General features: G+C 40.7%; 14 protein-coding genes across 21 annotated transcripts; 8 read left to right on the top strand and 6 right to left on the bottom strand.

Moving 5' to 3' along the window:
• The first annotated feature begins 3,417 nt into the window (after positions 1 to 3,417).
• On the top strand, positions 3,418 to 7,430 carry LOC104437515 (ATPase family AAA domain-containing protein 1-B). The gene is made up of 5 exons (XM_010050483.3): positions 3,418 to 3,842; positions 4,907 to 5,207; positions 5,901 to 6,059; positions 6,240 to 6,535; positions 6,932 to 7,430. Exons 1-5 carry the CDS (start codon positions 3,648 to 3,650, stop codon positions 7,151 to 7,153), a joined length of 1,173 nt encoding a protein of 390 aa, XP_010048785.1. The 5' UTR covers positions 3,418 to 3,647; the 3' UTR covers positions 7,154 to 7,430.
• Positions 7,431 to 8,577: 1,147 nt separating this feature from the next.
• LOC104437522 (molybdate-anion transporter) lies at positions 8,578 to 12,958 on the top strand. Its single transcript, XM_010050495.3, has 8 exons — positions 8,578 to 8,825; positions 9,614 to 9,758; positions 9,848 to 10,016; positions 10,902 to 11,172; positions 11,400 to 11,665; positions 11,808 to 12,023; positions 12,166 to 12,268; positions 12,416 to 12,958. Exons 1-8 carry the CDS (start codon positions 8,675 to 8,677, stop codon positions 12,475 to 12,477), a joined length of 1,383 nt encoding a protein of 460 aa, XP_010048797.1. The 5' UTR covers positions 8,578 to 8,674; the 3' UTR covers positions 12,478 to 12,958.
• Positions 12,959 to 13,665: 707 nt separating this feature from the next.
• LOC104437529 lies at positions 13,666 to 15,742 on the bottom strand. The gene is made up of 3 exons (XM_010050505.3): positions 15,507 to 15,742; positions 14,320 to 14,479; positions 13,666 to 14,102 (listed from the first exon to the last, which is right to left on the bottom strand). Exons 1-3 carry the CDS (start codon positions 15,583 to 15,585, stop codon positions 13,862 to 13,864), a joined length of 480 nt encoding a protein of 159 aa, XP_010048807.2. The 5' UTR covers positions 15,586 to 15,742; the 3' UTR covers positions 13,666 to 13,861.
• Positions 15,743 to 39,564: 23,822 nt separating this feature from the next.
• Positions 39,565 to 45,000, bottom strand: LOC104437538 (oligopeptide transporter 6). 2 transcript variants are annotated; one of them, XM_018874154.2, is made up of 7 exons: positions 44,883 to 45,000; positions 43,879 to 44,801; positions 43,526 to 43,623; positions 42,881 to 43,450; positions 42,116 to 42,374; positions 41,776 to 41,958; positions 39,807 to 40,421 (listed from the first exon to the last, which is right to left on the bottom strand). In XM_018874154.2, the coding sequence occupies exons 2-7, from the start codon at positions 44,350 to 44,352 to the stop codon at positions 39,807 to 39,809; spliced, it is 2,199 nt and encodes a 732-aa protein (XP_018729699.1). In that variant the 5' UTR covers positions 44,353 to 44,801; positions 44,883 to 45,000. The 2 variants fall into 2 exon arrangements, with proteins under 2 accessions (XP_018729706.1, XP_018729699.1); XM_018874161.2 differs by having other exon boundaries at positions 39,565 to 40,421; positions 43,879 to 44,998.
• Positions 45,001 to 46,881: 1,881 nt separating this feature from the next.
• On the bottom strand, positions 46,882 to 51,610 carry LOC104437550 (nuclear speckle RNA-binding protein A). Its single transcript, XM_010050520.3, has 7 exons — positions 51,382 to 51,610; positions 48,900 to 49,027; positions 48,580 to 48,817; positions 48,444 to 48,505; positions 48,287 to 48,368; positions 47,307 to 47,427; positions 46,882 to 47,181 (listed from the first exon to the last, which is right to left on the bottom strand). The coding sequence occupies exons 1-6, from the start codon at positions 51,482 to 51,484 to the stop codon at positions 47,324 to 47,326; spliced, it is 717 nt and encodes a 238-aa protein (XP_010048822.2). The 5' UTR covers positions 51,485 to 51,610; the 3' UTR covers positions 46,882 to 47,181; positions 47,307 to 47,323.
• Positions 51,611 to 55,783: 4,173 nt separating this feature from the next.
• LOC104437558 (protein yippee-like At4g27745) lies at positions 55,784 to 56,546 on the top strand. Its single transcript, XM_010050532.3, has 2 exons — positions 55,784 to 55,959; positions 56,067 to 56,546. Exons 1-2 carry the CDS (start codon positions 55,867 to 55,869, stop codon positions 56,289 to 56,291), a joined length of 318 nt encoding a protein of 105 aa, XP_010048834.2. The 5' UTR covers positions 55,784 to 55,866; the 3' UTR covers positions 56,292 to 56,546.
• A 3,592-nt stretch (positions 56,547 to 60,138) lies between these two features.
• Positions 60,139 to 60,882, top strand: LOC104437567 (protein yippee-like At4g27745). Its single transcript, XM_010050544.3, has 2 exons — positions 60,139 to 60,329; positions 60,431 to 60,882. The coding sequence occupies exons 1-2, from the start codon at positions 60,237 to 60,239 to the stop codon at positions 60,653 to 60,655; spliced, it is 318 nt and encodes a 105-aa protein (XP_010048846.2). The 5' UTR covers positions 60,139 to 60,236; the 3' UTR covers positions 60,656 to 60,882.
• A 1,322-nt stretch (positions 60,883 to 62,204) lies between these two features.
• On the top strand, positions 62,205 to 64,002 carry LOC104437575 (protein yippee-like At4g27745). 7 transcript variants are annotated; one of them, XM_039301310.1, is made up of 4 exons: positions 62,205 to 62,362; positions 62,428 to 62,635; positions 62,774 to 62,891; positions 63,372 to 64,002. In XM_039301310.1, exons 3-4 carry the CDS (start codon positions 62,799 to 62,801, stop codon positions 63,597 to 63,599), a joined length of 321 nt encoding a protein of 106 aa, XP_039157244.1. In that variant the 5' UTR covers positions 62,205 to 62,362; positions 62,428 to 62,635; positions 62,774 to 62,798; the 3' UTR covers positions 63,600 to 64,002. The 7 variants fall into 7 exon arrangements, 3 of the variants coding, with proteins under 3 accessions (XP_039157244.1, XP_010048881.1, XP_010048874.1); XM_010050579.3 differs by having other exon boundaries at positions 62,222 to 62,635; positions 62,769 to 62,891; XM_010050572.3 differs by having other exon boundaries at positions 62,222 to 62,635; positions 62,755 to 62,891.
• Positions 64,003 to 68,027: 4,025 nt separating this feature from the next.
• LOC104437605 (dof zinc finger protein DOF1.8) lies at positions 68,028 to 70,026 on the bottom strand. The gene is made up of 2 exons (XM_010050591.3): positions 69,743 to 70,026; positions 68,028 to 69,112 (listed from the first exon to the last, which is right to left on the bottom strand). The coding sequence occupies exons 1-2, from the start codon at positions 69,764 to 69,766 to the stop codon at positions 68,366 to 68,368; spliced, it is 771 nt and encodes a 256-aa protein (XP_010048893.1). The 5' UTR covers positions 69,767 to 70,026; the 3' UTR covers positions 68,028 to 68,365.
• A 2,268-nt stretch (positions 70,027 to 72,294) lies between these two features.
• On the bottom strand, positions 72,295 to 76,198 carry LOC104437610 (exonuclease mut-7 homolog). The gene is made up of 8 exons (XM_010050598.3): positions 75,784 to 76,198; positions 75,002 to 75,133; positions 74,502 to 74,625; positions 73,669 to 74,108; positions 73,356 to 73,432; positions 73,098 to 73,233; positions 72,735 to 72,938; positions 72,295 to 72,503 (listed from the first exon to the last, which is right to left on the bottom strand). The coding sequence occupies exons 1-8, from the start codon at positions 76,162 to 76,164 to the stop codon at positions 72,444 to 72,446; spliced, it is 1,554 nt and encodes a 517-aa protein (XP_010048900.1). The 5' UTR covers positions 76,165 to 76,198; the 3' UTR covers positions 72,295 to 72,443.
• Positions 76,199 to 77,174: 976 nt separating this feature from the next.
• Positions 77,175 to 79,830, top strand: LOC104437619 (histone-lysine N-methyltransferase ATXR6). The gene is made up of 6 exons (XM_010050606.3): positions 77,175 to 77,579; positions 78,222 to 78,302; positions 78,407 to 78,636; positions 79,008 to 79,108; positions 79,223 to 79,435; positions 79,507 to 79,830. The coding sequence occupies exons 1-6, from the start codon at positions 77,279 to 77,281 to the stop codon at positions 79,664 to 79,666; spliced, it is 1,086 nt and encodes a 361-aa protein (XP_010048908.2). The 5' UTR covers positions 77,175 to 77,278; the 3' UTR covers positions 79,667 to 79,830.
• An 11,414-nt stretch (positions 79,831 to 91,244) lies between these two features.
• LOC104437630 (WD repeat-containing protein 44) lies at positions 91,245 to 96,249 on the top strand. Its single transcript, XM_010050618.3, has 8 exons — positions 91,245 to 91,423; positions 91,874 to 93,158; positions 93,241 to 93,331; positions 93,453 to 93,610; positions 93,707 to 93,758; positions 94,157 to 94,236; positions 94,328 to 94,421; positions 94,720 to 96,249. Exons 2-8 carry the CDS (start codon positions 91,986 to 91,988, stop codon positions 95,250 to 95,252), a joined length of 2,181 nt encoding a protein of 726 aa, XP_010048920.2. The 5' UTR covers positions 91,245 to 91,423; positions 91,874 to 91,985; the 3' UTR covers positions 95,253 to 96,249.
• A 1,380-nt stretch (positions 96,250 to 97,629) lies between these two features.
• LOC104437638 (glucan endo-1,3-beta-glucosidase) lies at positions 97,630 to 99,795 on the top strand. The gene is made up of 4 exons (XM_010050629.3): positions 97,630 to 97,823; positions 97,917 to 98,893; positions 98,992 to 99,319; positions 99,416 to 99,795. Exons 1-4 carry the CDS (start codon positions 97,727 to 97,729, stop codon positions 99,442 to 99,444), a joined length of 1,431 nt encoding a protein of 476 aa, XP_010048931.2. The 5' UTR covers positions 97,630 to 97,726; the 3' UTR covers positions 99,445 to 99,795.
• A 7,530-nt stretch (positions 99,796 to 107,325) lies between these two features.
• On the bottom strand, positions 107,326 to 111,137 carry LOC104437648 (protein phosphatase 2C 57). Its single transcript, XM_010050639.3, is given in 12 exon segments — positions 107,326 to 107,608; positions 107,824 to 107,870; positions 107,960 to 107,992; positions 108,135 to 108,189; positions 108,318 to 108,434; positions 108,927 to 108,980; positions 109,089 to 109,168; positions 109,503 to 109,613; positions 109,893 to 109,995; positions 110,149 to 110,277; positions 110,736 to 110,865; positions 110,868 to 111,137. Coding segments are annotated over 12 exon segments (1,161 nt in total). The 5' UTR covers positions 111,049 to 111,137; the 3' UTR covers positions 107,326 to 107,487.
• Positions 111,138 to 112,556: the final 1,419 nt, after the last annotated feature.

Here is a 112,556-nt window from a genome sequence, read left to right as displayed (position 1 = left end):
TAATGCATGGAACCCGAGACATATGTCGAGAAAACAAATAGTACATGACAACTGTTGGAATGGACATCGACCTCCACCATCTTCACGCCTTCTCCATCTTCAAGATCCTAATCTAAACCTAATCTAAGAAACATATGAATAGGTGCATACAAGTGAAAGAAATAAATTTCTAAATCAAATGGTATGTAAATGATGCAAAATTAACATCATCTGAAAGATTAAGATGAATCTTAAGACTTCCTAATAGGGTTCAAGTCCAATCAAGATCTAATTGATGGTCAAAAATTGATATTTGTGAAATCGCGCATGTCACCACAAACAAAACAAAATACAATGCATGTTTAATGGTTCGTAAGACCACCTAGACAATGTATAAAAATGTGAAACTTGCATATGACATAAGGTTGAATGCGAAAAAAAGTTTGGGTAAACATTTAACCCTAAATCAAATGCAAAGAAATCACACAAGTCATTAACATTGCAAAGTGACTTAGAACTAATAATGTCATGGATGACAAATTTCAATTGCAATTAGCCAAATGAATGCATGACATTCACATCAAACGAGATTCAAATATGATATGCCATGCGACTTTCCGAAGTCTGAAATGCCCTTTATGAATATCTACAACACATCGAAGGCAATTGGACACATCTACTAGCTTATTCAAGGCAAATAGCAATCAGGTCACATACAAGACAGTCCACACTAAGGACGATTTAATGAGCATTTTCCTAATCAAATCAACTCCAAAAAATTCTGAAAAAATTATATGTTGTAGCCAAGGACATTTCAAGGAACTTTTCATGAGACACCAATCTATGAATTCAAGTACAAAATTCAATAGAAAATCGGGAAAACAGTCAAGGTCGAACAATGCATAACAGTAAACTACAATATATCAGTTTTCCAGAATCATCTCCTAATTTTCGAAGAAGATTTCAGATAGCTAATGATATCGGATCAAGACGTGCTATAGCTCGTTAGAAAGCTAACCAAACCATCTTTGACTTTCATGAAGACATCGAGCACCAAAAAGCACATATACTAACTCAATTCTGGGCATACGCACAAAGAGGTCCGTCAAGAATCCGAGGTTGCAGAACAATTGTCATCCAAGTTCAAAAAATCATAGAACCAAAAGATCTAACTGTAATCAACTCTAAATCAATCAAGTATTGATTCTAATCAGATTTGCAATGCATCTTGGCCCCGAACCTTAGTTGTCGAGAATGCATTTCGACACGAGAAGCTCTCGCCTCATCGGATGCTATTAAAAGGAGTTTCAAGCACTTACCTTGATTGAATCGTCGAAGAACATGCCTTCGAATCTCTTCATTTAGCAATGACGAAACTGCTATTTAACATAAAAAAAAATATTGAAATTAGCGGAGAGTCGAATTTTATTTTGTTCTGTAATCAAAACAGAAAAAGGAAATGGAACGCTTAGCTTTGATTTTGCTTCGAGGACTACGGAACGTGAAGAACACCGAGTCGATTCTCGGTATAAGAGCTATTCAGCACCGATCTTCAAGCTCGATTTATGACTTTCGCAGATCATGATCACTCTTCTCTAATCCTTTTTCTAGATCAACACTCAAAGATGAACACATCGGTGCATCATAGTCACTGGACTTTGCTGAAAATACCGATCGCCCGATGAAGAAACGATTGACTTTGCTCGGGACTTCATTCGATGTCGATCTCCGATTTTTGACTTACGAGACTCATCAACGGACGCTAATCAACGAAATTGAAGAGATCGACGTCAACAAAATCTGATGTAATCAGAGTCCAAGCACACCAAGTATACGAGTAGAGATTGAGAAGACTTAGCCGGATCCAAAATCTCAGCTTGTTCTAATTTCAGTTGTGGATAATCTCCTTGGATTGTGCAACGAAACTCGTGAAGATCTCGATTATTCCCTTCGATAAAAAACGAAATCCGTTGCCTCTATCGAACGATTGAGTGGACTAAATCCACGAAGAGTCCATGAATGGAGAATTTTGCAGATTTGCAGAAGTTCACCGTAACATCCTGGGAGAGAGAGAAATCATGGAGAATTTTCTTCTTTGCTTTTTGTTGATGGGGTCAAAGAATGATCGAACAGAAAAAATCCGTGAAGCTATTGCCTTCCCCTCCGAGAGAAAATAACTCGAGCCAGTTCCAGAGAGATTTTTAAAGAGAGAGTTATAGTCAGAGAAAGTTGATCTGAAGAATGGCTTCCCCCCGAGAGAGAGTCCCGAGAATAGAGAGAGAGTTCTTTCCCCGCCGTTCCCATTCTCGTTTTCTATTTTTTTTTTTTTTTTTTTTTCTCTCTTTTTTTTTTATTTTTTTCGTTTTCCTTATTTCTAATATTTTTTCTTTTAATTTCATTTCATTTTTTTCTTTTGCTTTTTATTTTCGCAAAAGGATGTTTAAACATGTCAATAAAATTTCGGGTGTCAATACCGACGACGGCCGACGAGGGCCGGCGGCCTCGCCTTGGCCGGCAAGCTCGGAGCTTGCCCAGATCCGACGAGGCCGAGCTCGCCCCATCTTTGGCGAGGCTCGGCCGACGCGGGCGAGGCTCGGCGAGCTCGGGCTCGCCTGCATTCGGCGAGGCTTGAGCCTCGCGAGGGGCTGGCGACCTTCCGGCGAGGTCGCCAGCCCTCGACGGTCGATCGCCAACCATGGCCGAGGCCGACGACCGGCCAAAGAAAAAAGAAGAAAAAAGAGAAGAAAAGAGATGAGAGAGAAAATATGTTATTCAAAAGTGTTTCTAGAACAAAAAAAAAACTTTTTTGTTTCTTATTTCTCGTTCTAATTTTGTTCCTGAACAAAAAAATAGGTTTTGACAAAAACGTAAACAAACACGTTTACTTCTTTTTTTTTGTTTTTAAATAAAAAACAAAAAATCTGTTTATGAACAAAAAAAAAAAGAAATACAAACATGCAGGCCCTACATGTATGGGGAGAATATATAAATCAGTGAACCGTATTGTCAAATAATGTGAGATATTTCAATGCACATAATATGCATTTCAATAAACTCTTTATATTTCCAAGGCTGTCACAAGCTAACATAAAATTGGATATCTCCAATCATTAGATTTTGAATTTGGTAAAGCTGTGACCGCAAACGATGAATTGAATTATCCTCATCCACTCCAGATGAATTTCACACCTCGTTTGTCCAGAAAGAACGACGGCGGGCTTCTGGCGGTTGGGTACCCGACTGCTCCTCCGTCCCATCCCTTCTCGACCGCGACACATGGAAAGGAGCGGGCCCAATGCTAGGACCCGCCCCGCCCCGACCCGACCAAAAGATGACTCAGGCTTGAGAGAGCCCAAAGGTAAACGGATCAACCGGTATTTACCAAAACTGCCACTATGGGCCCTCCTGCGATTCCCCGCGACTTCTCCTCTCCTCCTGGAAACCCTCTCCAGTCTCTTCTTCTTTCCTTCATCCCTCCTCCCTATCCTCGAGCGTCGACTCGTCTGGTCGCCTTCCTCTCCGGATTCCGAACCCTCCCGCCACCGCCACCGATTTGATTCGCGCGAGTTCCGGGGATCGCGGACGCCGCACGCGGAGGAGAAGCAGGGCCTCTTCGGGCTCCCCTCAACGTCGGCCAGCGTCGCCCGCCGAGCGAGGACGCCCCGGACATGGAAGGCTCGGAGGCGAGGTTCCTGGAGAAGCTGGTGCTGTACGCGGCCAGCGCGGCCCTCAGCTGCCTCGTCATGTTCGCGGGGCTCCGCCACCTCGACCCCAACCGCGAGGCCTCCAAGAAGGCCCTCGAGCACAAGAAGGAAATCGCCAAGCGGCTCGGTCGCCCCCTCATCCAGACCAATCCGTACGAGGTTAGGCTCCTCGAATTTCCGTTTCGTCGGGATCGTATCGCCCTGCACGCGGGTTATGGGGATTTGAGGGTTGGGTGGCATCCTCTGAGCTTAGATGTTTGTGATTTGGATGGTGGATTATGCAGTGTTTGATGTGCTTATGTGGGAGAATTTGTGAGCTTTTTGCTCAAGTTGTTATGAGTTTGTGACTGAGATGAGATGAATCGAATTGCTTGCCCCCAGCAAAATGCTTGTTCCATATTTTGTTCGGGGTTTGATAGGATTCCGTAATTTCATCATCTATATTGCTCCGCCCGAGCCCTAACGGTACTTCTACTGTGATTCTTTGTACGGTCGACGTATAGAATTCTTTACCCAAAGGGGCAGAGATTCCGGCATGCTCTAGTGTGATACTGGGTTGAACACACATGTTTTCTAAGATACTCGTTTTGCTTGATGTAAGTGAGATTTGTATATCTTGACATTAATAGCTCCTGTCTATAATAGCGTTGAATTGGTTAAGTGGACTAAGGAGCCTCATATGGAAGGTGGGACAGGAGTTGAGGGATAAGCGCCGTCCTCCTGGTTGTCGTTCTCATTTTTTATGCTAAGGTTCTACCTGCACGATGGTACCCTCCATCATTGTCTCATCTTTGTAAGGTGCTGTCACCATTGATGGTCTCGTGACGTCTTGGATGTAGAGACCTTTCTTGAATGCCTGAATTTGTTATCAAAGCTATGAGGAATGCCTTATAAAGTGGTTGAAATTTCATTAGTGGTGAAGGAGGATTTTGAACATGTACTAAGATTAGGGTGAATGCCAATCAGATTCCTATCAAAATTATTTTAGATTGGTTTTGACTAGTTTGTTAACTGATAATATGTTATGTATATAGAGTGGGGCTAGGCATGTTTTCTGTTATCTTGTTGTTTGGTCAGTGATCATTCATCTCCCAGCTTACTTGGCAAGCTGCAGTCAATAGCTTGTTCTGTGAAAAGTGTTCTTCTCTTAGGAAGGTTTCCGGACCTTCAAATGTCAATTTTGTATTTGTTCATTTTCTAATTTTTCTTCTCTAAAATTTCAGGATGTGATAGCATGTGACGTCATAAATCCTGACAATATTGATGTGGAATTTGACTCTATTGGAGGATTGGAAGCCATTAAAGAAGCTCTCTTTGAATTGGTTATTCTTCCGCTTCGAAGACCTGATCTCTTCTCACATGGAAAACTTCTTGGTCCCCAAAAAGGTGTTTTGCTCTATGGACCACCTGGTACTGGAAAGACCATGCTTGCCAAGGCTATAGCAAAAGAGTCTGGAGCTGTTTTTATCAATGTGAGGATATCAAACTTGATGAGCAAATGGTTTGGAGATGCGCAAAAACTGGGTGAGTGCAGAGTGAATATATCTTAGATGATTTGAAATCGTTTTATTGGAATTTAAATAGAGTTTTTTGGCTAGAGGAGTCACAAACGGTTAAGCAGTGAATATCTTACCTTTACCAAAAAAAAAAAAAAAAAAAAAAAAAACGGTTAAGCAGTGAATTGGTAACAGAAATCAGGCGTGGCATAATTTAGGTAAATACTATTCATTCATTGTGGCTGGTCAGTGGCCACTTGTTTGAATGTGTTGGCCCTAATAGAAAGAAAAAACTTCTACCGCAGACTGAACTGCATCAGACGCCAAAGCTTTGGCAGTGGTATTGGTTTTTTAGTGGCTTTTAATACATTGGGGCATTTGGTTTAATTAATTCTGCAAATCTTCTTGGATATAACATAATTTCATTATCATTTCTCAATGGCATGTGGCACACGGGGTTTTTCATGGGGGCATGGGGGTATCGGTGGTAACTTCTAGGACAGATTCTTCTTCCTTGTTCTTTAGAGATGAAGCTAGCTGTTAAAACTGCTTTAGTTATCATTCATGGAGTTATATAGTAGGTGAGAATTGTCATGAGTTCAATATTCTATGTTTTTAATGTTGCTAATCAGAGGGAATCTTTAAATTTTACTTTCATCTTATATTCAGAGTGCAGAATCTGGTGCTTTGATTTTAAAAATACGATGTTGATACTTTGCAGTGGCTGCCGTGTTTAGCTTGGCTTACAAACTGCAGCCTGCTATCATATTCATCGATGAAGTTGATAGTTTCTTGGGCCAGCGTAAAACTACTGATCATGAGGCATTAACAAACATGAAGACTGAATTCATGGCCTTATGGGATGGTTTCACGACAGATCGTGAGTTTTCTCTCCCCTCCGTCTCTCTCCCTCACATGCCCACATGTGCTCGTGCAGACATAAAACATTAGCAGCGGATGCTAGTATACTAGACATGGCTGCTGCTATGTCATGAACTCATTCCCTTGGTCAATTTGAGCAGTAAGTTTTGGTTCTGATGATTTTGCACTCTCTTTACAGAAAATGCTCGGGTTATGGTTCTTGCTGCAACTAATCGTCCATCTGAACTTGATGAAGCAATACTTCGCCGTCTTCCTCAAGCTTTTGAGATTGGTATGCCTGATTGCAGGGAGAGGGCTGAGATACTGAAGGTGATCTTGAAGGGTGAGAAAGTTGAACAGAACATTGATTTTGACTACCTTGCCAGCTTGTGTGAAGGGTATACGGGCTCAGATCTGCTTGAGCTCTGCAAGAAGGCAGCTTATTTTCCAATTAGGGATCTGTTAGACGAAGAGAAGAAGGGAAAGCGTTCTCAAGTGAGTACTCTTTTCAATAGTGAAGTTGCATTTTGGACTCTCTTAGACTCATTATTTTGAAGGTTTAAGTTTCTGAAGGAAACAATAGTGTGTCTCTTCAATTGGAAAACTCCTTGGTACTGGGCGGATTCTTGGTGTTGCCTGTGGAGCTGTGTAGTTTTATGATAAATATGCCAGAACATTTGTAGCTGCCCTGACGATGACATGAAATGTGCTTCAGGATCACGAAGATTAATTTCCTATAGTGACTGCATTAAATGCAGAATTCTGTGATGAGCAGTTGGAATATTTGTCCTGACTTGTTTGGTGCTAGTTTTACAGTTTTATGTATGTCTCTGATGATGTTCCTATCTCGATATGGACTGAAGCGGTTTATATCGATGTGTATTTTTTCAGACACCAAGGCCCTTATCACAGGCTGATTTGGAGAAAGTTCTCAGGACATCGAAGAAGACCAAGCTTGCAGCCAGCGAATACACCAGGTTGAGTGCAGAGTCACCCAGTTGGCCAAGGAATGGCGAGTCCGACGATTATCAGGTTCAAGCTGCCATGAACGAGCTATCGAGGCTGGTCCTCTCGCAGATCATGAACCTCCGACCAGATTCGCAGGATTCTTGAAGGGGTCCATGTCCATCTTAGCCTCCTCTTGTTTGTAGAATGTGTCCTCTAATATCTTTTCGTCTGCTTTACTACTCAGCACCGGATGCGTGAAATCATAATTCCTTCTGGCAAACATTACATTGTCTCATTCGGCATCATCTTTCTCTTGTTCTCTCTATTTTAATCAGTTTGAAGATGAGTGGTAGGGGACCAGTTCTTGATGATCCACATTTCACGTCCTACACAACAGGCTTCGGATTTCAATAGGAGGGCAATTAACTCAATTTTCTTGTAATCCTATGTATGAATGCGTGTCGGTACTAGCCAAATTTGGACCATTTGATGCCAGTTTTCCTTTTGGGGCCAGCGATGTCTCCTTCTTGAAGTCCTTTTCGATTCTTGTTGGGCGGTCTACGTGCCGTCAACTCGTGAAGGAGATTGCTCATTGAAAGCGGAAAGGATAGATTCGCCGGATGAAGCCAGGCATTCGAAGCGCTGTGACAAAAATGGACGAGATGATCCCACCAAATTAAGACAACCTTGTGCTACCAAAATGCGATATTTTTCCCGATCGAATAATTGCATCAACAAAATAAATGCGACGCATAAGACTATTATAGTATTTCATACATTCGGTATTTGCCCACTAAAATAAGTTACACCACTGGTGGCATTCGAGTAGCTTCCTAGACCGGAGCGGTCGTGGCAGCAAGTAGTTCCATCATCCAAATCGAATGATAGGGCCTTGGGAAATTCCCTTTGTTGGGCCGATGGTATCGGAGGGTTCGACCTGCCGCCGACATATCCATCCGTTCTCATCCTCCGTGGTCACCGGCAGCTTTGACCTCGTACGGCGATGCACATGAATGCGATGACTTCTTCACTGAGACCCGAGCAAAAAAAATTCGAATCGGATCGGAATGGTCCAGTAGAAACTTGCTCAGATGTAACCCTCTTCTTCTCACCCTTGCCAGGCGTGTGCGCTAAGCGAACGAGGGTTGCGGCTCGAAGGCAATTGGCACGTTCGGCAGCTTTAGCGGGGGGTGATAAAAAGTCGCGAGCGAGTGGAAAGCGAGAGCGTTTTGTGATGCGACCCCAAAAGCACCACCGACACACCGGGTCGACGCGGATCCCGGGCTCAGATCTCGCCACGTGTCGCCCTCCCCATTGGCCCGACCGGCAGAGGGGATGGCTTTCCATTACCGGCAAACCGAGAGAAACCGCGTCTCCACCGGGGCTCGACTTACCGGATCCTGATTCCCCCCCGATTTCTGTGCCCTCCGAAACCGGGAAATGACCTTTCCGCCCCTCCCGCCAACCCCGGTGGTCAACCTCGCGAGCGGGGCCGAGGTTAGGCCGCGAAGCACCGGATCCCCGCCCCCCACACCACCTCCCCCTGCGTCGTCTTCCTTCCCCTCTATATATCATCCACTCTCCTTTCCGGACGTTAGCTTCTAATAAATCTCACTTACAAAGCTTCCCTCACTCTCTCTCTCTCTCCATCTCTCGAGAATCTGAATCGCGATCTCGGAGGAGGCGATGGAGGTGTTCTACTTCATGGTGTTCGGCGCCCTCGCCGCCGTCGTGGCCGCCGTCGAGCTCAGCAAGAGCAACAAGGACCGGATCAACACCACCTCCGCCTTCAATTCCTTCAAGAACAACTACCTCCTCGTCTACTCCCTCATGATGGGTAAATCCTCCCCCCCCCGCTTCGCCTTTCGTTTTCCTTTCGTTTCTCGCTCGGATCTCCGCGCGGTTCCTTTCGTGAGGTCGCGATGCGGCGGGGGTGCTGCGTCGAGTGAGGAGGGAGGGTTTGGCGGGGCCGCGGATCTGATGCGTCGCCGGGGGATCTCCCTGTCGAGATCCGGCGTCCGGCGAGAATGCCGGTGCCGGCGATCCGCATTCGAGGCGTCGCGTCGGTGTCCGCGGCGCGCGATCTGATGTTGTCCCGTGTGTCCCGGGTGCTGTGTGCGGAGTGGATCTGGAGGCTGCGTTGATGTTTAGGTGCTTGTGCGTGGACTGTGGAGGTTTGGCTTCTGTTGTAAATGTTTGTGTGGAAATGCAGATCCATTTGCAGGTCGGAGCTCTTAGATTCGAAGGAATTTCAGGATCTGCTGTCGTCTGTGATGCTTGATTGCGTTACGATCAAAATTCAATTTTTTTGTCCGTTTTGTTCGTATGCTGCGTACTATTCTGACAGGAAATATAGTTTCTATTTAATTGTCGTTGTTTGATGTCAATGCGTTCTCCCTGACCATGTTTCTGCTCTCGGGGCATCTAAATTATTAGACATTTTGTACCTTTGTTTGGTAATCCGTAAAAAGAAAGCATTATTTCACGAGACCATTGAGATGGATCTCTAGTTTAACTTCGAGATCAGCTGTTTATTTGGCAAACTCTGCAGAGAAAATGTAATTTGTGGAAGTTGAGATGCTTTGCAACTCTTCATCTGACGGTCTTTTCTCTTCATGGTGAAAGCCGGTGATTGGCTACAGGGCCCTTATGTCTACTACCTTTACAGTACGTATGGCTATGGAAAAGGAGATATAGGACAACTCTTTATTGCTGGCTTTGGCTCCTCCATGTTGTTTGGGACAATCGTCGGATCCCTGGCAGACAAACAGTGAGGCTTCTGCTATCTGCTGTTTTTGCATACCTTTCCACTATTCGGGAAATTCTTTGTGGTTGACTGATCCTTTTGCCCTTAATCAGGGGTCGGAAGAGGGCTTCCGTGACTTATTGCATCACTTACATACTGAGCTGCATTACCAAGCACTCTCCTCACTACAAAGTTCTGATGTTGGGCCGTATATTAGGAGGTATTGCCACTTCTTTATTGTTCTCAGCATTTGAGTCCTGGCTTGTTGCTGAACACAATAAGGTAAGAGATGGCTGCTATTCCCATACTTTTCTTTCATTTGGTTTTCCTCTGATGATTGAATTAAATGTAAAGCTGAAAAATTATTCCAAAGCTGGACAAATTTCTTCTTAGTTGGATAATAAAGATGCATGAAAATTGATCGTTGGGAGACTTCTGTCTCTGAATTCCAGTTCTCCTCATTGACGGTTACTATGCATTTTGAAAATTTTAACCCCGTAACTCCTAATCTTTAAGGAGTAAATGCCATAGCGAGCTATTATCTTCACGCCTTCCTAGATGGCTTACTGGGAAGTTTATTTTCATTTGATGAGAAGAGAACGCAGTTTCTCCATTTTCCTGTACTAATAGTGAAGTTTTGGGGAAACATTAGGTCAAACGAACTGGACTTGGTTGCCCTTTGGATCATTTGGGCCAAGTAGAACAAAGCACATTATTCGGTTTTATCTAAGCTTGAACTTCTTTGTTTTCGTAGTTTCTCTTTAGATTTAACACAATCTCTGTCAAACATGCTATAGATACGCTGCATTTACTGTCTTGTCTGGGTCAAGGTTTGTGTGAAGAGGTAAGAAGTTCCAAAAGTTAAGAATACGTATGTTAACTCGAAACCTTTCCATGTATTTGCATCTGTTTGGTAAACATATGCCTTTGGTGGGAGGATGAGATCGTGAGTTCACAATTTTCTCCAGCAGTCTCCATTTATAGCCCGATCCATTCCACCCTTGAGAGTTTGCTCCTGAGGTTTCGGACGTCCAAACATTCAGATTTGATTCCCCTGAATATAATATTGATGAGATGATGCAGTTTTTTTCCTGTAGTTATTCTTATTACTGGATTAGAGGAATTAAAGATTTCTCATACTTATGTCCTCTTACACAATCTTCGCAGAGGGGCTTTGAACAACAATGGCTGTCTATAACATTCTCGAAGGCAATTTTTCTTGGCAATGGCCTTGTCGCTATCATATCTGGGTTATTTGGAAATTTACTTGTTGATACACTTTCTCTTGGGCCTGTGGCACCCTTCGATGCTGCTTCATGCTTTTTAGCTATTGGTATGGCAATTATTATATCTTCTTGGACTGAGAATTATGGAGATCCTTCAGAGAATAAGGACTTGCTCACTCAATTCAAGGGGGCAGCTACAGCCATTGCTTCTGGTAGATTCCTGATCTTACTTTTTCAATGAATCTCAGATATCTTTCTGTGGTTCTCTCTCTCTCTCAAAAACCAATTATTAGTATATAGATTGCCATATTGACACATGCAATGCTCATAGTTATCATCTCTGTATACATTTTTGTTTCTAATATTCTTCACTTGCTTATATTGCACTCCACTGATCTGTTTTTCCTTTTTTAACCTTGAAATTCTGTTTTATGGTCAGATGAAAAAATCGCTTTGCTGGGTGCAATCCAATCCCTTTTTGAAGGTTCAATGTATACATTTGTATTTCTGTGGACTCCTGCGTTGAGCCCAAATGGTGAGGAGATTCCCCATGGTTTCATTTTTGCTACCTTCATGTTGGCTTCCATGCTGGGTAGCTCTCTTGCCTCCAGATTGATGGCCCGCGCATCACCCAGAGTTGAAAGTTACATGCAGATTGTTTTTGTTATATCTGCTGCTGCTCTCCTGCTCCCCATCCTAACCACTGTAATTCTCTCTCTCTCTCTCTCTCAGCATGCACAAGCATGTGCCTGTTCTTGTGCAATTCTTGTGACTGCTTTTTGTGTGTTCATGTCTGCGTTTGTACGTGGAGACATACTCCCATTTTGACTTTGTTGATTTGGAGCAGATGTTCGTGACGCCTTCTAAGGTCAAAGGCGGAGGTATTTCATTTTCAGGTTGTCTCCAGCTTCTTGGATTTTGCACCTTTGAGGCTTGTGTTGGCATTTTCTGGCCATCCATCATGAAGATGAGGTCCCAGTATATCCCAGAGGAGGCCAGAAGCACCATCATGAACTTCTTTAGGATTCCTCTTAATATCTTTGTCTGCGTGGTGCTGTACAATGTAAGTTGCTGGCTTTATTTAATCAAGATCAGTGAACTACCGAAATCTGAGGCCAATGCATGTTGAGCTATCTGGTAGTGTTGCCCCTCCCAGAAACATTTCTCCCTGCCTAACTGAAAGTTCTCATGAATTGTGTTTGAAGGTCGATGCGTTCCCCATCACTGTGATGTTCGGCATGTGCTCTATTTTCCTCTTCGTGGCTTCCCTCTTGCAGAGGCGGCTTTTGGTTATTGCAGAGAAGCCAAGTGAGTAAAATCTTTGCCTCCGGTCTAGAATCACATGTGCATACATCTGAACTTGGATCCCTAAAAATGTAGTATTTCAGTCTGTTTCTCGTTCATGTCCCATCTTTTTTCTGCTTTCAATGACTTGGAAGTACTTGTTGTCAACAGAGACAGAAGACAGGGACCTGGTGAAGGAAAGGGACCCAGAAAATGAGCCATTAAATATATGATTATTGTTTGTGCTGACGATTACGGGAAATTCTCTGAAAGTTGCAAAACAGCAAGTTATTCAACTGCGCACAACGTCGCAGTTTGTGCTGGATAGCGGTTGTATTGAGCTATTGAGCTTTTCTTTTTGTATGAAGATTAGCAGATATGGAGATAAAGCAGAACAAAAAAAAAGGAGACGAGAAGATGGGGAACACTCGAAATCTTTATATGGCTATTGACCTTCCAGTGGGCAATGGATTGCAAGACTAGATTACAATCAAATCTACTTAGCTTTTCATTTTTCTTTTGGTTTTTCCCTCTCTAAAAGGAGACTCCAGTTATGTAGTTCCATTTGTCATTCTTTTGTTTCTCAGCCTATAAGTTTTATCTGTTGTTGCTACGCGCATCTAGATGTATCTTTTACTTGTTCTTTCTTTCGGACATGAAATCACATTGGCTCGTCAAGAGTTTTATAATCACTACATTCATACGGAGATCTTATGCTCGGGCCATCGCATATTCACTAGGAAAATCTGTCAAGTTTCACGCGTTTTTGTTGTATAAATTGAACTTTTCTTTTCTTTTGGTTCACTTTATGCAGCTGTAATGTTGTCAACTAGCAAAGACAAGCTTTAAGTGCTGAACTGAGTTGAATCGAAAATATTCTTCCTGATCCGTGGGCAGATCAAACTAGGCAGGACCAGGTGTGTGTAGAGTGAACCGAATCGATTCTTCTTCTTGAGTTTCAGCTGGAGTAGTCTAGTCTAGAATAATCTGACCGAAATTGGTAATTTACTTCAGGAAATACTGATTCCAGGGTCCCTAATTATACTGATACATATCGTTCGTATGAGCTAAAATCCTTGGCCCGATCAGTCCTACTATATTATGGGGATTCAAGCCAATATCATTTCAGCATCCTGATTGAAACAAGGAAATCTGTTCTTTGAATTCTAAAACATTGACTAGTGACACCCTTCATACGATACATTAGATACGTTATCAAGTCTGAGTTGTACATATTTTTGCTACCGAGTTTATTTTCACCATAGTCCTTAAATCACAATGTCATTCATTCTTAATTACCTCTTATCACTTTTCTGCGGATGACTGCTCAAGTAGCTTATAAATCATGAGGGTCAATTGATGGAACCAGGATTGGAAAAAGGTTGAAGTTCCTCAAAGAACCATTTTTCTAAAATACAGAATGAGCTAGAATCAATAAAATCCGTCAGTTTGAAATGAAATGCAAGGTAAACACATATCTACGTAGGCCTTTCTACATCAGGCAATGAATGCACAACACAAGACACCCTCCTCGCTTATAAATCAAAGTGAGTGGATTCTACATCAAGGCTTAGATACAATAAACAGGATAATGTCATAAACAAATGAACATAAATGCTATTCTAGCACCCGACGGCGTTTTGCATCCGTGGAAGCCACTTCCAAGTCCCCAATGAAGAACAGGATATTGTCAAGAATACTTCGGCATCGACTAGATGCCTCCTCATGCATCAATTCTTCCCCATTTTGATGTCTTTTAGAACCTCGCGGGCAAGGGGTCCTTGAACCTAGATGACGTTGAATTTCACCTTGATGAACGATAAAGTAATCACCGCCTTCCCTGATTATCTTCAGTCCCCTGAAATCATGAATGGAGTTGGTATTCATTGCCACCATATGAAGCAGATCTTTTGAAGAACTTTTTTCTGTTAGCAACTCTACATGGTGGAAACGAAGTAACTCCAATGACTAATATGGGTAATTTTCATCACAGAAATGATTTTTGGAGGTGCATGGATAGAAAAAAAAAAATGAAGTGAAAAGATCGCCATACAAATCAGAAAGATCAAACTTACAGTCCGACACGGTCACAACGGTCCTGCACCTCATACACCTCTTTCCAGGACTTCGAGTCGGTGGGATCATAGAAGGCAGCGCGATCTTCACCCCATCTCTCCCTGAACAAGTTACTCCAAAGGGCATCGGCTGAGGCCATGACTTTCCATTTTCTGCAAACTGTTAATCACCAATATCATCATCTTAACTGAACTTTTAAAAGCAAAACTATATATTCTTGTGTAGAATCTCATTTGCCCCTCAATTATCAAAAGCTAGTCCATTTGCATTCATCCCACCATAAATTAGAATATATACACCGATGTCATTAGATAGCCACTTCTTCCAGCGAGTGCAAATTGTTCGTCTAAATCCATCTTCCTACGTTACTGTTATGATAGATCATGTCCAGCAACAGATACGCAATGCATCTTAATGTTTCTGGATTCGAGCTAGAGAATTCATCACAAAAATTTGATTATTTTGACATCTACTTTGCCGCAATAAATGCTGCCTCTATGGATGCATCTACAATCATCTATCATCAGCAAAATCAAGCACACTCCAAGCAAACTTTATCAAGCATAAGACAGTCGCACTCGTTCTCCTCATGGAAGAAAGAACAATTTTGAATTGGACTCTGGACCAACATCAAAACATTTCAGATGTAAAGGGAAACATCAAAAGCTTTATTTGGTATAAATTATAGAGTCAATAAAAACGAATCAACCACGCTGAAATGGACCGTTTTCCTCTCAGGCAGATCAAATTCACAACCAAACTACTTTGCAACCACGAGTTATATCTTCCCGTCATTAAATTCGCGACAACAATCGAATCTCATTGAAGTTAGACCAACCGTCTCAGGTTGTTAAACATAAAATCGCCGTCCTTCTTTAATCACCTCAACCGAATTGACGAGAAGCGATCTCCTCACCAACCAATCAAGCCTTCGAAAGGCGCTCAGCTCGAACAACGAACATATACCACCCCCCACCCTATTGGAATCTTAATCGAAATTCAGCAAATTGATGATAAAAGACAAAGCTCGATTCATTCCGCTAGAATTCCAGTGGCAGGTCAACATAGCGAAGAACCCAGATTCACGAAGAACCAGCAAGAACCCAACTCAGATCAGATACTCCCAAACGCCCATCGAATTCAAAATTTCGAACTTGGACGCGACAGAATGGGGAATCCGACCGACCTTGGAGAGCAGCGGCGAGGTTCTGGTGATCCAGCAGGCAGAATATCTTGGAACAGAGCTCCTCCGGCAATCTCTCCATTGACCCAGAGCCCGCGATCCCACGAGCCCCTCTCTCTCGAATGGCCTTCTGGCAAAAAGTCAAGATCGAGAGTGCGCGTACGTGTGCAAGAGAGAGAGAGAGAGAGAGAGAGATGATGATGACGACGACGATGATGATGATGAGGTTGGTGATGCTTTCTTAGGTGGGCAGGCTTCGCTCCAGTGTCTCCTCCCACTCCAACTGTCCGAAAACGTCGTACGTGTCGCCGGATTCGACCCCGCGCCGCGCGAGTAGATCGCGAACTGGCACTCGCTCTGCCTGCGAAGCTGCTGCGCCTTTCGGTATTTTTGTCCTCACGAGGTGAAATGAAGCGGCTGGCTTTTGGCCGTGGATCGCGAGTAGGCAGTAAAAATTGTACTCTCAGGCGCGTGGCGTCGGTCAGTGCCGTGAGCTTGCCATCTTCTTACCGCGAAACTTGAAATGCTTCGAAAACAGGGAAGCACCCGCCAAAACGGGCGTTAAAAAGCCGAAAAGAAGAACACATTTACGTGAATAGTGAATACTCCGATTATTTCACGAAGATTTAAAAAATATTTTCTTAAAAATCGATATTTAAATTGCTCATAAAATAGACTATGGAATTTTTTTATTATTATTCATGAAAATGTATAGATATAAATTATTATTGATAATAAACATATTTTTTTTATCAAACAATTATTTTTAAGCATTGCAAATAATTATTTTTAAGAAAATATTTTTTAATAATTCATTTTTCATGAAATAAATGGCACCGAAATACTAATTCGAACGAATATTGCATACATAGCCGATGTGAAGCTTTTTCCATAGGCAGTCATACTTATATTTGATATAAAGGTTAAAATTATAAAAAATATCTCAATATCCATCAAATCAATAGTAGCTTAGGCAGATTTCTTTTACATCAAAGAGTGTATAATAATAATCTCTTTATTGTTGTCAATGTGCAATGCGAGTTTGAATTGATTTTTACTTTTTACTTTGTTAAAAATATTGATGTTTGCCAACTTTTGATTATTGAAGAAATGATTAACTTTTTTTTTTCCAATTAAATAATGTTTTTACCAATGGCGAGAAAATATAAAAAAGGCATCTTCTGCATTTGATTTAGAGCAGGTAAACAGACCCTAAAATTAACTCATTTATTTTTCTTTCTATGAAAACTTACAGCCGCATGAACATATAAATAATTTCTTATAATTGAAAGAAGTAAATTTTCATGTAAAAGACTTATGACTATCTAAGGGAAAGTAACTCAATCAGTTTGAACCTATTGTACATACATCGTTCGTATAGACCGGAGTTCTAATGAAAGTGCAGAACTCTTACGGAATTGCAATCGGGTGTCGGCCCTTCTAAGTTTAAGTCATCAAGAAGAACATTAGGATAGCAAGTCTCGTTTGTTTGCTGTTTAGATCGATACTTACACCAATTATCACCGGAAGAGTGGAAGGAACGAGGAGAGCTGGCAGCCTTTCTGGACGGACCTATCTGCAAAGGGTGAAGCAAAGGAACCTATTTTAGCTTTCCAAAAGAGATTAAATGTAAGGCTTTTTTGCTTTCTTAATGGATTGCTTGATAGCTAGCCCATCACTTCCTTTCGAAAGCTGACTTGCGCCTAAAATAAACTTACTTGAAGAAAAGGGCCAAGTAAAGCACATATAGTTTTATACGATAGGGTTCAGCCTATCCAGGAAAGCAAAGAAAAGGGCAACGTTCCATCTATCAAGGAGACCTATTTGATCGGCTCTTGGTGCCATTGAATCCCTAATCTTCTTACTCAAAGGGAGTGAGACCACCTAGAAACAGCTTTATCAAAAGATCACGTCTTGATAGATGGAACGATGCCTTTTTCTTTGCTTTCCTAGATAGGCTTACCCTATCGGATAAAACTATATGTGCTTAACATGGACGAATCCACTATCCAACTAGAGAGACTCAGTTTCTTGCTTGAATTGACTTGGCCATACTCGATTTGCTTGTCGGATCGAGGAGATTGTTTGGCTAGGGAAACTTGGGATGGAAGGACTAGATATATTTCCCACTAGCTGGCCGGGGCTTACGAAAGAACTTCCATAGCATTCCTCTTAACGCTGCTAGATGAATCCTTTGCTTAGAAGGAAGGCTAGAAATTGTTGAATCAATTGCTCCTCTAGAATGGCTGGTAAGGCTTTGCATGGTAACATTTCTCTTTTTTTTTTGCTCCCTAGAATATAATAAGAATAAAAATCCATTTGGTAACGTTAGTTAATTTTTCTATTCCTCATAATAGAAAAGCAGCCGAAGAATAGATTTAAAACATAAATAGAAAATAGAAAAAGTAGCTTCTTGTTTTCGAATTTTTTTTTTAGAAATGAGTCATTTTCTTTTTTTTTTCCTTCTTCCTCGTCGCCCATTGCCTGCCACTGTTTGCCGCCCCCTGCCACCACTACCTAGAAGAAAAGAAAAAAGAAAAGAAAAAAGAAAAAAATCTCAAAAAATATAAAAAAAATTAAAAGAAACTCTGTCACAAAAAAAAACTTGTGGATTGTATCAAACGCATTCTTGTTATTTTTCTATTACAAGAATAAAAATTGTGTGCAGTTACCAAACATATTATTTTACTCAAAAATTGTTTTAAGGAGTAGAAATAAAAAGAATTATTTCTAAAAAATTGTTCTTAGAAATAGAAATTTTAATAAACACACCCTAAGATTAAGACTACTTAAGGGCGGATAAACCGTTCACCTAGCGTCATTACCCACTTTTACTAAGGCTAGGCTTAATAGGCAACAAAGAGAATGAAATGTTATTTAGTTGTGGAAATCCTATGTCAAGTGCAGTTATCAAAATCGAAACAGATAAAATACCAGATCGATATCTCATCACTAGCATAATCATAAAAAATATCATTAAAAAAAGCATGAGTCATTATTAAAACATTATAAAGTTGCTGATCTCCCCCAAGAAAATTTGATCACCAGGTTGTGCTAATTCCATACGAAGCAATGCTGAGAAGCGTGTGCCCTTACTCTAGCAATGACACCAAAGATGAAATATAAAGTCCCTATATCCTTATGATTAGTAGAGAACAGCCAACAGATCAGATTTGTCATAAAATTTACGTTCTTTTCTTTACTTCCCTCGTGGGGCTTTAAGAATCTATAGAGTTTTCCCTCGTCTGAATGAGTCTTTTGAGAAAATAGGATTTAATCTACTCTTTTCGTTATTCACAAGTGAATCAAAGGCCTAGCCAATGTGGGGCTCATGACATCACTAGATTGGATTCCTTGCTTGCATTCCTTATTGAAATAGGAGTAGAGGCTTCATTCAATTCTCTGGGTCAAGACTAGTTTTGCTTTCCTTTTAGAGGAAGAATTGGAGGAATTAATCCAGTTCCGGTCCAGAAAGGAATCAAGGAATCTAACCTTCATTAAGCCTCTTACCCTTTACTGATACAATTACTAATTCATAAGATTGACCAGAACGAAAAAAGAAAAACAAAAATAAAGTCCGGCTGAAAGAAGGACAATAGGGAAAGTTCTCTAACTTGGGAAAAAACCTTTGGACCAATCTCTTTTGGACAGAAAGGGTGAGTAGAGTGGACGTGAAACTAAACCTTCCCTCTTCGGCCTAAACTTAGATAGTATAATACGAATGACTACTGGTGTTGAACCGAAACTCGAACAAACCAATCAAGACCAGATAAACAAAGGTTATACATTTTGAAAACAATGAAATATCTACAAGCAATCAACTCATCTTCTATTAGTCAAGTGTAACTGGTCTTCTAGAAGTAAAGGATAAGTGGTACATAGCTAAAGCAAACCCATACCCATAAGAATTAGGTGAAGTTAGGTTCGTTTGTTTTATAATCAATAGTAGACGAAGCATATGCTAATTGAGAATAAATCGACACCTATCACACAGGAAGTTTTCATTTTGTTTTAAAGTACGACATGGTAGAGAGAAACACTATGCTTACAAACAAGGCGATATAAGGGCGTAACCAACGTAGCACCAAAGCGGGCAAGAAAAAGAAAGCACGGCGCGAAGGGACTAACACCAAGAGAAGATTCCACTCCAAGGACAGAGGTTGGGATAGGATGATTACAATCTACAAAAGCAAGAAATCTGAGAATATAAGGGGAAGACCGACCTTAGCATGTTGAGGTGATATCTCAGCCGAAGGAACTTGCCCACCCCACCTTCGAACTTGCCTACCCTCAAACTTAACCAAAGGGAAAGGAATGCTATTCGGCCAGCAGTAGATCAAGGTATACAACTAAGGTACGACCAGTCAAGTTTGCAGACCCCCGTTTTATGTGTAAATCGGACGGAACCATGTATAGAGAACGCACACGGAGTTGAAGAATGAGCAAAACGATGAGCAATAACCAATAAATTATTAACGGGGCCTTAGGAATCGACACTTGGCTCTCACATGCGGATCGATCTCTCTTCAAGCTTAAATTATCTTTCGGTTAGATGAATCTGCGTATTATATTGTTGGGCGCCGTGAATTGTGTTTTGTACGCCCTTTTTAGAATGACCAAGAACATGTTGTTGGCAACTCCGAGGATATGTTAATGACGGGAGTTGTAGAGACTCAAGGCACATGAGAAAGGAATACCCACAAACATCAGCACTAAGTAATGAGATGGGAGGAATCAAACTTTAGACAATCTTTCTCTAAACATAAACATCACGTCTCACGTCATAAATGGGGTTCATGACTTATTTAGGCTTAACCTTATATTATGACTTTCTCTTCACTCTCTCTCGACTTCACTTGATCTTATGCTCGCTTACTTTATGTTTTATATTTTCTAGATTTGATTAAATATGAAAGTATTTTAGCAATATGAATTGCGTTGAATCGGGTTAAATATGAATAATTATATTTATATTGTATGAAAATAGGTTGATTTTAGTTGGACTATTTTCGATCAAACCCATTATTTGACAGACCTATAATATTGACAAATTATTAAAATATTTATAAATAAATTAATATAATTAAAATATGTAAGACTAAATTAATCATCGTATTTTCTCATAACATACGAGCTTCATCTCTGCTGCTAATCTTTAAAATACTGGTAAAGAGACAACTGGCACGTGTTTAAAAACAAGCATGAGACTGCTTCATATCTACTCAGAATAGAGGGACCATTGGTTCGGAATTCGACACGTATTGATAAAGATGTCCATGTCTCCTGTTTTGGCCTACTTTGGAATCTCTGCCATGACCGTACTTTGGAATTGACTCGCATTCTTATTTCACGAGCCATTCAAAAGAACGGAAAAAAGAAAAAAAAGAAAAAAGGAGAGGATCCATCGGGGGTTCCCTATGCTTGGAAAAAGGCTAGATTCTTTTGCCCTTTAGATTTGGGGTCCGAGATTTTCTCCAGCGTTTGTGATAACCACGAGAAACTTTAGAGCTAGTGACATCGTTTATCATTTTAAAATAAAGGGAAATTTTTAAATAAGGGCCTACAGTCTTTATCATTTTCAAAAGAAGACGCGAAGTGAACTTTGTACCAAATAAGGGCCAAAAAATACCTTCATTTTTTCAAAAGAGGATTTAGAGTGGAGTTTGTGTTAAATAAGGACCCAAAGTGATCATTTAGTCTAAAAAAAGAACCTCATCTGTCGGTCGGTGAATAAATGCATCTCCGATGCATATTTCGATACCCTAATTACGGATATTTTTGTCTATTTTTTTTTTTTTAATTTTCAGTTGTCTTGTTCTTTACTATTATTATTTTTTTGGGTCAATAGTGGCACTGTTCATCATCTTCTTCATCCCTTGTTCGTCTTCTTCTCAAGAACATCGGACTTGGGAAGGGCCAGTGAGCGCTGGTCGTTGGTGAGGGTTGGATGCCCATCATCGGCAGTAGGTGAGGGCCACCAAGCCCTTACCGGCCGTGGGCGAGGCTTGTAGGCTAATCCTCACCGATCTAGCGAGGGTGGCCTCGATTGCGGCGGTGCGGTGAGGGCTTGCAAGCCCTCGTTGGCCCTTATTAGTGGCCGGTGAGATGGGCCGACCCTCACCCAAGGCGGCGAGGGGTGATCTCGGCGATGGCCGTGAGGGGCGACCTCCCCCACCTTCGCTCGGCTACTCCACCAACAACCTTGTCTTCTGCTAGGACTACGATTGGGATGCCCACGTTGCTTTCTTCATCCCTTCCTCCCACCACCGCTCCTAGATCGACGACTTTTTTGACTACCCCTTTTGCCCTCAAGGACCTTCTTGTAGGGCCTCGATTTGGATGGCCTCCCTCCCCCATGGCCAGTGAGGGCTCGATGGCCCTTGCCCGCTGTTAGCAATAGGCATGGAGCCTTCACTTGCTGCCAGCAATGGGCGTCGAGCCCTCGCCAGCCCTTACCAACGGCTGGTGCTCGCTAGCCTTTCCCCAAGTTCGGTATTCTTGATCTAGGCAAGAAGAAATGAACAGGGGACGAAGAAGACGATGAATAGGGCAACCAAAAATGAGAAAAAAAAAGGATGAAAATACCGTAATCAAGCCACCGGAATATACATTAAAGATACATCTATTCACCGGCCGGCGAGTGAGGTCCTTCTTTGAAATTAAATGACTACTTTTGGTCATTCTTTGATACAAACTTCACTTCAGGTCATCTTTTGAGAAAATGATAACACTTTGGGTCCTTATTTGAGACAAACTTCACTTCAGGTCCTCTTTTGAGAAAATGATGGCACTCCGGGTCCTTATTTGAAATTTTCCCTAAAATAAATTAATTAACCCATGCTTTCGAGATACTTATTAAGCAATCTTTCCAAGTATTTGGAAAATATAAAAAGACAAGCTTTAAACGCATGCATATCCCATGACACATCAAATGTTTTTGTGATTTGATCTTTTTTGACATCTTGAAATAGATTAACTCTAATTAGCCGGATTCAATTAACATCTCATGGGGACCTGTAAACAACTCTAGCGTTTTTGATAACCATGGGAGACTTTAAGACTGGCGACACCATTTAGTATTTTAAAATGAATTGATTGACAAGCAATGTTTTGAAGTACTTTGGAAATATAAAAAGACAAGCTTTACATGCGTCCATATTATTTACTCTTTTTTTGACATCTTAAAATAAATTAACTCTAACCGGTCCAATTCAATTAACATCCCACAGGCACTTGTAAACAATAATTTCAAAAAATAAAAATAAACGAAATCACTAATGGGGCAAGAGGAGAAAGCAATTACTAACGATCGCTGGTTTTATCTTAATTATTCCATACTTTGCACAAATCTATGTTTAACTTATCCTATCTTCGGCTTTATGTCTTGTCTCCTACTCCTTTCGAGACATGTTGCCACTCATAATTAGGGGCTTAAATCAGGGGGACCGTGAGCTTTTGTTCTCCCCCACTAATCTGCCTTTTTCCTTACAAATGAAGCACGTTTTCATGGAGGCAACATATCAGTAATTAGTAGGACGAAATTCGCTTTCCAAGCCATTTTCATTTCAGGCTATGACAGGATGTAGAAGCAAAAGGTAGATTTAAAAGAAATAGTGTTAGCTTGCCTGAATGTAAATAATGATTTGGGAAATTTCAATTAATGTCCATGTCGTTGGAAGATGCATACTTGTAGACAATCTCTGTTCATATTAGATGGATCCTTATCAAAAAACCAAAAGCAAATTCATAGTTTAACAAAATCACGGACAAGATTATTTGATTAAGTTTTGGAAGCACTTACATTATTTTTTAAGAAATACTTTTTTCATCCGACCAATTTAGACCAAGTAATTATTAAATTATTGACTCTTGAAAACTGTAACGACCTAACATTTATCACAAAAAAAATAAATTTTCAAACAATAGGATGGAAGATTGACTTTGAAGTGGGTATCTTATGTAGGCCATAACTGTGACATTGGCATTTTATAATAACCGCCCTAACATTAATGGATGAAGTAGGTATCGATGTACTATATACAACCTGTGACTATATTATAACTTAATGACCATCGTGCCAATGGCAATGAAATTTCCAATAATCCTGCCCTAGGGTTTAAAGTAAAGAGGTGGTAAACTGGATGGCATTGCTCGTTGGATTCGTTAACAAGCGGACCGGAATTTATTTACGTCTTCCATCAGCCTGGTCAAATCAAGAGAAATCTTGGGAACATAAAATAGGGTTTAAGATGGCTTGATAAACCCCGTATGGCTATTTAGATAAGTGAGTTGTATTTTAATGCTGAACAAAAGTTCATCACATTATTTTGTAAAGGGAACTTTACGAATCAATACTTTCGAAAAGTAATGCTAAATAAATTATATATATTGATCCAATCAATACATCAAAGTGATGGGCGACATTTGATACTACACGAAAAATCATCTACGTATTTAAATATCAATTTGCTAGATCAATTTTCGCATTACAAACCTCTACTTTGTCCGTATTCCTTCGTGAGGGACCGTCAAAACCCTTGATGATATTCCATTTCCACGCTATAAAAGGGGAAGAAGCTGCAGCAGAAAAACCCAGGCCCTAAATAGCTTCTCTTCTCTCTCTAATGAAGTAGAAGAAGAAGAGGAGGAGGAGCAAGTGAAGGTTGTTGGGAGAAGTAGACATGGCGTGATATTGGTCCGGCTCATCTTTCTGTGTTTCGTGCTTACTATTAGCTATGTAATATCTTCAAGACGAGCCGAATCAATATCACTCTTGTATGCTTCTTGTCCTAGTTTTTCTTTCCTTTTTTTCTTTCTGAGATGAAGAGATCTCTAGTCTTGTCCTGTTCTTTTGAATCACAACGTTGCAATTGTCGGTATTTGCCCGGTCCATTTTCTTGTTTTCCCTCCTAAAGCGCCAGATCTTGATGGTTCTGTTCTTTTTTAAAAGATCTTTTGTGCTCCTATGAGGAAGGAATATTTAGGTCATAAATGCGTGATCTTCTCCTAAAATACATCAGACAGCTTCCGCAAGGAGAAACTCCATTTGTTTTGGAAGCTTCTCTCAGATCTGTGGATAAATATATGTATCAAGTTTCATGTTTTTGCACATGGAAGCCCTCTTCTTTTCCTTTCAAATTTCGATGATATCTTGCAATGTGTTCTTTTCCCAAGGACGGTTGTCTGAGTTAACTTTTGAGATCTGCTGGCTACTCTACTGTGCATATATTGCATCAGTCAATACTCTTTTGCTTTTCCGACTGTCCTTTATGAATCACTGCATCTGCATACTCGCTGATAAACTTATTTATACAATGCTATAAAAGCTGTATAGATATCATTGATGGAACGAGTTTAGCCAATATATCCTCGCTCTTACTTATCACTGTTTTATGAGAGCTATTTACCAGATAATCAACCCTTGATTTGACATATTGCAGGATGAAGAAGTGTGAGAAAATGAAGGAGGTCAAGCTAATCTGCATACTCTTTGCTATACTCATACCAAAGAACTACACAATTTCTTACATGCATTCTTATATCAACAGCAGAACTGACCATACATATGTTGCTTAATTTCAACCGCCGGTACTTGCAACTTCAAAAGGCGCATGTTGGGCTACAAGCATGCACTCTTCTGGGAATCCTTGGGTGGAACAAAGATGACCTAAAGAACAGCAAGATGAACATCATGGGGGACTCTCAAGAAATAGTGTGTATCGATTAATTCAAAAGCTATTATCCTGAGGAGCAGTGGATCTAATGTAGATCTCGTTGGAGTTGAAACTGTCTACACACGTCATTTGACGAGAGGAGTATCTCTTTTTCCAGTTGGCATGGGCCAGTCTTCTCAGCCACCGCCCAAACAATCATATACACAAGCATCCAAGAAAGTGGACATGTCGGGTAATTCCGTACATGATGAGACAAATAGAATCAATCATTTATAAACAATACGTAACACTTATTCTTTTTTGAAGCAATCCTCAGAATGGAACCGATGTTTTATGGGGACACTACTAATATGAAATATAGGGTCTTTATGTGATTATAATCTTTATCATGATTACAAAAAATCACTCTTATAAATACATATCATGCAATCCTAATTAGGGTCAAACCACCATAAGTACTCTACCTTTATTCTCTCTTTGACTCTATTCACATGTTATTGTAGAAAGAAAAATGCATCAAATTCCTCAGCATCTCTAATCCAACTCAAAACTTCCTTTATTCCTTTTTCTATCTCATAAATGTCTAATACATCTCCAATTTTTTCTTCTTTTCTACCACCTCGTTACTCTTTTTCCCTTCCCTGCTACTTCAACTATTGTTTTTCATATTACGGTTGTGCACTCAACTTCACTGTCTGTCTCTTATTGTTTCCAACATCACAAACACGGTGTCCATCAAGCTTCATGCACACAATTTTCTTCTGTGGAAATCTCAGTTTGAGCCTCTATTATATGCAATGATTCGCTGGGTTGATGGATTATTTCCGTGTCTGCGTGAAGCTTGTTACTAATTGTTGTGCAGCCAAGTAAATTAGACTAAAGCTTGATTATTAGAACGTTGTCAAGAAACTTGACCAATCCATTTTTCACTATCTTCGGCATCTGAAGTCAATTACAAACTCCCTTATCACAATCGATTACTCCATCTCTATCAATAATTTGGTGATTCAAGCTCTCAACGGGCTTCCATCTAAGTGTGATACCTTTATCACCATGGTCACCAATGACCCTACAATTCTCTTATTTGATGAAATATAGTCTTGACTCCTCATCTAGGAAGAATAATTTTCTCTAAATCAAATGCCTCATCATCATGCTTTGATAGGTCATGCCACTTCACCCACTCCCCTGTTCTAAGGGTCTCGAGGTGGACATAATTTTAGGGGCCAAAAATTTGTTCAAGGACATGGTAAACAGATTTTAAGTAATCAACCAAGCTTGCAATTCTCCTATAGTTGGCTCCACGGTGATTCAAGGCCCTATGTTCCTCCATATACCCAAGGAGGTATTCTCAGATCTAGGCCCCACCTCATTTGTCATATCTATTTGGGGTCAAACACACCGCTCTATGATATAAACAACAGATTGATGATACCAATACAACTCTCAAAGAGATTCTACTTTTTTGTATTATAGAGATTATAAAGTAAAGTATGCTTAAATGTAACTAGAGTAATATTTAGACCAAAAAGATAATACAAAGATAGCATATCCTTTGTTGATTTAGGAAATTGATTGAAATGAAAAGTATTGTAAAATATAGGTAATAGTGTAATTTTGAAAATTTGTATATAGTATCGAAATACTAACTTGACTTTGCTATGGAGAGTTGAGACTAAATTGAATAAAATGAATGTTCAAGGACTAGAATGCACATTTTGCACTAGTTTAGGAATTTGTGGTAACTTTCTCCCTTGTTTAATTCAACAAATGCACTACATTACTACATTGAACATTTAGAATAGTTCCGAGACCAAATTGAATTAATTAAACCTCTAAGGATGATATTGCATACTGGATCAAAGTTTAGGAACTATTAATGTCATTTTCCCTAGAATCTTTGATAAGAATTCAACCGGTCAAAGCAAATTTCACATGATTGAAGGGTGTTTCTTTCTTCTTTTTCTTCTTCCTCTTTTTTTCCAGCTTTTACGTTTAAGGTTGTTTTTGTCCAAATAACGTTAAAATTTAGAATTATTAAGGTGATACATCCTCACTCCAAAAGCAAATTAAAAGACATCCATCTCACTAATCACTATAGAATATATTGCTTAGCAATAAAACTTAGTCAGAACTACAACTTAGAAAAGCATAGCGGCATCAAGCACCGCAATCACATCAAGCATAGAAACTGTTGTCTTCATCTGAGCGTATTCCAAAGGTTGTGGGAAAGTTATGTCATCAAAATTACCAAGTGAGTTTCGGAGACGAAGTTAGGGTCCATTTATTTGAAGGAAACTATTTTTGGAAAATTGCTGCCTTACTTTCCAGCGTTTGGATAACAGAAAACTAATCAATTTTGGGAAAACCTTTTTCATGGACTCAAAATAACAAGCTTAAATCGGAAGAAAACAACTTTTTCTTCTGAATAGAAAAAAATTACTTTCCCAAAACCGCCAAATAAATGAAAACTAACCATTTTCTTTGGAAATAATTTTCATGGAAAGTATTTTCTTTAATCATGAAAGTATTATTAAAACAAACATACCATTATGTTTGTCAAAAAGAAATGGAACCACCTTTAAGGTTTCGTAAAAAACATGATATTTATGAAAAATGTTTCCTTAAAAGTCATTTTCCATGAAAATAACCATATTTTTCAATGTTGACTAAAACCTAAATAGACAAGCACTATGAGATGCTAGTGACTTGGGCAAGGGTAGCCGAAAAACCGAGTATGTGCACTGGGTCTTGACCATGACCTCTGCAGGCCTGGATCTACAGGTTGAGCCTTGGCCCAAGTCTATCGAGGCCGAGTGCCAAAGTCCGTGCTTGTGCCTCCTTACGCCCTAGCCCAAGTCCATCAAGCCAAAGCACGGAACACTATCGAGTTCTTGAGCCCGGTAACATTATAGAACTTTTCCAGAAAAAAATCATTCACAAAGTATTAAAGTTAAGGGAAAAAGCCACCAAAAACCCCAAACTTTGCCCAAAGCGATAAATTTACCCTGAATTTTTTTTTGTGACATGAGAAACTCTAAACTTTGTTAACCGTGACACAATTACCCCACTAAGGATATTTTCGTCTTATTTTTTCTATTTTTCCTCTTTTTTTTCCTTTTTTCTTCTTCTCTCTTCCCTCCGCCGGCCATGGCGGAGGGAAGAGAGAAGAAGAAAAAAAAAAAATCTTTTAAAAAGTAAAAGACAAAAATGCCCTATAGTTTATAGTAAATGTGTCACACATATATAAATTCAGGATTTTTTGTGTCAATAAAAAAGTTTGGGGTAAATATGTTACAGTTGGCAAAATTTGGGGTTTTTCATGTCAAAAAAAAAAAGTTCAGGCTAAATTTGTCACTTTAGACAAAATTTGAGGTTTTTTGTGGTCTTTTCCCTTAAGTTAAATTTGTCACTTTGGACAAAATTTGGGGTTTTTCATGTCACCAAAAAAAAAAAAAAAAAAGAATTCGGGCTAAATTTGTCACTTTGGACAAAATTTGAAGTTTTTGGTGGTCTTTTCCCTTAAGTTAACACTCTTAAAATCAATTGTTGATCTAGAGTGTAGCCAACATTGTGAATCGAATGTCAAGAAGGCAATATAACCGTTGTTAGTCTTGGTAATATTTGATATTGATTTCATTAATTTCACATACGCTCATCGTGAATGAGAATAGTTATCTTCTTTGAAATAGACAATCAAAGACGAGACGTTATGATCCCTGCAATACAGGGTTTCTCAATTTCTTGAAATTATCATCAACTGTACCTAACCATGTTGTACCCTTAAAATCTTGTGTTTGAGGGCAGATGGAAAAACAAGAAAGTTTATGTTCCTAAAGAATAAGAACCCGCTTCTCTTTATATGCTAGTACAGATAGATGGATGGTTGAATGACTGACTCGTTGATATCTTAAACCCTAGTAGTTCATGTAAATTAGATGTATTGTTGAAAAGATGATCCATCAGATATGCTAAGCAGGGCAACATCTTAGGTTGTTAGATTGAAAAGTGGCTCATTTGAAAATCGCTAGGCCTTTGACTCAGTAAAAATAGAAGATGGTAATTGAAAAATTGGATAGAAGGAGACATCTACAACATCGGGTGGACAAGACATTGTGCACTTTGCATGCACACGCTACGCCCACGGAAGAAGAAAAATAAAAAACGGATATGATGTATGGTAACCAGCGATTGTGGCTCATTTTAGAACTTATGTTTCACTACTTCAAGATAGTTGGAAGACTGCTATTGTAGTTTTCTCGAAAATTCTGGTATATGGTGCATGATCTCTCCTAAGAACATGTTTGTTCTGTCAACTTGCTTCTTTCGACTATTCGACGATAGAAGTTGCTCAAAGAGAGAAAAGAAAAGAAGAGAACTTGCGTAGTTCCAATTAATAAAACAAGCGATCACTTTCTGTCAACTTACGGCTGATCGAAAACAAGATGCTCAACATAATTTTCAGCTAGCAGAGCCCTCGCACAATTTGGTACTTTCGACTCTTGTTTTTTTTTTTTTCTTTTTTCTTTTCTTTTTCTTTTTTCTTTTTTCCGATCAAATGATACTCCCGCGTCAAAATGCAAATGATTGTATCAGCAGCTATACGAGGAAGAGGTAATCTGTCCTTTCGGGAACTGAACTGAAGGAACATCGCAGATCAGAGTAAATGGCTGAATAAACCCCAGACATGTTGATGTTAATGTCCTCTGCAGTCTTCACTACTTTGTAACCTAACCCATGTGTAATCTTCTCTCGGTATGGTTGCTTCATGCAAAGTTCTAGGGGCATCCGGTTCCTGTTTTGTTTCAATTGGATGACGGACAGGCAAATGGAGGAAAAGAAAGAACAAGGTTCCATGTGATACCGCCTCAGCAAGGAAAACGAGAAGAAATTTTAAAATGACTATGGAGACAAGCGAACCTTTTTCTAACAATGTAAACCTAACCTAAATTGTTCCGCCTATGAAACAAGAATAAACATCTGGATGCTAGTATAGAAAGAAAGATGGATGGATGAATGATTGATTCGTTGATAGCTTAAACCTTGGCAGAGCATCTGTACTGTTGAAGAGACGATCCATGAGATCTGCTAAGCAGAGCAACATCTTAGGTGTTACATTGAAAAGGTGTGACTCATTTGAAAATCACTAGGCCTCTCTGACTCGTTAAAAACAGAAGATAGTAATGGAAAATTAGATAGGATTCCTTACTTGCGTTCTTTACTGAAATGGAACAAGATGCTTCAATCAATTCTCCGGACCAAAATAAGCTTTTGCTTTCTTTTGGAGGAAGGATTGGAGGAAACATTCCAGGAAGGAATCAAGGAATTTAAGCTTGATAAAGCCTCTTACTTACTACCATTACGATTACTGATTCATGAGATTAATTAGAGGAGAAGAAAGTCAAGACTAGATGAAAGATAAACGGTAGGGAAATTTCTCTAACTTGGGAAAAACATTTGAATCTGTGGCTTTTGGATAGAAAGGATAAGTAGAGTGGACATGATGTTAGGATACGCATGCAAGTGAATTAAGTAAAAGAAGTCTCATATCAGAGAATTGATATGGTGTGGAGTAGTTAATATATCCTAGTTGGCTCGTAACTCATTGGCTTGAGCTTTTGGGTAAAGGTTGGTCGAACTAGATGTATCGATTGGCTTAGACTTTAGCTCTCTATTGACGATTTCTCTAGGTAAAGGTATCCGATTTCTACTGCGCACTCCTAACAAATGATATTAGAGCCAAGCAGGTGGGTGTTGTAGCCTAGCAATGCAAGCCCATCAGGGATACCTAGATTAAAGGGAAGCGGACGTAACACTGAGCTCACATGTAAGGGGAAGATTGTTAAGATACACGTGTGAGTGAATTGTGTTAAAAATGTTCAACATCGGAGAATTGATGTGGTGTAAAGTAGTGAATAAATGTGGGTTCAATTGGATATGTTGATGGGCTCGGACTCTTAGGTGTAGGTATTGGACTTGTGCTACGCGCTCCCGACACATGAAGCTAAACCTCCTTCCTTCCTCAACCTAAATTGAGATTAGTATAATACGAATGATTACTTGTGAATTACCATGGAATTACTAGGGGTGGGGGTGGGGGGAGGGATTGCACTAATATTCAACTCAAATAAACTATTTAAGATTAAATCAGTAGAGGAAGCGTAAATGTTGAAAATGATGAGATATCAAGGGGAAAATCAACTAATCTTCTTTCTTTTTTTTCTTTTTTTTTTCTTTTTTTCTTTTTTTGTGGTGGGGGGAGTGGGCACTAACATTCAACTTAAAACAAATTATTTAAGTTCATACCAGTAAAGGTAACATATATGTTGAAAACGATGAGTTATCGACCAGAAATTAATCTCATCTTCTATTAGTTAGTGTATACATCATCGAGGTTTTGAATATTGAATTGGAATTCACCTATACAGGTCTTCTAGAAGTGGAGGTTAAGTGATACATAGATAAAGAAAAACATATCCACAAGAATTGTATTAGGTGAAGTAAGATTTGTAACCATTAGTAGATGAAGCATATGCTAATAGAAAATAAATTGACACATATTATATAGAGGCTCTTGATTTTTAGTAGGACGTTTTTATTTTGATTAAAATTATGTGCTAACAAACAAAGCTCTATAAGGGCATAATCAACATAGCACCGAAGCGAACGTGAAAAAGAAAGCACGGCTAGAAGGAACAACACCAAGAGAAGATTCCACCCCATGGACAGAGGATGGGGCAAGTTAATTGCAAAATTAAGATGTCAGAGAATATAAGGAGAAGGCCGACCTTAGCCTATTGAGGTGAAATCCCAGCCGAAGAAACTTGCTCATCTCAAACTTGCCTACCCCACCTCCCGAAGGGAGCTCAAACAAAGGGCAAAGAGGAGGGACTCTCCCACGAGATGCAACGAAGATATGGCCACTATAATTTGATAACATGCACCAAGTGACATGAGATCCCTTCAATTAACACCCTGCTTAAGTGCAAATCGAAATGAAACCGCGATTAAGAAGGCACCTGGAGTTCAAGAATCAGAAATATGATGAACAAAAGCCAATAAAATCAAAGGAGCCTTAAGAATCGAAACTTGGCTAATTTGTGATTCATGTTCTGTACAAGCCTAAACTATTCATTTTGTGGTCGGTTATTTTTATTCAGTTAGCACGCATTACACACTAACATGCCATCTTGAGTCATGAGCAAGGTAGAACATTTTGGAATAACATTACTGATGAATCAATCCATCAAACTCGAACGATATGGTCTAATATCACTATCTCAAGTCCAAACTCCATTATAAAGTTTTAATGTCAAACTTTGCAATCAGTTTTTCTGAGCGGTTTAATCCGGTGCATTACGTTCGAGCTCGATCTCTCGTACCAATCTTTAAGTATTCTGGTCGAGGGACACCTGACACGTGGTTAAAGACATGCATGGGACTGCATATCTAATCGAGGGACCGTTGGATGATGATTTGACACATATTGTAAAGTTTGACAGGTCTTCTGTTTTGGCCTACTTTGGAATCTCTTCGACGACCGAATGTGGCATATTGACTCGTGTTCCCACTAAATGAGCCATTCGAAAGAACGAAAGAACGAAAGAAAAGAAAGAGGATCCATTGGAAGTTCCCTCTGCCGGAAAGAGGCTAGATTCTTTTACCCTTCTAGATTTGGGGCCCTAGATTTTATCTAGGGTTTTGGATAACTACTGGACACTATTAGGGCCGGCGACATCACATAGCGTTTTTAAAATGAATTTATCGACATGTGTCTTCCAAGTACTTGTTAAGCAACATTTGTAAGTACTTTGAAAATTTAAAAAAGACGAGTTTTGGACTCATTCATATTTTGAAATATTATCTTGATATACTTTTCTTTCGACATCTTGAAATAGATTTACTCTAATCAATCGAAATGAATTAACATCTTGAGGGCACTCGTTAATGATAATCTTTAAATTGATTAAAATCTCTAATGGAGCAAGTGGAGAAAGAAATTGATAATAATCGCAGAAAGCAATTAATAATGACCGCTGGCTTATCTTAATAATTCAAGTACTCCGCACAAAACTATGTTTAACTTATCCTGTCTTCGGCTTTATGTCTTGTCCCCTACTCCTTTCGAGACTTTGCTAATCACAACTAGGGGCTTCAATTAGGGGGACCATAAGCTTTTGTTTTTTTTTTTTTTTTGGTAAAGGGTAAATATGACCATAAGCTTTTGTTCTCCCCCACTAATCTGCCTTTTTCCTCACAAATGAAGCACGTTTTCGTGGAGGCAACATATCAGTAATTAGTAGGACGAAATTCGCTTTCCAAGGCATTTTTATTTCAGGCTATGACAGGATGTAGAAGCAAAAGGTAGATTTAATAGAAAAAAAGGGTTAGCTTGTATGAATGTAATGATGAATTGGAAAATCCAATTAATTTCCTTGTCATTTGAAATTGCATACTTGTGGATCCCATTTGAAAAACAAAAGCAAATTCATAATTCAATAAAATCACGGACAAGATTATCTAATTGAGCTCATAAAACACTTTTGTTATATTTTAAAAAGTACGTTTTCAATCCTACTAATCTATACCAAGTAACTACTAAATTATTGACTCTTTCAAACTACACAAAAAAAAAGTAATAAATAAAAAAAATCGAACAATATGATGGACGATTGATTGTGAAAATATTTCAATCTCACAAGCTACTTTCCTCTCATGCCTAGGCCATGACAAAGGTAATTTATAATAACCGCCCTGATAAACTAGGTATCTATGTACTGTACATCCAGTGACTATATTATAATTTAATGACCATTCTGCCAGGGCCGATGAAACCTCCAAGAATCCTGCCCTAGGGTTTAAAATAAGGAGGTGGCAAACTGGAATTGCTCGTTGGATTCGATTATGAGTGGACCGTAATTGATTTACATGTTCCATTAGCCTGGTCAAATCAAGATAAACCTTAGGAATTTAAAATAGGGTATAAGATGGCTTGATCAACTACGTTTTCGAAACGTTTATAAATAACTATTTGAATAAGTAGGTCCTATTTCAATGCCGAATAAAAATACACCACGTCACTGGATTTTTTTTAATACGTATCATAATCGTAAAAGTAATGCTAGATATACTAAATTTATTGATTGAATCAACACATTAAATTAATAGGTAACAATCAATACTTAACGAGAAATCATCAATATATTTAAATATCAATTTGCTAGATCTATTTCTGCATTACAAACCTCTACTTTATTCATATTCCTTTCTGAGGGAGTGTGAAAACCCTCGATGTTATTCCATTTCCACACTATAAAAGGGGAAGAAGCTGCAACGGAAAAACCCAGGCCCTAAATAGCTTCTCTTCTACCGACCAAAAAAAAAAAAAGCTTATCTTCTCTCTCTAATGAAGTAGAAAAAGAAGAAGAAGAAGAAGAGCAAGTGAGGGTTGTTGGGAGAAGTAGACATGGCGTGATATTGGTCCGGCTCATCTTTCTGCGTTTCATGCTTACTATGAGCTATGTAATATCTTCAAGACGAGCCGAATCAATATCACTCTTGTATGCTTCTTTTCCTAGTTTTTCTTTCCTTTTCTCTTTCTGAGACGAAGAGATTTCTCATCTTGTTATGTTCTTTTGAATCACACCGCAGCAATAGTCGGTATTTGTGTGGTCCATATCCTTGTTTCCCCTCCTAAATCCCCAGATCTTGATGGGTCTGTGTTTTTTCAGATCTTTTTGTGCTTATGTGAGGAATGTCTAGGTCATATATGCGTGATCTTCTCCTAAATACATCAGACATCTTCCGCAAGGAGAAACTCCATTTGTTTTGGAAGCTTCTCTCAGATCTGTGGATAAATGTATGTATCAAGTTTCGTGTTTTGGATATGAAAGCCCTCTTTTTTTCCTTTCAAAGTTCGATGATATCTTGCAATGTTCTCTCTTTACAAAGATGGGTGTCAGAGTTAATTTTGAGATCTGCCAGCTACTCTACTGTGCATATATTGCATCAGTCAATGATCTTTTGCTTTCCCAACAGTCCATCATGAATCCCTCCATCTGCATACTCACGTACATACGTATTTATACAATGCTATAAAAGCTGTACGGATATCATCCACAGAACGAGTTTAGCCAATATATCGTGTTCCCGTATACTCACGTTCATGATGTAAGCTATTACCACATGTTGCAGGATGAAGAAGTGTGAAAAAATGAAGGAGGTCAAGCTTATCTGCATACTCTTTGCTAATACTCAAACAAAGATCTACACATATTATTACATGCATTCTTATATCATCAGCAAAACTAACAGTACATATGGTTGCTTAAGTTCAACCGCGAGCTACTTGCAGCATCAAGAAGCGCTTGAATTGGGCTACAAGCGTGCACTCTTCTGGGAATCTTTGGGCGGAACAAAGATGACCTAAAGGAAAACAAGATGAACATCACGGGGGACTCTCAAGAAATAGTGCGTGTCGATTAATTCAAAAGCTAGTATCCTGAGGAACAGTGGATCTAACATGGATCTTGTCCTCGTGTGGTTCCTTCTGGGATTTGGAGTTGAAGCTATTTGCACGCGTGATCGATGACAGGAGAGTCTCCCTTTTTGCACTTGGCATTGAGCAGTCCACTCAGCCACCGCCCAACTAATTAATTACAAGCAGCCAAGAAAGTGCAGGATCTCGGGTAATCTAGTAAATGATAAGATAGAATGGATCATTTATGAAGAATCGTGGAGTTCGTGTTCTTTTCTAGAAAAGCAACCCCTAGAATGGAACCTATGTCTTATGGAGACTATTAATGTGTAATTGATTTGTATTCTGGGGTCTTTATGTGATTATGTTTCTATTTGTATTTTGACTATAATAAACCACTATTATAAAGTACTCTATCTTTATTCTCTCTTCTAAAGATTCACATGTTTGTCAGAGCAGAAAAACACTAAATTCTTCAATATCTCTACTCCACAACTCAAAACTTCCTGTACTCTTTCTTTCTCAATAATGTCGGATGCATCTCCAGTTGTTTCTTCTTCCCTATCACTCTTTACCCATTCTCTTATGTTTCCATAAATCTCAATTATCCATCACCTCTCCCCCAAATTACGCCCAATTCCACCTCTTCTTCCCTCTTCCCTGCTGCTCTAATTCCTATTTTTCATATTACGGCCCTATACTCGACCTTGCAATCACTTGTTGTTCACAACATCACAAATCTCGCCTCCATCAAGCTTGTAACGATTGGCTGGGTTATATAGACAGGCTTTTCCATGTCGGCGTGAAGCTTGTCACACATCATAATGGCACAGTGGAGGTCGATCCCTCCTATTTCAGCTAGGTTAGGACTGTTCAATGCCTTCTTATTCATAAGTTGATGATTTCAGGCATCTCAATAGTTTGGCTCGCTCTAGGGTAAGTTTTTACTAATTGTTGTACGGCCAAGGATATTTGACTAAAGCTTAGTCTTTAGAAAGTCATTAAGAAATCTGACCAGTCCATTTTTTACTATCTTTGGCATTTGAAGTTAGTTACAGACTCTCTTACTGCAATCAATTGTTCCATTTCCAGCAACGGCTTGGTGACTCAAGTCCTCAATAGGCTCCCATTTGGGATCACCATGGTGACCAACGGCCCTACAATTCTTTTATTTGATGATATGCAGTCATGACTCCTCATCCAAGAAGAACGATTTCCTCAAAATTAAATACTTGATCTTCATCCATTGTACATCATGTTTTGATTGGTCATGCCACTTCACCCACTCCCCTATTCCAAGGTTCCCATTTAGGGGCAAAAAAATTTGGTCAACGACATGGTGGACGGACCTTGCATGATCAACGACATGTTGATTGCTCTTCCACCTCCTCTAGTTGGCTCCATGGTGGTTCAAGGCCCTATGTTCCTCCTTTTATCTAAAGAGGCATTCTTGGATCTAGGCTTCACCTTGTTTGTCATATTTGTAACAGGTGGAGCACATTGGGCTATGATGTCAACTACGGTTTGACCATACCAAAAAAACTCTCAATGAGGTTCTACTTTTAGTATTATAGATAAGGGAAAATATAATTAAAGGAGCTAGAGTAATATCTAGACTAAAATGATAATACAAAGATAGCATTTTTTTTCTTGATTTAGCAAATGGATTGATATGAAAAGTATTCTAAAATCTAGGTAATATTGTAATAATGAAAATTTATGAATTGTATTGAAGTACTAATTTGACTTTGTTATCGAAAGTTGATCGATTAAATAAGTGAAAGTTCAAGACTAGATTACACATTTCACACTAGTTTCGGAACTTAGGCTAACTTCTCCCTTGTTTATCAAACAAAAAGTTTGCAATGAACATTTAGGATAGTTGAGGACCAAATTGAACGAATTAATCCTCCAGAGATGATATTGTACACTGGATCAAAGTTTAGGAATTAGTGTCATTTTCCCGAAATCTTTAACAAGATTTCAACTGGCTGAAGCAAAATTTCACGTAGTGTAAGATTTTTCATTTCCCAGCTTCCACATTTAAGTTTGCTTTTAGCCTAGATGACGTTAAAATTTAGAATTCTTAAGGTGATACATCCTTGCTCCAGTATAAAATAACTTGCTTGTTCGTATAAGACATTCGTCTCACGTATCACTATAAAACATATCGCGTAGCAATAAAACCTAGGCAGAACTACTACTTAGCAAAGTATAACGGCATCAAGCGTCACAATTACATCAAGCATAGAAACTATTGCACACATTTGAGCGTATTCCAAAGGTTGTTGGAAAGTTATGTTATGTCATCATAATTACCAAGTGAGAATGGGAGATGAAGCTAGGGTCTTTTTAAATTGTTTTCCAATTATCTAGTGTTTAGATGACGGAAAACTAATCAATTTAAAAATAAAATAGAAAAATAGTCCATGATTTGAATACAACAAGCTTAGATTAGAGGAAAACAATTTCTTCTTCAGAAAAGAAAAAAATAACTTTCCTTAAATCATAACATATGAAAACTAACAATTTTTCTTAAAAAATATTTTCATAAAAAATATTTTCCTTAATCATATAGTTTGTATAATGTATTTGTTCCAAGAAAAATTCCTAATAAAGGAAAACTCTTTTCGGGAAATCCTTTTTCGGAAAAGTATTTTTTTTCCCCTTTTTTGGTTAGTGGTTAGGAAGTTCATTTCATAATTTTATGGGTGCATGCATATTTTCTTCGACTATAAGTGGTTTTCCTTTGACTGAGCATTTTCCAGCAAACCGAACATGTGAAAGTTCAGAAAATTAATTCCCAAAAAGAAAAATTCACTCGAACAAACACATCCTAAAATCAATTGTTGGTCTAGAGTGTAGTCAACACTGTGAATCCAATGTCAAGAAGGCATTATAACTGCTGCTAGCCTTGGTGATGTTATATTTTTCAATTTCGATTTCATTAATTTCACATATACTTATCATGAATGAGAATATTAATAATCTTGAAATTAATCAGTCAAAGACTAGAAGTTATGATCCCTGTAATATAGGGTTTCTCAATTTTTGAAATTATCATCAACTATACCTCACCGTGTTGTATTCTTAAAATCTTATATTGAGGGCAGACGAAAAAAAAAAAAAAAAAAACAGAAAAATTTGTGGTTCTTTCAAAAAGAAAAAGAAAAAAGAACCCACTTAGATTGATGGATGAGTGATTGACTCGTTGATAGCTTAAACCCTAGTAGTTCATGTAAATTAGATGTATTGTAAAATGATGATCCATGACATCTGCTAAGCAGATCAACATCTTAGGGGTTAGATTAAAAATTTGCGACTCGTTTGAAAATCACTAGGCTTTCTGACTCAGTAAAAGCAGAAGACAGTAATTGAAAAATTAGATAAGGAGGAGACATCATGTGCAAACGAAATCACGCCCTTGCATGCACTCTCGCTACATTCGGTTATTCGATGATGGAAGTTGCTCGATCAGAATCAAGAAGAGAAAAGAAGTTAACTTGGGTAGTTTCAATTAATAAAACTAGCGATCACTTCCCGCCAACTTACAGCTGATAGAATTCTGGATGCTCAACAGAGGAAGTTTCATCTAGCAAAGCCCTAGCACAATTCGACACTTTCGAGTGCTTTTTCGTTTCGACTAAATGACACTCGCGAATCAAAATGCGAATGATTGCATTAACAGCAATACGGGGAAGAATTAATCTGTCATTTCTGAAGCAAAAACTGAAAGGAACATCGCATATCAGAGTAATTGGCCGAATAAACCCCACGGACATGTCCATGTTAATGTCTTCTGTAGTCTTCACTAATTTGTAACCTTTTACCATGCGTAGTCTTCTCTACGTGTGGTTGCGTCATGCAAAGTCAAAAGAACGAAGTTTCATGCGCACAGCTCGCTCAGAAGTATTAAGCGGATCATCTGCACTTGCATTTAAGGAAATTCAAATGCGGAACTGGCTTAGAAAGGAAAACGGGGAAGACATTCAAATGACTATGGAGACAAGTGAACCTTTTTCTAACAATGAAAACCTGACCTAAATTGTTCTGCGTATGAATCTAGAAAACGCATAATCATAAGAGACTAGCGAAACTATATACAGGTTTGAGGAAACACCATGTAAGAAAGCACGAGAGTAAGGGCCTCGATCAGAAGACGGGGCATTCCTTTATGGCAACTCCCTTAGCGGTTGGACAGGAGGCCAAGGGACATCCTTCTGGATTGTTTCCCCACCAGTCTATGGAGATGTCCTTCGACTGCAGAGTGAGAAACAGCAGCAACGTCATGAATGCAGTTCCCGCATCAAGACCCCCAGAAAGCACGTAATTGTAGCGCTTCCACCATTCCGGTCTATACCGGAAAACGACAAATCCAGAGAGGAAGCCAATCACAATCCAAGAGGTGAAATTGATGGCCGAAGCCGGTGGCATCATCGATGTTGAACCTAAGAGCACGGGCATGTGGATTAAGCGAATCCAGTTTTGATTGGGGAACGCCTTGTGTGCGAGCCAGACTAGCAAAGGCGCAACAGCCCCACCCAGGAAGAACCAATTCACATTTCCATACTCGCCAAGGTCCCCAAAAATTCTACGGGGCCCAACGAGGCCCCAAATGACAGATGCGTCGAAGAACACGCCATCAGGTGGGCAAGTCCATGGACTGTTAGGCGGCAGCAAGGATGTGTCACAAAGGTTTGGGACAGTCTCCATGAGCCACCATGCAGTTAGCAGGTACACAATTACGGATATTACTGTTCCTACGACCTGAAAAAAAAAAAATCAACATTCTGAGGACTTGACTGGTTAACCTGCTCAATTTTCTACTGAAATAGTGGATTAGCCAGAAAAATCCCAGATCTTGCACTTGAGTCAAGTCTGACGCTATATTTTGAAGTATTGGACAATCAAAAACCAATTACATTCGCCTGATCATTATTAAAATGGAAGGAAACACACGTGGACAAAGCATAATATTGATAAAGTTTGAAGATCAGAAGTGCAGAAGATAAATGTCTTACATCACTGATGCAGGAGATTGCATCAGTCATGTAAAAGTTTCCATATATAAATCAAGCTCATGGAAATGCTAGTACACATTATTTTGCTGTGCAGACCCAAGTTTGGCAAAGATATACCTTGATTTATCGGATGGATGACTAATCAATGGTTACGATATACATTGCCACATAGGAGATTGCACACATGCGAGTCATATGGACTGACTGCAAGATGTTTGTGATAGCCAATTTCGTGGACTGACGATTAAATTATTTAAGAAAACTCGAGATTGATGCAATGGCTATTGATTCCATTGTCAACGTTCAGAATTGGAGATCTATAAATTCGAGAAGCAAAGATATGAAACTGTCGATCAAATAGTTGCACATGGGTTATTTTTACTTTGAGAGTTTAGAGAAAAATATTTTCAAGAGTATCCTTAAAAGTGTTCAAAGAACCTTCCTGTTCTGCAAACGCAGGGAATTGTTGTTTTTGTTCTAAGTGTTTGACGAAGGGATTTGTAATTTCACTATGGGATAATGCAGAGGTTGTGAGAACTCTAGTACCGTTGTGAGGCATTAGCAGAAAGAGATTACTGATTCTGCTGTAGAGCATTACTAGAGGAACAAGTCTTGCAGAAGATAAACTGCAGGAGAAACAAGCTTTTGCAGAAGCAGTTTTAATATTCGTTGATACTAGTAAATATGGACTAATTCAGCTGCTAGAGCTAGAAGAGTGGAGTAGGCAAAAGGAAAATTGAACCACCATAAATCTCGCCTTTATATTCTCTATCCTTATCCCTCATTATTGTTTGTACTTGCATTGAACGCTTCCATTGTTGCATTTCACAAAACTGTTTACAGAAGCTTCAAAATCTACAGTTTGAGAAAGAATCGGCACTTGCATAAAAAGAGTCTAAAAAATGTCTATCTAGTTAAGTTTCAACCAATTCGACACCCCACCCACCAACACCTCCCCCCTCTTAAAAAAAAATCCTCATTTAATGGTTATATTTGAAGCTAACATGCAGAAATTCCAGTCTAAAATGAACTATCCTCATTTTAGGGTTTAAAATTTAATCAAGCCTAAAAGAATTGATCAAGAGATGAAAGAAACCCACCTGTGCCATGAACATTGACCTAGGTGGAATCTTCATGTAATGGCCAAGCTTGAAGTCTTGCAAAAAGGTCAGAGCTTGAGTCATGCTTATATATCCGTAGACCTTGAAGCACATGTTTGCAACAGGGCGCTCCGGGTACATATAACCGATGACGTATTCAGTGATGATGTTCAAACCGGGTGTCTGTTACCAAGGAAAGCCCAAAAGTTGGGAAGCATAAGTTCAAGGATGAGATTATCACAATTGGAGCAAAAGATACTTCACATTGATGGTCATGTGCAACTTCATGATATAAAAATATAAAAAGAGGTCGAAAGACTTTTTAAGTTCTATACCATACCTGATTTGTGGTTGCAGTGATTATACCAATCGGCAGGGTGAAAAAGAGTGCAATGCCACATGCCAGCAATATGCCCCACCATGGCAATTGAAGAGTCTCCTTGTAGTACTCACAAGCAAAAATTATACAGGCAATGTTAACGACCAGGAGAAGAAGAAACCACCACATGGGTACTGAATTGTATCTCTTCATGAGCCTTGTGTGTACATCCATTCTTTTACTCCCTCCAAAGGCTTTTTTACTTTGCTTCCACAGGTCACTGCATGAAGCAGGGCAGAGCAAGCAAAATTAATCTTGGATCAAGGGAAAAAACACTCTGCAAGCACTTATTGCCGCAAAGATGATTTTCTTTTCTTTTCCTCTTAAAGACATCAGGTGTAAGTCTCTTATAGCATGTGACTAATCCCATTGGATTGCACTAATCCCATCTCACTTCAGCAGGGTATTAAGTCTTAACCAATGTTCGAGATAAAAAGTGAAATTATCCAAGTTTATAAATGAGGTTTTCCTGATTTAAAAAATACATATTGAACAGAGTCATTATAAAATTTACTTTGTAAAAAGCAACAAATGATTTGGATAAAGTGGAACCTTCATGCCTGATAATATTATATAATTAATGTCAAGGCACGAAGAAAGTGTAAGACGGAAACAATCAAAATAAATCCCAAATATGACAAATTTTCATCAAATGTTTCAATCCCATCAATTTTTGTGTGACAACTTGCACTGTGCAAAAAAAAAATGATACTCAATAGTATTTACCTTCCACTGAAGAGAAAAATATGGACGATAGTAGCCGAAAGGGTGGCAAAACCAAGGCCATAAGTCATCGCAAAGAAGGTGCTGAGATGTATTGGACCATTCCTGGCATAAGCAGCTCTATCAAGATGGAACTCGGAATTCACGATCGAGGCAATTTCATACTTTGTACCATTTGACAGGAAGAGAGACTGGGAAAATATCGGGAAGGTCTTGGCATTGTACACATCGAACCAGTATGAAAGCGGCGTCATGACATACATTACGAGGAAGAAACCAACTGCCACATTCGCAGTCGCAAACCACGGACTAGCTAACGGACTCCCAAGGTATGATGAAATGGTAGCCCAATCAAACCCGACAGAACCAATTCCGAGGCCCTTTTGGCCAGAGCCAAGTTGTTGAACAAGAACAGAATTAGGAGCGATCCAACATACCCAAGAAAATGCGGTTAACATCATAAACAAATAACCAGGAAGGACATAGTAAGCAAAGCTGGTGATCAATGCAATGAGGAAGAACTGGTTTCTGGTGAAGCGGCCTTTTTGCCTTTTTTCCTTCTCATGCAGAGCCCTGCGATTCACAACAATCCATTACGCACAATCAGAAAGACCACCATTCCATAAGATGCCCACAGAACATAAGTACCTGAATAGGGAGACTTGGACCAGATTGTACGGCCACCACATTTCCCCTGGCTCAACAAGATATTCCCGGAATAGACCAGCCCAGCCAAAGCCCAGAACCTACGATAAATTCCAGAATATTATGTGTTATGGCATGAAGCATATCAAGACGGCTTCTTGTCATGAAAAAAATTTAAGATTTCTGACAAAATTCATCTCGCCAGAACCCAACACCGAGTTCAGATTGCACTATACGATAAATCACTCTGTTCCTATCGCCGCTTAACAGCTACCATAAACAGAGTAAAGAAAAAAAATCCCAGAAAAGAAAGCTTTGTCATCAGAGATTTTCCGCAGGATCACTAGTAACCAGACCTGAGTAGTCATCATCACCAAAAGGGCGGGAAGAAAGGTGAGCTTTCTCTTATAATAAAGCTTGACGGAGCTCAAGATATGCGTGGCATAAACAGAGCCTGCGCCAGAATTAGCAAATATAGTGATCAAGACGTGTTCCTTTATATTGAAAGGCCCGGGGTTCAGACTGAATTCCCACTTCGTCCCCTGGAGGAAGACGCGCTTCGTTATCGTCCTGGCCATCAGATGGCCGATGGGCACCACGGCGATCTGCGCGGAGATGGACGTGATGGACAACGGGTTCTGCCTGTACCAGAAGAACTGGTTCACGAACGAGAGTACGACGCAGGATCCGACGCCCAGGACCCACATTCTGAACGTGAGCACGGGCAGAGTGGGGTCGTCGGTTATGGGCACGGTCAGCTTCACCTGCTCGACGGGGCATTCCTCGTCGACCTCCTCTTCCTTACCCTGAACCTGAAACGTCTCAGCCATGGGCAAAGATGAGATCTTTCGGAAGGGACGTCTCCCCGGTGCGCTCCGAGACGGACAGCCTATCTCAGTAGAGAAAAACAGAGACGCGCAGAGAGAAGAGCATCAGTGAGTGGAATGCATCTCAGGAGGCGAGGGCAGACAGAAATAGAGTGGGAGAAGACAAGGGGGATGGAGGGCCGGGAAGCAAAGACGTAATCCCACCCGATGAAAGAGGACAGAGTGGGGAAAAAGTTCAAATTTGTTGCGGATTCCGTAGATTCAGAAGTTTGGTTGGACTAGGACTTTTGGCAACCGAATCGTGAACGAAAATATCGTGATGTGAAAATGCTTTGCAGGTAGGAGTGCTGGTGGAGGTAGGACACCTTTTAGCAGGGGCAGATACAAAGAGAAAGCCTTGCCCCTCTCTCTCTCTCTCGCTAGCATCTCCATTGCCCGCTTGTCACTCGCAACTGCATTTTCAACAATGTCACAGAGTCAATAATACCCACCGCCTCGACGTCTGCATTCATTACGTCGCTTCAAAAAGATACCAGTCTCTCTTCCCGAGTATTATTGGCAAAACCAGTCCGTCGAGCACCAGTATCAGCTCGGGGCACTGGGGGACGAGATTTCAACTGATTCATAAATAGAAGAAAGAGACTGGCCGACCTGGAGATAATGCATCATTATTCGGAATGAGACAAAAAAAAAAAAACAAGAGAGGAGCTGCGGCCCGCAACCAATCAAATTGAGAGATAGTCGGGAACAGAAAGATTAGCATTCAATTCGTATCGGCGCAGATCAAAGTTTCAAGACTTTTTGCCTTTTTCCTGATCTGATGTGGATAAGGAAAAAGATAACCTCCACATCTTGAAATTGGACCCTCCACTCCCAACGCAAGCCATTAAACAAAAAAAAAAAGAGGGATAAGACAAAATCAAAAAAAGAATCAATATACAATCACCCAGCCGAAATCAACTCTGAGAGCGTCCTCGGTTCCCACCAGAAGAGACTGGTCTCCACTCCCATCGTGGGAATACAATATTTTAATATATATTATATTGTTTTTTCCTTTACGTGACAAAACAATAATCTTTTTTATTGTGAAAACACAAGCCGAACATGGTCGTACCTAAGACGGGTTAGGAATCTATAGGGTGATCCATCACTCAAGTGGGGCAAAAAAGTACTAATTTCCGTCCCCATCAATAATGCCGGGGCCCATGATGGAACCTCGAGTTCAGTGCCACAAGAAGATTCCCACGATTCGGCTCACCTCCAGAGCCCACCCACCCCCAAACCCCAGCCACAGGAATCCAGAAACAATTATGAAATTAAGAAAAAATCAGGATGTGGCAACAGTAGTTTTTAATAAAAATCATGGTACCACGTTGCTGTCTTTTATCGTTTTTTTAATCATCGCCCTCGAAACAAACAACCACAATGCTTCCAGTGAAAGTGTGTGAAGTGTGACGAGCAACGACGTTCGGAGTCTCACCCGGCAAAGCGAAAAACAGAAGCATGAGATCAATTCTGTGACCTTTGCTTCTTTCTATCCCCCAAGCAGATGATCATCACGATAACTTTCGTCAAATACATTTGTGCAAACACCCCCAACAAGATCAAAACTTTATCAGCTCGAGAAAAGAACAGTCAGAAAACAGAAAAAAAGGCACGGACAAAATTCTGCAATCTTATAACTACTTCTTGTCTACCTGAAGGGGGGGAGGGGGGCTAGCGACGAACCTTTGCAAAGAACTGGGAGCGAATTAGAGATCTGCACTTGGTGAGCAGGTTCAAACAATCAAACCAACACCCAAGAATTGCTCGACAGAACTTTCAAGGATAGATTTAGCTAGATAGCTAGAGAATGGCAAACTTAGAGAAATAAGAGTGTACTCACAACCTCTTTGAAGACTGCTTACATTTCATCACTAGGCATAGAGCAGATAATCGGATAGCAACTCGCAGAGTTTATGGCTTTGAAGTAAGCTACGTATTTACTCCACAAGCAATTATTACTTCAAGGTCATCGTGGCAAATATAAAACTGGATGACTAGAAGTTGGCTTGGTGGTATCAACTATCTAGGCTTGGCGAGGAACTGACCGGGCAACTGACTTTATTTCTTCCCTTCTTTGCTAAGCAATCAAATATCAAGGTGTTATTATCTCATAATTCCTCCATATCGATTGCTAATCAAGGGGGAACAAGAAGAAAGTGAAGTCCTTTGTTCTAAGTGCAACTAAAGACTTTAGAAGTCATAATTCCTGACGACATTAACAGGAGAATAGGAGTATCGATTTCAACAATCGGGTGAGGGTAGGGGGAAGTTAGATTCTCTAGCAATTTAGACCACGTACCAAAAATACCCAACAAGCTATCGCCTATGGTGAAATGGGAAAGTCAATCAAGGAAATCTTCTTTTCTACTTCGTAATTTCTATGCAAAACCCCTAATAAGTAAAAAGAAATTGGCTTCTTCTGATAGAGCATTCAAAGAAACTGTTGACATCCATGTGCCAGGACAATAACACCCAACACACAACGGAGAAGGCAATAAAGTCTTCAGATGGTCAACTATATATAAGTTCAAGGACATAACAAAATGCCTACAACAATTAAGTCACATACAAAGATAAACATAATCTGCAGCTCCAACAGAAAAGACTATCAGTTCTGTAGCTATAAATATGGATAATGAGACATGCGGCTTATGCCAGTCCTAACAAAAACTTCAGTTCATGTTGGTCCTATCAAACCGCCAGTTTGGAAATTTGTATAACTCTCGAAACGGCAAGGCTCTTTATCATCGCTTATAAAGTATGTACCCTCCCAAATACATGTGATTCCTACATAGCAATAATGTTTCCAGACTTTAGCTCAATTTCATTGTCCCAATATGATATTTTGCAAAATAGCATCTAAGGGACCTGAAATATAATACGCTAACTGGTTGGGAAATAGGGATGATCACCTGCAAGACAATGTAAATTAGCGCTTTCCACGATACCCCCCACCTGACTTTGCACCAGGGTAGCGAGCAAATTGCAGCCTCAGTCTGACCGAGTCACGTTCATTCTCATCAAAGACATAACCTGTAAAAGCAAGCATGACTATTTTATGCTCCAACTGAGCTTGTGTTTCAGGAATTATGGCCATCAGCCATGGAAGATAAGAGACGTGTTGAGAAAATTCTATTCTGATTTCAATATTTTTCTATTCTGACTTCAAGAAAGCCCCTAGATCGCATAAGAGACGCTTTGGTCCTAGAAGACAAAATAAGACCCTCTGTCATATAGGTAATGGATCCTGGTTTTCAAAAAAAATCTCTCTGATCAGGCCTCAAATGCAACCCAATCATAAGACAGCAATGGAAGATTTGCAATTATCGAAAACAGCTGCTTCTCTTACCCCCAGAAAGAAAGAAAATGCTGCTCCAATTTGTCATTACTCTCATAAAATGACTGCCAGAGGCAGAGATTATCACAAGAATCTTAGTGGTTATTATGATTGATTGATTTTATAAACATTCTGAGCTGAATTTTTTCCACATTCCTAGAGCTGGGGAGAAAAAACCTACATCCCTTAGATAATTAATCTTGTGCATCCTGAAATGATTACGGAGTATCTGAATTATAACAGGAGGGTCAAGCATATGTGTTATTAGTATCAGAGAGAACAAAATTGTTTCACATATATTCACTAAACATCACTACAGAACACCCTCTTAACATGTTGCACTGAATCTTCTATAGGTTTGAAAACAATTTCTTAATCAATAACTTATGCGTAAATTGCCAGCGGGATACCCAAAAGCAGATGAAAGAGAAAGAAGAAACTCATGTGTATCATAGATTGCCAACTCTGTTTAACCAGAATTGACAGATACAGGCCAGAAACTATACCATGAAAATAAAACCATAAGTTGATAATGTTGTTTTAGGGTGAACTTACCTTGTAAAGCATCCTTGGCAGTGGCTGCATGGGCTGGACTCGCAAAATCAACAAAACAGAGCATCACAGGATTTTTCCCAGTCTGCAAGCATCCAGGTAATCAGTTTTCATTTATAGATTAAAGCATATACAATACATCAGCACAAGATTGGGTTACCTGCCGTGATTCCTTGTTCACAAGTCTTACTTCCTTGTAGCCAACAAAAGGTCGAAAGATATCTAATTTCTAGTAAAGGAGTACAACCTGTGAAGGAAGCAAACCAAAAGAAAGGGTAGCAAGTGGGAAAGGATACGAGAAACTTCCCGCCGGCTGCATTTTGGAGGCAAGCCCTCCACAAAAAGTGTATTCGAAGCATCAGGTGGAAGGGGAGCGTCACCCGTCCAGCCTTCGAAGGGCAAGGTCCTTTCTGCCATAGTTGTCATTTGGCCCAATCCTGCGGGTCCCCCCATAGGTAAGTCATCAAAGGAGTGAGCAGATGAACCTCCACCTACCAGTCCAGTTGGTTGTGCCCCACTAAATGGCGACATTTGCTGGAACAACATTTCAATATATTAGATATGAACAGAGGGTTGGATTGACCAAAGTCTTTATGCAACAAAGTTTATGGCATACAGTAGTATGCAGATAAAGATCATAGGAAGCTCCAAGATTCTCGGTATCGTGGATTCCAGGGTAGGCTCCTCTATTATCATCCATGGGAAGATAACCCTGGATATCATGCACAGCGCCTGTAGGAACATCTACAAATTTGAAAAAAAAAAAAAAAATGTCAGGAGGAGCAACAATCTACACTGCCAGAAATAAATGTGAAACGGACTGATAGAAGAGGCACTCAGACAGTGTAGACCAGGTGTTCAGTAAACTAGAAGCCCTCATTGTTATCTTCTGGAAATAAGAAAACGTATTGCACATACTCTTAATTGGACTAAAACTTCACAAGTTCAATACTTTTACATTTTGAAAACAGCAAAGACCAAGCCTTAATCTGTTACCACTGTGAGAGTGACTCAAAGATGCATCACCGTTAATTCAAGCCATTAGATACTGAATTCATAATCCCACGGCTAGGAGTGACTCAAAGATGCATCACCGTTAATTCAAGCCATTAGATACTGAATTCATAATCCCACGGCTAGGAGTGACTCAAAGATGCACAAGAATCAATTCAAGCCAGAATGCACTCTTCTCCCACACTACTCAGTTTTTTATTTGTACTAATTAGCAAAGAAACCCCTTCTGAATGTGTAAAAGCAATGTATTCAAGAGCAATGCATCTAAACTACAGAAAGCAATGTCAATGGCTCATTATTTTTTATAAACAGCCTCCTGTTGAAGCCAGACAGCTTGAGATTACTGACTGAATCATTTCCATCCAACAAAGGTCTAACATCTCTTGCAAAGACTGCCGTGCCCTGTGCTCCAGTGTGAATGAGTATTAATACAAATACATGGTTCAAATCTATTGCCACCCCCCCAGCCCACATGATGTTCAGGTAGATGGTGGACTGATCTATTAATCGTCTGACCTCTAGCAATGTTCTTTTATCCACCACAAAAATCCCATCACTGAGGCAAATCCCAACAATTAAAAATGTGCAACATTGGCATGTGCCTCAGTATCCAGGTGCAAATGCTCATTCACAAACTCCCGATCTTCTCTCAAGATGATATAGCTGCTAAGACAGAACAACGCATGTTCTGGAGTGACAGAAACACCAGTTTATCAGTTGACTTATGACTATATGCCAAGAACCACGGAAGTCATGCAAGTGTTCCAGAAGACAAACATCTTGCTCGAGTCTCCAGCCACCCCATGTGCATGTGCGCATTACAGGGATTCTTAATCTAAAAGCTATGGCCTTTATCCACATATATCCACACAACTTACCTAGTCAGAGGAAGCAACAACCGACCGTCAATACATCAGGGACAGCCTTGAAGACTCAGTAAGGTAAACACGTGCACTGAATCCACTTGTGGAATCCTTGTAAACTCATGGAAGTAACCATCAAGATGATCTAGTGGCAAAGAACATACTGCTAATAGCTAGCCTAAAAATCACGGAATTGATGCAGGTTCCCAAAACCCCAATAGTACATCAAATTTATAACAAGTCTAATGGGCACGTGTTTCTTATACACATGGAAATTCATCTAAAGCTAATCGAATCCATCCGTGTTTTCTGTCCACCCAGGATTTCCATTGACTGGTGCATCAATTACTGACTATTAATTTTTCGACATCACAATTAATTAGAACTGGCACATACACTGAAACACAAATGGAAATCCTTGTCCTCATATTGCAGAACTAACGTTCAAGTTGATCTAGCCAGCGTGGCAAGCAAAGACGCGTCCGATACTATAAGAACCGTAATGCCAGCTTTACCGAAACCGTCGAAACTTATGATCCCCTCTTAGCTAAATCCACATGTAGCATCAGCTAACGGCAATAACCACCACAAACCTAAATCACCATCCTAGAGCCTTCAAATTTTAAGCATTTAAGCCGACACTTCAAATCACGAGTCATTCAGTTTTGACAGATGACCTAAATCACGAAAATAGCGTCAAGAAAAACCAGCACTTGTTGGCAAGCAATTTAAAATGCACCGACAGAGAAGTATCAGTACAATCTACTGCAAAAAGAACTCCGATTACAGAGCTAGGCGCGATGATCACCAAAAGAGCCCGTTCTGTTCGAGAGAATTCGGGAAACGAAGCGCGAACACGGTCACCGGGCAGCCGCCCCAACGTCAATCATTCGAAATCAAGGTTAACGAAGAACGAGCTCAACGGCTCGCAGCAAGACAGCGGAGCTGCATTGAGCTCCGACGTCCTCATCTTTCTTCCTTCCGCAACAAGCCACACGTCGAACGAGACGGGAACGAGAGAAACCGGAGGACTCCGGCTAGAAAAGACACCACCTTCCGTCCTCGTCGTTCGTTCATTCCAGCCGGCGACGGACGGAACGAGGCGTCCAGAAAGGAGGAGCGAAGTAAAAAACCCTAAAAACCGCGCCGGAAAAGGACAGAAGAGCGGAGAATCGAACGCGGGGGAGACGGGGAGCGATCGGGGAATTGAGGCCGGCTTACCGAATTCGGCCCGGGGGCGCTTGGCGTGGGGAAGGCGGCGGCGGGGGAGGCTGGTAAGGCGGGGGCGGGCGTCGCCGAACGGCCGCCAGTAAGGATCCGCCATGTCGAGGCGGCGGCGGCGGAGGGAGGCGGAGCAGGGAGGCGCGCGCGGGGCGAGCGGGATTTGAGAGGAGGTGGAGGAGGAGGTGGAGAGCGAGGGAGAAGGAGAGGGAAGCGAGAAATTGCAAAGGGAGAGAGAGAGAGAGAGGACTTGGACTTATAAGTGAAGTGAGCGGAAGCCGAAGTTGGATTTTTGTTTTTTCGCTGTTTGAGAGCTCGTCGTTTTTTTTTTTTGTTCGTTTTTTTGCCCCCATTCCTTTCCGTTGCTTCCGTTATTCTCTCTCTCTCTCTCTCTCGCTTTTTTTTTTTTTTTTAAATATTTACATTATATATACGTGTTTCTTTCCCCAGGAGTACCAGGTTTTATTATGCTTTCGTGTTTTTAGAGTCGAATTGTATTTTTTAAAATAAAAATGCGCAGAAAGGGCCTAACATAACTGTCGACCGTTGGATGTCATTATAGGATAAGAGCTACACACTCCGGTAACGAGAAAATCCAGTACATATCATGACTACTTGCTCATTATGGTCATCTTATCATCGCCCGCCTTGCTTTCTACACAATTAATGCGAATTCATTTCGACTTTTGCCAATTTTTATTAGTTTCTCCAAATCAATATGCCGAGGTATTTATGGGCAAAAAACCATGCAATGTTGCAGTTCAACTATTCTCATCATAAGAGGCTTTTATCGAAATGCATATATTAGATTAAATTATATCACGTTAGATCAAACTTCGGTCGCCACACTAGTAAGATATATAGGTGTGTATGGTATACATTATTGCGAGAATATGCACAATTCCTCTTTTCTTTCTTTTTATAGGTATTAATCATTTGACAAAACAAATATGGATATTTGTAATTTGGATGATGCATTTCACGTGCTTGCCCTGAGTTTGGTCCAACTTCCAAAACATTTCACCTGGGTTGTCAAATCCTCTGCAATTATTAGGGATTCTACTCCAACTCTAATTAGGCTAATAAATCCTTTTACATAACTTAATTGCCACGTATGGCAAAAAGATATCTTGCACTGTCTTCGCTAAATTGGCTCCGCCATTTCTCGCAGCCCTGGTTCAAAAATTATATTTTACAAAATTTAATGTATTGCCCGAAATTACTTCCCATGTCTGAATTTCCTTTTATACAATTTAATTACCATAAATAGCAAAAAGAGGGCTTCGACTATCCTGCTTAAGTAGATTTGCCATTAATTGTGATCCATATCCAAAATTCCTTGTCCTGCTAAATCTGCTTCGCTATTTCTCGCGCCCCAAATCTAGGATTTCATTTTTTCTTGTGCTAATTCCTTAAATGAATCCACGTTTACATACGCGAATTAGCATATCTTTATAATAGATTTGTTATATTAAATCATTCCTTGATTTTATTCCTCTTTTCTTTTTGTTTTATTCGTGCTGCGGATTTATCAAGTTTTCCGATTGATTGAAAATTGTGGAAAGAGCAAACTGAATTGTGAATATATATATTATGGAGTGCACTAGTTGTCTCGAAAGTCCAAAGGATAAAAAAAACGGATTGCATTGCAAGAACACGAAGAAACCAGACATGGAGTACAAAACATTCGACGCCAAGCGCTTGGAAAGAGAAGTCCTCGGTCGGGGCGTGCTGAGAGGAGACCTCTTTGGGAAATAGAGAGTTCATTTTTACAATTTTTTATATTTCTTTAAACTAAAATAGTATATTTTCTTTACAAGACACAGCCAAATCTTTCTAATACATCTCGATATAGAATTTGATGGTCATCGGATTTTTTCTCTTTGTAACTTAAAATGTTATTTTAATTCGGACGGAATATTCAAATGCGAATGTTTAAAGGGACTTTTCAGCCTATCTAAACAGGCTCTTATCCTGTTTCCAACTTGTAGCTTTTAATTGAATTAGGGAAAAGCCCGCCACGTGCAATAGGAAAAAGATTATATTTTGTTTTGTAACACACTCGTCAATTTGAAAAAATTATGTATATCATTTTTATTTCTCAGTCGAGAATGTCTTCGTCAAAGTTTTTTAACAATAGACTTTAAAAAATAATAATAATAAGATATACCTCCTTATATTATGTGTGCAGTTTGGAAAAATTAAAAGTAATTTAATGGAGATTTATTATGATAAACATATTTGTTTCCAGGCATACAATGTCGTAATGATGTGAGGACGAGTTTAATTTAATAATCTATACATACTACATAGAATAGCATTTGATTATAGCACAAAAGCACCTCTTTGTCCTAATTTTATTTTACAAGCAATAAGTATTGAATAGATACAATAATGGAAAATGACACGAATGGTCATTGAACATTGACTCAATGTACAATGTTGTTTCTAAATTGTTGCAACCTGAACATTTACTTCGAATGCAATATCTAAATTTTTTATACATACTAAATATATAATTTATGGATTATATGAAAGTTTTCAACATTTATCATAATATTGAATATTTCCGTGTAGCATAGAGATTAAATTAAATATTTATCGAAAGTTTCGAAACTATATTTAAGAAATTAAAAATTAAGATATGACATTCCACGTTGAATTAAAGTTTAGGGATCGTGTTGAACAAATTGATGTTCATGAATAACATTACACACATGGACTAAATTTCAAAGACCAATTGGGTAACTATCTCTTATGAGATAAACGAAATGATTTACTTATGGTTGGAGATTTTGCGTATTGTTTTTGAAAGGATTATTACTATTGAACATGTAAAATGAAAAGAAAAAAAAGGCACGAACTCAATTACGTTATTGTGTAGATTCGAGATACAGAGGAAATAATATACACTTACATGGAGGAGAATATAAGAATGTCTTGGATTGGATTGGAAGGAAAAAAGAAAGATGGAAATTTTATTTTAAAAAAAAAAGAATAGGGATTTTATTCTATTTAGGGGCAAAGCAAGTGATTCGAAAAAAAAGAAAAGAATTTGTGAAAGAAAAGTAGAAAAAAGAGAAAAAGCCCGGAGCCAACGACCGAGTCCGAACCTCTAAATCGGCTGAGTCCGAACCTCTAAACCGGCTCGGGAAATATCAGGCCCAATCATTGATGTATTAATTCTGCATATCACGCGCATATATTTGATTAACACATTCTTGGGGGGGCCCAGTCGCGCTAGACACGTGGCGGCAGCGGGAGAAGAATCTTTAAGCTGAGATTCCCATGAATCGGAGGAATTATTGGTCGCTTCGGTAGCATCACGCACGAAATGAGCACCAACCAGCGAAATCATGCCGTGTGTACTAGGATGGTCAGGACTTGTTAGAGAACTAACGGAGAGCGCCCTTAGGATTTATGCCGGAAATATAGAGGAAATATTAACGAGACATTCTGTTTAGAGCGTGACACGTGTCCATCAATACAAGTTATGACATGGAAATTTGGGAGTATTAGAAAACTGATGGAAAAGAAAAATCCACTAAATCAGGAATAATAATTTTATCGAGTTAATACATCTTCTATAACCTTAATGCCACTTAGTCGGATTATTTTGATCAAATGAAGAGATAGCAAGTGTGCTATATTTAATATTAACAACAATGGAATTCTTAATTGGCCTCGGGCCCCAACTAGGTTTGTCATTCCTAAGTCCTAACTCCCGATACGCCAATACTAGGCCTGTCACTGACTTGTATTATATATTATCACAAGCGATTGAGGAGTATGAAAATTTTGGCTTTGTGATTTAAAAAATGGTTCACAAGTGTGAATGATTTTTAGTAATGATTGAGCATTTTATCCAAACATTATATTAAAACTACCAAACTTAGTTTTTTAATTCTTCATGAAACCTCAGATTTAGAGGAGCAACTTAACTCAAACCGTGCTTTTTGATTCTTCAATACATCTCAAATTCAAAGAAGCATTTTATTAAGTGATTGGTCCAAACATTGTATTAAAATTATCGATTCGATTCTTCAATATGCCTCCAATTCAGAGGAGCATCAGTCAACCCAGATTGAGCTTTTCGATTCTTCAACAGACCTCAAATTTAGAGAAGCATTTTACTGAGCATTTCGTCTGCCGGCAAGCGCAAGCTGCTAGACCGTGTCGAAGTTTTGACGAGCCTCCGTTGTGCCCGGCGTTGAACAGGTCGTTCCTCCGTCGGTCCTCTACCCAAGTCCCGACAAGGTCAGGACACGTGGCAAATCTCCATATGCGGGCTCGTCTCGCGCACGGTACCCTCGGAGCACCCGGCAATCTCTCCAAGAGTCAAAGTCAGTCAACTGTCCCTATCTCAGGAGACGCGCTCGCTCGCCCTTCCTTAACCCGACATTCAGATCGAACTCAAGCGCTCGCTGCTGCTGCTGCTGCTGCTTGTTCTTCTTCTTCATCGCAATCTCGTCGCTCTTCCTTCCAATGGCGGAATTCGTCGGCCGTCCCTTCTTCAGCTGCAGGAGTTGCCGCAGCCCCGTGGCCATCGCCGACGACATCCTCTCCAAGAAATTCCGAGTAAGGGGAAAGAAAGAGAACATCCCTAAAATCCCTCTTTTTCTTTCCTTCAATCGATGGTGCTTCCTCTTAGAATTTAAACACGATCTTAAATCTTTACCCGCCAGGCGAAATCGGGACCGGCCTACATGTTCACGAACGCGATGAACGTGGTCGTCGGACGGACCCAGGACCGGCAGCTGATGACCGGGGTCTTCGCGGTGGCGGACATCTACTGCAGCAACTGCCACGAGGAGATGGGGTGGAAGTACGTGCGAGCCTACGATCCGAAGCAGAAGTACAAGCAAGGCCGGTTCATCATCGAACTGTCGAAGATCGTGAAGGAGTACTGACGCCGGCCCGGCGCGTGACTCGTCTCTCTCGTGGTTCGAAAGTCCTCGCTTCTCGTACTGTGTAAGAATAAGCTGCATCGGTATCCTCTCTTGTCGTGAAACGACGTCGGATGATGTTCGTATTCACTTACGATTAAAACAACGTTTGGTAAAAATTTACATTATTGTAATCTCGCTAAGATTGGAGAACTTGGTTTTCTTTCCCCTGTTTTCTCTTTTTTCGGCATAAATGAATTTTTAGGAATAATGCATTAACATCATACCAGTGATGAAAAGGGAGTTGGGCCAATAGATAATAAAGGAAAAGAAAAAGAAGTAAGCATAATTTAGGTTATTGAGAGATTTCTTGGATTTATTATCTCACGAATAGTTTGTACATGGACTTCAAATTGTTTTGTAATGTAGATTCGGATTTATTCAATGAGCAAGGAAAAAAATGATGTGAAAAGACCAAAATTTCGCAACTAGCTAAAGCAAAGATGATTACACACGGGGAATTCCCATCTTTTGAACTGTTTTTTACTACATTAAGTGAATATATGTTGATCCCAAAGCTGCTTGATCTTAATCATACTAAGTTTATAATGCATTTGATCCCAGCAATATGGTTGACGAAATAAAGAAAAGAATGATAATAGCTAGTAAGCGTATATTAAATTGGCACTCAAAATCAATGTTGTTTCATACAATTGGGTTCTTCAAATCATGATATTTCTCAAATTTAGGCCTATCAAAAAAGGTCGTAGACTCATTTTTTTAACTCATGTTTAATAGGTTACATTGTTATTTAAATTAGTCACATTTAGTAAACCGGCCATAAATTGATTTGGAATTGTAAGACCCAAAATAGTATGGGTGTTAAATATGTTCACAATTTACTTAACCCAGCTCATCTTGATGACTTTCTCTCCCTCTCACTTGATCATGTGCTTGCTCACTCTTTACTCTTGTATTGCACGAAAACAAGTCAATTTGGATCAGACCATTTTTTCTCTAACTTGCCCATTTGACAATTTTCCTCAATTTTTTTAAGTTTATATAATTAGAAAATCCATCAACAAAACTTAATCTATAGGTGCCATAGAGGTCAGGACATGAAACTCGGCAAACTATTGCACATACGAAATAAACTTTGGTTTTGATAAAATGTTAGAAAGTTCAACCTAAAAATTTAAGTTCACAAGAAAAGGGAAATTGCATGTATACATAAAATCTATAAGCCCTACAAATAAGCACTATGCATACTTTTAACACATATATAACTATTAACTAAAGTATGTCAACGAAGCTGCTATTATTAGTCCCCATGCATTGATTGGTGTAATCACAACGTTGGAGTAGGACCAGACCGTACTACATATGTAATTTAATGTCTTCATCGAGATGGTAAATGGACAGTTTATCGACATTTCTCTTGATCAGATAAAATAAATTTTGATTGCGACATGATACAATGGAATCTGAAAATGATGGCTTAATTCGGCGCGCATACGGAGGTGGGAATAATCGAGTATAGTAATCATTCACATGGTCCTTTATCTAAACGTAGGATCTTGGTCGAGGAAAAGCGGTGAAATCGTACCGCAAAATTGATGGTCTGAGTTAGGTCATCATTTGTGGTACGACTTTTTGTCCATCGAACATCACGCCATGACTTCACCGAAAAGTGATTCAAATTTTTCGTAATGAACCGGTCCCGAACACAACCCGATTCGCCAAGAAAAAGGTCCGGGAGGCGTGGGTCGTAATTTCGAGTGGCGTGGGCCTAAGGTTCGGACCGGCCCAATTCATCTCATGGATGGCATTCCCAGAGCTCCAGCTCGCACAATGAGGATTGAGCGTCCCTCTTGAGAAGTCAGTCAAACACAAAAACGACGAGCTTGCTCGTGAGCGTCGGGAGTAGATGAGTTCTTTAAATGGTGCGTTTGTTTGTGTTTTTTTTCAAAAATTGTTCCAGGGAACAGAAGTTCGGGAAACAATTTTTACTAGAAAAACGCGTTTAGTAAACTTGTTCTAATAATAAAAGAACCGAAACACGTTTGGTAAATTTATGTTATTTTAATTTTTAATACTTTTATTTTATTTTTCCTTTTCTTTTTTCTTCTTTTGGTCGGTCGTCGGCCTCGGCCATGGCGCCGACCAGGCCGATGAGGGCGGCGGCCTTGCTCGACCATGGCGAGGCTCACCGACCCTCGGCGAGGCTAAGCCTCGCCATGGTTGGATGAGGCTCGGCCTCGCCTTGGCTGGGTGAGCTCGGGCTCACCCAGATCCGGCGAGTCCAAGCTCGCCTAGCCATCGATCGCCTGGCGATGGCCCGACGAGGCCAAGTCTCGCCGGTGGGTGGGCGGTTCGCCCGGCCAAGGTGAGCTGAGCCTTGCCCACGCCAGTGACGCTCCGACTCAACGACCCGGTCGCCGGTCATGGCCGAGGCGGCGATCGGCCAAAGAAAAAAAAGAAGAAGAAAAAAAAAAAAAGAAGAAAAAAATAGGAGAGAAAAAATTTGTTCTAAAAAAAGAAACAAGTTTTTTTTTTTCTTGTTTCATTTCAAATGTGTTCTCTGGAACAAAAACGCAAACAAACGCGTTTCTTTTCTTTTTTTATTCCCCGGAACAAAAAAAAGGAATTGTGTTCATGAACAAAAAAATGAACACAAACATGCAGGCCCAAAGCGTGTTCGGTGGTGCCTCTATTTTCCCTTTTGTTCTTGTTCACCATAACAGAAATCTATCTGTATATGTTTTTGTTCTCAAGAACAAATTTATTCACAAAAATAGATTTGAAATATAATTAAAAAAAAAGTAGAAAAAATTGCATCTTGATCAAGCTTAAATCATTTTTTTTTTCTTTTTCTCTTCCTCCTATTCTCCCACTAGTCGATTGCTAGCCTTAGCAATGACCCACACTGACGACTGACCAAATGAGGTTCGACGACCTTGCCAGAGCCTCACGGTGGCTAGGCGAGGTTTAGCCTCATGGTGGCTGGATGAGGCTCCCCTGAGGTTTGTGACCGGTTAGAAAAATGATAAAAAAAAGAAGGAAAAAAAATTAAAAAAAGAAGAAGAAGAAGAAGAGAAAAATGTAAAAAAATATTTAAAAATCAAAAATAAATTTTAAGTTAAAAAAAATTGAGAGTAATATCAAATGCATTTTTAAGAATATAAATTTTATATAGTTACTAAACGTTTTCTTTTACTCGAAACTTATTTAGGGAATAGAAACAAAAGAAATTACTTATGAATAAAAATTGTTCTCGGGATAGAGACCTTACCTTCTCGACCATTAGTTTCCACTCTTTGCTTTGAATCATGTGGCAATAATTGATTGATTTGGTTTGCGTTGGACTTTTCTACTCCGTTCCTTCTGGTTATTGCATTAGTCGCTCACCACACGATTTGATTTTTCCAATTGTGTGCTCTTCTGGGGCTCTTCAATTTACTCATTCTGTCCCTTGTCGTTTGTTCGGTGGGATCTTTACTCAAACATGGAGGGAGAAAGTCTCATTTTGCACGCCAAAACTCCGGTCATGGGGTTTTGGATTAATATCATGAAAATTTCAAAATTAATATATTCAATAAATTTATTCAAAAATTAATTTCTTATCATAGAAAACCTCATATTGATACACATATGAGAAATTTATCAAAAATTAACTTTTTAATACTAAAAATTCAGATCGTTATATTTATAATAAATTTACTATTCGTTAATTTTTATTAGGATAGATTAATACTGTGGAAAATAAAAACTGTAAAATTTTAAATTGATATGTCTATTAGTTAATGGAGGGTTAATTTGTACATGCAGAGCAAGGGGCGATTTTTCTCCAAGAGTCAAGTTAGTCAACTGTCAGCACCTTTAAAGACGTGCTCGTTCACATCGGACTCCAGTACCCGCTGCTTCTTCTTTCTCCTTCTTCTTCATCGCAATCTCGCTGCTCTCCTTTCGATGGCGGAATTCGTCGGCCGTCCCTTCTTCAGCTGCCGCAACTGCCGCAAGCCCGTCGCCCTCGCCGACGACATCCTCTCCAGGAAATTCCGAGTAAGCGAAAGAAAGAGAACATCCCCCCGAAATTCCTCCTCCATTTTTCTTCTTTTCTTTTCCTCAGAATCTAAAAACGATCTCGGATGGTTCCACGTCAGGCGAAATGGGGACCGGCCTACATGTTCACGAACGCGATGAACGTGGTCGTCGGGCGGACCCAGGACCGGCAGCTGATGACCGGGGTCTTCGCGGTGGCGGACATCTACTGCAGCAACTGCCACGAGGAGATGGGGTGGAAGTACGTGCGAGCCCACGATCCGAAGCAGAAGCATAAGGAAGGCCGGTTCATCATCGACCTGTCGAAGATCGTTAAGGAGTACTGATGCCGTGCCGGTCCGCGCATCGGCTCGTCTCCCCCCGCGACTCGTGTCGCGTTCTTTGCTTTCTCGTACCGTGTAAAGAGTAAAGAATAAGCTGGGATGTCTCTCTCCTGTCGTGATACGACGTCGGATGATGTTCCCATTCATGTATAATTGAAGGAACGTTTGAATGTATGTTATTACGATCTCGCTAAGATAAGAGAACTTCGGTTTTCTTTCCCCCTTTTTCTTTTCTTTGTTCGGCGTGATTTAGATTATCGTGATGCTCGGATTAATTATCTCATCAATGGTTTGCCCTTGAACTTCGAATTATTTTGGGTTTATTCGATGAGCCAGGTAAAACAACATGAAAAGGATGAATAAATTCACGACTAGCTAAAGTAGAGATGGTGACAGGCCGCGTTTCCATGTTTTGGCTGGTTTCACTTTATTAGGTGAAGACTTGATCCCAAAGCTCCTCATCTTTATCATACCAATAATTGATTATAACATATGGATCACACCAATGCGGGCAACAAAATAAAAAGAATGGCAATATCTAACGAGCGTATCTTATATTGTAACTCAAAATCAATATACATTTTTTTTTTCATGCAATTGAATATTTTCAAATCATCATATTTCCCAAATTTGTTGAGTTTATATTATGAGAAGATCAAGGGAGAAAAACTTAATCCATAGGTGTAGCCGTGGAGGGATTAAGACGTGAATTTGATGAACGGAGGTGCACATATGACCTAAACTTGGCAACAATTTAACTATGATAAAATGTCAAAAAATTCAATTCTAAATCTTAAGTCCATAGGTAGAGAGAAATAATGTGTATATAAAATATCTATCAACTAGTGATATGGAATACTTTAATATATATGTGTATGTATAACTAAAGTATCTTAACAAAGCTGCTATTACTAGTCCAAATGCATTATAGTAATCATAACATAGGAGTAAGACCTTACTAATGTAAGTTCATCTTCTTCGAGATAATAAATGCACCACTTAACACCATTTGTCTCAATCAGATAAGGTTAGTTTTGGCTAGGATCATGATTAAGAAAAAACAGTGAAAGTAGGTGACATTAAATCGTAAAATTTATAGTCTTAAGTTAGGTCATGTTTCAAGATAAGACTTTTTCTTTATCAGAATATCGTACCACGACTTCACCGACAAGGGATCCAAAATTTTCTTGGGGGACACTTTTTCGTTTTTTCCCTCTCTATAATAATCCAATGGTAGAAAATAAGCATTAGACCGATCCTCTTACTTCATCGCAGCCGTCAAATGGCGTGAGGCCAATCCCATCCGACGATCGCGAAGAACCGGTCTCCCGCACAACCCGATTCGCCAAGAGAAAAGGACCCGCGGGGGCGGCGGGGGGCTGCGGTTTTCAAAGCGCACAGCTCAAAACCATTGGCGGACCCGGATTCGGATCCGGACCCACCCGAGCAGTTGCGTGGGTCTACAGCTCCACACGCTCCGCTACCAATCGGTTCAGTCCGGACCGGCTCGGGTCCCCTCTCGAGAAGTCACGTCAGTCGAGCTCAAAAATGGACGAGCTTTCTTCGCGAGCGTCGCGAAAAGAAGGGTGCTTTCCTCTCCCCCCCCCCCGACGTTCGCTTTGAATGTTCCGTCACCTGTTGCTTGCGCCGGTGGACAATCAGCACCTCGGATCCCTATCCATATCCAATATATTATCCCTCAGCTGACTAGTGAGTCATCACGCCCTTGGGTTTTCGTTGGACTTTTCTCGCTCGCTTCTTTAGTCGCTGCTTAGGCCGTTCGCTGCAGGAATTGATTTTCTCGGTTGTGTCCTCTTCTGGGGTTCTTTCGGTTTACCCATTTCCGTCCCCGTCGAACCCGGGTCGTTCGTTCCCTGGGATCTTTACTCTAGCCCGGAGGGAGCGAAAGTCCTGTCCTGCTGCGGCCTTCCACGCTAAAGCCTCTGTTTTGGATTTCTGGGTCGTCACGGAATTCTTCTGTAGGTGAGGGAAATCTAAGGTTTCTTCGCCGGCTTGTGTTCGTCTCTGGATTCCGCTCCTGGGTTTGTTTGTTCTTTCCGATTTGGGTCTGTTTGCTCGCTGCTTTTGTTGGCTTCACACAGCTTGGCTTGGTCAGAACAGGAGGTTTGGGTTCCTTTTTCCATCAATGGAAGGATTCGTGGGGCCGCGGGTGTACAGCTGCTACAATTGTCGAAACCATGTGTGTCTTCACGACGATATTATCTCCAAGGATTTCCAGGTGAGGCGCGTTTGGTTTTCTGAGAGGATGTTTTGTTGTTTTCGACAGTTCTGTGGACTTGCAAGTTGCAAGGTTTTAGTTCAGGGATGTTTGGAGTTTTCAACACGTTTTAGCTTAGTGCTTAAGTAATCGGGGCGACCCTCGTTGTGTCTCGGCTGTATGAAATATATTACGAAGAGTTTGCTGATGGAAAGAATTTTAGTGGAACAGAGTAAGCGAAATTTCTTGTGATGTCTTAAATTCTGAGTCCATATTCCGTTTTGCTTCGAGGCCTTTTTAAAAGCTGTCAAATAGGAGTGATTTGTCCTTGGCATTACAGGTAGGAGAGGATCTGGCTTTGTCTCACGTTAGATGGCTAAATGGTGTTCAATCTCATTACTTTTGTTTTTAGCTATTGGTATTGTTTCCAAGTTCTCGTCAATTATCAAAATTCGAGCACATGAATCAGTTTAATGGGGTTCTGGAGATTGTTGTTCTTAGGGAGTAAATGGCCGGGCTTTTCTGTTCTCTCATGCCGTGAACATTGTCGTGGGGGCCCTAGAAGATCGGCGCCTCCGCACTGGTCTTCATACAGTTGGTGACATATCCTGTGCCGATTGCCACGAGGTGTTGGGTTGGAAGTACGAGAGGGCCTTCGAAGCTTCACAGAAGTATAAGGAAGGAAAATTCATATTCGAGAAGGTGAAGATTGTCAAGGAAAATTGGTAGCAGGAGCACCAGCTGATGTTTATGCCTGACAAAACATTAATCTGCATAAATCCCCACGCTCATGTGAATGTGTAGATAACCCGATCTTCGTGTACAGAGATTTCTCAGCTGATAAAAAATTGGTCCTAGGAACCGTGGAATCTTGCCCTGTGTGGTGTCTGGAAGTTGCATATCGCTTTCACTTTTTGTATAAATGAGTGTGTCTGATTTTACTTGTATTTTTGCTTCCCTTTTAGTTAGTAGCTGTGAATTTAGAGGTTCTTGACATTGACTCTTGAATTTCGAGGTTCCCAACTAGGGAAAGAAAGCCATGGTATTATACAAACATAAGATCCCCGGACGTTTTGTTTGAACATTCACGACTCACCAGAAGATTTCAAGTCAAAGTGGCTGCTTTCTTTTCCTTCCCTTTTGGTTTCTGTAATGCTTTTGGGTTGCTTGTGACACAGGAGAACTTGCTGCTTGGTGGAGATTTTTAGGTCTTTTCTATAGTTTCACATTGTCCTTTCCTGAGATGGAGTAAATTCTTACACTCATGTTTCTGAGTCGATCAAGTTGAGGTGTATTCCAATTATTCTAGAGGTCCAAGAGCTAAAACACATGCGATTCATGGGAGAAGTTGGGCTAAGAAGCATCTCCAGACTATGCTTATGTGGCTTGTTAAAAAAAAAAGAAAAAAACTTATCTATGTGATTTCACAAACCCGTGTCACGTTTCACTTTCCTGGCTATAATTCTATGATAGCTCCTTCTCCAGTATCAGCTACCCTAGTAGTGTTACGTCCATAGATGGCCGATATTTCAGCTTGGGTTTCTGGAAAATGGTTAGTAGTTAATTGTTCAAGTTGAATTTGTGAGTCAATTGTGTTAAACCATCTGACTCCATCGATATGGCGATACCCCTGTATTCCCCATAGCTCACACAATCTGTGGCAATAGCTTATTATGTGTGCTCTAAAATGAAGTTTGGGTTGGAGGTGGAGCTGTCACCGGCTAAAGCTCGAAACACCTGGTTACCTCTTGGAGTTGCAGATGCACTTCACCACCTTAACCTTTTCCTTTCCTTTTTTCGTGGCAAAAAAACAGCACTTTGCATCAGGTATATTGATTTGGTAGTCTCTGTATATAGAATTCGCTTATGGGTGGTTGTAGCTTACTAAAGGTATTGCTACATGCGAGTACGAACAAGGGTCTGTGTAGTTAGCTTCCTCTTTGCTTCTGTTGCGAGTGCTCTTTTGATGGTTGGCTAGGAAAACGGTGGTAAAGGGTAAACTTTGTGGGTCTTTGACCTAAAGGACTGACCACCTTTGACTGACTTGTTTCTGCAGCGACATATTTACTTGCAAGGCTGATTTCACATAGCGAAAATAGATGGGAGGGATTGAATCTTTTTATACCGATACTTGTAACTAATGAAATATATCTGACATTGGCGAGGAAGAACTTTGAACCCGCCGTCCTTATCCAGACAGATCAGCAAAAGAGCCCAAATGCATAGATGGAAATCTGAGTCATCTAACATGATTTAGCGCATTTCATAGCATAGGCGGTTCGATTTCTTCTCTGTTATTATCTGAGGTTGCTCTATGATATTGTTCATCATGTGCACATGCCAAACCCCACGGGTTAGTTCGGTGATTGGAAACCGGACTAGTTGGTGAATTGAGCGTACAAGACAATGTTTGATTTCTCAAACCACCAATTACAAGCAGTACTAACTTTTGGGCAGTCACTTGGATTTTGAGGAGAAAATGTCAGCCAAGTTGTGTCCACCTTTCAATGATATAATCCAAGATGGATTTGCTGGTGGCTCGAAAGTGCTCTTGTACACATTCGTTTGGTCATCAACCATCACACAACCTCGTAAAATCATACTTTCCAATATAGTCATTTCGTCGTAGATCATTACAAAACGTCGTGAATCTTGATCGGAGAACTAGCCAAGGATGACGCGTTCCGTGATAAACGAGTGCGTCCACGCTTCACAAATCCCAAAGACATGCGCAGTGGCGTTCGACATCATAGACCATCCCATCTAAAAGAGACGCTCGATTTTGACAAGACCACGCCAATCGTTTTCATTGCAGGGCTAAAAATTGCCAGGGCAGCATATGGGAATTGTAAGAGAACCATGCATGCCAAGATGGGTCGAAAGCCGAAGAAGCTACGCTAGTCTCTCTACAAGTTAACGTTCAGTAAACTGGATGAATGCTACTAGGTCGTGCTCAGCGAGTCTCGAAACCCTAGCTACATGCAAAAATGCCATGATGGAAACGCACAGAGAGGGGGAGAGAGAGAGAGAGTAAATGCTAACGCATGTTGTTTCCTAATCAGCCATTAGCACCGACAAGATAGGGTTTCGAGCAGCAGCACAATAATAGCAAAGATGGCGATGATGATATCAGAACTCAGAGACCCCCGTCCATGGCCTGTTTCAGCTTTCACAGAAATGGAGGGGACACGAGGGAAAAGGTTGTGGGGGTGGGAGAGAGGAACGGACGGCCCCAGTTCGGCAAAAGCCCCGCTGCTCCCCCATCATCATCATCATCACGCGAGCTTCGCTGGCGACCTTTCACCTCTTGATGAAGAGCAGACCCTAGGATAAATTATTGCAACTTTGTACTGCTATTACCCAGTCGCGGAATGCGTGCATGGTTTCGCCGATGGGGGAGGAGGGTGATGGGGATGTTTGAAGATTTTTGTGTTTCTCTTTCACGGTGAACGAGGGGAATGTCGGTAGGCGTCTCTTTAGGACTAGACCCTAGGGGCCAAAGTTCACTCCTCGTTGGCATGGAGAAGGAGCAAGAGGAATGGTGGCTCCTCGGCATGGAGTCTTCATTCGATTAGCTCGTCAGGTACTTGTTACACCTTTCAAACGGATGGATCATTTGACCCAAAAAAAAGAGCAGGATGAATCAGATTGAAAATGATCCGACCCAAGTTTCCATATTGAAATATTGCCATGCAATATTTTTCAAGTTGACCCATGCCTAATCTATATTATTAAAACATTTATATATTTAACCTAATTTAGAAAAAATCACACCCAAACTAAGATGAAAGCACAAGAATGAGATCAGATGAGAGCGAACAAAAATCATAAAGGTGGGTTAGATTTAAAAAAATTGTGAACCAATTTAATACCCACATCAAACTCATTTCCAATGCATAAAGTTGGGTCTAAACCTATTTATGACATATCTACTGAATATAAACTAAACTAAATAATGATACAACTTATCAAATACGGGTTAAGAAATGGGTCTATGACCCATTATAACTGGTCTAATATTTATGTGTTCATTTAAGAAAATAGGCATGATTGCAATATAATCTTAGAACAAAATGCATCTATAGACATCAGATTTTTGAAACCTATCTTGTGCTCTATCATCTCTACTTTATAATATACTTACTTAGCCATGTACGGCAGATTTGCTCTCCCCTCCATCACATATAGTCAAGAAAGATTTTCCATCGCATGATAAACACAGTGCATTTATAGACAGTATTTCACAAGTAATTATATGTAAATTTCTACAAATACTATAATGGTCACGAACCATTTGTTCATTGATCAAGTTAGTCTTTTCATACTTTTGCTTTGATCAATTAACAACTACTCATTTTCAATTTTGGTTAATCAAGTCACAGACTCACTACCAATAAAAAGTTCAGAGTGGGTAACCACCATACAAATGCTCACTTTAGCACTTTGACTGACTGGATTTAAAATGTCTAGAACCGAATGTGTTTAAATAAAACGACGGAGGCAAGAACTTTTTAGACTATTTTACGCTTATCCCACTATCATTATATTGAGTTTGACTACATACATATAAATGCGTGTGTGTAGAGAGAGAGAGAGAGAGAGAGAGAGAGAGACCCTAATGATGAAAGTGGGATACCACGTGAAGCTGCGCACAACTTGTTGGCAAGGGGCGGAAAGTGGAAGATGGGTCATACTCCTACACATTACACGCACCTCTGGTCCTTCCGCCACTCATTTGTTATTTCTCACGCTCACCTCACCTGTCTTCAAACCCCTCTCCGCTCGTTCCACTCAATCAGCTTTTCTGGGTTGCCAGAATCTTTGCCAAGATGATGCTGCTGATAAGACCAGACCTTTCAGATTGAAAGAGAGGAGCGCACACACGGTTATATTATATATATAATTGCTGTAAAGCTAAAGGATTGACAGCCATCATTCCAATGCGCTTTACCAACAAAAAAGAAAAAGAAGAATCGCCACAAACATAGGTGACTTCCCAAGTTAAATAATTCTCTCGTACGCTACTGTTGATCAAAGCCATCTCCGCAAATACCAATGCAAATACTAAGCTACCTCTTGATCTCTCTCCTCAGCCAAAACTTTTACGTGATGCATATACTTCCTTTTGGATTTCTCCAGGATGCACTAATTTCTCCATTAAGAAACCTCTCAAACATATCCCCATTGATCAAGTTGCCAAGACTAGGTGAACAAAAAACCATGAGCATGGAAGAATATAAGAAACAATTGAAATGAAGGAAAGCAAAGCAGCCAAACTCACTCTGTGGAATGACAATAATTAAGAAAAATAAAGAAACCATTTGACCCCTATTCGATATCTTAGCTTTCAATCATCCTAGAAACAGGCCACACGCTGAGAGGGACATATTTAAAAAGGAAAAAATAAATCAAAAAGAAATCAAACTCATCCTGAATTCTTGCAAATGCTTTTCATGCAAAAACAGCTGCTATCTTTCTGTCATATGACAATGTCATCACCATGATCCTCCACCCATCAATTTGCTCCAATACCCAGTTGATGGATCTCCATGTTGCCCCCTATTCATTTGCTCGAGTTCAGCAGTCCTCGAAGGCACTTGTTTGAACTCCCCAGCTTCGAGGCCAGCCAGAGAGAAATATTGGAGGTTTGGCTTTAGTTCTTGCAGAGGAAACCCAGCTGACGCTGAATACATGCAGGCGCTTGAATCAGACCCGGGAATCGCCATTAAACTGCTCAGGCTCAAACCGCTAGGCCAACTCCCACCGCTCTTTAGAAACTCCATTGGGGAAGAAGAAGAGCTAGGGTTTGGAAGGTGGTGGCTAAGGGCAGCGTATGCCTGAGCCGGCAAGTAGCTGGGCAGGCCAAAACCTTGGCCTTCCTGGGGCTTATTATTAGGGTTTTGAGGGTCAGAGTGAAGGATGGTTGGAGGAGGTGGAGTCAGATTGGGAATAATCTTGTTCTTTGATGATGACGATGAAGTTGAAGGCGAAGATGATGAGGGTCTCTTGTTCTTCCTTGACCCACCACCCACAGGTACATTTCTGAGGGAACCACCCTCAGTCCAGTACCTCCTACAGGTCTTGCAGAAGTATCTGGGCTGAGAGAGACTGTAATTGTTGTAGTAACAAAATTTGGTGTGTGTGGAAGTGCACCTTGGGCAGTTTAAAGCTTGGTCCTTTTGAGGCCTCGACCTTAGGGCAGGCCTCGATGAGCCCTCCATGGCTTTAATAACCCCAATTCCCTGAACATCATTCAGCAAAAAAAGAAAAAGAAAAGAAGAGAACAGTTAAAAGTGCCAAACAAAACTGAAAAAAGTCTAGGACTTCATCATCCAAGAGCATGAAAAAGATTGGATCACTCAGGATTTGTGGGGAAGAGAGAGAGAAATAGAAGAAAAGATAAAAACACACAGGACAGAGAAAAGAAAACAAAAGTAGTTAACTTTTGACAACTTTGAGAGGGGTTATTACATGTTTACAAGGGAAAAAGAACAAAGAAGGAACAACTTTCCCAGATCTCTTTATCAGGAGGTGGGAAAGAGAAAGGGAGAGAAAAGGAGAACAGTACTTTCAACAGTAAGATAATGATGATGATGAAAGATTTCTTATTAAGAAAGAGAGCCACACACACAATATTCAAAGTAGTAGAATTTAGTGGGAAGCTAAGCATCATTTCATGGGTGGAAAGAAAGTTAACTTTTTTGAGCAGATAAGATCAACCAAAAGCTTTTTCAAAGCTGAAACTTTTTCTTCTGCTCGCCTCGAGTAAAATCTCCCACACACACGCAGACACAGACACATAATCATAGGGAAATTAAATGATGATGATGATCAGAGAAAGAGAAACAACAACAGATGTTTTTTGTCTTTACCTGTCGCCACTCGGCAGTATCCATGGAATAAAAAGGAAGAAGAGAGAGAGGGTTAAGTCACTCTCCTCCTCGATCCTTCAAGAATCAGAAAGATATGAAACGCCTTGAAAGGGGTCTTTCTTGCAGCTCCTCCTCCTCCTCTTTCTTCTTCTTCCTCCTTCTGGGTTGCCTTGTATAATCTATCAGTGATGTGAGACAGAGGGGAGAGAGAGAGAGAGAGAGAGACAGAGAGAGAGCGGGGGGCTAGTTTTGTCTATCAGTTAATCTTTCGCTGTCCCAATTAATTGTATGATGAAACATCACATGAAAATTCTCATAGACACACGCTTTTTCCATTTACTTTTTAAAATAGAAACCCCGCATATCTTTTTGGGATTGGCAAATCTTTATTCTCCAAAAGGTTGCCTCGGTGCAATTCCTACGTGGACCGACTGGTGGGGTTCTTCCTTTCTGACCAAACCACAAACAAGAAGCGACGGAGAATTTTCCTCTCATTCTCATTCCCATTCTCTCTTGGCAATTATTTGCTCATCAATAAAAATTCTCTCTCTGAGAGAGAGAGAGAGAGAGAGAGTGCGCAGGTAGGTCGGCTATCCTACGCCCTCACCACGAAACTAACTTGGGTCCTTGCTGCCGCCATCGCAGGAGCAGTGATGCTGCCAAAAATGCGGAATGGACAGAAGCAGCTCCTCTCATAGTTAGGTCGTAAGATCAGGCGAGGACCCTAAGTAGCTTTTATCATATGTGCATGTTCGTCAATGGGAAAAGACAGGGATGTTCACGTCCCAACTAAGCTGTTCCATGCTGATGGAGAAAATGGGGTCCTCGTTTTTTCTAGGCAAGGACTGCGGGTGGCGGAAATGCTTCGGCATGCGTTGTAGCTGCAGCTGGGCGTTGACTTTGGTTTCCCTGATTGCTTGAAGTCTGGATCTTTCTGGAGAGCTATGATAACGATTTATTTCCTAATAATCCGATGCGATGTTCGTCGGTTGACGAGGGCTTGACTTCGGTGGATATCATTCTTTACTCGGGAACCGCATGATGGACTCCATCGTTGGTAGGTGATAGTCCACTGGGAACCGAATTTAGGTAAGACTACGACGCTCGGTCGCTTTGTCTTTCTCATTAACGTCCCTGCGCATGCGCGCCCACCATGGATCGGATGTATCGTGATAGAGGAATCTTCGAAACTGTGGATGGGAGTAATTCGTAGCCCTCGACAACAGTGTAATTAAGACTTCCGAAATCCTTAATTCGTGTCTCTTAATCTATCTCTGTTTAGAGCTAATCAACACTGATTGATTGGCCTTGTAAATAAGTCCAAGTTAAATATCATCAAACAGCAGCCTCTCATTGAACTCACCATAGATACAAACGTCCCGGTCAATGTAAGTTCTCCTAGGATTATCATCAACTCATGATTCGCTAGATTTGCATAAGTGAATAAAGTTCGATTGTCATCGATTCAATACATCATCAAGAGGAGATCCAATAATGATAGACATAATGATGAACTAAGAGCGAGCTCCTTCATCATGAGGTGGACCCGAAGAAGGGCCAGACGGTGTAATTTCCCTCTCGCCTCTCGGTCTGTCGTACGATTTTGGCAAACTGTGCATTGAATTTCGAACGGAACCCTCGCAGGATTCCTCGATCCCCATGTACGTCAATCTCACGTTCCCCTAGATACATGCTTATATGGAATTGCATAAAACCGAGTTTTACGGGTTCTAGAGAGTCGGACACTCTTTCAGAACTTTCGCGTTTACCGAGAATTTAAACTCTAGTTTAATCAAATTTTAATGAGAGAGAGAGAGAGAGAGAGAGAGAGAGAGAGATCCTAGGCGTTGCAAACCTTCGAGGTGCGCCGCGGCAGAGCAGTCACTGATAAGCCGCGGTGACGGCGCGTCTCGGAATTCTAAGCCAAACGCCCCCCACCGCCCAGGACTACTAGCCTCCAGCTCTGACAGGCTCCGACTGCGCACGCGAAGTGGCCGGAAACGGTGGCGGACTTTTGTTCGGGAACAGCTTGCGCGTGGTCCATTTCCGACACGGGAAATTCAGAAAGAAAAATCGAATTTAGTTTGCTTAGTTATAGCTCTAGCATCACCCGACTTTTCCCTTCAGCACAAAGCACGAGTTCATCTTGCCTCGGGTACAGCTCTCCAACCATCATGCTCAAATCTCAGAAAAGCCGGGCTCGTCCATTGAATTTAACCCCAGTTTTTTTTGTGGGTCGCACATATACATCTCCCCATATTAGAACCAAAGGAAAATTTCTCGCGGGAAGAAAACGATTGCCGAACCCAAACCAGAATTGCATTCCTCGTTCTTCTCGTTTCACACGAGGACTAATAGCGTGGGCTTGTCAACTAACACTTACCCGCCAACGCACCGCGCGAAAAATCATCGTCAAGGGGGCCCCCGACCTGTCATTTCGATCGGATCGCGATATCCTTGGAGTCATGACCTGGTCGTGATGTCTGCAAACGTTAGTCCATGGTGTACCCATGGATGAGGGGGCCTCTCATTTCACAGGACATTGATGTTGTATAGAACCATAGACATTATCCGGAACTGGAGATCAGCTCCGTTTATTGATGAAGAACAAGCGTATGATACAGGATGGTGACATTCAGAACGAGGATCGTGCTACATTTACATTCCAATGCAATTGGCTCAAGTTAGGAACTAGCACCTCCTACTCGTTCAACTTGCAAACGTCAATGAACTTCTGCACCGCGTTGTGGTACTGAGTTCCCTGCAATAGTGATTTGTAAGTAATTACAGGGTTTAGATGTAGGAGTAATTCTAGTCATTCAAGCATGGGGAGTTGAACATAACATGTGAAGAGTTCTCGATTTCTTAGAAGTGCAGTTGATCGAAGCATGTTCGTTTTCAACAGGACTCGCAACACACAACATGAGAAAATCAAGATCTGAAAAAAATCAACCAAAGAAACAGGAAAAGAATGGGCAGAGCCAAATCGTACCTCCCAATATAGTTGGTTACAGTCCATGCACTGCCAAAATTCCAAATTCTTGTCAAACAAGCAGCTTGGAATTCTTTGGAAACCCTTGGCGGCTTCCACAGCTTCTTCAGTTGATAGGGGCTTCTGAATGAACCTACCATTGCATTTGGTGCACCTAGACATCAAATCATCCTCGGAAATTTTTAATTGGAAAGCTTCTATTACCTGCGGAACATTCTTAAGATCAGCATGTCTTGACCTTATGAAAGTAACCCTCAACTCACTTCTACAGTTGATTGGTCCATTTGGGAATATTAATATATAAGTGCCAATCGATTGTGGTCCAATCTAATTAAATTGGCATTGAAATTCCTGCATGCGTACCTCCAGCAGCTGCTCATTTTTCAATAGACTTTTCACCCTATATATTTGATTATGCAACAAGTATTCATGTTTCAACAGCTTAGCGTCTCGTGTAAGAAGAACTCTCTTCTCTTTATGTGCTTGTGCAATCAGCTCCCTGCAATAGTAGAAGAGAATGTCATTTCTCCCGAAAGAAGTTTTGTCAAGATTGCAAGTCACATGCAAGAGAGCAATTGGTGGAGCACACGTGGGGAAAAAAGTAACATGCGAGAGAACAACCTGGGCTCTGGTTTCTTCGAATGAGGAATGGCAGCATCTATCCCAACACACCGAAGATGTTTTGCCAAGCCTTCAACCTGAGAAGAGGTTTTCTTTTATGAGAAAAGACAAAAAGATTTTAAGTCCTGCATTACACTGACAGGGATTCTGCAGTTCAAGTATAGACTTTGAACACTCCAATGATGGAAGGTACAAGTGAATGCTGCTTTGACTACACAATCATGACATTTAGCCATGCCTTAGATCATGTTCTACACTGGGTAATTAATTTATGCCATTGGTGGAAACTTCAAGCAGAAGAGCGAATGCTTACCATCACATCACACAGAAACTTAGGGCATCCATCACCACCCGTTGAAATATCCCATGGTGCTGGCCCTTCCCATTCATCAAAAGTTTCCCTCTTTTCTTTGGAAACAGAATTCAATGAAGATCTTTTTCGACCTTTCTTTTTGGAGGCTTTAGGTCTTCGATCAGATTCTTTTAGCAATATCTTCTCCCCATATCTTCTCACAACAAGCAGAAGTGCCTTATTCATGGGTTCAGTACTTCGAAATGAGGACCTAAAAGATGCCTCATCTACTGTAACTATCCCATGAGGAAATTCAGCTGTAGTGGTCCGCACAATGTGTAAAGCTTCAAAAGATTTAATCCTCACAATTGCACTACATGTTTCAGATTCTTTAAGGATTTCTTTCAATCCAAGATTCATGTGATCAGAATGGAGGACCACATCGCCGTTTAAACAGTTCCCTACAAAGCAAAAATCGATCAATCAGAAGAGAAAACCCATCACATAAAGCTGTGATGTGCGGAAAAAGGAAGTACTAATATAAGGCACATGGCTTCGTACTGAAGAAGATGCTGCAAGTAAAGGGACATTTTACTGAAAAGATGAGAACCATCACAGTCCTCAGTCTTCCAAAACTAATACGTACATACCTTTCTGACTTTATGTCCGCAATAGGTGAAGAGAGAAATTGTTTTGGCAGATTTCATTTTAACAGCACAAATGAACTAAGTCGGAACAGAGAAAAAAAATGCATTTGCAAAGCCTTGTGACATTTTCCAGGTGATCCAAGAACTTCCTTTGCATTATGAATGTCGAAGACGTCACAAGAATTTCGGAAGTTCCAGCAGTACAACCTTTATTGATAATCTTGGCCTGAAAGACACTGAAAATTTCAAGCAAGCAGAGCGCATCTCTTGCTGCATATTCTTTCTGCTCTTCCGTAAGAGGACGTTGTGACCAATCACTACATTGAAGTTCCTAAAGAGATTAATCACATTATCAACTTATTAAACAAATTTTGCAGAAACAGCAACTGGATACCAAAAGAGCAACCCTTACATCATCTAAATTTCTTCAAATAACACATATAAGGGATCATCATGATTTCTTCAGTATGCAATAGATTTATGCCGCAACATGAAATTTCCATGTAGGAGCAATATGGAAGCATATAACACGCTTCTGAAAATAACACATAAAAATGCTAAAACAAGCCTTTCCGCTTGGACTTTATCTTTAACGATCATCATTTCTAATATTAGGTGCTGCCCAACTTCAAAGGACATGCACGTCCTATTCAACTTCTCACTCATAGTCCCCAATGGAAGTTCAAATACAGTATCGAGGAGCAAACCTTTGAAAGAGAATAGCCCAAAATTTCTTCACAGATAGCAGCCAGACTCTTTGAAACCTTAGCTATCTTCCTTCCTGACTGCTTTTGTCGCAGGATATTATGCACACCCATAATGTCAATGTAGGGTTCCACCTGTCCAATGCTTCAAAATAAATTAACCCGTAAAGTGAAAAAGTGATTGATCCTCCAACCTAACACCCAAAACATATGTGCCAATAGATTTTCAACAAGCAAGCTATCATCCAACTATGAGAAAAAAAGCAGAAAACCCAGCATTGTTTGTTACAATCAACTCTAAAGCAGCGCACGAGGCAACCCTTTTCACCGTATAAGTCTTAAGCAGCTCCTGCGATATAAATGTACCTGCAAGCACGAATTTGTCATGAATAATATTGGGCTATTCCAATCATACAGCGCCACGACCAAAATATACCGCAAAACATAATAAGATAGACGAAGTTCGCATCTTGCTGTTGTCTCCCATAACAAGTACCGAACTTTTCCTTTTCTCGCCAGCGAGAACTTTGGATGAGTAATGCACCCACTAGAGCTGGAATATTCAGAATTAACTCGCTTGCAACTGACCAATTCCGCCATACCATTTATCAACTAAGCAGGCTGATCGCAATCTTCCGCGGCTCTTCAGCAAATTGTACTCGAACACGACGTAAAATCAACGGACGCATATCCTCCTCTAGCATTTCGCAACGTATGACAACAAAAGACGACTCGAAAAATCCTCCCGAGCTCCAATTTCGAGGTGGCCGAGCTCCGGCGCTTACCCGATCGAACCCGGGATCGCATCCCTGGGCGCAGAAGGTGGAGGACAGGTAGATCAAGTCCTGCTTGAACCTGAACCCGAGCTTCAGCACGTCGGGCGACGCGAGGACGTCCCGCAGGAGCTCCCACACCGAAGGCAGGGGGACCGACGAGAGATCGAGGAGGAACACCGCCGCGGGCTCTTCGGCGGCGGCGGGGCGGCAGGCGAGCTGGAGGAGCGCGACGGTGGGGAAGGCGGACTGGGGGCGGCGCACGGGCTTCCATTCGGCGTCGAGGGCGACGACGGAGGAGCGAGTCAGGGCCCGAGCGAACCGGGCGAACTCGGGCGAGTCGGGGGCCGAGACGAGGTGGATCTCGAGGGGCGTCCGGGGTTCGGAGTCCATGAGGGGAAGAAGGAAAGCCGGAAGAACGACCGAATGTTCCGTACACGGTTTAAGTAGAGAACCGACGTTGAATCGAATTGGTTTGGTTGGGCTACGCCGATTGGGCCCGAATTAAAGAGCCAGGGTCACACAGTAGGCCCGTTAAATCAGCGGGTCGGGTCGGGTCGGTTGGATGTCGTTATTTTATTAGGGATGAGCATGGTCCTGAGTAGAATTGGAAATTTAAACCGAACTTAACCCTACTTAAATCCTGATCACTTAGGTCCAATTCCCATTTAAAAAAATTTGGAACCGAACATCATATGATATGATTCTAGCGAGATTTGAATGTCTTGGTTCATTTTGATTAAGAATGAAGGTTCTGAAGATCTGGATGTTAATTTCTCACTTGTTTTGAGTATAACTGCAGTCATAAATACTGCCCACCACGTGTTTGACAAAATACACAAACTAAATCTATGTGAGTTTGCCTTTGATTGTTTATGGGCAAACCTTAGGATTGTTTTGATTCATGAACTATATGATAGCTTCCAAGTTTTAAAAAAATTCTAGAGAATCTAGATCGATCCCAAAATCGTTCACTCTTAGATTTTATTGATCCATGTGCAATATCACCTGAACTCTCAAGGTAGTTAAGTAGACAATTCTTTGTTGGATCGTGGTTAAATGGGCAGGTTTGACTTTTACTCAAGTAATGGATTGATATTTTGTCACTACCTTCCACCTAGTCTAGAATAAAGAGAATTAAAATTTTATGCATCATCTCCACTCTTCATAATCCTCACAATTAGCACCTACAATATGATAAATGGAAAGGTCATGTGAATCAAATGGGCCTAAGCTAAGGCCCATAAAAAACGAAAAGAGAAACGATACAATCCCGATGGGCCGGAGCCGACCGCGCGAGCCCGAACGACCGGACATTGGCGCCACTTGGTTCGCTCGTTATTACCGAATTCAGCAAAGTGGCGCCAAACCAACGATTTCCGCGCGAAACCCCGCGGGCTTAAAATGACCCCCGTACCCTCGACCTCCCCCGCGCTGCTCACCGTACGGCCGCCCCGCTCCCTCTCTCTCTTTCGCTCTCCCTCGCGTTCGACTCGCCGCCGGCGACATGTCTCCTTCGACGACGAAGACCAAGACGCTGCGGGGTCGCCGGACCCGGGCGCCGAAGCCACTCTCCCGGCCACCGTTCGGGGACGACGACGCGGACAGTAGCGACTGCGGCGGCGGCGGCGGTGGCGAAGACGACGTGCGCTGCGAGAGGTGCGGGTCGGGGGATTCCGGCGACGAGCTGCTCCTGTGCGACAAGTGCGACCGAGGGTACCACCTGTTCTGCCTCCGGCCGGTCCTCGTGTCCGTGCCCAAAGGGTCGTGGTTCTGTCCCCCCTGCGCCAAGCGCCGGCAGCTCGAATGTATGTTTTCTTGGCTTTCGGTTGCTTCAGCTCGATTTTTGTCGTTTCATCTGATTCAGTGTTGATCTTGTTGGTTGTTTTGATCTGGGTTCGGCTGGGTTCTAGTTCTTGAGGTCTGTGTTTTCTGGGGTTGACGGCAGGCGATTCTCAGCTGTGTCTGATTCATGAAATTGGTCACTTAGCTCTCGCAGATTTGATGGGTATTTGATTAAGATCTCGCTCGTGTTAATTCCAGCTGGATGTGATGCACATTTTGCCATTTTCAATTACCTGGGTGATCGGATTGATAGATAGACAGATCCAGTTATGTTCTCTTTACTTGTTGTTAGCTAAGAAGTGAAGAGATGCCCTTAATCCCAGTTCTTTACTTGTCCTCTTTCAATTTTCGACCATTGTATCGCTAGAATGACAACTGAAAACAGACGTGGATGCATCGAGTTAACGAGATTCAGTTCTCTTTAGTCATCCTGTAGAGTCTTCCTGTAGGCTCTATGGATGACTAAAGATGAATATTTTGATGGGCTGTGTAGCAGGTTTCTCTTTCTCCTCGAAATGATACAATACAGAAATCTCTGTTCATTATTGCCATCAATCTCCTTTTGCAAACCCTTGTGCGTTTCTGATATGAATGTTTTCTTGCAGCCTTTCCTCTTGTTCAAACCAAAATCATTGACTTCTTTCGCATCCAGACGGCAAAGGAAGCAATCCCAAAGTCAATTCATGGTAAGAGGATGTTTTACATGTTGCTTTGTGTTCTTCTGCACGCTCTGGCGCCTGTCTTATATGATTCACTGAAATTTTGGCATCTTCTTCCATTTGCTTCATAGATACCCATAAGAAGCGTAAGCGAAGCAGCAGCTTAGTGGTGTCGAAGAAGAAGAGGAAACTTCTTCCATTCAATCCGAGTGAGGATCCTATTAGGAGATTGAAACAAATGGCTTCACTGGCAACGGCATTAACAGCTACTGGAGCAGAGTTCAGCAACGAGCTTACTTACATGCCTGGCATGGTGCAGAGATCAGCCAACCGAGCAGCACTTGAACAGGGAGGGATGCAGGTAACACATTGACTAGCAATTTCAGGAAGAGATTTGATGCGATCATGCAATGCGAGTTTTCATAAACCTAACTTCAGACAAGAAACCTGAATTGTATTGCTGATCTGCAATGAAACCTTTTCCCAATAAAGCAACAATAAATCAAGGGAAATACTATACAAACAAGTTGACTAATCCTTGGCTGCTTTTAAGCATTATCTACGCAAATTTCTTTCTGGGTCAACGATTGTTGAGCTTCTGGACATACTTAAGTATTTTAGTCTTCAAGTGATTATGCTGTGGGGGATTTATGTTGTGTTGCTTTTTATTGTCATGATGAGTAGTGTACTTTCGTGTTCGGCAATCCATATTAAAAGTCTTGCACATTCCAGGTCTTGCCAAAAGAAGATGTTGAGACCTTGAATTTGTGCAAGAGCATGATGGAAAGGGGGGAATGGCCACCGCTCATGGTTGTGTTCGACCCTCAAGAGGGGTGAGAGCATTTTTGTTGTTTCCATTTATCTCAATTTGATTAATGTTCCTTCCCACGTGGTAGTTTTTCTCGATGCTTGCTACTCACACCAGAATACTTGAATTAAAATCTCAGGTTTACTGTTGAGGCCGATAGGTTCATCAAGGATCTAACTATCATAACAGAGTACACTGGTGATGTGGATTGCTTAAAGAATCGGGAGCACGACGATGGGGATAGCATGATGACGCTGCTTTCTGCTTCAAATCCTTCAAGAAGCCTTGTTATCTGCCCAGATAAGCGTGCCAACATAGCTCGATTCATCAATGGCATTAACAACCATACTCCGTAAGTCCATTACTGGTTGGCAATATATTTCTTATATCATAACTTTTCTAATAAGGTCCATATTGATGCAGGGAAGGGAAAAAGAAGCAGAACCTCAAGTGCGTGAGATTCGATGTTGGTGGTGAGTGTCGGGTGCTGCTGGTTGCTAACAGAGATATATCGAAGGGGGAGAGATTGTACTACGATTACAATGGACATGAGCATGAGTACCCAACTGAACATTTTGTCTAGCCTATGTTGCTGTAGTTCTCTGTCATAAGATGTCGGAAGGATTGACAACTAACAAGCCAATTGTATGCACACACAACACAAGACACAACCCCACCTGTTGTTTATCAACTCACAATCTCAAAACTGATAATTCAATGGCAAGAGAATGGAGGCCTTTTTGGTCAGACCGGTCTTCTTCCATTTGACTGTTGTATGCGTTCTGTTCCATGCTCACAGTGGATTAGCTCAGTCACGTCATGAGTATGCATGGGAATCATTTCTAGGCTATCTTGAGATCGTTTCACCTCACTTTGTATCGAAATAAAACACGGCATGTCCAGAGTTGAACCAGACATCAACAGGTGTATTTCATGTGGCAAATGATGGAACCATAGCAGTCGCCTAAATTCCCTAATAATTTCCACTGCTCTGCAATCTGAGATCCTTATGCCGTCGGAAAAATGTTAGTTGCAACTTGATCACCGAAAGAACATAATGTAGCTAGTGCAGGCGAGCGTATCATCCTACCTCATGACGTGGGATAAGAATCGCAGTAGGCCAGCTTTATCCTCAACTGAAGTGCCGGGCCGTGTCCGCCCCAACAACAGGGCCACATTATGGGCTGAACTATCAACTTCACAAGTAATGAATCTGGGCTAATCTTTTGTCGAAAACTGGTCATGGTCACTACTACAGTTTGCTCAAGTTCTTGGCCCAACAAGAGATGCAGTCGACTGACCTTTGGTGCGGATGGAGAAAGTTCAGGGGAGGGGACTCGTCGGATTCCAAGGTGGGAATCGCGATGTTATTCATTCACGCATCCAGTAATTGAGTTGTACAAAAGCGTGACTGTCAGTCCACTGAAAGCACTTTCCCTCTCCCCTCGCTCTCACGGTGATGATTATTGAGCAAATTTTTGGACCACTCTGTTTGGGGTTCAACCCCAGAGCTCCTCTCAACATTTTCTCCCTCTCTATAGGGTGGTCCTAAAATGGGCGACTAACTCATTAAAACCGATTTTGTACAAAATGGATAGCTGGCGGAAGCAAAACTCCCGAGCACAGGCGTAGGCTGTTCCTAACATTTGCCACTGGATCTGACCGTACATCATAGGCCCATGACCCCACTTTCTGATGGAGATGGTCCCATCGATTTTTTTGTTGCTGCTGCGGAATTGAATGTGTCCGGCGTTTTGCCGTCCAATTTAGATCGAACGAACGTCACAGCGGAAAAGAACCGGTGGTCCAAACTGAAGTTCAGGATCTTGAGAGATCCGGTGCCTCTGTTTTTTATTTTCTTTTAGGAGTTCGGGGTGCTGCACGGCGCTGGTGCGGAGTGCAGGTGATATTGTCTCTCGCTCTGGGAGCGTATTTGATTATTCAGAAGATCAGATCCCATGACCACGAGCCCTCAAGCGCTTACTCTTTGCTCTAGATCTCCCCCTGTTTTGTCCCGGCCCATAATGACAGCCGAGTCCTTTCGTTTTGCAGGGACTCTCATTTCTCTCCTCAGAGCAGCTACATGATTGCTGTTGCTTCGTTCAGGACAAAAACGCTGGAAAATCATGGGCCGCTAGTTGGAACCTCTCGAGCGCATGGTAGCATCCATTAACTGTACTAGAGAAAAAAGCAGCAGCGTCGGTTAAAATTTTACGTGGTTTCCTCGGCCGTTTCGTTTCATGTGAACGAGCTGCCCCCCCCACACGACGAAAGCTCCCTCGTACGTCGACCGTCCGTCCCACGACTCACTAACAAAACACCAGCCTAGTTTCTACCTAGGCGTACTGATAAGTTCACGCATCGATGATGCGACTTGGGTTCGAATTCTTCGCTTTTTTCTGCGGCATCTTTTCCCCGGTACGAAAATGCGCAGCGGGAAGGAACGCTTTCGAGAGGAACAGAGGGACTAAAGGGTCCCGAATGGTCAAAAGGCAAAGAGAGTCGGGTAATTGAGTTGGTGGTGGGCGGTAGGCACTCGTCACATTTAAACAGAGCGCTGCAGGCAAAAGCACCCGTGAAGCCCCACCACCTCCTTTTTCAGTGGCGAGCCAAAGTCTCCAAGCACCACCACCGCCATCGCCGTCGCCATCGCCACCAACAACGCAAGTTAGGCGCCGCGGTGTTGTGGTTCCTCAAGAGACTGTTCAAGAAAAGAACCCGCAAGCACGCATCATGCATTGTCTTTGGGAATCTCGTCCGGTCGAATCGGTTGTCTACACGCGAAAGGTTCTATATATAAGAAAGCGCACTGATCAGAAGAGATGACAGGAGTCGGTGAATATTGTAATGCGAAGATGGGTAGAAAAGCAGATCGAATAACAAGAAGGGTGCTGCCAAGAAAGGATGATGGGAGAATGGCCATGGCCTTTGATTTTAGGCCTATCTCAAGAAGTTAAATTTTCCTTCTCGGTCCGGCTGCCTGCCCAAGTCCGATCAACCTTCTGTGGAAGTTCTTGGTTTCTTGGGATAAATACACTGAAAATTTTAAAACTTGTCATGAAGGTACAATTGAATTTTAAAATTCTCAAATTGTAAAATCAAATATTAAAATTTACGAGGAAAGTGCAACCGAATTCTAAAACTTTCAAAAAAATGTGATTATGTACTAAAACTTGTGAAATTGATGCAATTAAGTTATTCCATTAACTCCGTTCAAATTGACAAAATGAAAATACTAATAAATTTTAGAATTTAATTGCATTTTTTTAAAATTTTAGGAATCAATCATACTGTGGTGACGAATTTTATAACTCGATTATACTTTTTGAAAATTTTAAAATTCAATTGTACCTTTATGACAAATTTTATGACTTTTAGTGTACTTATTTTCAATCTCTTTAATCATAGACGGGCTTGAGCAAGAACTTATAGTTTTCGTGCCGGCTATCAACCAAGTCTAAAGTATACAAAACTCCCTAATTCACGTTCAAATACCACGTTTTCCCATAATATGAAGCTTTCAGGCCTTTTCAGACTAACATCAACACAGGAGAAACAATGCTTCGAGTCACGGAGTGGACCACAATGCCATATCGAGCATGTGCTTGGCCATAAGATGCATCCGGCCGTAGTACATCGTACATGCTAGGCTTGACTCGCTTCACACGTCGATTTCAAAACAGTCTCTCTCTCTCTCTCTCTCTTTCTCTCTCACTATAAACTTGTAGTTCCGATTCTTGCAAGGCATGCTTTTTTTTTCCTCCGTTTCACCCATTGGAGATGAGGAGCCTGCGTGCCCACAATGAATTCTGTCCAAAAATGGGAATGGCACTTACGCTAAAATAGGTGTTTGGCCAAATCATTTGGAGACTCCATGCATCGGTCCAGCCTCCGGAAAGTCAACTGTTCAAGTTGTCTATCGGCTGGCTATCTATTGATTGGGGGCGTATTCAATGCATTGAGAGTTACATCCCCAAAAGCGCCAGCTTTCCTGCAGTTTTTATCATGGCTTTGGAAGAAGGTAGTCCTTGGGTTCGAGCATGCATGCATGTGCTTGGTCCATCTCTCTTAATTTTAGGAATACAGCCCCCTAGGAATTGACGCATTTGATTGAGACGTCGTGGAAAGTTCGGTTTTGAGGATTATAGGTCACCGATTTGAATCGCACGTACATTGCTCTGGATTAGAGCCATCTGCATAGGTCAAAACCTTGAGCTTAATCGACATATGGTGCCGAGAAAAAATATATATATATATATATTCGAATTTTTGTTCGTAATTTAGCACATGTAAATTGCAGCCCTAGATAACTACTGTAATCGGACTTCGTGGGTTAGTTGCTTATGCTTTCGAGACGACATTTAGGAAAATTATTTTTATTCTACAACCTTTTGGATAGTTTTATTTATTTATTTATCTGTATCGAGACATACAACAAACCTAGGTTTCCACCTTCCACATGAAAGTTACACCCATAGATTTGAACGATACTTCTTAAGCGGCTTTGACATTAATCGCCTCTTTTTCTAAGCTCACATTATACACGTCCCGGTCTGTTGTCTCTTTTATCTCTTTAGTGACATGCTCCTCTCTTCGAACTTTCAATCCAACCGAATGTTAACAGATGCATGCAAGTCATTCCACTCATCATGCGAGCCAAAAAGGAGAGTATACATTGACAGATTCGAGTCGCGTTTTAGACACGAAATCTAGGGCATCCAAATCGACCTCTCAGACAAGCCCTTTGAGAGGTGACATTTTTATAAAAAAGAAGAAAAAAGAAGGGGGTATTATTCCTAAGTTCCCGCCGCCCGCAATACGCGACGATAAGGCTTGACTTATAGGGAAGATATCCACAGCAGATTCATTAAAGAATAGAAAAAGCTTGATCGGTCTCCACCCCAGTTCAAAGCAAACCTTTCCGACTTGAATAGTTTGGTCACTGACTAATGAGGGCGATGTCCAATGGTGGTTGGAACATGTTACGAAAGAGTCTCCGTTCATCAATCAAGCCTGCGGAAAAACGGTAGCCAAATCGGCCCCCCTCTTCTCATCAGCCATTTCTTTAACGATGTCGGCCGCCAACTTTTGTGGAGTAGATTAGGGACATTCATGTGGCTTGTATGAACCCTACGTGTAGAGATTTAGAGAGAGAGAGAGAGAGAGGGGGGGGGGGAGGATAAGATAAAAATGGTGGGATTAAAGAAGAAAGGCCCGCAAACCCAAAAAAAATCTCGTGATAATGCAATCTTGAAATTTTTTTAGTAGTCGATGGAAGGCTACAAAAAAGAAAAAAGTCAACCGTGGGGAGAATCTGGTGCTGCTTTGAGCCAAAGCATTGGAGCTGAAACGAGAACGAAATTCTTTGAATATGTGAAGACATTGTTAAGGCTGGAATCTCTCGGGGGGTGGGGGAGGACGTGGATTATACCGAAAGGAAGGATTTGTTGCTTTGGAAAGAAGCATGGAAGCCACGCGTCTCGAATTTGAGTTTCTATATATAGTTATTCCGTGTGCCAACTATAGAACTGGCTCTTTTTCTCACAGAACCCATGTTCGATTCGGGTAAAAAAGAAGGAAAAGAGAAAAGAAAAACAAGCCGGTGTTCGATGAATGGAGAAGGTGTAAATTGACCATATTAGCTTATATGATGAAGAAAATATTTAACCTGAGTAACCGTAGACATGTTTGTTTATAATGCTTGAATATATGAGCCGCCTTTGAGTGCACAAGACAGCTCACAAGCATCGTACTAGTGGAGCGGGCACTTTTTCACAAAACCCATGATTGATTCGGGTAAGAAAAGGAGAAAGGAAAGGAAAAAAAAATGAGCCAATGTTCGATGAATCGTGCAGGTGTAAATTGATCATTTTAACTTACATGGTAAAGAAAGTCTTTCGGCCAAAGTAACTAGATACATGTTTATAATGCTTGGATATACGAGGCGGCTGTGAGCGTGCAGGACACAGCTCACGAGCATCGCCCTGGTTGGCGGGCTCTTGTCCGAGAGCATATGGAAGTTGCCACTCCTATCATTCGAATTCCAAAGACGAGATGGGATTTTGAGCATAGTAGCTTGACACTTACGCCTGCCAATAATTCCTGTTGCTGTCCTGCCAAAGACACGACAGCATCGCCAAGCCCTTATTATTCCCCAAGGATAGAGCTTCATCATTGAGTTATTTTATGTCATCGGCATCAATTAAAGGAGGTCTAGTCGCACGGTTCGTGGTCTTGGATTAAGTAGATAGAAAAAGATATAGGAAAAATTATCCGAACAGTCTCAAACATATGTACCATCGCCAATTCAATCCAAAACTTTTTTGATTTGGCAAAAAATGCAATCATAAACCTTTTGACGATTTTCTAATACAATCTATTCGGCCAAATTTTCGGTTACATGGAAACTTAGTTAGTATCGATTGTCCTATGTGGCATGGCTGGCACTAATGGTGACGAATTTTGCAATTCCTTCTTAGTTTTCTATTTTTTTTTCCTTTTTATTTTCTATCTTCTTGTTTTCCTATTCGCCTTCTTCCCTTCGCCGATCACGGGGCCTTGGTGAAGATGATTGAATTATTGTTGATTATAGTTTGAAATTAGTCTCAATTGCTTTGAAGTCAGACCCATAATTGAATTGCAAGGATACGTAGCCCATGTTGGGAAAGTCTAAACTGAACTCTTGCCAGCAAAATTGTGAGTGATGCAAAAAAGGAGAAAGTGATTTTCCATAACTTCGTTTGATCTATTGAAGTTGAAGCCCGTGGTCGATGGGAATGGCTAATAGCCTTTTGCATATAAATATTTGAGATTGGTTTGGCGTGCATAATGAGCGTGATTAAAATGTGCGAAACTTAGGAGACACACAGAGAGCATTAAGACCCGTCGTCCAAGAGTGTGAGAAAAATCATTTCTTGTGATTGATTCTCGTGAGTTCGAGATCAATCTATAATTTGGAAATATACTTGTATATGAGTATGATTGAGTAATTGTAATCTCATATCCGTCAATTATAGCAAAACCAAAACCATCATTGAATAGCAAGACCGACACAAAAGGTTACGTTGGAGCAATAATAAATCTTGATTATCTCAACTCTAATACGAGGGTTTGGTGGTCTTCCGTCTCTCTTATTCCTAAAAAGCAGCTCAAATGGTGGAGCTTTTTCTTGCAATTATTAACCGACTTTTAACCCATTTCACAATCGATGTGCGATAAACCAAACCGCTCTTGTTTAGGTTTTTAATTTCGTAATTCATTTTTCACTCAAATCATTTTGTTTGTTCACGCTGTTACATCAATCGTACCAACTAAGGAAATAATTATCCCTATTTAAATAATTCACATATATATGGAGATAATTGTCATAACTTTAGTACCAAATTTTTTTTTTAGACAGAACTTTAGTACCATTATAAGGCACATTTTCGTTGGCTCGAAACTGGGGTTTTTGGATCTTGTGGATAAGTTGTCCTTCTTTATTGAAGAGAATGACCAGTTGTTGGGAGTTAGATCAAAGATGCATAGCCCAGGTGGCCAGCAAAGCCCGCTTTTTTTCGTTCGCGGAAAGCAACCTACATCCCTTTCTTGCTTAAAAAAGTCGACAAGGATGTGCAATTTTTTTGGATCTCGACGTGACGTGATTTCACCCGAGAAATCGACATGATTTGATGAATACTTTATACAACCCAAAAAAGACATGGAGAAAAACGACCATTGGTTGCTGATTGTTCCGTGCGTTTTTGCCGACTTTCCGTGCGTTTTTGCCGACAGGGAAAAGCATACGCTCGAGCCAGCATCAAAGAGGAAGAGCACAGCACCAAGTGGGGTTGAAGTTCTAGACATTAGCTCTTAACCTTATTTTATTCCTCTCTCTCTAAGGTAATGCCAAGAATCTGATTCTGATAGTATAATAATTGCAATTAGGGTTGTGTTTATTTCATTGATGATATAAAAGAAAATATTTTTCATGAAAATCATTTAAAGAAAATTGGTTAATTTTCATCTGTTTATAGGTGTAGGGAAAATAATTTCCTTTATATTTAGAGAGGGAAGTTGTTTTTATCTAATCTAAAATTGTTATTTTCAGCGTGTAAATTTTTTTTTCTGTAAATCGGTTAACTTTCTGTCATCAAAATATCTGAAAGTTAGAACAAATTTCCAAAAAAAAGTTTTCATTCAAACAAATGGGCTCTTAAGAATTATTTTCAGTCTATTTACCTCGATATTTCAAGAAATTGTACCCGAGATGAAACTGGATTTGTATCCAGCATAGGTTCTGAAAACATGTTATAAGAGACAAAAACAGTGTTGAGTCAGTTTGACCTAATTATTAAAATGTGGAATTTTCTTTGATAGTTATGGAATATGTATGACTTTCCCATGGCTTAGAGCCTTCGTTTTCCATGTATTTTTTTTTCTTCCCCAAGGCGATAGAATTCCCTCTAGTCGTTTTACATACCAATAATCTTGAGGTTTCGACCAGAATTGGGATGAATCCTTTTAGAGACTTACATCTTTCGAACTTGTACAGATCTGGGTGTAGGTTTCCTTTTAAGTTCGCATTTTGACGTCTACGCATGAACTCCGTGACGTCATAAAAGGCAAGCACAAAAAGAGAGGTGAAGATGTTGGTCTCTTTGATTTGTTTTGTTGACATTGGGGGGGTTTAATTGAGTCAATTCCACTATCAATTGGAGACACAGGTAAAAGTAATTGTCGGACCAATCGGGAACAGAGGAGCTAATTATTTCACTCTTTCAACTTTATTAACTTTGTTCTTTGCTGTATGACTCTAATGGTGGCACCACTAACTTGCCCCCTTGACTTCATTAGCAGTAATGATTAACTCCTATTAGAAAACCACCACCCCCCCTCGGGAGCAAAGTTAAAATTGATAATCGCGACAAAGTTGCGGCCGACCGTCCAGAAAAATCATCACCATTGACGTCGGAGTGGGGCCCGTGTCTGCTGGCGGCCCGGCCATCGTGGGTCCCAACTAAAGGCACGAAATGACTAATTCATTGGGATCGTTCATGAGGATGCTAATCATTTTTGAACCAGACGATAAATCGATCCACCAATCTAATGGGTCGCTCGTGGTTTGCTAAGCATTTTATTGGCTCTTATGGATGATGTTTTGGGATGGATGTACGTCACGATATTATATTAAGCATCAATGTCATTAGGGTATGGCTAATCGGTTAAGTGTTTTTGCTAAACTGAGTATTGATACGAGGATAATCACGTACATGCCTTGGAAAATTCTAAAGGAACGATTAATGTAGCGTCCTATCGATGTCGCCGGGCGACATGAACATTAAAACGAGGACTCGATGATTGCTCGTTTTAGAGGATGTGGATGGGCGAGGCGTCCCAGCCCATGCCCTGGAAAAAGACGACGCGAAAGCTTCGACTTGACAAGGGGAAAGGGAGGGGTGTCATTTTGGGCATATTTGGAAGTTCACGGGGACAAATCTGTCACCGGATATTTTGTGCCATGCTGTGTTGCTGGCTTGGTTTGAGCTTTACGCCCTCCACCGGAAAATTGGAAAGTAATTCAATTTCGATAAGAAATTAAGATTCATATAACTAAAAACACTAAATTAATATATCACCTCAACTAATCTTTTCATTACAAAAACTTTAAACTGATACACTCATATCAAATTTACTCTCAATTAATTTTTGTAAAATTTTATCGATAAATTATTAAGTTAAATGATATGTATAGTTAACGGGTATATTAGTTTGGGGTTTTATGACACAATGTATTAGTTTGTGATTTTTCATGGTATTAATTCAATTTAACGAAAATTGATAGATGATGAATTCGTTACAAATGTACTAATATGGAGTTTTTGTGGTCAAATTAGTTTGTGATAAATTTGTTGCAGTACACCACTTTGAGATTTTTAGCTATTAAAAAATTAATTTAGGATATATTTGTTGTTGGTGTATCAATTTTAAAATTTTTCTTAATATTAATCCATAAAATTATTGTCGAAATCTTCTTCTAATTTTTCGATAACTCGACATCAATTAGCATGGAACTTGGCTACTCGAAAGCTTCAATTTGCCCTCGCACCCAGACTCTGTTAGCCTATCTCAAAGGAGCCTCTATTGTTTATTACCCCTGCTAATCCAATCAAGTGGATAATTAATTGGATCGCAAGAGCCGATCGAAAAGGATCCCGCCTCCTGCCAAGCCCCCAAACCCCTTCGAGATTTTCCATTGTTTAGACTCTTGTCAAACTCGTTCCACATTTTCCCCGTTGAGGAATAAAATTACCTTCTCTCGACCCCCCCAAAAAAAAAAAAAAAGAAAGGAAGAAAAGGTCGGATTTTTTTCTTCGTTTGGTTTTCACGAGGAGAAGGGCCAATAATTGGATCGACTAATCCGATAATTATGCCTCGTGAAATGCATCGTAATTAAAGTAATTTAACCCTCCTTAATGCGCGCAAACGTAGTAGGTACATGTACCCAACCCTAATCCATCTCCGTTCAACGTGAATTCCCGAGTCAACATTTTGACGCTCGACCCTATCAAGAGAGAAGGACTCGCTCGCTTTTGCTTTTAGCTCTTCTGGCTTGGTGTAAAAGGCAAAGTCCCTCGTGCCCACCTAGTCGCTGATCTCATCTCGCAACGCCCGCACTCGAATTCCGCGGTTTGACTCCCTTCCGCATTCGTAAAGTCGCTAAATTGTCGCCATTGCCCAAATTAATCATCTCTCTCTTTTTATATATATTAAAGAGAGAATTATATATAGTACATATAGTTGCATTATGGTTAGTATATATAGTTTCATATACGTGTTGCTTGGCCTCGACGGTTATTTCTAATTTAAATACCACAATATTTAGCTCCATTCGTATTACTTGAGCAAATGCTCGAGGCATGCCTCGCTCTTGTCGTCATTCTCGAGTGTTGGAACGTGGGGAGTTAAATATGATAAAAAAACCTTTTTTTTTTTTTTCTGTTGAAGAAAAGGCCGTGTTTTGGCCGGTGTATGGTTTCTCATATGTGCTGTTCAGCCTTGACGTGTCTTTATCTAAACAAAGCGATTCTAGCGGTAGCTGGCCTAAGCACTTCATCTAAAATTTCGATGTGAAATTCATAATTAATTGAACAAACAAATTTATTAAAGTTATATCTTAGTTGAGCGGCCTGATCAGGCAGTGGTTGCACGAGGCGAACCTGGAAAGGAGAATTTTGAAAAAAGAAAGGGAAAGTAATATGAAAGCATACAAAGTTGATCGAGTGTTTTTACACTTTTTTTTTTGTTGGGTAAATAACTCACATGATCTTTAAACTTCGATCCAACGTCCAACGCATCATCAACTTTTAATTTATTTAATGTGGTCCCTAAACTTTTAAATATTTTCATAGAATTTAGAGACCACGTTCAACATTTATTAATAGTTTAAGGATTATACTGAATAAATTAAAATTTTAGAGATCACATTGCACTAATTAAATGTTTAGGGATGGTATAAACATTGGACAAAAGTTTGTGGACCATTCGTGCTATTATCCCTTCAAAAACATACGAAGGGCTTGTTTTTCTACACCCCCAACCAAAAAGAATAGTACCAAGTACCATTTAAAAAAATTACGAGATGTTTCGAATGTGACCAAACTTTGATGGTGGGTTTAGATTTGGTAAATTCTCAATGTCGTCCTCTCATATTCATCTCGAGGAGTCGTCCTTGTTATTTTGTGAGCGAAACTTTATCCGATTCATTTAGACGGAGCAATTTCTGTGTCGTTTTGGGGATTAGTTGAACCGCGATGTTCGAAAAGAGCTGTAACTGTCTACATTGAAAACGTGCACGGAATTACTCTTTTGCGGACCGACTGCTAGTATTTTCTCATCACATAATGTAAGAAAAAGAACCGGCATTAATAAAGTAGTTTCAAGAATAAAACAAAAACGATGTTCGAATAAGGAAGGTGAATATCGAGGGCCGGACATACAAAACACGAACATTAACTCGCGAAATCTCGTTTCTCGGGCCACCCGTTCACGAAAATCAAGGTATTTTCCAAATTCCCCCCCGTTTTCCTATTTTGCCCCTGCCCCCTGCCCCCGCATCGTTTTCTCTCTCGTCCTTTTTAATTCCTAAGCGAAATTTTATATCCATTGGTTTTCGTCCTCAGTGTTCTCTCCTTGCTTCCTCCACAGACAGAAGAGAGAAGAGAGAGAGAGAGAGGGAGAGGGAGAGGGAGGGGAGGGAGTCCGAGAAAGCTCGCCAGGCAGAACGCGAATGGACGCTTCGATCCGGGACGCTCTCCTCGTCGCTCCCGAGGAAATGTCTTGAAGGGAACGAGAAACTCGCGTAAGGAAAATCCTTCCCCTTGGGGAAACCCGGCATTGCTCTTTCGGATGGGGGTTGACATTTCTTTTTGCTCTTTTCGGGGGGGTTCCGGATTTCTTGCTTCGTTTGCAATTCTGCGGGGTTTCCATTTTTGCTCGCGTGGGTTTCGATCCTCGCAGTGTGGGGAGTGATGGGTGCACCACCCTTGTTTGCTGCAAAAATTATTATCGTTATTTTTTTTTTTCGCGAGTGATTCTTTTATTGCCGAGTTCTTGCGTATAATTACGGCTTTTCATGGCGGGGAGGACTAGGTTCAATGGGTCTGGATTGGGATCTATGTTGGATCTTTATTGAGTTTTGTTTTTTTAATAATGGGCGAATTCGAAATTGTTGCTGGGACTTAATATATTCCTGCTGCAAATACTGATGTTGGGATTTGTGCCTGTTTGTTTTCCCCCTTCTTTTTTTTAGTCTTGCTGGTTTGCTTGTCTGTGGAGGAGGTTCCTGGTTGCAGCAGCACGTTGCCTTGGTATTTAAAAGCTGTTTGGAGGTGGGGGGTTTCATGGGTTGAACTCAGAGAACAATGGGGAGTTTCGGGGAAGAGGAAGATTATCAATTTTTCGATGCCCACGAAGAGATTTCATCCGTAGACAATGTACATGGTGATTGCTTTCGTGGAGTCGAGATTGCTTGTTCTCGTCATTCCCCTGCTGCCTGTGTCCCTGCAACTTTCACGTCTGATGTTTGGATGCATCGCCCCTGCAGTGTAGAGGAGCGGCGGACTAAATTCTTGAACTGGATGGGTGTCCGTTCGGATTTCGATGGGTGTCAAAGTTCAGCAGATGTAGGTATGGATCCGCCGATGGATGATAGAGTTAGAGGGAGTAGTGGGGCCATGTTGAGGAACTCTGGTTTCAAGGATGAGCTTTGTTCCAGTGGATCTTCAGAGTCGTCTTTGTCTAGTGATAATTCAGAATGGGCAAGAGAGTTAGTTATGGAGGAGAAAAATTTTGTATGTAGAGCAGGGAATGGGGATGGAGCAAGGGAAGCTGATGTAGATGATCTAGATGTCAAGATGAGCGAAGGTCAGGATATGGGTTCAAATTGGTTAAATAGGGTGAAAGAGACTGAGAGCCAAACCAGTTCATCTCCACTAGCAAACCAATTCGAGGAGAGTGAACCTGCAGAAGTGAATGGCACGAAGGAGGTTAAGAAGAAACTTAGAAAGAGGTGGCTTACCAAATTGCGTTCCATGACTTGTGTCATGGATAGGCAGGTAGAAGTGTGCTCCAGCAAAAATGATGCATTAGAAGGTCTGAGAGTTCGGAGGGTGAAGGTTCGGCATTGCAGGAAACGATTGAAGGAATTGTCAGCATTGTTCAATGGGCAAGACTTTCAGGCTCACAGCGGTAAAATTTCAAAGATGAAATTCAGTCCTGATGGGCAGTTCCTTGCAAGTGCCGGTGAGGACAGGTTCGTGAAAATATGGCAAGTGGTGGAGGATGACAGATCTGATGATCTAGACATTCCTGAAATAGACCCATCATGTGTATATTTCACTGTGAATCATGTCTCTGAATTAAGTCCACTCTATGCTGAGAAAGAGAAAATGGGCAAACCAAGCAGTTTGAGGAAGACATCAGACTCCGCCTGTGTCATTTTCCCTCCAAAAGTTTTCCGGATTCTGGAGAAGCCATTACATGTGTTCCGGGGTCACCAAGGCGAAATATTGGACCTGTCGTGGTCGATCGATAATGTAAGCAATTGTAGACAGTCATAATTGAAAGACAGTAGTTGGCGAAAATTATCTTTAACTCATTCTTTGATTAATGGTACAGCATCTGCTTTCCTCTTCCATGGACAATACCGTTCGTCTGTGGCAAGTAGGGTCTGACAACTGCCTCGGAGTCTTTAAGCATACAAATTATGGTGAGCACCTAGATGTATCTGGCATTGTCCCCTCTTTCCATTACTCTTGATTTCCTCTCTTTTGTTTGAATCAAAGGCTCAGGACGTCTTTTTTCCCCCTTTTTTTGCTTGTATGGTACAGTAACTGGTGTTCAATTCAATCCTGTGGACAATAACTACTTCATCAGTGGTTCAGTAGATGGAAAAGTGCGCATATGGGCAGTTCATGATTGCCAAGTTGTCGACTGGACTGATGTTAGAGGAATCGTGACTGCTGTTTCCTATCGCCCGGATGGACAGGTACAGATCTCTCTCTCTCTCTCTCTCATTTTGAAGAAATGATAAATTGCGATATAGAGGTGAGAAATTCCTATTAAAAATGTTCCATCTCAACAGGGGATGATTGTTGGGTGCATGTCGGGACATTGCCGCTTTTACAGCGTGTCAGGTACACCCTTTTAATTACTGATGCCTTTTCATTCTTTCATTAGGTTTGTCATGGCAGGCAGCATCTTGTTTAACCCCTCTTTTACCCTGCTATTTTTTTTGTCTCTTTTTGCCAGAACTTTTTTCCCCTTCATTGCTCAGGCAAATTTTATGAACTAATGAGTGTTAGCTCAAAGTGTTGATTGAGGGTAGTACGTTTTGGCTTTTTTGGCTTTTCTTTTTTTAGTCCTTTCCAATCCTCAATATCAATGGTCTGTTGATAAGTTTTCTTTTAGCCTGGGGATAATGAAACCGTTCTAGTCTTGCTGCATTATGATGGAGTTCTTATTCATGGTGCCTTTTGGTCCCATCATTCAGTGGACTGTTGCCTGATGAGATAATTATTTCTGTCTGGATCAGATAGTCATTTACAGCTGGAGGATGGTATATTTTTGTGCAGTAAGAAGAAGTCACTTTGTAAAAGGATAACGGGGTTTGAGGTATGATGCTTGCTTCCTTGCTGCTTCTGGTTCATTCCGTGTCTTGCATTTTGTGGGATTGTGTTTAAATCTATTGTGTGATTCCATCCAGGTTTTCCCGCATGATTCAAGCAAGGTAATGGTTACCTCCGCGGATTCACAGATAAGAATTCTAGACGGGATTAATGTGATCAGCAGATACAGAGGTATGTCTTCTGCTGACTTCTTTCTATTTCATCTCTTAGTATTTTATTTATTGATCATTCCTGATTATGTTTGCTTGTCTCTCTAGGAGCCACATAACAGATTCTTGTATAATTGCATACCTGACGGATCTTGCTTAGTTGTTGCTTCCAAAGCTTTTGTGAAAACAGAATTGAGTTGTTTTAGACGTCGGATGCAAGATTATTCCTTCACGCGTTTGCTGTCTTACAGTAGTATTTTGTTCATCAACGAATCATTGATTTCTAAATATGAGATCATGAAATGCTCTCCTGATTGCAGGTTGCCGTGGTGCTGGTAATCAAAACTTTGCATCTTTGACGTCAGATGGGAAGCATATTGTTTCAGCATCTGAGGACTCAAGTGTATATATATGGAATTGCCTTGATCAAAAAGGGTCTATACCTTCTGAGGCGAAAGTCATCAGATCCTGTGAACGTTTCTCCTCTAATGCATCAGTGGCAATACCATGGTGTGGGTTCAAGCGCAGGAATTCACCCGATGGATTGAAGTTGGATGATTTGGGTACGAAGTCACTGGAAGCTCTCTCTTCTTCACCAGCGTGTTTCTACCAGGGCCATGAATTTTTATTGGAGTCTTTTCCCAAGGGCTCCGCCACTTGGCCTGAGGAGAAGCTTCCCACTTCTAGCCCATGGCCATCATCACATGCTATGCACAAAACGCAGTACAAGTTTCTGAGGACTTCTTGCCAGAGCACATCCAATGCCCACGCATGGGGATTAGTTATTGTGACCGCTGGTTGGGATGGAAGGATCAGATCTTTTCTCAATTATGGATTGCCCGTCCCTTGTTGAGATATTGAGCAGCTTATCTAATCCCTCAAAGCATTATGATTAGCCCTTAAATTGGCTTGTTCATGTCCATGGTCTATCTCTGGTAGACAATGCCTTGTTCTGCACGTTCAAATGATTGGTGTCAGCTGGTTCAGGTTCAGGACTCAATTGAGCACATTTTCAGTGTATAGTAATCCCAGTTGGCTACGACAGGTGGCAATAATTCAGTGGTTGGCACTCATAATCAAGCTGGGAATCTGCAAGTGGTCGAGGTGGGCTACTTGGATCGCTTGGTTAATTCACTATTCTTTTGATTCATTAATCTGAAAGGTCAAGTCCATGTGGCCCTGAAAAGACGTGCAAATTCCAAGTACTGCATTCCAGGAGCCATCTCCAGATATCGTTGGGTTATTATGGATGGATGTGCTTGAATTGTGGGGGCCTAAATTAGGATCTCTTCCTCATGTATGCCCCTTTAAAGAAGATTGAGATAGGGCATATCCTGATCTGTGGTTGGAGTTGACTCTCGAAAGAAAATGGTGGGGGAGGTTCACCATGATCTCATGCTGGCTGGTCTGATTGATTGAAACAATTGTCTGCCATTTCAGTCAGTTTTCAGCGTAGGGTCAACTGCACCGGATCTTGTCCAGAAATGGGGTCGCTGGCTCGTCTCAGAGTCGAAGTGCTTATATCTTGGGCCATGCTCGGACAGATTAACTTCTTGGTTTAGGCAAGCAGAGGACCGGACATCCATCGCCACACAAGCTCCAAAATGAGCTGGTGCTTTGGCTAACTTAAATCGAGGATGTATGTTCTCTTAGATAGTTCCAAGTACATAGAATTTTTTTTTTCCTTTTTCCTATTCCGGTAAGTAAAGGGGGAATATCTTCCTGTGTAGCTTACTTCCCGGCGTAATTCACATGTAGCTAGTAAAAAATTTTGTGCAGTGAAGAAGGATTGTACATGCTTGTACCTTTAGAGGTGAAAGAAAATGAGTTTCAGCAATTTTTCTGCTAAAGCGGTGTCCATTTGCCTTGAATTCCTGCGTTTGTAGTTACATACTGGGGTCTTGTCTGGTCACAGTCGAAGCAAATACAGAAGCAATCATGGGCATGAACCTGGATCAAATTTTACAACAAGAGCTATCAAAAAAGATGGACGATGTTAGCGATGTTTCGGCGTAATCGATGATTTCGAGATTTCCTATCCGTGCTTGATGTGAGTGGTCATAGAACAGCAATTTCAGGGAATAGCATTTCTCGGGCATCAGTATACAAGTCCATAGCATCATTATTAGGCATAAAGGGACGGACACAAGCCACATGAAAGGCTGGGCATGCCACGCGACCAAACGTAGCTTTCTCCTCTCTTTTTCTTGAGGTGAAATGCAAAAGCCAATCGAAAACCACTGATGGTACGCAAAGAATGGCTGGATATCACATGCTTTATTATTCAGGTGCTTTTCGAAAGAGTATATTTCCTTCCATTTCATGGGGTGGCTAAGGGATAATGATGTGATTCGATACGTCGCTTTTGACTTGAGAGAATGGGCACCAAGCATCCAAAGACCCAAATATTAAACATCTCGCGCTCTAGATTGGTAAACTCTTTGGAAGAGAAAAACGAAATGAGAAAGAGGAAGAATATCTGAGTTATTCCATCCATAAGATGGGTTGGAGCAGGCTGCTTCACATAAAATAGAACTATAAGCTTTCCATTAAACAAACATGGGTGTTCTATCCATTTTTGTTGAAGCAAGATTGCCGTAGATCAAGATCTTAATCGATTATTAAATTCATTTAGATCAAGTATGAAGACAAGAGGGTGCTTGAGGGTGATTAGAAGATCTATATAATATAAAATTTCTCTTTTTGGCAAAGCAAGTCTAAATGGGCGTTAGCCATTCCTTGGGACAAGCTTGGAGCACACCTGTTAGGCCTCCGACTGATGGGCCTAGAACAACAACTTCAACTAGACTTCAGAGGGTGAAGCCCAACGTAGAGAGAAATGCCCACATTCATATGTAATCTGGATATGAGAAAAGCGAGCTGGCAAGAAGTTAAATCTTTGACGGTTCATTGTGGTATCGAAGTTAGGAATTCTTGAATGACCATGCAAGATAATTGACTATAGAAGAATCTCGTTTGGAAGTTTCGTACGATTTGAGAAATGTGGTTGATTTCCATAAACACTTTTGAGTACAGTTCACGGTAATCCCGCCGGAAAAAAAGGGGCCGGCGACAGGGTTCAAACTGACCAAGAAGATGCTTAAGAAAAGCTCAAGAAGATGCTCACGAAATCTTCTTAAAGCAAATTCCCAATTCAAAAGAACAAAAGCTCCTGTCTCCAAGCATCAGCAAGAAACACTCGATGCAAAGAAAAGTATCTCGAGTCATACTTTTCTGGCTTTTAGACAATGGAGATCAAACTGGCCGTTCCCAAATTGACATGCTGCGCCTTCATTGATCTTCTACACCTCCGCATTTGCAAGTTTTATGATCACGGAGATGTCAAAGATCATCCCCAGAATGTTGTCAGATTCAGTATTCGACATTGTCTTCTTGCTTCTTTGTTCATCCTTCTTCATGGAAGGTCTGTTCTGCCTGTCTGTCTCTCTTTCTAGAGCCAAAGGTTGTCTAATTTAGCACTCTTGACTATTGACCAAATGCTCTCATCTGTCTTCAGGAGCTCGTGCTGGCATTGGGGTCAACTATGGCACAGTCGCAGACAACTTACCTCCACCTGCCCAAGTGGCCCATTTCCTCCTCGAGTCCACCACGATCGATCGTATCAGGCTCTTCGATGCGGACCCAGACATACTGAAAGCCTTCGCTAACACCGGCATCGCCATCACCGTCACCGTCCCTAATGATCTCATCCCTCAGCTCGCCAAGCTGAGCAATGCCCAAGACTGGGTGAGAACTAATGTCGAGCCTTATGTTCCCGCCACCGATATTGTCCGAATTTTGGTGGGAAACGAAGTGCTGGCGACCGCAAACAGGTTGCTATTAGGCAACCTGGTGATGTCGATGCGGATGCTGCACGCTGCCCTTGCCAATGCGTCACTGGACGGTAGGATCAAGGTTTCCACGCCTCACTCCTTAGGGATTTTGTCCAGTTCGAGCCCCCCGTCGAGCGGGAAGTTCCGGCAGGGCTACGACGTGCACATTCTAAGGCCGCTGCTCAACTTCCTCAGGGAGACCGGCTCGCCTTTCTTGGTGAACCCGTACCCATTTTTCGGCTTCTCCAAGGACACTCTCGATTACGCGCTGTTCAGGCCGAATGCAGGGGTGATGGATGAGAATTCCAAACTTGTTTACACTAACATGTTGGACGGGCAATTGGACGCTGTCTACTCGGCGATGAAGGTGCTGGGCTTCACCGATATCGAGATCGTGATAGCCGAAACAGGATGGCCCTCATTGTGTGACTCGACCCAAGTCGGCGTGGATGCAAAGACGGCGGCAGAATACAACAGTAATCTCATCCGCCATGTATCGTCGGGCGCCGGCACGCCCCTCATGCCAAAACGGACATTTGAGACCTACATTTTTGCTCTCTTCAACGAGAATTTGAAGCCGGGACCGACGTGCGAGAGGAACTTCGGACTCTTCAGGCCGGACATGACCCCGGTGTATGATGCCGGGATCTTGAGGCCCACGGTAGCCGCCGCAGCCAAGAGTTACCGTCCTTTGTTCCTGTTAGTCATCGCCCTTATAAGTATGCTTGTTTGATTGCTTTGTCCACTTGGCTCTGGCAGGCTAGATCATCGGTGCCGATCGATCCCATTCCAGCCCCGAGCTCCGTGACACTGCCGACGAGTCCGGTGTCCATGTCACCGCCCAAGGGAACACAATGGTGCCTGCCCAAAACAGGAGCAGACCCGGATGCTCTGCAGAGAAATATCGATTATGTATGCGGGCTCGGGTTGGAATGCAGACCGATAGAAGAAGGTGGCGCGTGCTTTTTGCCTAACACGGTCCGTGCTCACGCGGCATATGCCATGAATGCGTATTACCAAGCCATGGGAGGAAACAACTACGATTGCGATTTCAAAGGGACCGGAGCTGTTACTGCCATCGATCCAAGTTAGTCCTTGGGCTTCCTCATTGCTGATTATTCAGGGTGAGATAGATTTTTCATTGATTTTTTTATTGACTGTTTTGCTTCTTTATCATTTTCAGGCTATGGAAAATGCACATATCACGGATGATGGAGTTTCTCTTGCTCATCAGATTAGGAAGAAGAAGAAGACAGATCGTCCATCTTCTTTCCTTCTCCAATTTTGGGACAACTGCATCTCTCTTCTAGTTCCGCACTGTAGTTCTAAACTCTACATTTCACATTTCATTTTTCACGGTAGATCGAAGACAGTTAGAAAGGCAAATGCTAAGAGTCTGCTAGCCAAATGGAATTGTAATTCGTAGTCATAAATTTACACTTCTCGTTTCTTTTGGCAACATGGTCTCGAGCCGCTCAACTCGAGTAGTCATGATGACTTTTTTTCGTGATGTACCTCGTCATGACAACAGCCATCTTGGACCGGCCTCAATACAATGAGTAATGGAACTTTTCGTCAATTCAATCTCTTCTTATTGTTTTTCACTTTAGAGTAGGTGTCATATCTTAGATTGAATTCTCAATCTATTGCTTTCAATGGAATTAGAGGAATCACAATTGACTGGCAAAGGGACCAGCAGTATGAGGAAAAGTGAAACAAAAGATGCACTTGAAATGAAAATATTGGTGCATGAAAAGGAAAATATATAAATTGCATTATTCTAAATTTCTGCACCAGAAAATATGGACTATTTTTATGTTGGTAATTTCAAAAAGTACTGATAAATATCGAAAAACTCGTTGTAAAAAAATGACTACTGATTTTTTCTTTTCAAATAGCTAATTCTTAACTTACCAAATTTGATGAAGTTACCAACTCTCTTACGTTTGGAAATTCCTAACTCAAGTCACTTACAGGGTAAGTCTTAAAATCTGTTAACATAATGTATTGAGATACTAAAACACTTATTTTCAAGCACTTAAACCCTAAAACTTGTAAGTTTGATCAGCTCCTTTCGTTAAATTCTTCTCTGTGCTTTTTTCTATTATTCTTTTGTCCTATGTGGTAGTTCAATAAATAATGGCACAGAGAATTTCCGTCTACTAGTACGTAACCCAGCTGACAGAATGGCTAAAATGGATGGCCGTGATAAATTTTAGGATTTAATACATGAAATGAAAATTTAAGGATTTAAGTACATCGTCGTGACAAGTTTTAAGACTCATGTTGTATTTATCTCTACTAATTCTTTTATAAATTTACCTACTTCTATTTGCATAACTTACTGAACTTTGAATTTACTAATCATTATATGAAATTACCAACCTTAATTAGAGTCAATTATCAATTTTATCATACTGAATTGTTAGCTAGTTTTGGGTTATCAACTTTTATTTAAGTTTTTTTACCAATGTTTAATTCTTTTTACCAACTTTGCTAATGAGTTATCAACTTTTCATTGCCCCGGATATCAAACTCTCAATTGCCACTTTTTGTTATCTCTTATAAACTTTTTACATTGTACTTCTTAATTACACCTTCTATTTATATGAAATTACTAACTTTAGTTTAAGTGAATCATCAATTTTTCTCCAATTAAATTATTGAATAGTTTTTGAGTTACCAATTCTAATATGAATTAGCTATCAACATTTATTTATCTATTTACCAACTTTTCTATTGGTTTACTTAATCGGGAAAAAAGTTAGTAATCTACTTACGTAAAAGTCAGTAATTTCATTTCGTAGTTTGTAACTTCAAGGGGTTACTAAGAAGTAAATTAAAATTACTAAAAGATAATAACTTTTTTTTTTTTGTCAAGGAAGAGAAAAGTCAGTAATTGAGACTAAAGTAAATTTATGGTGTCGGTATGAATTATAAATAGAATATTTTTTGAAAGAAGAGAGTCGCTAATTTGAAAAATTTAAGAAAAAAATGGTATTTCTTCTTTTTTTTGAAAGTGTTGGTAAGTTGTTTCCGGAAATTTCATGAATGACGAATACAGTTTCTTCGCACTTACCGACTAGAAACAAACGAAAAGAAAAACATCCCTTTCCTTTGAAAATAGGATAGTGGAACAACTCCAATGTCCGATGAAGCATGAGGACTTGCCTTTTCACTTTTCCCGCTCTCTCCGTCAAGAATATGTTCTTGCCTTCGGGAATGCGAAAGGGGAAAAGACAAAACGCATGTTCAGCTTCGAAACTTTGTCCTCAAACATGCGCAGAAGCCTCAACGCTCCTGTTCAGGATCAATATGACCTGTCGTCTTCCATGGGTGACAGAGATCACTGAGAGAACGCAATGACTCATGTTGGAATCCGCTTGAATCCAGTCCTAAACGCATATTCGTATCACAACTTTGTCAACTGAGTTTCTACTGAATCTAGCATTATCGTTCCCGCCTGGGCTCAGCATGGAAAAAGGCGGTCCCGGAGCGCGACGGGCATGATAGCTGGACAAAAGGAAGGGCAACAGAGAAGTGGGGGTGGCGAGTGGGAGACGTCGACGTCGTCCGCTTACGTGGCAGAAGCGAATTGGAAGAAATAGAGAAGCAAGAACGAGTGACGCGCTCGTCCCACAGTGGTACTGCTACAGCCGAGCGCACATCAGTAGGGTGAAACGAACATGGAAGGGAAAGGGACGCGAATTCGGTCTTCCCTCCTTCAGTGGCGTGGTTCATAGAACGTGGTTTTGCGGTATGCTCTTCGCTTTTGTGATATGACACCTTCATGCCACCAACCTTACTAGGTTTTTCTGGATGAATTTGGAACTTCTTATGGCTCAGTTTCGTTGCTCCCATTATGTTTCGAGTTCCCATGTCAGCTCATGCTGCATCTATGCACGAGAGGGATGGATGAAGAAAGCTGGGACGTTCAATGGAAGAAAGGAATATACAGAGAGAGAGAGAGAGAGAGAAACCTAAATTTTCTTTCTTGGGTCAGCTTTGGAAGTGAATAGCACTCACCATTCACTTGCCTGCGTTGGCGTTGCCATTGCCATTTTCCATGCTCTCTTTTGCACACATACATGCGCACCATCTGCTTTGTCCAATTCACATCACTTTGTTTGTCGGATTGGCATGGATTTGACTACAAGCAAAGTATGCGCCCCCAGAAAAAAATCAGAACAGAAGTCCATTAGAAACGTCGCGGGTATACAAACTAAGTAATGACGACGAAGACGACCCACGGAGGTCCATTTATGTGGGTAATTAAGGTGAATTTTTAGTGTACATGTCATTCATCCGACATAGCTCGTCAGCTTGGATTGATGTGACCGTCAGCAAAATAAATGTACAAAGTCAATGTATACTTAGGGGATGGTTTATTCTTGATTTCTAATTTGGAAAACAGAATATTTTCAGAATTCAAATCCTTTATCATTAAGGCCATCAAAGGGGCAAGTTGGGCCAGGTCGCGTCGAAAATGGTCCAACCTAAATTGACCAATTTAATTCATTTTGACCTACTTATATGCAATACAAATTTAGAAACCCGACCCGACCCATTTACTAAAATACTTTCATTTTTAATCCAACCTATGAAAATCCGTATCCACCTAGTTAAGTCATTTTAAGTTCTTCATGTGTATATGTTATTAGGATAAAATCGCTATTTCAATTATAAGATGCTAAAGAATTGGCTTTCAACATTGCATAGAATTTTCAATTTTTGTTTTGATTCACAATGAAGAATAAGAGAAAGTAAATTCATAAAATTACAGCAACAAATAATGTAGGAATTCAAATTTTAATTAAATGGAATGTAAGATATTGAAGAAGATAATTTACACTGACCATGGATTGTAATGACAAGAACAAAGATTAGAATGCTATATATAAATAACAATGCCAAATGCAACCAAGGAAAGATATACTTCAAATAACTAACAAACGGAACTTTAATAAAAATAAAAGACACGGGAAAAAATAGAAGCGATCTTTGATTTTTTTATAAGGGTGATGTTGAGCCCATCTTGTGGCCCCACCAAGGCTTATCTAAACTTGGAATAGTCCAAAGAGTACATTATTTTCTCATAAAGAGTGAAGAGGGAATCACAAAGGTGAGTTGAGGTCGAGTATATTATAAACCCCGCGCGCGTGCATGCGCATGAGCACACACACCCACAACACACACACACAACACACACACACTTTGAGTTTTGCCATTCTAAATCCGTTTGTAATCTATTTACTAAACATTACTAACTTATACAAGGCCCATCAAATGTGAGTTGAGAAATGAGTTTATGATTCATTTTGGTAGGTTTACTTATTTGTTAATGCATTCCATAGATTTTTGCTTGCTGCAAACTTTCAATGCTTGTGTTATTTTTGTCACATTAAAATGACATTAAGAATTTGTTTGTTCGAAGGAAAACTATTTCGAGGAAATTATTTTTCAATGTTTTAGTATTATGGATGATGAAAAACTAATCAGTTTACATAATTTTTTTTTCCATTGAACAAAAACAACAAACATAATTTAGAAGAAAACAGCTTCCGCTTCTCATAATAAAGAAATTGTTTTTCCTAAACCATCAAACAAATAAAAATTAGCCATTCTTCTTAAATATGATTTTCATGAAAAACATTTTCCTTCATCATGGAGTTTTTAGTAAAATAAATTCACACCCTGAAAGTAGAAATATGTGAGCATAAAATGTACCAGTTTCGTTGGAGTAGTGTCAAGCGATTTCAAGGGACATTAACACCATAAATTCTATTCTCGTTTCAAATCACTAGCAAATTTGAGTGATCGTCACTTATGTTCCTGAAGGCTTCCCCTTTGATTTTGTCATTTGTATTTGTAGCCCATCGACGCCAACTATTATTTTCTCAAAATGTCATATGAAGCCTAAATATGATGATCATAGGTAGACCAGCTTGAATGGAAGGCCATGTTAGGCCCAAGGTCAAACTGACTTTTTCACCCTTAGTGCCTCACTCATTTATCAACAAAAGAAAAAAAAAGAGAAGAATGAAGAAAGAAACATACATATTTTCGGCCTAATTCCTTAAAGAAAAACTACAAACTTTAGGCACAATCCTAATTTTATCTCAAACTCTTTTTTATCTTAAAAAAAAAAACTCATATTTTCATTATAACCCAAATTTGCCCATGCCTCCAAAAGTCACCACTAGTTTCTTTAAAACTATTCATATCGGTGCTAGTTAGAGGTTGGTTATCGGAACCCACATTTTCATTAGCACCTGTACCTTCATATGGAACAATAATAACTTCCCGCTATCAATAATCTTGAAGAAATCAGTAGTGACTTTTGGATGCGTGAGCAAATTTGGGATTAAAAGTGAAAATTGAAAATTTTTTTAGACAAGAAAAAATTCATGATAGAATTAGTAATAAATCTAAAGTTGGAGTTTTTTAGGGAATTAGGCTCATATTTTCAGAGAAAAATGAATGAACTAAATATAGTTAATCAAATAGTAAATTAGATGATTGGCTAGCTTCAAGACATGATAAGGGAAACAGATGAAGGTGTGATCGAGTCATTGAACCACTATTATTGAGCCCTTTCCCACTGACCTAAGCCCATAATCCAAGTCCCACCATGTAGCCCACACTCTTCCTCATTACGTGCTGGTCAATTGCAAGTTATGGAGTCATGGACGGGGCAAAAAGAAAAGAAGATGTGAGGTATGGGTGCCTTCTCTCTCTCTCTCTCTCTCTCTAACTCAATTAGCTCCCTTTTGCTTCTGTCTACATATGTTGATGTAAGCGTCAAAACGTCTCATGGTGGGAATTCCGAGAGTCTTCTCTATCTATGACGTGCAAGTAATAGACCCGGGAAATGCGATTACTGGTCGATAAACGATTATCAAATTTGCACATCAAGATAATAGTGATGGAAAACATAATCAGCGTGAGGTTGGAACTATGCAAAGTGCTCTCCATGGTGATGTAACGTGAGAACAGTGTAGTTGACTCTTAGCTGTCTGTGACTAAAAGAAGGAAAGAAAAAGAAGAACACGAAATTGCAACTTGGGTCGAAATAGCAATTTTTCGGTTGGAGATTAGTGGGGGGACTATTAGTCACCACCACAGCTTTCGGTGTTACTGCTGAGTTCCTATAAAAGAAGACCCTTACCATCGCCAGCTCCATCACGATTCAACATCGAGAGAGAGAGAGAGAGAGAGAGAGACTGCATTTGCACAAGCCATGGCTCTGAAGGCCTTCCCTGCTGTTCTCCTCGCTTCCCTCCTGATCATGAGCGCTCTCTCTTCAGGTACAAAGTCAAAACCCTTCATTAGTCAGTAAAGTTGGAGATCATGTTGAGATTAAGCTTGCAGCACATAGTTTAAACATCCTTTGTTTTATGTCTTTTCTCGAATGCAGGCAGGTCAGAACTGGATGACAAGATCTCTGGCTCTCCACTTCATAAGGTAACTTTCGTTGCTAAGAATACAAATAGAACAAATATCATGCGTGCCTAAATTATCCTACTACCCCATTAAGCCATTCCAACTTCGGGTAGTAGAAAATGTTTGGAACTCTAAATCTTGGGGACATAAGGTATCGTTACTTTCAAGTGTCGAGTGCGGTCATCTGATCACACTGATCATCAGGTGACAAGTGTTATGAATTTTCTCATTTCTCAAATAAGTGAAAGGTAAATTCCAAATATATTTACTCATTTTTATGCACTGAAATGATGTAATGCTTACCTCCGAATCATGCGCTGCACAAGGAAGAACTCATGAATCATGGGGGGTACGGTACGGATGCATGCATGCCATGCAAGCCTTCGTCAAAAGTGGGATTTTTCCATATCGCCAGAAAAGGTGAATATAACGTCCTGGGAATTCGTTGGTTTCGGCTGCTAACAAGCATCTCTCTCTCTCTCTCTCTCTCTAAAGGATGGCGTTGTTGCTGGGATAAACGGAAGGAAGGTGATGGGGCAGGCGGCGATGCTGGATTACGACGACCCCTGTGCCAACTACAAGCACGAACCATGGAAGAAACCCGGTTGCAGGAATCCTTAACGCTGATCATCATTCTCACTCTCCCCCAACATCATCAACTTCCCTTCTCTCTCTCTCTCTCTCTCTCTCTCTAAATATATACATGCCTTGCAAGGCATGCTACAATAAACGATCCCGATGAATAATAATTCGGGCGTGCAATGATATGCGTTTGTGTACCTTCTCTGTAATATGTATTTTACGTACGAAGCATCTATAAATGTCGATTTTAATTGCCTAGCTTCGATAATTCTCCCTCCTCTCTCTCTCTACCGAAGGTAGTTAGAAATCCTGAGTCTGCATATCTGGACAATATATAAGCTAATAATAGCTCTTAAATCATTATTAATCGGTCAAAATTTACCCAGTACTTGAAAAACTCGAAATTCCTTTATAAATTTATAGACTAGACTCTGTGCATACATACAAGACATGCTTGGAAACATGAAGTGGTTCACAAGATGGACAAGAACAAGAACATTATTCACAGTGGTGGTGATCGACCATACAAACTGTCCCCAGTACTGAATACGAGACATGTGGCATAGTTCTCTTCGTCGGTTTTTCATCAACATTTGGCTTTTGGAATTATGGAAGGCAGTAAGAAATCCTGAATCTAGATGCCTGGACGACAAACTAGTACTTTTCCCCGCAATTAATCTGTCAAATTTTGAAAACTGCTACCCCGTGTGAATTTGACGGAGATTATTTACGTTCTTTGAGAGTTGATGGTTGTTTCGGGGAGACATCCCTGCCGTAATTTCACCTTCTTTCGGGAGGAATCATAATTTTCAGGGCCCTCTTGATCTCTTACTTGTCTATGGAGTTTCAATGGGTTTTTCGTTCATGTAATATCCCTAACCTATCCATTTAATTTTTTTTATTAGACATTCTAACAAAAGCATTAATTACACAGCTTTCAATTCCCGGGTAGGAAAAAAATTTCTCTCATAACACGTGATTTATCGCCTAAATTCCAGCTTTCTCTGAAGTGTGATCTGTAAATGTAGGATAGGATGGACCACATACAATAAATACACTATCAACACATTAAAAAATTGCTTGAAAATTTTTGTATTGTATTAGTCTAAAGATGCGCTATCTAGCAGGTCGAAGTGAGGTTATCTACAATAATATCACATGAAAAGAGCAAAAATTGAAGCTCTATGTTGACTTATATACAAGTAGGAAATTGAGCATGCTCCAATTTCATCAAGAAAGCAGGGAAGACATCCAAATTCCAAGAGACACAAGACCGACAGTGGCAAAAGCTTGGCCAAATTCATAAACCGCATTTGGTCGCTGCACTGGTAAATTGCGCCAGTCCGTTCGCCTGCACAGATTTATCAATAAGAAGGTTACAACAGACATGCAAAATAGAATCTGCGACAGATTTTATTATTTAATTCAAGTTGATGGCTCAGGTAGTTGAGAACCGATTTGATTTTAATCAACAGGGCATGGTTTTTCTTGTAGTCCGGTCGAAATCTAATCCAATCCAGCTAATTAAGTAAGTACTAAAATCATGCAGATCAAAGACGCGTGTACCCCAAATCAGCAATCACAATGGTGATATTATCTTGTGAGCGCCGGTCCTGCAAATGCATGTATTATCGAGTTAGTAGCACTGCCTTGGAGATCATTTCTATGAGATGGAATAGTTTATGCTACTAGTTATAATTACCAGAGCTGCTTCTGCAAGTGCTTCAGAAGCCAGCTGCATTAATGAAAAGAAAGGAACTTAGATCAGAATCAACTATCAAGCATGATAGGTAAAGGAGATGATCAGTAAGTAAAGTAGATTAAATATACTGAGGAGTCTACAGCATAACTTAATTGAAACAACATAACTTAATTACCTGAACATCTCCATGTTGCCGTAGTTGGTTTCTGACAAATTCAATGGCATCTGAGCTGAAAAAAATAATGGCAAACGCCAGAAAGTTATTTTTACCTCCTAACCTAGGAAGAAAGACAAACCAAAAAAGAAAAAAAGAACCTTATCGTATTACCGTACTTCATCAACAAATAAAAAGCAATACCTATTCATGTAGTCCCATAAGCCATCAGATGCTAACACGATGAACTCTGCATCAGAACCAAGAACTACCTGGTATATGTCTGGAGACGCAATGACCAAGTCCCCTTTGAACTGAATGCTGAAACAGGATTAATTGTGCCCGTGGTCAAAGATATGAAATCTGAACCAATAGCAACTTGGACAAGTTACAGTCCAAATATACATGTACACCTGTTGCAAGCTTACAACTACCAAAAGGATTATGGCATATTTAACATCCTGTTCTCATCAATTGTTCATCAAAATGAATGACCAATTGTTACATAATAAGTTTATGAAGGTGCTGATTACCCTTAAGCCACTAGGGCAAAAGGCACACTAGATTGGCTGAGAGCATCAGAACACATTTTCATCCTAAAAGCAGCTCGCAGTGAAATGAACCAACCAACTCGCTTCAACTGTGTCGCGTAATAACAAACTTCAAGATCAATACTTTGGATATGCCATTTGTTTGGTTAGAGGCGCTATAGAGTGAATTCACGAAAAGACAGTTCATTGGAAATTTTATCCCCCAAGCATTCTGCCTCTCTTCAGCAGTGGGAGCGAATAGTAACAAACAGTTGTTACCTACCGAGAAATAAATTTCTCTGACCATCTACCTTCCTCGACTCCCTTCTGCAGCATCCTGTTCAATTATCAAAATGTAAAAATGTCATGAGGTATGATAATAGGTCATTATTTAGAATACTGCACAAACACAATCAATATAAAAATGAGAGTTGCAGAAACTAACTCTTTCTTTTTTGTCTTGTAACGTATGTCGCCAAAAGCTCGAGAGACGGAGATGTCGCCACATATCCTTCCATTACTAACCTACAGTCCCCATGAACAAGAGTCATCATCCACGTAATGTATAGTAACTATGAGTACCGCATAGAAAAACACAAAATCTAGAATCGCATTGAAAGTCATTTATGGCTTATGTGAAATTCACGATGCTTCGAATTACTATCTAGAGGATCATGTGAAGTATTACTTAATTAAGAACTCATAACCAGAGAAATAAATCTATGATAAAGCTAGAGAACTAAATCTGCTTACCACTAAGTAGGTACTTTCTGAGTTCAAGATTATGCTCTAATTGTGGGACACAGAAAAAGAACTTATCAATGAAAGACAAAGCAAAATGGTGAACAGAAAAACACACCCATCCACCTGCTTCTCTGATTCTTCTGATTTCATTAAGAGAAACTTTGCTGTTTCCATATGGTCGATGGGGATTTGTTAAAACTTCTGTTTTTCCAGAACGGGAAAGGACCTGGAGCAGAAGTTCAGAGGGTTAATTGTGGTTGATGCAATCAAGCAAATAAAGAATGACATCATAATTAAACGCTTTTGTGCCGGACATCTTTATAGGCAGAAATGCAAAGTTCATTCAAGATATTTACTATAATATTAGCAATTGCAGCCCTGCACTTAATACATATTTCACATTGGCTCAATACATTTTTTGGAATAAATTAAATTCCTTTAATTCTGTACTGTATAGATCTGGAGATATTATGACCTATTACATATTAATGAAAAGAATACTTACCACACGTGAGTCCCCAACATGTGCAATGAAGACCTTATCACTCCCAAGGAATATAGCAGTGGCTGTTGAACCTGATTCATCTTCTTCTTCTGTTGTCTCAAGCCTTCGCAAAATAAAAGTTTATACAAACCTTACAATGCCACGACTTGAAAATGCTTTATAGGGCCTTATTCTCATTGGTTATCAACTAAAACCGTACCAAGTTTTATTGACTAAGCTGCACCAAATTTTCTTGACCAGGAGAAAAAATGCTTACCAATTCACTAATTTCGCATCTGCATTTGCAAAAGCCCCCCGCAGTGCCTCTTGGATGGAGTTGGTGTCTTGTTTACTCAGGACCAAGCCACCTTGTAGGTACATGACACATTCTTTGAACAGTTCATCCCTGTACTCAGAACGTCAAATTTAAGCTAAGGATTGGATTGAAAGCGTATCTATCTCAGAATGACATCGCTGCCAATTCAGACTAAAATGCAAAACAGAGTTATGGTAATTACACGGACAGCATCAACATAGCTTCAAACCCGTCCAGAAGAACAGCGTTGATGTTATTTACGTGCCTTAGATGAACTAAGCTGATAGAGTGTATTGTGCGTGTGCTATTCACTCCCCCGAAGCTCGGAAGGAAACAACAAATGAAAGCTAACTCTAGCACCAATTCCAGACAACACATTCTCGCAACCAGATAATCGCGAGGAGAAGTAAATACCATTTCCTTAAACCAAGGAACTACAGGTGCATTGGCACTCATGATCGTCGGAACCAACCGGAGTTTCATCAGCACGGAAGCGTACATCACCAGGAAAGTACAGACTGAAAAGACGAATGGCATGCTATCTTAACCTGAGGAACTTGGCGGAAGAGAAACCTCCGTGGCCATCGAAGACGGCGGCGAACGAGAAGCCGTCGAGGCCGTCGGGCCTCACGACGACGCCGTCCTCCATCTCCTCCCGGAGGCCCTGCACGCTGGCGTACCCCACCGGACGCCGGACGCCTCCGCCAGCGAGGACGGCCCGTCGATCGCGATGGCGGAGCAGCACCGGCTCCTCGGCCTGGCGGCGGCGGCGGCGGCGGCCCTGGGCGGGGACCTGGAGGCCGAGTCGCGGGTGAGCTTGGCCGAGAGGAAGCGCTGCAGCTGCGGGCTGAGCAGCGCCATGGATCGGCCGAGTTCGTCCCGGCTCCGGCGAATTTGCGCAGAGCGAAGCTCGGGAGAGAGAGAGAGAGAGAGAGAGAGAGAGATTCTTCGTTTGTGGTGGTGCGGGCTTTGGAGAGATAAGAGAAGGATGCTTGGCCGCTAACTGACATTTTTTTCGTAACTGATTTGCAGTGACGGAGGAGATTCTCGTGCGGCAGTGGAAAAACGGAGGACGCCATTCGGCTGTCACTTGGATTTACATGCTCGCCTTGTCACTTAAGTCATCTTTTTGTGCTGAGGGGGATGGCCAATGGCCACGGCCCGCGGGAAATGTGATGGGCCGTGCCAGCCCAGGCGCCGGGCCAGGGCGGCCCGGCCCCGAAATTCTCTAATAAACTAAATTTCAACTTTTTTTATTGAAGAAAAATTCCAAAAATATGATGAGCGAATTTGAATTTATGAATTGCAATATGCAATAAAAGATCCATCTAACTAAATGCGTATAACTTGACAAAAAAATTAAAAATGAAAATGAATAAAGTACAAGTAGTTAGCAACCCCTCTCACTTAAAAAAAGTCCTCCCGTAAATAAACTTCACTTGTAATCTAAAGCTAGGAGCCTACTTTTTTCCATTTTTCTCTCTCTTTTCAATGCCTTTATTTCCTTATTTTCTCCCAATCTAATCTAGTAGGTTTTTTCACCTCATTTGGTGTTCTCTTTCTTATGAATGATGGGGACGAGTGATTCCATAATGAAATTTTTTTCTTTTGGGATTTTTCTGGTTAAATGTATAAAGTAGTGTATGCGGGGAATAACCAAAGGGTAATAAGAAAAGATTGAACAATCTCTTTCCAAGGTGTAAAGGCCACGCCACCAATTGAGGATGAGGATCGAGATCTACGAAGTTCACCACTAAGACCTAAAGCTTCCACCAGCCAATGATAAAGGATTTTGGAATAGGAGAAGCTCACCACTAAGGTCTAAAGATTCCACCGGCCAAGGATAAAGGGCTTCTTGGCTCACCACCAAGAAGTGATCTACACTCCAAGGATGAAGTGATCGCAAGGAGTTATCCACTCTTCGAAGATGTTCACTCAAGTAAAGGAAATCTTACGATTTCCATTCATCAAATTCGTATCCCTTACATTGAATAATTTTCCTTTGTTTATAGGAGGATTTTAGACTTAAGCAAAAAAAAAAAAAAAAACAAACTTTAATAGCCTAGGAACTTAGACCTTTGATTCTTGACAACTATATAACAATAAAGATACCTAGGAACTTAAGAACTTCATCAATTGGTTATGCAAAACATCCAAAATGGCCTCACATCGATAGTTATCGACATACCACAAGTACCAATAAGTAATTGACATTATTCATTCAAAATGATTTATTGAAGCACATAATGCCCAATTTCTTTCTTGGCTTGGATAAGCATCAATGATTTTGAGTCGGTTGAAACGCAAGTTACAGGGAGGCTGGTGGATCATTAGGCGATTTAAGCGTGGCGTCGGGGTGGTGGTTTCCT

This window comes from Eucalyptus grandis, chromosome 1 (genome assembly GCF_016545825.1).
Source record: "Eucalyptus grandis isolate ANBG69807.140 chromosome 1, ASM1654582v1, whole genome shotgun sequence".
NCBI lineage: Eukaryota > Viridiplantae > Streptophyta > Magnoliopsida > Myrtales > Myrtaceae > Eucalyptus > Eucalyptus grandis.
This window is presented reverse-complemented; position numbering and strand designations above follow the sequence as displayed.

Coding starts and splice junctions, on each gene's coding strand:
- LOC104437638 (XM_010050629.3), top strand. CDS start 97,727: ATGATCACGGAGATGTCAAAGATCATCCCCAGAATGTTGTCAGATTCA. Junction 97,824..97,916: donor TTCATCCTTCTTCATGGAAG/GTCTGTTCTGCC, acceptor ATCTGTCTTCAG/GAGCTCGTGCTGGCATTGGG. Junction 99,320..99,415: donor TGTTACTGCCATCGATCCAA/GTTAGTCCTTGG, acceptor TATCATTTTCAG/GCTATGGAAAATGCACATAT.
- LOC104437515 (XM_010050483.3), top strand. CDS start 3,648: ATGGAAGGCTCGGAGGCGAGGTTCCTGGAGAAGCTGGTGCTGTACGCG. Junction 3,843..4,906: donor TCCAGACCAATCCGTACGAG/GTTAGGCTCCTC, acceptor CTAAAATTTCAG/GATGTGATAGCATGTGACGT. Junction 6,060..6,239: donor GGATGGTTTCACGACAGATC/GTGAGTTTTCTC, acceptor CTCTCTTTACAG/AAAATGCTCGGGTTATGGTT.
- LOC104437575 (XM_039301310.1), top strand. CDS start 62,799: ATGGAAGGATTCGTGGGGCCGCGGGTGTACAGCTGCTACAATTGTCGA. Junction 62,892..63,371: donor TTATCTCCAAGGATTTCCAG/GTGAGGCGCGTT, acceptor TGTTGTTCTTAG/GGAGTAAATGGCCGGGCTTT.
- LOC104437558 (XM_010050532.3), top strand. CDS start 55,867: ATGGCGGAATTCGTCGGCCGTCCCTTCTTCAGCTGCAGGAGTTGCCGC. Junction 55,960..56,066: donor TCCTCTCCAAGAAATTCCGA/GTAAGGGGAAAG, acceptor TTTACCCGCCAG/GCGAAATCGGGACCGGCCTA.
- LOC104437529 (XM_010050505.3), bottom strand. CDS start 15,585: ATGGAGAGATTGCCGGAGGAGCTCTGTTCCAAGATATTCTGCCTGCTG. Junction 14,480..15,506: donor CCTCGCCGCTGCTCTCCAAG/GTCGGTCGGATT, acceptor GGTGATTAACAG/TTTGCAGAAAATGGAAAGTC. Junction 14,103..14,319: donor CGTTGTGACCGTGTCGGACT/GTAAGTTTGATC, acceptor TCATGATTTCAG/GGGACTGAAGATAATCAGGG.
- LOC104437630 (XM_010050618.3), top strand. CDS start 91,986: ATGGGGAGTTTCGGGGAAGAGGAAGATTATCAATTTTTCGATGCCCAC. Junction 94,237..94,327: donor AAAGGATAACGGGGTTTGAG/GTATGATGCTTG, acceptor GATTCCATCCAG/GTTTTCCCGCATGATTCAAG. Junction 94,422..94,719: donor TGTGATCAGCAGATACAGAG/GTATGTCTTCTG, acceptor TCCTGATTGCAG/GTTGCCGTGGTGCTGGTAAT.
- LOC104437538 (XM_018874154.2), bottom strand. CDS start 44,352: ATGGCTGAGACGTTTCAGGTTCAGGGTAAGGAAGAGGAGGTCGACGAG. Junction 43,624..43,878: donor TGGTGATGATGACTACTCAG/GTCTGGTTACTA, acceptor AATTTATCGTAG/GTTCTGGGCTTTGGCTGGGC. Junction 43,451..43,525: donor GTCCAAGTCTCCCTATTCAG/GTACTTATGTTC, acceptor TGTGAATCGCAG/GGCTCTGCATGAGAAGGAAA.
- LOC104437619 (XM_010050606.3), top strand. CDS start 77,279: ATGTCTCCTTCGACGACGAAGACCAAGACGCTGCGGGGTCGCCGGACC. Junction 78,637..79,007: donor TTGAACAGGGAGGGATGCAG/GTAACACATTGA, acceptor TGCACATTCCAG/GTCTTGCCAAAAGAAGATGT. Junction 79,109..79,222: donor GTGTTCGACCCTCAAGAGGG/GTGAGAGCATTT, acceptor TTAAAATCTCAG/GTTTACTGTTGAGGCCGATA.
- LOC104437522 (XM_010050495.3), top strand. CDS start 8,675: ATGGAGGTGTTCTACTTCATGGTGTTCGGCGCCCTCGCCGCCGTCGTG. Junction 10,017..10,901: donor TTGTTGCTGAACACAATAAG/GTAAGAGATGGC, acceptor CAATCTTCGCAG/AGGGGCTTTGAACAACAATG. Junction 11,173..11,399: donor AGCTACAGCCATTGCTTCTG/GTAGATTCCTGA, acceptor TTTTATGGTCAG/ATGAAAAAATCGCTTTGCTG.
- LOC104437567 (XM_010050544.3), top strand. CDS start 60,237: ATGGCGGAATTCGTCGGCCGTCCCTTCTTCAGCTGCCGCAACTGCCGC. Junction 60,330..60,430: donor TCCTCTCCAGGAAATTCCGA/GTAAGCGAAAGA, acceptor GTTCCACGTCAG/GCGAAATGGGGACCGGCCTA.
- LOC104437610 (XM_010050598.3), bottom strand. CDS start 76,164: ATGGACTCCGAACCCCGGACGCCCCTCGAGATCCACCTCGTCTCGGCC. Junction 73,234..73,355: donor TCGAAGAAACCAGAGCCCAG/GTTGTTCTCTCG, acceptor CTACTATTGCAG/GGAGCTGATTGCACAAGCAC. Junction 72,939..73,097: donor AAAATGAGCAGCTGCTGGAG/GTACGCATGCAG, acceptor AATGTTCCGCAG/GTAATAGAAGCTTTCCAATT.
- LOC104437605 (XM_010050591.3), bottom strand. CDS start 69,766: ATGGATACTGCCGAGTGGCGACAG. Junction 69,113..69,742: donor ATACTGCCGAGTGGCGACAG/GTAAAGACAAAA, acceptor AATGATGTTCAG/GGAATTGGGGTTATTAAAGC.
- LOC104437550 (XM_010050520.3), bottom strand. CDS start 51,484: ATGGCGGATCCTTACTGGCGGCCGTTCGGCGACGCCCGCCCCCGCCTT. Junction 48,369..48,443: donor TGAACAAGGAATCACGGCAG/GTAACCCAATCT, acceptor GGATGCTTGCAG/ACTGGGAAAAATCCTGTGAT. Junction 47,428..48,286: donor TGCCAAGGATGCTTTACAAG/GTAAGTTCACCC, acceptor TTGCTTTTACAG/GTTATGTCTTTGATGAGAAT.